Source organism: Pseudorasbora parva, chromosome 16, assembly GCF_024679245.1.
Source record: "Pseudorasbora parva isolate DD20220531a chromosome 16, ASM2467924v1, whole genome shotgun sequence".
NCBI lineage: Eukaryota > Metazoa > Chordata > Actinopteri > Cypriniformes > Gobionidae > Pseudorasbora > Pseudorasbora parva.
Genome location: NC_090187.1, coordinates 23506881 through 23630994, shown reverse-complemented (window position 1 = coordinate 23630994; position 124114 = coordinate 23506881). Strand labels below are relative to the sequence as shown.

Sequence of the window (124114 nt, the reverse complement as noted above, 5' to 3'; positions counted from 1 at the left end):
TGCATGGTCTTGGTGTCAATGATGGAGCACCTCAATCTCCAGAGACTACATACCATTTGCTCTCTATACTGAGATCACGATGCTGCAGACAAGTTTGGTGTTGCATTATTTGACTCATCCAGTGCCTTCCACACTAATCCATCCAATTTGGAAGCAAGCTGTCCTTACTGACAGCTGGAATATTGTGAGACTTGGACATCGATGAACCATTCTGACTCTTCACACTTTACTCATATTACATTGCATTTGCAAAAAGGAAGTCACTGAATATTTGCAATATTAAGATAATGAATAATCTACCTGTCCCTGATTATTCTGCAATATTATTTACAATGTGACCTGTCTGGCATCTTTTTTTTTTTTCATAAATATTTACTATTGGTAACCCTTTTCCAGTGGTGCAAAGAGTACTGAAAAAGCATACTCAAGTAAAAGTACTGTTAGGCTACTTGTCAAAAAAATGTAGTGCTAGTAGAGTAAAAGTACCTCTCCTAAATACTACTCAAAGTAGGAGTAAAAATAACCCTATTAAAAGTAGAGTAGTGGCTATTATGCTATACATATTATTCCACCTTATACCCTGCAAATAAAAAAATGTAGTTTACTCTTTTATGGATGATTCTCAGTAAGAACAAAAACAGTATTTCAATATTTCTTGGAATATTTATTTTTATTTTTGACTGCTAGCACTAAAAATACAGCCATGTAATATTTGAGAAAGCAACCAATAATATTGTAACATTTATGACAACCATTCTGTAGTGTAGAGGTTTTCTTTCAGTTAATTAAAAAAGGTTGCAAAGCGTTCTACTTTAACAATTTTACATACAAAAATAAAACAAAACAAAAACAATAACAACAAAAAGTTTAAGTTAAGACTTTAAATTAAATACCACATGCAGTTTGGCTCTCTGCTTGTTTGCAAAGCAATGGTAAAAAGGGTGTGTTTGGATAGTTACCATAGAGATAGATATTAGATATATACCATATTTCAGTCTAGCAATTTGTTTTTGAGTCATAGCCACTGTCATAAATAGCCTCTTTGTACACTCCACACAAAAATGGTGCTAAATAGAAAAAAATGGTGCTAAATAGCACTAAAAGTGGTTAATTGGCTTGCAATCATAGGGGAACCTCTTTAAGTTCTATATAGAGTGCTGCAGGTATGACATGACTTTGTAGGCCAAACGCACAAGTGAGGTAGCATTTTAAAACTTCCGGGTTCCTCGTCTTTAAGTCAATAGGTTTAAATGGAGTTTGGTCAAATGGCTGAAATAAGGTCTGTGGTGAACATAAACTCAAGATACTTTTTACGTTTAATTCTAAGACAAAGAATATTACCTCACTCGTGACTTTCTAAAGCTATTATGTGTCTTGAAAATGGAAGTTGCTAACAAGTGGCTAAATGAGTAGGTGGACTACAGAGGCTGTCGAGGAGATTAAACGGCATCACGCCAAAAAAGGTAAACTCAGTCTGCTTTTACAGCCTCATTATGCTTATTTATTGTGCTCTTATAATCTAGTTTAACTATAATATAAAAACTGAAAAAGTTGTCAGAAGCTTAGTGATGTTATGTTAATGATGTCCGAGGTGTGAGGCACGAGGTGTGTCCGTTTATATCTTACCTTAGCTTTTTACTTCTGGCAACTGCATTTAGGCTTAAAAAAAAAAAAGAAAGAAGTGTTGTTCATCTGTGATAATCATCTTGATGGACAAAACGTGCAATATCATAAACCTTTCTTATAGCCTTTTTATTGAAGTGGCATAATATCGGTATATAACTGATTTCACAAACACCTACTGTAGAGCCTCTTATTAGTTTACGTTCACTCAAAGACTACAGCCAATCACCATGTCTTAGCTTTCTGGCATCCTCCAATTGTATTCCTTCTACCACATAATTTAAACTTCAACTGCAGTATCCAAACTGAGTTGTTGTATCTCACAACTACCCCATTATCCTCCTTAAATTTTAGTTATGTTACTTCACTCTCATATGTTTGATATGAATGGGAATTTACAATGGCAAAATCTGTTTTGCATCACTATTATGCTTTTCTAAGGGTCAAAACCATGATATCTTCAGGAAATACACTGTACACTGTATTTTAATGTTTTTTTTTTCTCCCCTAAATAAACTGAGAGACTAAGACAGAGTTAGATAATATTAAGAATACATATTCAAGTCTAAACATTATTAGCTCCCCAAATAACCTCAGAGAGCGCAAGAGCAAATTAACATAAATAACCGCATTCTATAGAATGATTAAAATCATAAAAATTGATTTTAATTAATTTAGCATGAGGTTGATACACCATTTTTGACCTGATCAACTCATACAACATTTTCTACAATGGTAGAAGTACTAAACAAAATATTATTATCTTATTATATTATCTTACCTCAGACCCAGATAGCAAAATTGCTCTGGCCCAGATCCGGCCCACACTTTACACTTTCATCTGGCCCACTACCCGCGTGGAATGATGGCACTTGGGCGGTCCACTCCCGTTTGTCAGATTTAGGCCACAATCAAGCCATAGCAACGCCGCATGTCAGCCATGAACAAAACGCATGAAGCAGAACTGGCCCACATCTGGCCCAGATAGCAAAATTGCTCTGGCCCAGATCCGGCCCACACTTTCATCTGGCCCACTACCCGCGTGGAATGATGGCACTTGGGCGGTCCGCTCCCGTTTGCCAGATTTAGGCCGCAATCAAGCCATAGCAACGCCGCATGTCAGCCATGAACAAAACGCATGAAGCAGAACTGTAGATTTTCTGCTGTAGATTCAGGAGAGATAGCAAAACAGACCGGAAAACCTCCATGTGGGATCATAAAGGAAGGTACCGTGTGAAGGTACATTATGTTGCATTGGATACGTTTCTGCCAAATTCATAAATGTAAATGTTGATGCTCTGACAGGAATTACTTTAATAGCTCTGAAAATAAATAAATAAGAGACCTCTTAACATTGATTCTTAATGTTAAGTGGTCTCTCTCTTTTTTTTCTTTTTCAGAGCTGTATCTAGAAGTTCCTCGACCTGCAAACTTTCAAGGTGATTTAGAAAAAATGGTTTACACTGTGTGAAATGGATACAGTACTAATAATTAGTTAAAAATATACAATTTTTGAACAGTTAAGTCCTGATGTATGGTTAACCACTAAAGGAGATTTCAGTGGCGGTGCAGACCATCTATTTGTAATCTATCTGAACAGTATGAAGGACCAACAACATCTCAGGTGATTCCAAGTCTGCACATTTTATAAGGAAGATCAGAGCCATTACTTTCGCTTTGGACTCATTGGTAGAGTACAGAATAGTGGAAAAATCGTTTCATAATGGGCAATTCCTTTCTGTAATATTGGAGCTCCTTTAAACCCTCATTTATTTTACAATAGTGTTCAAAGGAGCCCAGCTAGACATTTACCTTTCCCAGCTGCCAGCAGAAAATAAAACATTGTCTCCTGCTTTTCCCGCTGTGCACAACCACATTATTCTTCGCTGTTACATCAGTAAGGAGTAATGAGTTTTCTTTCTTTCATGGACCCCATAATGCATTCAAGCAATGCCGTTGTACTTGCTGTGTTTTGTCTGGCACTGTCTGGTTTGATTGCACTATGTGTATAACAGTATTTCTGAACACTCCTTCTTCCCCTCATCGATAAATGATCTGTCTTTGGTCAAATATAGTCACATTTCATCACTTTATTTTTAGTTTACATATATATTTATATTATTGCATATAATATTATTTATATTATATTTAGGATATTTACCTCAATTAAATTACATTTAGGTCAATAACAGAGTAAATGTTAGTGTTTTAGTTAAACCAAAATGTATTCAGACACCTTCAACATTTTCCCTCACAGTTTGTTCGCTATAGTTTAGAAAATGGTGGTAAAGTATGACAAGAAATCAAGAGTTAAACTGTGTCTGAACAAATTCATCTTGATAATGTCAGAGAATTTTTGTTAGAAAGCTACACTCTCAGAAAAAAAGGTACAGTGCTGTCACTGGGGCGGTACCCTAAGGTACAAAAGTGAAAAGATACATCTTTGTACCTTACTAATCCCTAAATGGTACATATTAGTACCTTAAAAGGTACATAGCAGTACTTTAAGAGTGCAAATTAGTACCTTAAAGGTACATAGTAGAACCTTAAAGGTACATCAGATATAAGCAGTTAAATTTAAGTACACAATTAGATGATACCAATTTAGTTCAGCCATTTACCAAGCAACGCTTAAATGTGTTCAGTCTGTGTGGTAAAAAGGTTGCATTAGCTATTGAAGAAAAAACACAAAACGTTGTCAGGTCAAAAATTACATATCTCAGTAATTTGGGTTAGTAATTTTTATACTTTTTACTGTGAGTCCACCAAATGTTTGGATATAATATGTCACAGTTTACTTTATTTAGCTATCCTCACTGTCCTGCACCCACTAGTAAAAATGATATCTGGAGTCGATGCAAAAACCTCTAAAAGCCACTTCGGTCACAAATGACTATACTGAGTGAATGCTCTGCGCATGTAGTATAAGTGAATAAAATACATCTGCTTCAAATCCACTAAATAACAGCCATAGCCCATTCAGAAGTAACCGGTACTTTGGTAGAAACCTATACATATGAGCCTGACAAAAATGCTTATTTTAAAGAAAACCCTTAGATGGACTTCATATATATATATGTGTGTGTGCCAGGTAGTGTCATTTAAATGATGCCCAATTGGCACTAAAGGGGCCTAAAGTGTGCCAAGAAAACATCCCCCACACCATTACACCACCACCACCAGCCTGCACAGTGGTATCAAGGCATGATGGATCCATGTTCTCATTCTGTGAGAACACGAGTGTCTGTGACCTGCTAAAAAGATTTAATATATATATACAGTCTTGTTCAAAATAATAGCAGTACAATGTGACTAACCAGAATAATCAAGGTTTTTAGTATATTTTTTATTGCTACGTGACAAACAAGTTACCAGTAGGTTCAGTAGATTGTCAGAAAACAAACAAGACCCAGCATTCATGATATGCACACTCTTAAGGCTGTGCAATTGGGCAATTCGTTGAAAGGGGTGTGTTCAAAAAAATAGCAGTGTCTACCTTTGACTGTACAAACTCATAACTATTTTGTACAAACATTTTTTTTTTCTTTTTTCTGGGATTTAGCAATCCTGTGAATCACTAAACTAATATTTAGTTGTATGACCACAGTTTTTTAAAACTGCTTGACATCTGTGTGGCATGGAGTCAACCAACTTGTGGCACCTCTCAGCTGTTATTCCACTCCATGATTCTTTAACAACATTCCACAATTCATTCACATTTCTTGGTTTTGCTTCAGAAACAGCATTTTTGATATCACCCCACACGTTCTCAATTGGATTAAGGTCTGGAGATTGGGCTGGCCACTCCATAACATTAATTTGGTTGGTTTGGAACCAAGACTTTGCCCGTTTACTAGTGTGTTTTGGGTCATTGTCTTGTTGAAACAACCATTTCAAGGGCATGTCCTCTTCAGCATAGGGCAACATGACCTCTTCAAGTATTTTAACATATGCAAACTGATCCATGATCCCTGGTATGCGATAAATAGGCCCAACACCTTAGTAGGAGAAACATGCCCATATCATGATGCTTGCACCTCCATGCTTCACTGTCTTCACTGTGTACTGTGGCTTGAATTCAGAGTTTGGGGGTCGTCTCACAAACTGCCTGTGGCCCTTGGACCCAAAAAGAACAATTTTACTCTCATCAGTCCACAAAATGTTCCTCCATTTCTCTTTAGGCCAGTTGATGTGTTCTTTGGCAAATTGTAACCTCTTCTGCACATGCCTTTTTTTTAACAGAGGGACTTTGCGGGGGATTCTTGAAAATAGATTAGCTTCACACAGACGTCTTCTAACTGTCACAGTACTTACAGGTAACTCCAGACTGTCTTTGATCATCCTGGAGGTGATCATTGGCTGAGCCTTTGCCATTCTGGTTATTCTTCTATCCATTTTGATGGTTGTCTTCCGTTTTCTTCTACGTCTCTCTGGTTTTGCTCTCCATTTTAAGGCATTGGAGATCATTTTAGCTGAACAGCCTATCATTTTTTGCACCTCTTTATAGGTTTTCCCCTCTCTAATCAACTTTTTAATCAAAATACGCTGTTCTTCTGAACAATGTCTTGAACGACCCATTTTCCTCAGCTTTCAAATGCATGTTCAACAAGTGTTGGCTTCATCCTTAAATAGGGGCCACCTGATTCACACCTGTTTCTTCACAAAATTGATGACCTCAGTGATTGAATGCCACACTGCTATTTTTTTGAACACACCCCTTTCAACTAATTCAACTAATTGCCTAATTGCACAGCCTTAAGAGCGTGCATATCATGAATGCTGGGTCTCATTTGTTTTCTGAGAATCTACTGAACCTACTGGTAACTTGTTTGCCACGTAGCAATAAAAAATATACTAAAAACCATGATTATTCTGGTTAGTCACATTGTACTGCTATAATTTTGAACAAGACTGTGTATATATATATATATATATATATATATATATATATATATATATATATATATATATATATATATATATATTATTGTGCAAACAGCAGATTACAAAACAGCTCAACAACAGAACCTAGATTCACACTAGAGCCCTTCATTTATGCCCGTCAAGTCATACCTTATGGCCTTTTTACCACTGCTTCCTTCATTCGTTTTCTCTGACCAGGTATCTATCTGATTGCGAAATGAACAGGAGTAGGCTTAAATGCCTTCCGAGATTTTTTCGAGACGTATTTAATTCTGATTACTCAACAAAACAATTCAGGTAGTCTGAAAGCATTTCAGACAAAATATAAATGTATCTAGTTGTTTAAACAAAGTGTTAATTTTACTCCAGGCAAATAGTTAAAAATAGACGTGTATGAGAGCGTGTTATGTTGTAGTCAAATAGATATGATTGTGCTACTGCAACACGCATCCCCACAGATGTGTAAAGCAAGCCAACGCAAATGGCGGTTCCCTTTCGAGAGAGGTTCCTCGTATTACGTATGGGAAAAACTCCTTTTCTCGAGAATGTGAAGCAAAACTTTTAATAAAGGTATCTATGTAAAGCGCAGTGAGCTGCACGGCCATAGCCCAGCGCGAGGAGCGCTCTGATTGGCCGGGCTGCGGCAACTGCAGGAACCTATGGTGAGGCGGCTGAGAGGAACGAACCAATGGGGGGCGTTCCAGAAGCCCGCCGAAAAAGGTGCTTATATTTGCATACAGGAGGCTATATAAGACCCTAATTCGCCATAGGTGTCAGATTTTATCTCCTTCAGCGATACCTTCGCTGGTCTCCGGAAGAAGCACCGCCGTTGAAAAGGCACCAGCGGAACCTGCAGCTGAGGACGACGGACTCCCTCTCCGCCTTCTCTGCCGTTCCAGCTACGCCATCCGGCGTTATATATCCTTTAAACTGTGTCTATGTTGAGTGTTATATGTGTTTGTGTGTGTGTGTTGCCGCTGCAACGCCACTTCTAGAGCTTACAGGCTTGTTCTACTCGAGGACTCTCTCGTTCCGCCGCGTCGTTAAGCGCCGCGGAAAGACGGAGCTCTTCTCACTCTCCCTCTGCTCTCGTCCCGTCGCGCTGAATAGCGCCGCGGAAAGAGAGAATGTTAGAGGACATGAGCACACTCAAGCCGAAGCTCTCTTCACTCTGCCGCCGCCGCGGCTCTTCTTCCGCCGCTGCCACAGAGTTGTTCCCACTCTTCTCTCATTCCGTCGCGCTACAGCCGCGGACAGAGAATACTAGAGTGAATAGGCGAACTCGAGCCGAAGCTCTCGTCACTATACCGTCGCGCTGAGGAGGCGCCGCGGACAGACGGAGTTTTTTCTCAGTCTTCCTCTTCTCTAGTTCAGTCGCGATATCGCCGCGGACAGAGAATACTAGAGTGAATAAACAAACTCGAGCCGAAGCTCTCGCCGTGCTAGAAGCGCCGCGGACAGAGTTTTACCTCACGCTTCCAATTCTCTCGTCCTGTCGCTCTATCGCCGCGGACAGAGAATACTAGAGTGAATAAACAAACTCGAGCCGAAGCTCTCGCCGTGCTAGAAGCGCCGCGGACAGAGTTTTACCTCACGCTTCCAATTCTCTCGTCCTGTCGCTCTATCGCCGCGGACAGAGAATACTAGAGTGAATAAACAAACTCGAGCCGAAGCTCTCGCCGTGCTAGAAGCGCCGCGGACAGAGTTTTACCTCACGCTTCCAATTCTCTCGTCCTGTCGCTCTATCGCCGCGGACAGAGAATACTAGAGTGAATAAACAAACTCGAGCCGAAGCTCTCGCCGTGCTAGAAGCGCCGCGGACAGAGTTTTACCTCACGCTTCCAATTCTCTCGTCCTGTCGCTCTATCGCCGCGGACAGAGAATACTAGAGTGAATAAACAAACTCGAGCCGAAGCTCTCGCCGTGCTAGAAGCGCCGCGGACAGAGTTTTACCTCACGCTTCCAATTCTCTCGTCCTGTCGCTCTATCGCCGCGGACAGAGAATACTAGAGTGAATAAACAAACTCGAGCCGAAGCTCTCGCCGTGCTCATTCTACCGCCGCCGTGCTGAAGCGCTGCGGACAGAGAATACTAGAGTAAGTTAGACGAGCGAGCTCGGGCTGTTGGGTATGTCAAGAACAATGTCGCTGCAGCGCGCGCTTACTGCCAAGGAAGTTGTAATGGCTGCCTTGTCATGATAGCGCGCGCCCCTTCCACAGCGCGTTGCTGACTAGAGCGCGGCTTACGTCATAGCACGCGCTCACTGTCAGAGCATAAGGGCGTCGGAAAATGGCTGCCAAGCTAAGCCCTTTTTTCACTCTATCACTTCCAGTCCCCTTTATTCAGGCGGCTGGAAAGGTTTTTACACTGTAGACAAAGTGTCCACTACACAGTGTGCACCCCTACATAAGCACTGTTAATTCAGCCTCACAAAATCACAAATAAATCCCGCCGCGGCCGGATTACACCATATAAAGTCAACTAGCCTTATTGCAGTCAACTAGCCTGTGGTCAAACACGCTTGTCTGCATGCGCGCTTTCAGTCTAGACTAGAGCATAACGGCATTGTGGAATGGCTCACATACCACCCGCACTTCCTTACGTTCTCCCAGTTCCCTTAAGTTAAGTGAATGGAGATGAAATATTGCAGTCAACTAGCCTGTGTTAAACACGCTCGTCTGCACACTATGCTGTGTGTGTTTACTGCTCACTGGTTTGCACCGTGGGTATTCTACGTAGGTTGTGCGCCACTGCACATTGTTTACACTACACACAAAAGAGCTTTCTATGTAGGAAATGTGCCCACTTTACAGTCTGCACTCCTGCACCCAAGCACTTTTCACAAAGTTCACTCTCGCACACACAATATAAATGTGAGGCGTGCGCCCACTGCAAAGCCTGCACCGCCAAAACTAACACTATCCCCACAGTGTTACAAGCAGTGTTACAGCACAAGCAACCCGGCTAACAGGCCCCTATTACTAAGCGGCCAGCCCCCGAATCTAATTCAACCCCTGGCTTTACGAGCCCAGGCCTGGCAGGCCATTCCTGGTATATAATATTGGGTGTTGGACATATAAAACGAGGTTCTCGCTACAGTTTTGCTCGCAGACCCCGCGATTCAAGCCGTGGTCGAGCCCTCTGTAAGAAGCAGTGTCAGTCACGTGCTTCTCGCTGAGGCATTGAGACTGTTAAAGGAGAGAGCGGCGAAAACAGTACACCCGACGCTAGCGAGTCAGGTTTTTACTGTCGCTAATTCCTCATGCCGAAAATGGGTGGCGGTCTCAGGCCCATTTTCCAGGCATCTGAACAAAGCACTTATGACACGCTCGTTTCAAGGTGCTGACGGTGAAACAAATCCTCGCGCACATTCGCCCCGGGGATTGGGTTTTCTCAATAGATCTGAAAAACGCATACTTCACGTTACGATAACCCCCCCACCCCCACTACAGGCCATTCTTGAGATTCGCCTTCGAGGGGCAGGCTTATCAGTACAGTCATTGTCATAGACTCAAGACTTACGGCATAAGAACCGTGCATGGCTAAGCATCTCCTTTTATGGGCAGAGCACAATCTGAGCTCCCTAAGGGCGGCTTACGTGCCAGGTATTCTGAATCAGGGTCCGGACATGTTATCCAGAGGACCCATGTCCCCAGGGGGATGGTCCCTTTACCCGCAAACAATTCAGCTCGCACAGCACACGCTGCCCAATATTTTTTCTGCAAACGCAGGGATGCCCTGGCCCATGTTGGCCCAGACTCCCTCTATATGTTCCCTCCGATCGCGATCCAGCTGCAGCCTGTGCTTTTTAATAGCCCCACTTTGGAAGAACCGCACATGGTTCTCCATACTGTTTCAGCTGTCAGACACAGCCCCATGCCTATTCTGCCAATGAAAGGGAAGGTCTGGCATCCCAATCCCGAGCTGTGGGCCCTCCACGTATGGCCCATCAACGGTATCCGGGAACCTCTCTGACAAGTTATGAACACTATTTCGGAAGCTAGAGCCCCTGCTATCTGGCAGCTCTGCTTTGAAGTGGTCAGTGGTTTTCTAACCAATGTGCTACGCGAAACATCGACGCACACTCATGCGAACTGGTGGAACCGCTCGCTTTCTCCAAGAGCTAATGGATGCGGGTCGTCCCCCCTCCATACTCGGGGTGTGTGTCTCCGCCATAGCAGCTAGCCACGCTCCGATCGCGGCACATTCACTAGGGAAAAGTGACCTTATTGTGTGTTTTCTTAAAGGGGCCAGGAGATTCAGCCCGCCTTGCCCCTACCTCGGTCCCTATTTGGGACCTCGCCATGGTTTTGGAGGCCGTGAAGGGTTCCCCCTCCTAACCACTTCAGAACACGAGCTTGAAGCACATATCACTCAAAACCGTTTTTCTGCTGGCTGTGGCCTCGGTTAACCGAGTGGGTGGCTTACCTGCACTCTCCGTGAGCCCTTCCTGTCTTGAGTTTGGGTCCAGCAACTTCAAGGTTGTGCTCAAACCGAGGCATGGTTTTATGCTGAAAGTGCTATCAACCCCTTCAGTATGCAGGTCTTTGCACTGCTTAACCCGCGTCTCAGAGAGAATAAGACGCAAACCTATTCTGCCCAGTCAGAGCATTGAGATTGTATCTAGAGCGCTCCGCCCCCTTCAGGCAGTCGGATCAGCTCTTCATTGCTTCGGTGGCCGCACTAAAGTTTGTGCTGTCATGAAACAGTCTCTCACACTGGATAGTGGATGCAGTCCCACTAGCATATAGGTCCAGGACCTAACCTGTCCTACAGGCATTTAAGCCCACTCCTCTAGAGGCATGGCCTCATCTTGGGCTTGGTCGTGTGACATTTCTTTGGAAGATATCTGTGCGGCGGCAGGCTGGGCCTCTCCGTCCACTTTTATCAGATTCTACAAGTTGGAGGTTCCAGCTCTGCAAGCAGGGCTTCTCTCCATCTAGGCTCTATCTTGAACCTGGCAAACAGATTGCCTTACATTTTGGCCTGTACACATTAGTCCTTAAGCACTATTCATTCATCATAAGATCCGACTATGTCCGATCAGCTGTTCAAACGAACCGACTCTTCCGGTTCTTCATTCCCCTTATAAGCCGCCTCTGTCGGTGTCTCGGGGGTTTATAACATGTGCTTTGGGTATACTGGGTCAGTCAGCACACACGGCGCTTTACATTGTGTTCCCATACGTAATACGAGGAACCTCTCTCGAAAGGGAACGTACTCGGTTACTTTCGTAACCTCGGTTCCCTGAGAGAGAGGAACGAGTATTACGTTCCGTGCCGTGTTTATGCTTCTCAGGTATCGCTTCAGTCGATCTTAAAACCTGACACCTATGGCGAATTAGGGTCTTATATAGCCTCCTGTATGCAAATATAAGCACCTTTTTCGGCGGGCTTCTGGAACGCCCCCCATTGGTTCGTTCCTCTCAGCCGCCTCACCATAGGTTCCTGCAGTTGCCGCAGCCCGGCCAATCAGAGCGCTCCTCGCGCTGGGCTATGGCCGTGCAGCTCACTGCGCTTTACATAGATACCTTTATTAAAAGTTTTGCTTCACATTCTCGAGAAAAGGAGTTTTTCCCATACGTAATACTCGTTCCTCTCTCTCAGGGAACCGAGGTTACGAAAGTAACCGAGTACGTTAATGAAAATTAAAATAACTCTTAGATGCTCAAAAAAAACAATGATCTTCAATAAAAATTACTAAATGATCTTACCAGCGCTTATGTCGCTCTTTCTCATATTGCGGTCTTTGAATTTGAAATGAGCTGCTGAATAAAATGCATCTTGAATCTTTTGCTTGCGTTGCTTAGAACTCCGTTAAATATAGGCTATACTACGGAAATTGAAGATCTCATTTATATGCTATTCATTTTGCAGAAGTGTAAGGTAGATAAGACAAACTTCATGTTATATTTTTTATTATTTGATTAGCTTGTTTAGCTCATTTCGTTTGCGAGCGGCGTTGCGAGCTGTAGGCTATATCAGCCTGCCTCAGTTAGTCAAAAAGGCCTTTTACTGTGGAGGTAATATTATAGTAGACTAAATGAACTAACATTGTGATGGTTGAAGTGTTATATCTGGATTTTATTATAGGCAAGGCAAGTCAAGAGTTGATTTGAAAGGCTAAATTGATTAAACTTGTGGTTAACTCACTGTCGGCCGCTGGTCATTTGGTCATCACTTAAAAAAATTTAAACTTTAATTTAACAAACAAAAAATTGCTCATCAGAGGCACCTCGCAAGAGCGGCCAGCCTCCGGAAGCAACTTTCATTTGCTTTACTCCACCAGTCAGGAGCCTGTACTACTGCTGTATTGTAATACTTATTTTGCATGTTACTTAGTCACCCTTTCTGTCGAAATGGTCCCACACATTATGTCCCACTTCTTTCCCATTGCTTCATTTTGCGAAATATGTCTGCGTCAGCACGTGTGGTCTGTTGCATGTGTCGACGCCCCTGTGAGTAAAAAAATAATTAAAAATAAAAAATCCTTTAAAAACGTTTAACTGATAGTGTTAATTGGTCAAAATTCTTACTATCGGTTAATGGTTAATATGAGCATCTCTAGTTGTAGCCCATCCGCCTCAAGGTTGTGCATGTTGTGGCTTCACATATGCTTTGCTGCATACCTCGGTTGTAACGAGTGGTTATTTCAGTCAAAGTTGCTCTTCTATCAGCTTGAATCAGTCGGCCCATTCTCCTCTGACCTCTAGCATCAACAAGACATTTTCACCCACAGGAGTGCCACATACTGGATGTTTTTCCCTTTTCATACCATTCTTTGTAAACCCTAGAAATAGTTATGCCTGAAAATCCCAATAACTGCGCAGATTGTGAAATACTCAGACCGGCCCATCTGGCACCAACAATCATGCCACGCTCAAAATTGCTTAAATCACCTTTCTTTCCCATTCTGACATTCAGTTTGGAGTTGAGGAGATTGTTTTGAACAGGACCACAAAGAACCCCTAAATGCATTGAAGCAACTGCCATGTGATTGGTTGATTAGATAATTGCATTAACAAGAAATTTAACAGGTGTTCCTAATAACCCTTTAGGTGAGTGTATATATATATATAATATATATATATATTAATTACGCAAAAAAATAAATAACAATTTTAACCACACTTATTTTTGCACCGAGGAACGTTTTTTCAATTAATGAGTTTCGACTGACCGATTGTACTGGAACACCAACTAGCGCTCATGAGTCACGACAACAACAAACCATAGTGAACATGAACGAAGAAGCTGATGAGACCGCTTTGCTTGGCCCCAAGGATGGGATTTTTTTTTTTTTTAAACGAAAGGATGGAAGCGTTGACAAGAGCATGGTTGTGTGCAAGCTATACAACAAGGAATTTGCGTATCACCGCAGCACATCGAGCCTCAAATATCACAAATATGCTTTTGCTACACTTAATGGCAAACATTGCATTGGTCTGCTGGACTGAAATAAATATTTTGTTGATGAAGCATTATTCAATGATATACTAAAAATCCATGTGAAAAATTACTTCTCATCGTTCTCAGGTCAAATATTTATATGCAATTAAAATGCGATTAATTTCGATTAATTAATTACAAAGCCTCTAATTAATTAGATTAATTTTTTTAATCGAGTCCCGGCCCAAATATATATATATATATATATATATATATATATATATATATATATATATATATATATATATATATATATATATATATATATATATATATATATATATATATATATATATATATATATATATATATATATACACACACATACACACACACACACACACACACACACACACACACACACACACACACACTCAAGCACCGATCAGGCATAACATTATGTTAGGTGAAGTGATTATCTCTTCATCTCAGCACCTGTTGGTGAGTGGGATATATTAGGCAGTAAGTAAACCTTTTGTCCTCAAATGGGATGTGTTAAAAGCACGAAAAATAGACAAGCGTAAGGATTTGAGCGAGTTTGACAAGGGCCAAATTGTGATCGCTAGACGAGTGGGTCAGATAATCTCCAAAACTGCAGCACTTGTGGGGTGTTCCTAGTATGGAGTGGTTAGTATCTATCAAATGTGGTCCAAGGAAGGAACAGTGCTGAACTAGCATTTCCTGGAACCGGTTCTTTTCGGACAGTTCAGCTTAATGAACCAGTTTAAAATGCTGATTCATAGGTTTCTGACATCATTATGCAATGATGCCACTATTTATTATTTATTTTATAGTTTTTTTATGCATTTCTCAGTGTTGTTATATCAAGGAAACATTCAAATAAGGTAATCTGTGTCAATGCATTTGAAACAATCGAATAAAGTTATTTGCGGGAGTGCATTTGGCTGATTATTGCTTTTTAGTTACTTAAGTTAACAGTGTTTGTGTTCACAGTTGATTAATTTATCCTTCATACCAGATTCTAAAGAAAATTGCACAACTACAGTACACATTACAGGCACTGATCAACAAATGCGGATATGTTCTTTGTCTAAAGTAGCCAATACCCTACCATCGAATGAGTAAACTGACTCCTTGTTTATTGTCCTCATAAACTCTTAACATGTTTCCCATATATATATATATATATATATATATATATATATATATATATATATATATATATATATATATATATATATATATATATATATATATATATATATATATATATATATATATATATATATATATATATATATATATATATATATAACAGACATGTATAAACGTGGATATGTTACATGTCTAATATAGTCTTATAAACTTAAATTTCAAATACATTTCGCGTAAAAACTTAAAATATAATTTATATGCATAATAAACTACAGTAAAATGTATTTAATCTCTTTAGAGAAAACTTTTTTTTTTTTGCAGATTTGAATAAAATGATTGATTTAATGACAGTAGTCTATGTGCCTCTGGCTTAAGTTGCAAACTCAATCATCAGAATCCTTGGTAATCCTCTGCAAACTTTGGCAGATCTTTGAACCGGCTTGTTCGTGTCCTTTTGAGTCTTCTGCAATCCTCTGCAGACTTCAACAGCTGGTTGAACCGGCTCTTTCGGTTCTTTTTTAGTCGGACGTGCTTCTTCGGCTTTTGCGTCTTGCATCATCAACCCGGAAGTTAGGTTCAGTTTGATTAATTAACCGCCACAACCGGTTACTTGATGAGAACCTGCTCAAAAGAACGATTCATTCAAGACCTGAACATCAAGGCTCATTGATGCACACATGGGGAGCGAAGGCTAGCCCGTGTGGTCTCATCAAACAGATGAATGAATGAATGAGGCATTTATATACCTCATTGGCCAGGACACCGGGGTTACACCCCTGCTCTTTACGAGAAGTGCCATGGGATTTTTTAACGACAGAGAGTCAGGACCTCGGTTTAACGTCTCATCTGAAGGACGGTGCTCCTTGTCAGTATAGTGTCCCCATCACTATACTGGGGTGTTTGGACCCACACAGACCACAGGTTGAGCACCCCCTGCTGGCCTCACTAACAGTGACGGCTACTGGTCTGTCAGAGAGGGGAAGCTCATTTTCGGCCAATTGTCTTATTTATTTAAAAGTAAATTCTGCCCTACATTCCTTTTCAAGAAAATGGTCTGTTACCCTGTGAATGAATGAACGATCTAAAAAAAATTATTAAACTCTGTAAAACTGAAACAACGAATGTGGTGTATAATTGTGTGAAATGTATGATGAAAATCAAGCAATTTCGCCAAGCAAATATCAAAGAAATAGGTTGCAGCAGTTTTTATTTCGACTGAACTTGAGAAATTCGCGATGGGACTGAGCGCGAATAGCTTCAGTGATTTCTTATAGTACAGAATCGCTGTCAGTCAAAAGGAGATGCAGACCCTCCAATCATCACGCAGAAGCTCGGAGTCCGGGCAAGCCCACTCCCCATTCACTCCCAGAGACGCTGAGCGTTCGTGGGCGGGACATAATCGCAGCGTTTATCCAATGACCGTCTAGTTTCGAAGTGCTGAAAAAACTGTTCAAAGCAGCCCCATTGAAGTCAATGGACGCTTGGCTTCAATGGGGAAATGCACTGTGACGCTGCGGGAATGTATGAGAAGGAAATCGAGTCAGCCGACCTGCTATATGTAACTGATTCTGAACGAACCCGTCTTTGAGGTGAACGTTTTCTAACGCATTTTTAGTCCATACAATGTTAATATAATAGTACATATTTGACCATTAATTTTGTGACATTATAAGGGAAGCCAAGCTTCCCTTGCAGTCTTAAAGAAATCGCCACTGCTCACTAACACCTCTACCAGCAGCAACCTAGTTTTCCCTTTTGTTTCCCATCTAGGTACTGACCAGGCTCAGCCCTGCTTAGGTTCAGTGGGAAACCAGTCTTGGGTTACAGGGGGATATGGCTGCTGGTACAGATGAGCTACTTCAGCTCAAATTGCTCACAAAGTAAATACTGGTTCTAATAGAAAGGTACCAGAATACACAGTAACATCACAGTTTGTTGTATATGGGGCTGGGAACATAGAACAGAGGGCACGTGAGCGTTAGATCTGGACCACAGAGCAATGAAAGAAGGTGTTCTGGTCTGATGAATCACATTTTCTTTTTCATGACATGGGTGGCCGGGTGCATTTGCATCATGACACCAAGGAAATTATTTTTATTTGTATATATATATATATATATATATATATATATATATATATATATATATATATATACATTTTTTTTTAATGTTTTGAAGGGATATATGACCAAAATGTATTGTTCAAGTATGGTCATAAATGTATATATTTATGTACTGAATAACTCATTAAATTCACATTAGGGATGACTATATGCATTCTAATATGATAATTAGTTTGGAATTTTTAATTGATTAAATTATTTCTATGTAAATAAAATCGGCTGGGCTTTTGATGCTTCAGATCCATGATTTGCACTTCACTAGAGATGCCCTTTGTGAGAAAGGTCACCCCTGGCAGGATATCACTCTAAAAAGGGTCCTCCTGCTCCTTTCGGGACCTCTAGACATCTAAAGCATGTCTTTGGGCAAGAGCAATCCCAGTGAAGTAATTGATTTTTGGACAGTTTGATTGTATCTGTTTACCAGGTGTATTTTAGGCAGGCAGCAGAAAATGCCATATGACTGTTGTTAAATTGCATCATCTGACCACTGGGCACCTCTTCTTTCATCTACTCCCTCCTCCCCCGAGTCATGTCTTTCATTTTTCTTTATTTCCCCCCCACCCAGTATACAACTCTCTCCCATCATCAAAGTTTTGCTCTCTCTTTTCTCTTCACCACCCCAGCTCTCTTTCTAGTTCCACCTCTCATTATCTTGTAGGGCATGAAGGAAAACGGCAACTGACTCCTGAACAATTTTATGATCGCATACACACCCACTCTCCTTCTTCGACTTTAACATGCACCATATTATCAAATTCCAAAATAGGAATCTCTCTTTCCACACACCGGCACATGAAAGAAGTTCATACAGGCTTGACAGGATATGACAAAAGCGAGCGAACGACTCAGGCTTCAGCTCTGATCAGAGATCAAGTCTCCTCCGCAGCTCCAGGGTGCTCCGGGACTGGAAAACTTCACAGTGTGCCACCTCCAGAGGAGCTTGAAAAAACACTGAGCCTAGAAGTGACAGAAGAAGAAGGTTAATGTTGGGTGTGATAAGCAGGTGTCGAGTAGCCAACATTGTTTTGTCCGGTTCGCCTTTCTCATGCCATCACCCTTATAGTAATATGTTGTCAAGACTGTTCAGTGTCTATCCAGGGAGGTCCAGAGAATGTCTTCACCATACTAGCTAAAAACAGAGTAACCTTTGTTTACAGCCTATAGTTTTATTCTGAACAAATGACTTAATATTCAGAATATTAATATTAATATTCATATTATTTTCTGGATGTGGAAAATCACTGTTTTCTCCAGCGCTGTATGTAGCCCTGCCCCTTTTCAGTGCTGCACATAATTAGCCAAGTTTCCATCCACTTTTTGCACGGTTTTGTCTTTTTAGATATATATTTCTGTTATTTCCTATGATACCATTATGAATGTAGATACTAGTTGAATACACTGTGATCCTCAATATATGTATCTTGTTTTGCAATAAAAACATTTTTTTTGTGTGTTTTTTTTTTTTATCGACAAAGTTAATATGCATTTAAAAAAAAGATTACACAATTTGTCGTCTCCAGCCTGTTTCCATCCAGTTGGCCTTTTTTCCGATAAAATGGTGTACATAATGATATACTTTGTCAGATACGTTTTTGTTGTATTGCTAAAAAGTCATTTCCATACATAATTTTGTGTATATCTCGGATTATATTGCAGCTTTCACATCACAAATATTTGTAAAATGCAGAGACAATTGAAATATGCTTAGGCCTTTTTCACAAACAATAGGCCTATTACTGAGTTAGTAATTATTAAGAACTCATAAGATCAGAGCTTAGGACAACTGTAACTGCTTTATTTGATAAAGCCCATGAGTTTGGAGCAAGCCTGCCGCACTTGTGTTAAAAACTGAAGCTGTCATGCCTCGATCGCCCCGTATAGGTCAGAGCCCCTGCCCATTTATTTTTATGGATGCTAACAAACAAACAAAAATCAAATTACTCTTCATATAATTGTTTCCCCAAAGTTGGTTTCTGTCATTTTGGGCAGTTTTTTATCATGCTGTTTTCTTAATGTTCATTTTTTAAATGAGATTGGTTTTAGTTATTTGATGCTATAAAAAGGGGGGTATGAGATCATGACTGACAGCTGAGATTGAATTGTCTGGCTATCACCAGACCAAGATCAATTTAAAATTGAACATTGGTCTCTGGAGTCTGCTCTGTACTTTCTACTGGACAAGAGGCGGGACCAACGAGCATTATTTGAATGACTTTGTATGCATTTGGATATTCCTTCAACCAGTCAGACCACAAGAGACGTGATCAACAGGCAAAGACCCAATGTTTCTCTATCTGCCATCGTGTTAAACAAGCCAGTCTATCACGGTTGCCGCAAAAGTGTATCCACAGCAGTAGAAATTAATGTACGGGTTTCCAGACTGAGATTCCGGGCGAAATCAAATTGCCGCCAGATCAGGCTGGGTTTACCCAGTCTAGAGAGTGAAATTGGCACTTTTTTCAATATTTTTGGTAGGAGATGGAGCTTTTTTTTTTTAATTTCTACATTTCCATAACTGTTTATTTCACACAGATATATTGAATTGTTCTGCATCTGCAAGAGTGTGGATGGGCTTTTGATATTGCATCTCTACTTCCTGCTCTCTACTGTGCATAGTCAGTCCCAAATCTGAGCAAGATGTCAGTGCCCTATTTGGACCTCCGATAGCTTCACTTTTCTTCAGCAGAAGAGAATGAAGTCACATCGTCCATATTTTTTTACGGTCTACAGTTTGGATTCAGGGCAGCTCAGCATAAGATCCATTAAAAAAAGATTGGTACAGTTGTATACTTTAACCTTGAACATGCAGTCAAGCCAGTCACAGTTTGACATGGCTGAAAACACATTTCCAGGCCATTGTACATATATGTACAGCCTAAGCTATCTCAAGACCAATTTGATTGCACGAGGAGGCTAATTCTTACGAATTCGTATTACCTTACTCGTATGAATTTGTATGATCTGTCTATATTGCAGTGATGGATAAGTTTTAGGGGCGGGGGAAAGGGTAGGTAATTTGTACAAAATCATACAAATTGACCAACTCATCCAATACACAAAAAAATGATACGTACAAGGGAGGATGCGCAAATACTTATGAATTAGCCACCTCATTAAATACATACAAATTGCTGTGATATTGTGCTGATTTAGCTGTAACCTAATCATGTTATGTGTGTAGGTCTATATCTATTGTCTTACTTTTTTTTTTTTTGATTGCTTACACACTAAAATTAAAAGTAGTACACAATTAGCAAAACCTTACACTCACAAAGCAAAACATCAGCCCATATTTGCACAAATATAAGCACATTGTCGACCTCACACTTGTTGCAAAAATCTACACAAAGTGACTTGCAAAACACTAAACACACTTAACATACATTAAACACAAAAATCTATCATGAAGTCACTTCCTTGCAATGCCAAAGCACTGACTGTCAAATTACCGCACAGTCCAAACAATTAGTTCAATACAGTCAGCAGGTGTGCAAACACTTGTTTTTGCACATTGTAGACACACCAATCAGGTGTATAAGCACTATAAAAAGCAGCAGGTGAGGTAATCGGTCTTCAAGCATAATGGAAAGAGTCAGAAAAAAAAGAGGAGAACGAGGAAGACAAGGAGGAAGCCTGTGACCAGATGGAGGTCAAGACGGTTCTTTCCAAGGTGTCTTGCTAGTGACAACATTGTCTGCGCAGATCCAGCTAGGCGAATAGACAATGTGTTTTATTTTTTTATTTTTTTTACGGTTTTTCTCTATTGTTTACACACAAATTCTGGTACTTGAGACACAATGACCACAACAAGTAACTCATTCACCAACCCCCTGAACGAATTCTGATAAACTACAAGCACAGTTCCTGCCACAATACTTCATCCACGTCACATGCTATATTCCCTCTTGCCAGACACCGTGGAAAGAACCTTCTTGTATGGCGTATCCAACCTTGGATGGAGGCAGCATCAGTGTCTCCACAACTCCTCTTACTCTGTCTGCATTGTTTGCATCCATTGTCCAAAAGCTATTACTTGACCTTTGGCCTATTTATAGGCCACTACTAAAGATATGATTGGTTGTTGTTAAGTAAAGCAACAAGTGTTTGCACATGTGAGGAGTTAGTGTGAGGCACTGATGAATTAGTGTGGCATTTTGATTGGTTGTGTTTATAAAAGGAAATCAAGAAACTTCGTGTCAGATTATTGTGTGTTGCCTAGAAAATTGTGTGTTGTGTTTTGCAAAAAGTGTTTAATGAAATTGAAAACTGAGTAAAAGGCCAAAAAATAGTGTATGGTTTTGCAGATTTAGTGTGTGGTTCTGGTGTTTGAGTGTCAGGTTTTAAAAATTGTGTGACAAGTAACAATTTTGTGTGTAAGCAGTAAAAAAAAAAACTGTAAATTGCAGTTTTAAAACACACTTTTCACAAAACACTACACACACAATCCTCTGCTTTTGGCACAATTTCCATGCAGAAAATATCTTGTTTTCACAAGGAACACACTGCCATTCAAATATGCACACTGACTCATCACAAGGGGAAACACCCGTCACACAGTTTTACAAGTAGCAATCAGAGCTTTAGCATAAAAGGGCAACAGGGGGATGCAGCATAGGTGTTTTTTTTTTTTTTAACTGTAACTGTATACAGTAAATTCTTCTGTTGTTTTGTATGTAGTGTATGTGCAACTTTGTGTTGGTTGGGAATGGGATGTACATTGTGTACATTGTTTTTGCAGGAAAAATAAAATACAATTATACTGTGTATTTGTGTGTTCTGAGTATAAAAACAATATTCTCGAATATTTTATAACACACTTATGTTTGTACTGTCTGTAGTAAGTGTAACACTGAACAAAAAAAAGGCCGAAGTCATTTTGATGAACGGAGAAGTGTTTTACATTCATCATAGTGTTTTACATTGAGCACATCAGTGTTCAGCTGGATCTTATAAATGTCTATACATATGATGGTTTGTGTGTCATTTGAAAACAAAATCCCATTTTGAAGAAATAACATTGTTTTGAATGTAAGGTTTAAGTTTGCAGGAGAACTGAGGGGTTTTGCCCATTGTGTGTGGTTGTTTTTTTTTTTTTTTTTTTTGGATTTGTCTGTATAGAGTTCTGAGAATATAAAGGCATGCTTTCAGAAAATGTGCGTAAACAATTGAGAAAAACTGTAACATTAAGCTTACAGTACAATATGTAAAGTTACATTTTGTTACAGTATTATACATGTCCATATCAACATTTTGGGCATGTTGAAATAAATTAGTTTCTTCAGTCTGCAACATTGGTCTTGGGTTGTGTTTGGTGGATTTACATTATATTTGTACATTGATGGTAGCCTACTCTAATCATAGGAAAGTAAAAGTGCTAAAAGTGTTTTAGGTTTATCACAGCAGAGTGTAACTGGTGCTAAGAGAGTATAGTAATGTGAAACGTGTGTGTTTCAAAGTGTGGTTTTTAAACAGAAGTGTATAGTTTTTACAAGAGTGTTTAATTATGCAAAGGATCTGTATTGTTTTGCTAATTGGGTGTTTGGTTGTGCTAATTGTGTATAGTGTTTTGAAAACACAGGCCCTGTTTTGAAAATCGTGCTTAAGCAATCCAAAAAAACTGTAACAATTCTAAAATTCGTTTAGAGCTTTTTGGATTCAAACCACTTTATTTCATCATTTGTTTGAGATGCAATTGATATTACTTTAATTTATTCAGATACAGATACATATCTTACCTTTATTTTTGTCAACATTTAACAGAGGCCTCATTTTTATTTTTGACAAGCTACAGAGATTTTCAAGATACAACTTCTCAAAAAATTAAAGGAACACTTTGAAAACACTCAATTGGGAAAAATATCGTGCTCAATATCTATACTGATATGGACTATGTAATGTGTTATGACTGAAAGGATGCCACATCGTTTGATGGAAATGAAAATGATCAACCTACAGAGGACTGAATTCAAAGTCAACCTGAACATCAAAGTGAAAAAAAATATGCAGCAGGCTAGTCCATTTTGCTGAAATTTCATTGCAGCAACTCAAAATGGCACTCAGTAGTTTGTATGGACCTCACATGCTTGTATGCATGCCTGACAATGTTGAGACACTCCTTTTGAGACGAAAGATGGTGTCCTGGGGTGTTTCCTCCCAGATCTGGACCAGGGCATCACTGAGCTCCATCTGAGGGCATATACATCTGAGCTCCACTGAGGGCATCACCTCAGACAGTCTGAGGTGCGACCTAGCACCGTCGGATGGGCAGGAACATAATTTCCCAGAAGTGTTCTTTTTGATTTAGGTCAGGTGAGCGTGATGACTATTCAATGTTATCAATTCCTTCATGCTCCAGGAACTGCTTGCATACTCTGGCCACATGAGGCTGGGCATTGATGAGCACCAGGAGGAACCTGGGACCAACTGCACAAGAATAGGGTCTGACAATGGGTCCAAGGATTTCATCACGATATCTAATGGCTGTCAGTGTGCCATTGTCTAGCCTGTAGAGGACTGTGCGCCCCTCCATGGATATGCCTCCCCAGACCATCACTGATCCACCACCAAACCAGTCATGCTGAACAATGTTACAGGCAGCATAACTCCACAGCTCCTCCAGACCCTTTCTCGACTGTCACGTGTGCTTTAGGGTTAACCTCCTCAAATCTGTGGAAGAAAGAGAGTATCAGTGGCGGACCTGCCAATTCTGGTGTTCAATGGCAAATGCCAATCAAGCTCCACGGTGCCAGGCAGTGAGCAAAGAGTCAACTAGAGGACATCAAGCCCTCAGGCCACCTTCAGGAAGTCTGTTTCTGATTGTTTGGTCAGAGACATTCACACCAGTGTCCTGCTGGAGGTCATTTTGTAGGGTTCTGACAATACTCATCCTGTTCCTCCTTGCACAAAGGAGCAGATACCGGTCCTACTGATGGGCTAAGGACCTTCTATGGCTCTGTCCAGCTCTCCTAGACTAACTTTCTGTCTCCTAGAATATCCTCCATGCTCTTGGGACTGTGCTGGGCGACACAGCAAACCTTGTAACAATGGCACATGCTGATATGTCATCCTGAAGGAGTTGGACTGACAGTGCAACCTCTGTAAGGTACAGGTATCGCCTCACTACCATACGTGACACTGGCCCTATCCAAATACAAAACTGGTGAAAAACAGTTAGAAAAGAGGAGTTGGGAAAAAATGTCATTGGCCTCTACCTGTAAAACCATTCCTGCTTTAGGGGTCATCTCATTGTTTCCCGTCTAGTGCACCTTTTGTTAGTTTCATTAACATCAAAGCAACTGAAACTGATTAACAACACCCTCTGCCAGTTTACTGGCCAGGGGGTGTATTACAGAAACTTCTATCTTAGGTCTTATCTTAAACCTCTAGGCGCCATTGTCAAGTTTACGAGTATACTAGTAAATTGAGCCAGGATCGCCAAGATATCCTGGCTTAATCTCTTATTCTAGTTTTGTGAAATAGTCCCCAGGGACTGAATGAGGACGTGTATTGTGTTGGGACAGGGAGGGGCAGAGTCTAGAGATGCTGTGGATGGGAAGGTATGCAGTGCTAGAGATATTGCTGATGTGGAGGCCAAAGGAAATTTAACTGTCCAGAATGACGCAGAGACTTTTGACTTGGGAGGATAATATGGTGAATATGTGGGTTTTGGAGAGTGTGTCCTTTAAACCATTGAGGAGAACCTTGGTTTTATTTCCATTGAGCTCTCTCTCTCTCTCTCTCTCTCTCTCTCTCTCTCTCTCTCTCTCTCTCTCTCTCTCTCTCTCTCTCTCTCTCTCTCTCTCTCTCTCTCTCTCTCTCTCTCTCTCTCTCTCTCTCTATAAGCAGTTTGTATTGGGGGTGTGAGGTATAGATTCTTAATCAGAAGGAAAACATGTTTGTTAAATTACTTGATAGGAACTGCAAAGTTAGCAATGTGGAAGACAAGAAAAAATGAAGGTGAATTGTGAAATAATTTATTTTGTGTAGTTGACGAGGGTCAGTTGTTTCTGAATATTTCATTTAAGTTATTTTGATTGAGTATTTGATGATGTTGTGAATTGTTTTTATTTTGAAAATATAGTACTTTTAAAATCTATCTATCTATCTATCTATCTATCTATCTATCTATCTATCTATCTATCTATCTATCTATCTATCTATCTATCTATCTATCTATCTATCTATCTATCTATCTATCTATCTAATCTCTCTCTCTCTCTCTCTCTCTCTCTCTCTCTCTCTCTCTCTCTCTCTCATATCATGAAGGCATCATTGTTTTATCCGTTTGAAGTCTTCGTTTGTTGAACACATGCATTTACAATTTTCCAAACAAGCTTCTAAATCTCTAAATGTTTGAATTACTTCTTTTGAAAAGTACAGAGAACTGACTTACATAAAGTCAGTCCATATTCATCACATTAATCACAAAAAGCACATTTGTTTTGTTTTGTTCTATAAAACAGACAGTTTTTCCCTGCCTACCACAAGCGCATCTGGCTTATGGCCATGAGTGTTATGGCTTTTTAAAGTTGGGGTGCACAGAGAGGTTTCTAAAATGCCTTTTTATGTAATCCGTCTTTTAATTATGCATGTCATGAAATGCTGTGACTTTTGAAGATAAAAAAGTGAAATCTGCCAGTTTTAGTGTTTAATTTAAATGGACCATTTTATGGATCACTGCTATTTTAATATAAGAGATTTAATTAAGATCTCAAAGATTGTTGACAATAAGTTTGACATGGTCTGATTTGGTACATCTGTGCAAGGAGACAGTTAACATAAAAATATAAATGCATGCTTTGAATCTATCTCTCTTCCACATCTTCACACATCATCTAAAATGGGCATGTCTGCTTATAAAAGCAATTACCTCGGTTTTTAACCTTTTAAACATTTCATGATTTACCTTTACAAATACTCTACAAAATATAAAATGTACAAATATAAATCAGCAACATTTGTTATTGGTAATAGCAGAAATTACAGCTGAATTTTTTTTCCCATTCTTCTTGGCAAAATTGCTTTTGCTTCATCAGTCTAGACAGAGACCATTTGTGAAGAGTAATTTTTAAGTCATTATACAGATGTTCGATTGAATGCTCCACTGGACAAACACTGGACATAAACCTATTAGTCCAGAGTGACTTTTGCTGGGTCATTGTCCTGCCTAAGATGAATTATCTTGGTGTGTGTGTGTGTGTGTGTGTGTGTGTGTGTGTGTGTGTGTGTGTGTGTGTGTGTGTGTGTGTGTGTGTGTGTACTTAACGCCTTCATCCTATGAAGCATTGCTAATGACGATACGCTGCAAACTGTCAACTCATTTAGAATTGTCATTGACTTTATGTAGTCTTTTTTTATTTAAATACAATAATCACACATTTTTATTCAGCAAGCATGCATTAAATTAGTCAAATGTGACAGTTTATTTCTGAAGAATCATGTGACACTGAAGACTGGAGTAATGATGCTGAAAATTCAGCTTTGCCATCACAGGAATACATTGATTTTATTTCATTTTAAAATACATTAAAATTTAAATGCATAAGATACTTATGAAATGGCAGGAGAAATAGACAGGAATAAAGATCTAAATGACTTTGACATGGGGCAAATTGTTCTGGGAAAGCAACTGGGTGAGAGTATCTCTGAAATGGCAAGGCTTGTAAGTTGCATCCAGTCAGCATGGATGAGAATTTACCAAGAGTGGTCTGAGAAAGGACAACCCACAAACTGGAGACAGTGTTATGTGTTTCCTCTCTTGAATGCATTAAAGGATTAGTTCACTTAAAAATGAAAATTTAAATGATAAATGTTTTAACTTATACCATGGTCTGTTTAAGGGGTATAAGTTAATAAGGGGGGGGGGGGGGGGGTGAAATGCTGTTTCATGCATACTGAGCTTTTTCACTGTTAAAGACTTGGATTCCCATCCTAAACATAGACAAAGTTTCAAACACTAATGTTGGACGTTTGATGGAGTATTTCTGTGTTAAAAATACTCCTACAAGTTTCGGAAAGTTTTTTTCGAGTATGGGTCTACTTGACGTTAATTGAACGGAAGGTCCTTGTAAGGGCCGTACGGACTCTTCTCCCGGTAGGGTGCGCGCGCGCGTGACTAGAGCGAGAGAGGAAATGCACCGCCGTACACTCTCTCAGCTGCAGATCCAGTCGTCCGTGAACACTTATGTCGGTTATAGTCCGCACCGCGCTCCACTTCATTCCTCCACTTTGACATTAAGCGACTTCAACGCTTCAGCACAGCATTCCGGGAAGGCAGCGCTGCTTTTGAACTGATTTGAACGCAGAAATGCTTCAGTCGCATCGCAAAGTGGATCTCCACACTCCAAGAAGTGTGTTTTTGACGGAGCCGTCCCAGCGATAAAGATTCGGTCCTGCTTTGGAAGCAGCCGGTGAGTAAAACTCCTTCAAATGTCTGTGCTGTTGCTTATCGTCGCGTGAGTAAACATCAGTAAACGACACGATCGCGTGCTTCGTCATTCAAATGCGCTAACGGACTTCATTGCTGTTCTGTTACACTAGTCTGACGTGCAAAACCGTTTTGTTTGCTACTAAGGTTTGGTCGCATACAATAGTCCATAAACCGAATCATGTCCTCATAAACTGAGAGTAAAGACAAATGTTGACAGGCCACTAAATACAGTACATACCACAGAGACGGACGTCCTGATGTTGCTGTTTCTATTTCAGCCTCCGAATTAGATTCTGGATCATATCTATTAGCTGAGATCGATAGCAAGGGTTTCTCCACGCTTGAGGACGTCACCGCTTTGTGCGTACATTTACATTTACATTTACATTTAATCATTTAGCAGACGCTTTTATCCAAAGCGACTTACAAAAAAGGGGAGAGTAATAGAAGCAACGGAACAGACAAGGCCAAAAACCTGTAAGAGCTGTAAGAAATCTCAATTAATTAGCACAATACACAATACACAATTTTTTTTTTTTTTTTTTTTTTTTTTTAAAGACAGACATCTACAACAAAAACTCACGTCCGCACAGTGACGAACACTGGATTTTGATAGCTAAGATAGCTACAACCCATTAGGACTAAGGCTGTTGCCCCAGCTGTTGTCGTTAATGCAGATTCAGTGGCCCAATGGGTTGGTTTTGTATTGTAGCTAAACGCGCAGCAATAGCCATCTACAACAAAAACTCACGTACGCAATATACAGAACACTGGATTCTGATAGTTATGATTACTATGTAACATACCCGCCTGAAGGCGCAAATCCGGATGAGAGACGTAGATATGATCCCGGAGTGTACGCTTTTGGTCGTTGCTGTGGTGATCAGTAAGTGCTATTCTGTATTGGTCAAGTGCAAATGGAAAAGATGTGTCTTAAGATGTTTTTTAAGAATGGCTACAGACTCGGCAGCACGAATTGAGATCGGCAGGTCATTCCACCAAGTAGGAACGGTCCAGGAAAATGTCCGTGAGAGCGATTTCAAGCCTCTTTGGGATGGAACCACGAGGCGCCGCTCGTTCGCAGAACGCAAGCTTCTGGAGGGTGTGTAAGTCTGAGCAAGTGAATTTAGGTATATTGGTGCCAAGCCAGAGGTTGTTTTGTAGGCGATAACTAGTGCCTTGAATTTGATGCGAGCAGCCATTGGCAACCAGTGCAGTTTGATGAAGAGAGGCGTAACATGCGCTCTCTTCGGCTCATTAAAGACCACTCTCGCCGCTGCATTCTGGATCAGCTGCAAGGGTTTGATAGTGCATGCTGGAAGCCCAGCCAGAAGAGCATTACAATAATCCAGTCTGGAGAGAACAAGAGCTTGAACCAGGAGTTGTGCAGCCTGTTCTGATAGGAAGGGTCTAATCTTTCTAATGTTGTATAAAGCAAATCTGCAGGACCGGGCTGTTGCAGTAATGTGGTCAGTGAAGTTTAACTGGTCATCAATCACAACTCCAAGGTTTCTTGCTGTCCTTGATGGAGTTATGGTCGATGAACCAAGCTGAATGGAGAAATTTTGATGAAGTGCTGGGTTGGTTGAGAAAACAAGTAATTCTGTCTTTGCAAGATTGAGTTTAAGATGATGCTCTTTCATCCAGTCAGAAATGTCTGTCAGACAGGCAGCGATACGAACACTGACTGTAGGATCATCTGGTTGAAATGAGAAGTAGAGTTGAGTGTCATCCGCATAGCAGTGATAGGAGAAGCCGTGTTTCTGAATGACAGAACCTAATGATGACATGTAGATGGAGAAGAGAAGTGGTCCAAGGACTGAGCCCTGGGGAACCCCAGTAGCTAGATTATAAGACTTAGACACTTCACCTCTCCATGACACCCTATAGGACCTACCAGAGAGGTAAGACCTGAACCACTGGAGAGCAGATCCTGAGATCCCCGTCCTCTTAAGTGTTGACAGGAGGATCTGGTGGTTAACTGTGTCAAAAGCAGCAGACAGATCCAGCAGAATGAGCACTGAGGATTTGGAAGCTGCTTTTGCCAGTCTCAGTGCCTCAGTTACCGAGAGCAAGGCCGTCTCAGTCGAATGGCCGCTTTTGAAGCCGGATTGGTTGTTGTCTAGGAGGTTGTCCTGTTCAAGAAACCTAGAGAGTTGATTGAACACAACTCGCTCAAGGGTCTTTGCAATGAAAGGCAGAAGGGATACCGGTCGGTAGTTTTCTAAAAGTGCTGGATTCAGAGAGGGTTTCTTAAGCAGTGGGGTTACCCGAGCCTGCTTAAATGCTGTGGGAAAGGTTCCCGTGTGAAGAGAAGTGTTGACAATGTGAGTGAGTGCAGGAGTGATTGAAGAAGAAATAGCCTGAAGGAGGTGAGTGGGAATAGGATCAAGTGGACAGGTAGTAGGGTGATTGGAAAGGATGAGTTTAGAAATATCTGCCTCGGAGAGTGGAGAGAAGGATGGAAGCGTGTTCGTGTTAGTTGTTGAGATGTGCGTGTCAGTTAGTGATGAGGAGAACTGTTTGCTAATGAGAGCTGTTTTGTTGGTGAAAAATGATGCAAAGTCATCAGCTGTAAGAGTTGATGAAGGAGGGGGAGGAGGTGGACAAAGGAGAGAGGAGAATGTTTTAAAGAGTTGGCGAGAGTCAGAGCAATTGTTGATTTTGTTGTGGTAGTATGTTGTTTTAGCAGTGGAGACATTTGTAGAGAAAGAAGAGAGAAGAGACTGATAAAAGGCAAGGTCAGTATTGTTTTTAGATTTATGCCATTTCCTCTCTGCCGCCCTGAGTCCAGAGCGATGTTCACGGAGAACTTCAGACAGCCAGGGGGCAGATGGGGTGGGGCGGGCTGGTCTGGATGAAAGGGGGCAAAAACTGTCTAAGGAGGATGTTAGAGTGGAGCAAAGAGTGTCAGTAGCACTGTTAGTGTCCAGTGCTGAGAACTGAGCAGGTGGAGGGAGTGAAGATGAAACCATAGTGGATAGGCGAGAGGGAGAGAGTGAGCGTAGATTACGCCGAAAGGTAATCTGTGTAGGAGTATGTTTTGTATCAGGAGTCAGTATGAGGTTAAGAGTGATGAGAAAGTGGTCTGAGGTGTGTAATGGAGTAACTAAAGTGTTGTCTGTGGAGCAGTTGCGTGTGTAGACCAGGTCTAATTGGTTACCTGATCTGTGAGTAGCCGTAGTAGATACTAACTTAAGGTCAAATGAAGTCAGTAGAGTGCTGAAGTCTGCAGCTAGGTGTTTATCAAGATGGATGTTGAAGTCGCCAAGCAGAATCAGTGGAGTGCCATCCTCAGGGAAGCTAGAAAGTAACACATCCAACTCCTCCACAAAGTTACCGAGGTGACCTGGAGGACGATAGACCACTACCACATGGATTTTAACAGGGTGAGTAATAGTGATTGAGTGCGATTCAAATGAATTGGCCGGTAGAGACGGTAATGGATCAAATTTCCAATCATTCGAGATAAGCAAACCAGTTCCCCCACCCCTCCCAATAGGCCGAGGAGTGTGTGAAAAAGTATAATTGCTTGAGAGTGCTGCAGGAGTGGCAGTGTCCTCTGGTTTGATCCAGGTCTCAGTTAGGGCCATGAGGCTAAGCTGAGAATGAGTCCCAATAGATGAAATAAAGTCTGCTTTGTTTACAGCCGACTGGCAATTCCAGAGACCAATTGGAATAAAGTACTCGTACTCGTCATTCTTTAGCTCCGCCCACACGATACGCCTCCAGGCGCTCGTTTTTTTCTGGAAAGACTCGGTACAGCCCATATTTCTTTTACAAATATAATAAAACTGAAGACTTTTCGGAGATATGAAGGATGCAATACTACTCTATAGGTACTCAAGATTGACATGAGATTGACTGAAACTGAGTGTTTTACCCCCCCTTTAAATACTCGATTCTGATTGGCTGGAAGGTGCGCAGATATGTATACATATCTATTTGATTATGTGATTTTGTGATTTATATGATTTTGTGTCTTGTCTAAGACCCACCCACTTTTTACAACCAACGATGTTGGACCACTCACTTTTATCGTCTCTAATTCAGTACATGTCTGTTTAACTACCCCTAACCAAAAAAAATAAACACTTATTATTAAATTATATCATATATATATATATATATATATATATATATATATATATATATATATATAAAATACATTTTTGCATTGACCAGCAGGTGTCTAGTGTGCATTCGAAGCCTCAAGAAATGAACCACATTCCAACACATCAGGCTGGAAAGCTTCAAAGCTTCATGAAGCTTCCTTTCGCCACCACTAGTGCTAGAACTAACGAGCTGTAACTTAAGAAAACAACCATCATTTTAACCCGTCTGTTAAAAAAACATCGATCAATGATTCGACACTGACACAACTACATTCACGCGACACTGGCGATCCGTATGATCGATTCACTGATTCATAACCTTTTGAATCTCTATTTGAGGTTTGAACACAAACGCGGAAGAGAAGACAATGCTGAATAAAGTTGTAGTTTTTGTTATTTTTGGACCAAAATGTATTTTCGATAAGAGAGATTCAAGAGATTCTAATTAACTAACTGATGTCACATATGGACTACTTTGATGATGTTTGTATTCCCTTTCTGTACATGGACAGTATAGTGTGCATACACTTGGATAAGCTCTCAGACTAAACTTAAAATATCCTCAACTGTGTTCTGAAGTTCACGGATGTGGAACGGCATTAGGGTGCATCATTAATGACATCAATTAATAAAGAAAAACACTTAAAACATAATTAAACCTCTATGCTGTTAATATTCTGGGCTCATCAGATTTTTTTTGTACATAGTATACTTTATTAATATGGTATTTTCTAAATTTGGTCAGTTAATAACATTGTCTTAAACCATTAAGCTACATTAAGCGTTTTTTACGTTAAGCATTTTAGAATGTCCTAGCTCAACGGCTGAGTGAACGCGGGCTCTTTGAATTCTCTTCAGTCTTCAGAACAGTTCCTTCTTCTCAGCATCTGTAGAATTGGTGCATTTCCATAAAATAATTACTGTGCTTAAAATCATTTTATTTAATGGTGGAAATGGATAACAGACTGGTTGTTTACACTTTAATTACTTTTTAAGTGTTCAATTTTACTTCTAAAATGTTTGTTACATGAGTTTAAATGTTGGCAGTATTGTTTACATGTCAAAACCGTAATATATGCTGTATTGCTGTAACGTTACTCATTGAAAATAAAGGCCAATGCCATGTGTAAGTGTGGTTGCGTGGAGTATTTTACAAATGTTTAGAGGAATTAAATGTGTTAAAGTTATTTTATAAAAGTTAATATTACTCATAAATATATGTCTTCCCCCAATATATATTTATTAATTTCATAAATAATAGTAATATTTTTTTAGAATGTATACTTTTTAACCTCAAGTTCAGTGTTCTTCTCCCCAGCGGAAGTACCGACCCAGACGCGAAAAACATTCAACTTCAAAACTTTTGCTCCAAGTTTAAAATTGTCCGACATTGCTGTTTTACCTTAATTTTTTGTAAAGGGCGTTTAATTTTGTCTTTGCACGTTTGTTTTAATGGTGGGTTGGTACTTCCATGTATGTCCTGTGCTTGACCTTTCCGAAGCGATGGCGTCATACGTTATGCAAAAGCCGAACATGAAGTCCTGCATTGAGGTAATACAATATATAAAAATGTATTTATTTATTTTTTTAAATGACAGATGTTTTTGCTATAAAACCCTGTTCCTCAGCTGGATCATTCAGAGCCTCTGATGCTGATGCCCTGTGAAACTGCATTGATTTGGACCTTCAAACCATTGGTTGTAGGGATGCTCATATTTACCGTTTAACCGTTAACCGATAGTAATTATTTTAGCCGATTGACACTATCAGTTAAACGGTTTAAAGTTTAATTTTTTATTTTTAATGTTACTACTCACGGATTGCATCGACACATGCAACGAACCACACGTGTCGACACAGACATATTTCGCAAAACGAAGCAATTTAAAGAAGCATACTGTGTGGGACTATTTCGACAAGAAAGGGTGACGAAGTTACATGCAAAATAAGCTATGCGGTATTACAATACAGCAGTAGTACAAGCTCCTGACGGTGGAGGAAAACAAATTAAAGTCGCTTTTTATTCCCCAGGCATCAGTGCCTTCTGAAGCCTTTTTAATGCTTTTCATAGTGTGATTTTGTCTGACAGCTTATCAACAATCTTGGCCCGAGTCCGACTTTTTTTTTGGGGGGGGGCTGACATTGGCTTATATTGTTGCAGCCATTAAATAGTTCAGTTATGTTTTTAATGTGAAAGTAGTTATATTTTGTTTTGTTTCTTTGTTAAGTTAATTTAGAAAAATGTTTAGAGCAATTTTTTGTTTGTTAAATTAAAGTAAAAAAAAAAAATTAAGTGACGACCAAGCGACCAGCGGTCAACAGTGAGTTAACCACATTTTTAATCAATTTAGCCTATCAACTCTTGACTTGTCTTGCCTATAATAAAATCCATAGATATTATACACAATATAAGTTCATTTAGCCTACTATAATATTACCTCCACAGTAAAAAGGCATTTTTGACGAGCTGAGGCAGGCTGATATAGCCTACAGCTCGAAACGGCGCTCGCAAATGAAACGAGCTAAACAATCTTAACAAATCAAAAAATAAAAGAACATGCAGTTTGTCTTATACTTTGCACCTCAGCAAAATCTCATCTTCAATTCCCGCGGTATAGCCTATATTTAATGGAGTTCACAGTAACGAAAGCAAAAGATTCAAGATGCATTTTATTCAGCAGCTCATTTCAAATTCAAAGACCGTTTATGAGAAAGAGCGACATAAGCACTGGTAAGATCATTTAGCCTTATAATTTTTACTTAAGATTATTGTGTTTTTGAGCATCTAAGACTTATTTTAAGTTTCATTTACGGCCATTTGCATTGGCGTGCTTTACTCAATTCCAACGATGCATGTTGCAGCACCATCATATCTATCTGACTACAACTTAACACGCTCTCACACACATTTATTTTTTAACCATTTGCCAGCAGGGAAATTTACACATGTGGTTTAAACAACAAGATATATTTACACTTGTCTGGTTTTGACTGACATGCTTTCAGATCACCTTCTGAATTGGTTTGTTTGAGTAATCGGAATTAAACACATCTCGAAAGAATCCCGGAAGGCATTTAGGCCTACTCCTGGTCATGTCACAATCAGATAGATACTTGGTCAGAGAAAATTAATGAAGGAACCAGTTGTAAAAAGCCCATAACTCTAGCAGCTATGCTGAAGAAACGCACGGTGCTGGTGGAGCGGACTCTAAACACTGTTTTAGCCATTATGGTCTCATGTTGTTTCCACCAGCGCAGCACATCTCATTGTTTCTTTTAATTAATAAAATAAATATAAAACAAAGGAGAAGCCTAAAAAAGGTCAGAAGCCCGGCCCGCGTTTAGGTATGACGTAAAAATTGGCCAGAAGCCCGGCCCTAGGGTTGTAAAAAAGTAGGGTCCTGTCGGACCTTAAATAAAGATTCAAACGGTCATGAATCAGCGGATTGATTCATGATTCGGATTGCCAATGTCACATGATTTCAGCAGTTTGGCAGTTTGACACGCAATCCAAATCATGAATCAATACGCTGATTCATGACCGTTTGAATCTTTATTTGAGGTTTGAAAACAAACACGGAAGAGAGGACAATGCTGAATGAAGTCGTAGTTTTTGTTGTTTTTGGAAAATGTATGTTCCCTTTCGTTCAGTCACTCCGACGTAACGTCAGTGACTGACGAATGGGGGGTTTCGCTTAGAAGCCTGTCATCTCCGAGACTAGAAAGCGCCCAATGGCAGTGCCAATGCCATGGGCATGCGAGATTTGCATGCGTAACTCCGCCTACCCACGTGGGTATATAAGGAAGTAGCTGGCATCATCGCATTATGTTTTAATGCTTCGGAGCCAAGGGTTACATACCTTTCACTCCTATAAGCCTTCTGAGTTAAGTCAGTTCTTCGAGACGATCAGGATCTTCCAGTCGGTGTTGGTGTTCGGCGCGTTCCAGCGGTCACATACTTCCTGCCTGCTGGTCATACGATTGGTTTCCAGTTGGTGTGTGCTCCCCTGGGCGCTTCGGCATCGACTGCGAGGTTAATCCTCTCACAAAAGAGCTCACACGTGGCACGTCCTTTTCAGGATGTCTCGCCCGTGTGCTTCTGGGTGTGGCCGGTCTTTACACTCCACTGATGGGCACTCGCACTGTCTGGCATGCTTGGGCTTCCAGCATGCTCAGGCAGCGCTTGTGGATGAGTCATGTTCTCACTGCGGGAACATGGCCATCTCCGTGTTGCGGTCGAGACTCAATGATCTCCGTGCGGCCGCCGGAGTGAGAGTCCCCTCCGTCACCCCCCGATCTGACGTGTCCGCGGCCTCGGTCTCATCCGGTCCGCGGGGCGTCTCTTCGGCTGGTGGCCAGGGTGACCTGAGGGTGATGGTGTGGAATACAGCTCCGACGCTCATGCCTCGGCCCACACCCCCCTCTGTTGCACCGTTACCCGCGAGCGTTGTGATGGAGCCCGCGGCCTCGGTCTCGGCCGGTCCGCGGGTTTCGTTCGGCGCTCCAGAGGAGGACGAGATGTCGGTGACCGCATCGCAAGGTGGGCTAGAGTCCTCCGAGGATGAGGATTCGGCTGTGCTGCCGCCTCCGGGCGTGCCAGCATTGTCCGAGTCGGACCCGGAGCTGACAGCCATGCTTGCCCGGGCTGCCGCGGCGCTCGGTCTGGAGTGGAACCCTCCGCCCCGGCCGGAGCGTTCGCGGTTAGATGATTGGTTTTTGGGTGCGCCACGACAGGACAGCCGTCCTGCCGTGCCCCCAATACCTTTCTTCCCGGAAGTGCATGAGGAGGTTGCGCACTCGTGGAGGGCCCCCGTGTCTTCTCGCGAGCGTTTGGCAACCTCTTCCGCCTTCTCCGCCCTCGATGGGGCGGCGGCTAGAGGGTACACTGGGGTCCCCCCGGTGGAGCGTTCTGTGGCGATGCAACTGTGTCCCCAGAGCGCCTCCTCCTGGCGTGGCGACCCTAAGCACCCCTCCAAGGCCTGTAGATTCACATCTTCAATGGTGTCGAAGACCTACAGAGCTGCGGGGCAGGCCGCCGCTTCTCTGCATGCCATGGCAACTCTCCAGGCCTACCAGGCCAAGTTGCTGTGCGACATGCACGAGGGTGGAGCCGACCCAGGGAGCTGCGTGCCGCGACCGACCTCGCTCTCCGAGCGACGAAGGTTACCGCACGCTCCCTGGGCCGGGTGATGTCCACTTGTGTGGTCCAGGAGAGACACTTATGGCTCAACCTGGCCGATATGCGGGACGCCGAGCGGACTCGTTTCCTCGACGCCCCCATATCCCAGGCTGGGCTATTCGGCGGCGCGGTCGAGAGCTTCGCCCAACAGTTCTCGGCCGCCCAGAAGCAGACTGAGGCTATAAAGCACATACTGCCCCGGCGGCCCGCTGCTGCACCCCAAGCGCCGCCGGCACAGTCGCCTCAGCTGCCTCGCCGCCGAGGGCGGCCTCCTGCGGTCCCCCCCGCTCCCGCGCGGCCACAGCAGCAGCCTTCACCCGGGCCGCGCCGCGGAGCGCGCCGCAAGAAGCCGCCCCAGTCCGCGCCAGCCCCGCGGCCCGCTAAACGCCAGGCCAAGCGGCGCTCCTGACGCGGACAGCTCAGAGATGGGCAGTTCTTTCCAGGAGACGGCAGCAGGGCCGCTCCTTCCCCCGGTGGAGGGCCGGGGGAGAATCTTTCGTTCCGCTGCCGCCCCCCGGGGTGGCAGCACCCTAATGTGGTTAAAGAAAGAACTGACATACCCATCTCTGAACACACAGAGACCGGTGACGGCAGTGTGCGCCGCCCCCGGGCCACGCCGCTCTCGTCCCTCTCTGTCGCCAGCCCCCTCTCAGAGCAGACCCCAGTGGAACGCGAGTCCTTCCCTGGTCTCCTCTGTCAGGGCGCAGCAGTTACCGCCGCCCTGACACCGGGCCGCTACGCCACCCGAGTCCGGGCCGGTAACGCTGCCTCGCTGCCCCACCGAGGGTACGCCGGTGCTCCGCATGACCCCGTTGGTACACTCCCTGGGAGCGTGGCTACAGCTGCCGGGACTGTCCCGCTGGGTCGCCCAGTCATGCGTGCGGAGATCAAAACCCTACTGGCGAAGGGTGCGGTCGAGCTCGTCCCTCCAGCCGAGATGAAGTCCGGCTTCTACAGCCCTTACTTCATTGTACCGAAGAAATCCGGTGGGTTACAACCGATCCTGGACCTTCGCGTCCTGAACCGATCCCTTTACAGGCTTCCGTTCAGGATGTTGACTGCGAAACGCCTTTTCGAATGCGTTCGTCCATGCGATTGGTTTGCAGCGATCGACCTGAAGGACGCGTACTTCCATGTGTCCATCCTTCCGCGACACAGACCGTTCCTACGGTTTGCGTTCGAAGGGCGGGCATATCAGTATGCTGTACTACCATTCGGGCTAGCTCTGTCCCCTCGCGTCTTCACGAAGATTGTCGAGGCAGCCCTTGCGCCACTCCGGCAACAAGGGGTTCGCATCCTGAACTATCTCGACGACTGGCTCATACTGGGCCACTCTCGGGACCGGGTGTGCGAACACAGAGACCTGGTTCTCCACCACTTAGCTCGTTTGGGCCTTCGGGTCAACTGGGAGAAGAGCAAACTCTGCCCCGTGCAGAGGATCTCTTTTCTCGGTATGGAGATCGACTCGGTCGCCATGTGCGCGCAGCTTACCGGCTTGCGCGCGCAGTCGCTGCTGACTTGCCTCAGGCAGATAGAGAGCAAGCGTGCGGTTCCACTGAAACTGTTTCAGAGGCTCCTGGGGCATATGGCATCTGCAGCCGCGGTAACGCCGCTCGGATTGCTTCATATGAGACCGCTTCAGCACTGGCTTCGCGATCGAGTCCCGAGATGGGCATGGCGGTCTGGCACGCTCCGGGTCCCAGTGACTCAGGCCTGCAGACAGACACTCACCCAGTGGTCGAACCTCAGTTTTCTACGGGCAGGAGTGCCCTTAGAACGAGTTTCCCGGCATGTTGTTGTGTCAACAGATGCGTCCACCACGGGTTGGGGTGCCATGTGCAATGGACATGCAGCCGCCGGCTCTTGGTCAGAGAGCCAGAGCCGCCTGCATATCAATTGCCTCGAGTTGCTGGCAGTACGGTTCGCCCTGCACCGCTTCCGAGCGTTGCTGAAGGGTCAACACGTACTAGTCAGATCGGACAACACGGCCGTAGTAGCGTACATCAACCACCAGGGCGGTCTACGCTCCCGCCGCATGTCCCAACTCGCCCGCCATCTCGTTTTATGGAGTCAGAAGCGCCTGAGGTCCCTTCGTGCTGTCCATATCCCGGGGATCCTGAACCGTGCAGCCGACGAGCTCTCACGGGTTCAGCCAATCCCTGGGGAGTGGAGACTCCATCCCCAGTCGGTCCAGCTGATTTGGGATCAGTTCGGGGACGCACAGGTAGATCTGTTTGCCTCCCACGACTCGTCCCACTGCAGCCTGTACTATTCCCTGACCGAGGGCACGCTCGGCACGGACGCACTGGCGCACAGCTGGCCGCGGGGCCTACGCAAGTATGCGTTTCCCCCAGTGAGCCTTCTTGCACGTGTTCTGTGCAAGGTCAGGGAGGACAAGGAGCAGGTCATTTTGGTCGCCCCGTACTGGCACGGCCGGACCTGGTTCCCAGAACTAGTGCTCCTTGCGACAGCCCCTCCCTGGCCAATTCCTCTGAGACAAGACCTACTCTCTCAGAGACGGGGCACCCTGTGGCACCCGCGTCCCGATCTTTGGAACCTCCACGTGTGGCTCCTGGACGGGACGCGGCAGGTTTGAGTACCCTACCACCTCCGGTGGTGGCTACCATCACTTCCGCTCGGGCCGAGTCCACGAGACAGGCCTATGCGTTGAAGTGGAACCTCTTCTCGCCAAGAAGACCCCTGGAAAGGCCCGATCGGGTCTGTGCTCTCTTTCCTCCAGGAAGGGTTGGATCGAAGGCTGTCTCCATCCACCCTGAAGGTTTATGTGGCCGCTATCGCCGCCTACCATGACCTCCTGGACGGGAAAACGGTAAGTAAGCACGACCTGGTCATCAGGTTCCTGAGGGGTGCGAGGAGACTACATCCTCCTCGTGCTCCTCTCGTACCCTCTTGGGACCTCTCAGTAGTTCTAAGTGCTCTGCAGAGGGCCCCATTTGAGCCTTTGCGGTCAGTAGATGTTAAGTTCTTGTCTATGAAGACAGCGCTCCTGACCGCACTGGCCTCCATCAAGAGGGTAGGGGACCTGCAGGCATTTTCGGTTGACGAAGCGTGCCTGGAATTCGGGCCGGCCGACTCTCACGTGATCCTGAGACCCCGGCCTGGATATGTGCCCAAGGTTCCCACCACTCCGTTCAGAGACCAGGTGGTGAACCTGCAAGCGCTGCCTTTGGAGGAGGCAGACCCAGCCTTGGCACTGCTCTGTCCAGTACGCGCCCTTCTCGCTTACGTAGACAGGACGCAGTGTTTCAGGACCTCAGACCAGCTCTTTGTCTGTTATGGTGGGAAGCTGAAAGGGAAGGCTCTCTCAAAGCAAAGGCTGTCTCACTGGATAGTGGACACCATTGTTTTGGCTTACCAGCAGCAGGGACGCCCATGTCCCCTTGGGGTCAGGGCCCATTCCACCCGGAGTGTGGCCTCCTCTTGGGCTTTAGCACATGGCGCTCCGCTGACAGACATCTGCAGAGCTGCAGGCTGGGCGACACCAAACACATTCGCCAGGTTTTATAACCTCCGAGTGGAGCCTGTATCCGACTATGTACTCGCCTCTACAAGTGGCCGGTAATGGATTGGCTCAGGTGTCTTCGCTTGCTCGCCATTCCACTCCACGGACTGGATACGTGCGATATTCTTCTCAGGTGAGTTCCCCGAGAGCCCTGAGCTCCTCCAGCACTGACGACGCCGACGCCAGTAAGTCTGCCCTTAGCCCAGACACTCGTGTCCGGCCAGGTGCCCCATGTGCATGGTTCCCCTCCGGCGACCCCCACATGTGTATTTCCACCGTAAGCCTCCCTGAGCGGGTGTATTCCCTTGGCAACCTTGCCACCTCCTGGGGTTAAAAATCCACCTTCGGCTGGTACCCCAGTGATCTTCCGTATGCAGCCCCCCGGGGTCATACGTGTATCCCTAAGTCCTCCCTACGGGTAGGCATCTTGGCGCATATCTCCTCCTGGAATATGCCTCCCAGTGTACCTTGGTATTCCTGCGTTAAGTAGAGGCCTTTGACCGTCCTAACTTGCATCAGGGTTCTCACGCTTGCGCAGGGCACTGGAAGACAGCCGAGTGGCGTTATTGCATTGGGACCCCCATTCGTCAGTCACTGACGTTACGTCGGAGTGACTGAACGAAAGGGAACGTCTCGGTTACGTATGTAACCCTCGTTCCCTGAGGAGGGAACGGAGACGTAACGTCCCGTTGCCACGTCCGCTGTACCGCTGGAACGGAGTTCAACTTGGCTCCTCAGCAGGTAAAACATAATGCGATGATGCCAGCTACTTCCTTATATACCCACGTGGGTAGGCGGAGTTACGCATGCAAATCTCGCATGCCCATGGCATTGGCACTGCCATTGGGCGCTTTCTAGTCTCGGAGATGACAGGCTTCTAAGCGAAACCCCCCATTCGTCAGTCACTGACGTTACGACTCCGTTCCCTCCTCAGGGAACGAGGGTTACATACGTAACCGAGACGTATTCTTTTTTGGGTGAACTAACCCTTTAACGGTTAATAATCGATGAATGAGCATTGGTTGTCGGTCGGGAAAATTAACCGAAATGAGCATCCCTAATTGGTTGCCATTTAAAACCACTATGTGGAGATTTTTTTTTGTGTGTGAACTAATCCTTTAAATGGAATGTACTGTATGCTTAATTTTTAAAACAGGATTTAAAACTTACTTGACATTAAATCCAAGGGATGTAAAGCATCTAAAGATATGTGCTTTATTTGGAGGTATCTTTTCAAAATATTTAAAACCCAGCAAACACCATCTCTGTAGTCCGAGAGAAACAGCTGTACTGTTTACGAGTGCCAATATAACACACCACAAATTACAAGTTTATCATGTTATGACCAACAACAGAAATTTACAGTGTGTGTTTTACAAGCAGCAGTAAAACACATCGCAGAGTAAAATCCATCAGGTGTCCACTCTAGACTCCAGCAGAAGTGTCATTTTCCACATCAGACCTTTATCTGTGTAGTTAACTTTATTTGATAAATTTGGAAATGCATAACATTAAAACATACAAGCAAATGAATGCTGTTTTTAGCAAAAGAGTTCTGTGCTGTCAAAGCAATTTCACAAAATTGTCCCAAAGGCGAACTTCCTTTGACCCCTTGATGACCTCTCTATACTGTCAACCGAAGATTCATCAGTGCCCAAACCAGAAGCATCTATTTAACATTGCAAATGTGTAAACACAATCCTTGATAATGGACACATGGAACCGCGTACATACTTTAATAACAAAAATCCTACATAGTGCACCTTTAAGTATACTTAAGCAATGTTCAAGTATATATTTAGGTATATGTTATTTAGTAAGTCTACTAATATCAATGTTCTATTAGTAAACTTTTTAGTGTACTATTTTTCAATACAACTTGCATTTAAGTGTACTATAAGAGTAAAAGTAAACTTTGAGTACACAACTACGTTTCTAATTTCTACTGCACATCTACTGCAACTGAACTTACTAGTAGTTTACTATTTTAATACTTTTAAGTATTTTTTATGATAGTACAATTTGAAGCATACCATCATTAAACTACTAGTTTAGAAGTTGTTTTACTGCAAGTTTTCTCTAAGTGAACATATGACACATAGTTTACTATGTAGTATTTTTGCACTTTAAAGCTACACTGTGTAACTTTTGTAGTTTATTCTTAGCTAAAAACACTTAGTTCTTTCAAAAATATATATGCTCATTAATGTATATTTACTTCTTTCAAGTAATAAAGTATTCTCATAAGTTTATAATATGCCAATGAAAATACATACGAGTGAGGGGTTCGAATGCTGGTCGCCATGTTGCCCCTCCATCTTGAAAGTACATTAGCCAAAGAGGGACATACCCATAAATTCAAGCTTCGCCTTTCGCGTTTTAACACTCGATGGCACCGTGTCGAATATGAAGAGGGGGATTGCCATGTTAATCTTGGACTAAATTGGCCACCGTAGGAGTTAAAACGAAATCAGAATTGAGAGGAACAGAAACTATTATTCACTGGATGGTCATATACCTTTTCACCGCTAGATGGGGGAAAATATCACATAGTGTAGCTTTAAGTATACTCCTATGTTCCTATTTGGGTATTCAGTTTTATACTTGAAATACATTCAACTCTCCATTTTAAAAACATTTGATTAGCTTCTTGCTAATATTTAACATTTGACATCTAACATTAAAAAAAAAAAAAATTGCATTTCAGTCAAAGACTTCATCCGGATCAGATTCCGAGAAATGATAGATGATAAAAAACATAGCTGGAGTAGATCAAGTCCATCAACACCTCCAAAGCTTGTCAGTCGTTTCGTCTTTATGGGTTCAACATTTAATTTAGTTTAGGTAGTTTTGAACTTATATGCTGTTTATTTTATGATGCCGTTATTTTACATGTGCATTAGCAATCTTCAACGGCCCTGTCCCAAATGGCACCCTAAACCCTTACCCACAATTGCTAAATATGATCATATTCCAATCTGAAATCATATTTGCACTGACAATCTGAACAAGGCTAAAAATCCTTCAAATGCTGTGACTATACACAATCCAGTCAAGTCTCGTCCTACTGTTTTTTCCCTTTCTTGTTAAATGCCATTTCACTCTGACAAGTGCCACATTACTAAAGTAAAATGGGTTGTGCATGAAGAGCTCTTGAATTGTAATGGCTCCGCTTTCTTTAGTAATAGCTCAGCACATGGCAACAGTACGCAGAGCCAACGGCATGTCACCAGTTGTGGCACATTTGATATTTACAGACAATCATTCCCTCGTCCCTCTCATCTTACTGAAGAGACAGTATATTTCATCACATGAATAAAACAGAACATACAAGGTTTCCCTGCAGCTCACCTCCTAAGAAAGGCTGAAACCCCTCCACACAGCCATTGAACTTTGGATTATTCACAATTAAAATGTTGAATGGCTGAGAGCGATGTTTTCTTCACAGTGGATCCGCTTTTATCCAGCTTATTTATGTGCCCTCTGAGACAGACACTGTACATGGAGAAAAATATGTCCCACACACACTCAAAATGGAAGATGTGATGGGCATCACGACTCTCCATGAGTTCATCTTTGCAGAACTGAACAGCCAGACTCCCCTACAGCTGCATGACAGATCCAAAACCACAAAATCACCAGTGGGCCTGTGAGCATAACTTAATGCATCTATATCTGACAGTCATGATGGAGAGAGATTTAACCATTGAACCTAAAAAATAACTGCACATGTCAATACTTTATGGAAAGAAATCACAGGATTAATAATAAATTCTTATTTTTTTGTTTGTTTGTTTTTAGAAACATGAATTAGTTAATGTATGTAAAACTGGTCCTTCTCAAAAAATTAGCATATGTGATAAAAGTTCATTATTTTCCATAATGTAATGATAAAAATTAAACTTTCATATAGTTTAGATTCATTACACACCAACTGAAATATTTCAGGTCTTTTATTGTTTTAATACTGATGATTTTGGCATACAGCTCATGAAAACCCAAAATTCCTATCTCAAAAAATTAGCATATCATGAAAAGGTTCTATAAACGAGCTATTACCCTAATCATCTGAATCAACTAATTAACTCTAAACACCTGCAAAAGATTCCTGAGGCTTTTAAAAACTCCCAGCCTGGTTCATTACTCAAAACCGCAATCATGGGTAAGACTGCCAACCTGACTGCTTTCCAGAAGGCCATCATTGACACCCTCAAGCGAGAGGGTAAGACACAGAAAGAAAGAGAGTGCTCCCATAGTGCTGTATCAAGGCATCTCAGTGGGAAGTCTGTGGGAAGGAAAAAGTGTGGCAAAAAACGCTGCACAATGAGAAGAGGTGACCGGACCCTGAAGAAGATTGTGGAGAATGACCGATTCCAGACCTTGGGGGACCTGCAGAAGCAGTGGACTGAGTCTAAAGCAGAAACATCCAGAGCCACCGTGTACAGGCGTGTGTAGGAAATGGGCTACAGGTGCCGCATTCTCCAGGTCAAGCAACTTTGGGCTACAGAGAAGCAGCACTGGACTGTTGCTCAGTGGTCCAAAGTACTTTTTTCAGATGAAAACAAATTTTGCATGTCATTCGGAAATCAAGGTGCCAGAGTCTGGAGGAAGACTGGGGAGAAGGAAGTCCAGTGTCAAGTACCCACAGTCAGTGATGGTCTGGGGTGCCATGTCAGCTGCTGGTGTTGGTCCACTGTGTTTTATCAAGGGCAGGGTCAATGCAGCTAGCTATCAGGAGATTTTGGAGCATTTCATGCTTCCATCTGCTGAAAAGCTTTATGGAGATGAAGATTTCGTTTTTCAGCACGACCTGGCACCTGCTCACAGTGCCAAAACCACTGGTTTACTGACCATGGTATTACTGTGCTCAATTGGCCTGCCAACTCTCCTGACCTGAACCCCATAGAGAATCTGTGGGATATTGTGAAGAGAAAGTTAAGAGACACAAGACCCAACACTCTGGATGAGCTTAAGGCCGCTATCGAAGCATCCTGGGCCTCCATAACACCTCAGCAGTGCCACAGGCTGATCGCCTCCATGCCACGACGCACTGAAGCAGTCATTTCTGCAAAAGGATTCCCGACCAAGTATTGAGTGCATAACTGAACATAATTATTTGAAGGTTGACTTTTTTTGTATTAAAAACACTTTTCTTTTATTGGTCGGATGCAATATGCTAATTTTTTGAGATTTTGGGGAATTTGGGGATTTCATGAGCTGTATGCCAAAATCATCAGTATTAAAACAATAAAAAGACCTGAAATATTTCAGTTGGTGTGCAATGAATCTAAAATATATGAAAGTTACATTTTTATCATTACATTATGGAAAATATTGAACTTTTTTCACATATGCTAATTTTTTGGGAAAGGACTTGTATAGGTAAGGGATAATCCACAGCTAGCTATATGCTTTAAATCATTTGAATGCATGACGTGGAGGCAAAGAACCACCTGACACAAATGGGTTTGTAGCGTTTAATGCACAGCTAGCCGTTTATATTGCTAAATTTGACTGGGGGTTAACATTATCTTTTTTTTCGTCAGCTACCTATGGCTTGTTAGAGCTAGCATTCTGTCTGCTTTAAATCAGACGCAGAGAAAAAGTAAGGTTTCAAATGTGGTTTTATATAGGATACATACCCGATATCTGGACATCCAAACAACGTCTAAACACGTATATCTAATTCCCACCACAAGGCAAGGGGGACACATTGACAGCTGCCATCCTGTCCATTCTGGCAAATAATCATTGCCACCCAACATGAAATGTATACATTTTAATAGTACGGCCATTTAAAACTAGATGGTCTACCATGTGCATAGCAAAGCCTCCACTAATAATCATTTTGGGTGTCGTCATCAGAGCTCTTGCATCCTGCTGCAGCCCCCCTTGAGAATCTGCACCAGCTGCATCAGTAAGCTGCTCTCGAATCGCTCTCACGGTACTTTGTTGACATACGTCACAGTCGCATGCCTTCGGCGCTGCCCCAAGTCGGACAAAATTTCGAACCGGCATGCACTGCTTCAAGTCTGCCACCGATCAGTCTATACATCCCTGGTTGAAGTCGAACAAGCCTTCAGTTTCTCGGCACTTGTCTTCTTCCATAGTCACCATCGTTACTCTAGTTTAGTTCAGCTATGTTTTGTTAATTATCTCGTTTCTGTTTGCTATTGAGTTCTCCCACTCATTGTCCGGTCTGAGTTATGTTAAGAGGTGTTTGGTGTTCTGTTTTACGTTCATTTGAATAAAAGCCTATGTTTGGAAGTCCTGGATCTCCTCATCTCTGCACTACACACCCGTGACAGTAGACCGGACCAAACTGCCAGAACTTTGCATTCCAGATGGGCTTTTTTCTGACCCAAATCTCTCCCATGACCCCAGCTAAAATCTCTTCAGTAGAAGATCGCCTATGGAGGCTTCGGCAGAATGGTCACCCACTTGAGAGGTATGTGGAGGAATTTACTGAGCTCGCTCATCTGGTGGACTGGTCATTGAACACGTTTTTTTCCTGATTGGTCTGGACGAGGACACTTTGTTTTCTTGAACCTGCCTGTTTGTTTTCCCTAGTTGAGACCATCAATCTTATTTTGAGTTTAAATGGGTGGGGCTCCAGACCTGCCCTGGCCGCCCACGGCCCCTGACCCGACACCCTGGAGGCCCCCAGTCAAGTCCCAGTGCCCTGGGGACTTCAGGGTGCCCAATCCTTCCCCAGTTGTACTTTTCATGGTGCGAGGATGCGCTTACTGGGAGGGGGGAGTAATGTCACATGTATGTCTGTTTCTCTTGTGTTTGTGCTTGTTCTTTTGTCTCAGTTTCCCACCACTTGTCTGTTTCCATAGTCACCCTCGTTAGTCTAGTTTAGTTCAGCTGTGTAATGTTAATTATCTCATTTCTGTTTACCATTTAGTTCTCCCTTGTTCTCCCATTTGTCCGTTCTGAGTTACAGTATGTTAAGTGGTGTTTGGTGTTCATTTGACTAAAAGCCTATCTGTTTGGAAGTCCTGGATCTCCTCATCTCTGCTGCACTACACACCCGTGACAATAAGAGTGACCATATAAATGTAACGCTAGCCAAAAGATGACAGAGAAAACCAATTTTGTATGTTCCTCTTATTTTGGTAAAACACTTCACCTTTTCACAGATTGCAGATCACTGCAAGGAGTTCACAAACTTTCAAGCAGCATTGTATATACACACTGTTCAGTGAACACAATAGACATTTTTACAAAATCATACTTAACCCACGTAGTGGTGGAATATGCATATACACTATACTGCCAAACGTTTTGGGACATGCAGATGCATTTTTATGACATCCCATTATTAATCCGTAGGATTTAATATAGAGTTGGACCACCTTTTACAACTATAACAGCTTCAACTCTCCTGTGAAGGCTTTCCACAAAGTTTGGGAGTGTGAATATGGACATTTTTGACCATTCTTGGCCGAGAAGGCCCTGGGTTGCAGTCTCTGCTCTAATTCATCCCAGAGGCGTTCTATCATGTTGAGGTCAGGACTCAACGGAATCAGGATCCTTCACAGAAACTTTCTCATCTATATCTCTTTGTGCACTGGTGAACAATCATGTTGGAACAGGAAGGGCCCATCCCAAATCTGTTTGGGAGCATGAAACTGTCCCAAATGCCTTGGTGTGTTGAAGCATTAAGAGTTTCTTTCACTGAAACTAAGGGCCCAAGCATGACCCCACACCATAAACCCCCCACCCCCCCTCCACCAAACTTTACACTTGGCAAAATGAAGTCAGGCAGGTACTGTTCTCCTGGAAACTGCCAAACCCAGACTCGTCTAGTCCAGTGCTCTAGATTCTAGTGGTGACGTGCTTTACACCATTGCATCCAATGCTTTGTGTAGTAAAGTTCGATAATGGAAGGAAGGAAGAGGACACGGGGGTCGGCTGGACGGTTGATACTTTCTTTATTATAACTCAAAACTTGTAATAAACTTCAGCAACACACACTGCGGTGTGGATTCTCATAGACACTCGATCACTTCCGGGTCGGCACTTCCGGCTTCCGGGAACTCAGTCTCTGTGCGTCCGTATCAACCGTCCGATCTCTCTCTCTCCTTGATCTCCGGTTCCACCGAGGTTTTATTCCCTCTCCGCGCTCATTACTAGAACAAGAGACAGGTGTTATTAATCTGCTTCCAACCCACTCACTTACCGCTTGTCCCGCGGCTCTCTCTCCCGCTGCAGACCTCGCTGAACCACGCCCCCCTTGCCACATACCCCCACCGCCCGACTCAGGCCGGGGAGCCGTCCGGCCTGCGCCCCCCCCCCCATTTCTGGAGAGGAAATCGGCCACAGCCATCTGAGCACCCGGCCTGTGGACCACCTGGAACTTAAAAGGCTGAAGAGCTAGATACCAACGGGTGATCCGCGCGTTGGTATCCTTCATGCGGTGGAGCCATTGGAGAGGAGCGTGGTCCGAACAGAGGGTGAACTCCCGCCCCAGAAGGTAGTAGCGGAGGGTGAGAACGGCCCACCTGATGGCAAGGCACTCCTTTTCGATGGTGCTGTACTTAGCCTCTCTCTTCGAGAGCTTACGGCTAATGTACAGCACCGGCCGCTCTCCCCCCTCCACCTCCTGGGCCAGGACTGCGCCCAGCCCCCTGTCCGACGCGTCAGTCTGCAACAGAAAAGGGAGAGAAAAGTCAGGGGAGTGTAAAAGCGGCCCGCCACATAGAGCAGCCTTAACTCGGGTGAAGGCCTGCTGGTACGGCTCCGTCCATTGGACCATATCTGGTAGCCCCTTTTTAGTAAGGTCAGTCAGAGGGCTGGTGAGGTCCGAATAATTTGGTATAAACCGTCTATAATATCCCGCCAGCCCCAAGAACTGCCTTACCTCCTTTTTGGTCTTGGGTCTCGGACAGGTTGCAATTGCGGCGGTCTTATCAATTTGGGGACGCACCTGCCCATGACCCAAGTGGAAGCCCAGATACCTTACCTCCACCCGCCCAATTGCACACTTCTTCGGATTGGCCGTGAGCCCCGCTCCCCTCAGCGACCTTAGGACCGCCCTGACATGCTGCATATGCCGCTGCCAATCGTGACTGTAAATCACGATATCGTCCAGGTAGGCAGCAGCATATGCGGCATGGGGCCGCAAAATCCGGTCCATGAGGCGCTGAAAGGTAGCGGGTGCCCCGAACAAACCGAAGGGAAGCGTGACGAATTGGTGCAATCCAAACGGCGTGGTGAAAGCCGTCTTTTCTTTGGACAATGGAGACAAGGGGATCTGCCAATAGCCCTTCGTTAAGTCCAATGTCGAATAAAATCGAGCCGTGCCCAGCCGATCAAGCAACTCGTCAACCCGCGGCATTGGATACGCGTCGAATTTCGACACTGCGTTCACCTTGCGGTAGTCCACACAGAACCTGACCGAGCCGTCGGTCTTAGGGACTAAAACGATCGGGCTCGCCCAGTCACTGTTGGACTCCTCTATTACTCCCATATCGAGCATTGCCCCTAATTCTTCCTGAACTACCTTTTTCTTGTGTTCAGGTAAGCGATACGGCCGGCTGCGAACTACCACGCCCGGCTCGGTCTCGATATGGTGCTGAATTAAGTTGGTACGTCCCGGTAGGGGCGAAAACACGTCGGCGAACTCCGCCTGTAGTTTTGAGAGATCAGTGAGTTGGGACGGTGAGAGGTGATCTCCCCCAGGGGCCAGTGCGACCGATTGTGCTTTGATGCTCGCCTCTGGCCCGAGATCATCCTCTCCCCCGATCACCGTCGCCAACAACACTGATTCCACCTCATTCCATTTCTTAAGGAGATTGAGGTGGTATATTTGACGTGCCCCGTTCCTATCGGAGCGTATCACTTCATAATCGAGGTCTCCAACCTGTCGTGCGACCTCAAACGGCCCCTGCCACTTCGACATTAATTTAGAGCTCGATGTAGGGAGTAATACGAGCACTTTCTCTCCCGGTGTGAATTTGCGTAGTCTCGTACCCCTGTTATACGACCGGCTTTGGCGGTCCTGGGCTTGCAACAAATTCTCCCTAGATAGCCGCCCCAAGGTGTGGAGTTTTGTTCGCAAGTCCAGCACATATTGAATTTCGTTCTTGGCCAAAGAAGGTCCCTCCTCCCAAGTCTCTCGTAGGACATCCAGCACCCCCCGGGGCTGCCGTCCGTAGAGAAGCTCGAAGGGGGAAAACCCCGTGGAGGCTTGCGGGACCTCTCGCACAGCGAATAAGAGGGGTTCTAACCACCGATCCCAATTTTTGGCGTCTTCCTGTACGAATTTACGGATCATGGATTTAAGAGTGCGATTAAATCGTTCGACCAAGCCGTCTGTTTGTGGGTGATAGACGCTTGTTCGAATGGATTTAATGCCCAATAATCCGTACAATTCGCTTAACGTGCGTGACATAAACGCCGTGCCTTGATCAGTGAGGATTTCCTTCGGAATCCCCACTCGGGAGATTAAACGAAACAGTGCGTCCGCAACACTCTTCGCAGAGATGTTGCGGAGAGCCACTGCTTCTGGATATCGTGTTGCGTAGTCCACGATAACTAGCGCAAAACGATGTCCGCGTGCGGATCGCTCTAATGGCCCGATGAGGTCCATCGCAATTCTTTCGAAGGGGACCTGCATTAATGGTAGAGGGCACAATGGTGCTTTTGGAGCGGCCAGTGGGTTTACCAACTGACATTCCGGACAAGACGCGCACCACCTGCGCACATTGTCATGAATGCCTGGCCAAAAAAATCGGGTCATTAAACGATTCAGTGTGGCCGCCTGTCCCAGGTGGCCCGCCATCGGGTTAGAGTGAGCCGCCTGGAAAAGCATTTCCCGGCGGCTCTTCGGTACTAACAACTGGGTTGTATCCACTTTTGTCTGAGCGTCTTGGGTCACTCGATACAACCTATCCTTAATTATGGCAAAATAAGGATACGTGACGGGCAAGGCGGGTTGGAGGGCCTGACCGTCGATAGTGCGGACCTGTTGGAAAGCATGTTTTAGCGTCTCATCTTGGGACTGCTCCAGAGGGAAGTCATCGCGGTCCGAGAGAATCAGCCTCTCGACCCCGCTTGGTTCCTCTGAAGCGGTTCCCAAGGGCCCCGCATCAGTCTCGCCAACCTGCACTCGCACCGCCCCGTTCCTAGCCTTGTTCTCCCAAGCGGCATCCGCGCATAACGACCCCAATAATGCCGGAAAGGCGGGCCAATTTGTCCCCAGAATTAGCGGATGCCGGAGGTGGGGACTAACCGCCACCTCAACACTATGATTTTCTCCCCTAAACTGTATCGTGACTGGGACAACCGGATATTCCACCACATCCCCGTGCACACACCGCACCTTAACCATGCGGCTTGTATCCAATGCCCCCGGTTGCATCAGGCTTTGATGGATCGAGGTTTGGTTACAGCCTGAATCCACCAAGGCCTGATATGTACCCCCCTTGATACTCACAGGAATTTGGTACTCTCCTGCTTGATCAGGGGTGGTCCGCTGGAAGTCCGGGACCCGGATCATTGTCCCGATGTCCATCATCGGACATCGGTCCACAAAATGGTCCGGGTCGCCGCACCGCCAGCAGGCCAGCCCAGGCCTGCCCGCCGCCCCTGCGTTGGAAAATGAGCGCGGAGGGGGGGTGGAACCGGAACCGTTATCCCCGCCCGACCCCAGCAGCCCCGCCCCCCTGGGCGGGGCCCTCGAACTCCCGTATTGCCCTGGGCCCATTCCACCCCGGCCTCTGGGGGGAATACGAGGGGGCCCTGGAGGGCGGGACCTAGGGAGAGGGACAGGGCGAGAAGGAGAGACAGAGGGGGGAGAGAGAGAGGGAGAAGTTAATAGGGGCTCGCCGACCCCCGGGCACGCCACCAGATGGTCCTCCGCCAGGTTGATGGCCGTCGTCAGCGACGTGGGCCGGTGGCACTGGACCCACTCGGCGGTCTTCTTGGGGAGCCGAGCGATGAACTGCTCCAGTACCACCAGATCGACGATGTGGTCCACGTCGCTTCCACCGGCCAATAGCCATTTGCGGCACGCGTCCCGGAGCTGGTGGGCCATCGCGAAGGGCCGACCGGCCTCAGCCCACTCCAGCGAGCGGAACCGCTGTCGATGCTGCTCCGGGGTCCGGCCGACCCGCTGGATGATGGCCCTCTTTAGGTCTTCATAATCCAGGAGGTTCGCCACCGGCAGTTGTTGGGCGGCCGCCTGGGCTTCTCCCGTGAGCAGTGGAATGAGGCGCACCGGCCACTGTGCCCGGGGCCACCCGCAGGCCTCCGCTGCCTTCTGGAACAGTTCGATGAAGGCCTCGGGATCGTCCTGTGGCCCCATCTTATGTAGGGGCACGTGGACCGGTGCGCTGGCGAGCCCGGCGGCTTCGGTGCGAACCTCCCGGTCTATCCAGCTCCGGAACCTGGCCTCTTGCTGGCCGCGGACGATGGCCTCGAAGCGGCGCTCCTGGTCCGCCCGCAGGTCCAGCATGGACTGATGTTGTTCCTGGTGGAGGGCCGCGAGAGAGGTGATGATGTCCGCAAACACCGTGGCGGAGGGCGTTGGTGTTGTCATGGCGGCGGCGCGGTCCTACTTCCTTCCCGGGTTTCGGCACCACTGTAGTAAAGTTCGATAATGGAAGGAAGGAAGAGGACACGGGGGTCGGCTGGACGGTTGATACTTTCTTTATTATAACTCAAAACTTGTAATAAACTTCAGCAACACACACTGCGGTGTGGATTCTCATAGACACTCGATCACTTCCGGGTCGGCACTTCCGGCTTCCGGGAACTCAGTCTCTGTGCGTCCGTATCAACCGTCCGATCTCTCTCTCTCCTTGATCTCCGGTTCCACCGAGGTTTTATTCCCTCTCCGCGCTCATTACTAGAACAAGAGACAGGTGTTATTAATCTGCTTCCAACCCACTCACTTACCGCTTGTCCCGCGGCTCTCTCTCCCGCTGCAGACCTCGCTGAACCACGCCCCCCTTGCCACACTTTGCATTGCACTTGGTGATGTAAGGCTTGGATGCAGCTGCTCAGCCATGGAAACCCATTCCATGAAACTCTCTACATACTGTTCTTGAGCTAATGCTGAATGCCATACGAAGTTTGGAGGTTTGCATTTATTGACTCTGAAGAAAGTTGCCGACTTCACTCTGTGATTTTACCTGGCCTACCACCTTGGCTGAGTTGCTGTTGCTCCCAATTGTTTCCACTTTGTTATAATACAACTAACAGTTGATTGTGGAATATTTAGTAGTGAGGAAATTTCACAAATTGATTTAATGCACAGGTAGCAACCTATATTGGTACCACGCTTGAATTCACTGAGCTCCTGAAGGTGACCCATTCTTCCACAAATGTTTGCATAAGCAGTCTGCATAGCTAGGTGCTTGATTTTATACACATTTGGCCATGAAAGTGATAAGAACACCTGAATTTAATGATCTGGAGGGGTGTCCCAATACTTTTGGCAATGTAGTGTAAATGACGAAGGGATACATTTGATGAATGGATAGAATTAAAACAGCAGACATAATTTATTTGAAATATAAATGTTTTATTATTATTAATAATAATAATAATAATAATAATGATGATGATGATGATGATGATGATAAATGGCTTTACCCTCATTTATGAACAATTCTTGCTAAATAAATGTATTTGTTTCTTTTTTTAAAAACGAAAAAACAACGTACTGTCCACAAACATTTGAACAGAAGTGTGTTATCATCTTCATCTCAGATGTTTCTCTTTGAATGCCTCAAAAAACACAACAACTGTTGACACACAGTAAACACACCTGAAACAGATCCCAGTTTACTCCAGCGATTATGGTGGTGGAAAGTAAAAGTGACAGGCTTCAGGGGGACAGGTGGCAGAGACAGGGGATTAAAGCGATGTATCTGTCACTGAGAAATTGTGGGATGCGGCTGATTCCATTCAGAGCTAGTTAGCATGCTCAGTGCTTTATATCTGTGGCTGACAAGGTCTTACGGCAAGATCACTGGAGAGCAGCAATTGATGGATTGTTTCAGGTGCTCAGACAGTCACTGAGCTGCGGCTGACATGTCGAGAGCAACAAAGAACATGCTAATGAGCATGTGTTTGGGTGTTAATGCGTGTGTGCAGGTGGGAATCTGGCACATCTCTCACACGCAGACCCAAGTGCTTAGCTGAACAGTTATATATTTCGAAGTGAAATGGTTTCACTAAACAGCTATATGCTACTTTAGCATTCAGTATTTTATTTTTTTATGTTTACTTGCTAGTGCAAGATGAATCTGTTTTCCAAAAAAACTAATACTGCACATTACTGAATACTGAATATATTGATTGATTGATTGATTGATTGATTGATATATACACAGTTAATAAAGCAAAAAAAAAGCAGCTTGGGTTAGGTGTCTTTCTCATGGACACCTTGACACTTGGTCATGTAGAACCGGGGATTGCTTCCAGTTTTTGCCAACCTACATGAACCCCTGAGCCACTGCAGCCTTATATATATAAGGCTGCAGTGGCTCACGAGAACTCAGTCTAATCTAATGCACGTGTGATCTTGCGTTATTTACTTGTCACATTGCACGTGCGTTTGGTTGGGAATGTTGGGAAACGTAGTTTGTGCAACAGAGAGAGAGAGCGATTCTTCCTCTTGTACAGTCACGCAGTGTGAACCCCTCTGTTACCAATCCATCGTGGAGTGTGAACACAGCAGTGACTGAATGCTATACCCTAGATAGTCATGCAGTGTGAAAAGAGCAGTGACCCAATGAGTTTGAAAATTGTGCAGTCTGAACTAGGCTTTAGCCGTCAAACTGACATCATCTGAGAAGAAACGCCGTGTCCAGACTGGAAGTAACTGTTCAGATTTTGATTAAAAATAACTGCAATAATTGTTTTTTTCTTTCTGTGTATTAACTTGCACGGATTAATTGTTCACCATAAGACCTTTAATATGTGCTAAGAAAGTAAATAGGGTCAATTTTGATTTCATGAGGACTTTAAGCTCTGCCGCCAATGTTCCCAGCAGGAACTTGATCGATTCGAATCTAATAATTTTCTGTTATACATTTTAATTTTAATTTTGCGATTTATAAAATTTTAACATATAAGTTTAAATGATATGTTAAAGCTCGTGTAGGAAACCACAAATTTAAATTATATTATGGAATTTGAATTTTACTCCAAGCAATGCACACATGGTTATGGAAAATAAAATGTATATATAGCCATTTTGCATATTGCATTTAAAAGCAAAAATTGCTACCCCATATGCTTCCATAACTTCCAGATTTGTATATAGTCTTTTAGTGAATATTGAATACAATAAAATGTACAAACAGTGTCAGATTAGGGATTGTCCATGACAGAGGTTCAAAATCTTAATCAATCCTTGTCCTCTGTTCTTTCTTTCTTTTTTCTTTCTTTCTTTCATTTTTTTTAAATATTCATTTGTCCTCAGAAGCCTGAAGAACTCATGCGTTTCATGTCTAGCACAAAGTAAAGAGGGGCATAGACAGGGCTAATGAGGTCTCAAGTGGATTTGTCCGGGCCCAACCTTCACTGCGACACAAATGACACTTTAGTTAATCCAATTGCTCTTAGATCATGATCAAAAATGCATAAGCCTATGAAATGATCCCATCTCAGAAAGGGCATGATGGCCTTGTTATGGTCCTCTCCAACTAGACTTTCTCTTGTTCAGGATATTCAAACCTTAAATTGCTGTACTTTACATTATATTCTATCAGGTAATTTTGAGTATTTTATGCAAAGAAAAATTTCCCATTGCTATGCTCTACAAATTCAGCTTCAGCAACAACATGATAATTGTATCTGATTGTTCTTAAGGTTGCATCTATTTAGCTTCTTAACCTGCCACTTTTTTGTTTTTGGTTTTAAGATGCCAAAATACATTTTATTGTAACTTCATGCATTCTTTTAATATAAATGTATCAACACTTGGATGTGCGTAAGTTTCATAAAAAAAGCCTTATTATTGAGCAAAAAGCTGTGAGATCTGGATTCGGATTCAGAACAATGATCAAAACAAATATGGGGTACAGTCCTGTAGCTCATCCTGGGATATTTTATTCAGTAACGTTAGGCAGTTTTGATTTATATGCTGTTTAATTTTGGTGATCGCATTATTTTGCATATGCATATGATAGTGTTTGTTTCTGCTTCTTCTTTTCCTGTGTTTTGATCCAGAGATTCTATACTCTTTCAGAAGATGTGTAATAATGCTTATAGTAGCCCTTAGTAACTATAAAGTTTACACTATTCTTTTCCAGTTTACCGGCCACTTACATGCATTTCGGGAGAAACTGATCAATTTGTGTGTTGTAAATCTATCTGACAGGACTCTCTGAATTGCGACGCATACAAACATGGCGGCACCCGTCTCACATAAGATCATTTATAAAGGTTTTTAAGCAACAAAAACTCACTCACACTTATTTGAGATGAGATTGTTGATGACATGATAAGTTATGAATATTTTGAATAAAAAAGGACACGGTATTTCAGCTGTGAAGAAAATAAATACTCTAAATCATTTAGTTTAGATTTGAGTGAGTTGAAAACAGAACAAAATTGTTTGTTAGCTAGCTGATCATTTTATTAAATTGAATATGGCAGAAAATATGTCTATTTCTAATATTGATAGGCTATGATAGGCCAAAACAATTATTTGTAAATAATGTAAAAATGAGGAACAAAAGAAACATCAAGATAGGAGATCATACATAATATGAGATATCAAAATAAGATAAGCAACTATTACTGTTTTGTTTCATGTTTTTAATGTATTGTCAGTATTGTGTTCACAGATCACGTGGATGATGGCCCCACAAAGATCGGCAATATCCGAAATCCTTGTCTTTGTGGGGACATTTTTTTAACATCTTATAAACAGTGTTGGGAAAGCTACTCTGAAACTGTAGCTTTACAAGCTACTTGTAAGTTATAGTAGTTAAGTCATTCAAGCTACCATTTTGAAAAAGTAGTTAGCTACACTACAAGTTACGATCAAAAAGTAGCTAGCTTTTTTTCTTAACTTTTTTTTTTTTTTTTTTACAATGACAAATAACTTTGAATAGTTAATGAATAATGTTATACTATTTGGGGTTTCAAGCAATATAATGCAATGTACTGTAATTGATTTCAAAGAGTATCGTGTGAATTCAGGTTGATTGGGACACCTTTTTCCCAGTGATTTCAAAGGCAAAAACTGTCAGAATCATTTGAATAATTGATACAATAAACACAATAATCTAATATAGCCTATATCTCAAACTGAACTGACTGTCAAAGTGCAACATGGCTAAACATGTAACATCAGTGTAAGAATAAAATCTATGCAACTTAAATTAAATATTCAGGAGGCAGGATTAGGTTTACCACCATCAAACAAACCAAATGTGGGACGATTACTAAGTTTGTGTGGGACAATGTGTGAGAAGTTACCAACATTAAAACATAACATAAAACTGGTATATAATGTCTAAGTTAATAAAAACATTTGTATTCTGCCTTTCAGCTGATACAAATATTTTTGTTGTTTAGTCCCTACCAGAAAACACAATTACATCACAATGTAACATGTATTTATTGTACACGTAATTTAAATTCAACATCACTGAGCCCGACACTGCTTATAAATCATACAGAAGGAGTTTTTTTGAGAAAGTAAAAATGCAAAATGTTTCCTGTGATGGGTAGGTTTAGGGGCAGGGGCAGTGTAGGGCGATAGAAAATACGGTTTGTACAGTATGAAATCCATTACGGCTATGTAAAGTACCCATAAAACATGGAAACACTACGTGTGTGTGCGTGTGTGTGTGTGGTCTGTCAGCCACCACCAAAGGCCATTTTTTACCCAGGAAAACCAGGAAAAAATGTGAGATATTTGTTAAATCAAACTGTAGTTAATCAAAATAAAATGCAAGTGCAGGGTTTATTTTCCTTGCTGTTGCACAATAACATTTTTAAATTGTAAATGAAAGTACATATATAAAATAATTTGCCTAAGCAGCATACTAATGCATATCTGTATGATACACATTCCACCTCCTGTTATTCACATTCATTTAAGACATATTGGACTGTCTGAGATTAATACCTCATCGAGATTAGCATTTTACGGAACTTTGAGTTTTAAAATTGGCGCGAGCGCTTTTCACAAAACAAACACGCCCTCTGTCAGAGTCAGTTTGGTGTTTCTGTCCACCCTAGACCGTAAACAATATGGACACGTCGTCTTCAATGTCTCTCATTGATTAAAAGTTAAGTGTTATTTGCTTATAGAAGAAAAAGATGAATTCCCCAAGGCTGCAATACCTTTTTATTATTTGATCAAAACTTATCCCATGGTACATTTAAACACTCACACATACAAGAGAAAGGCCAAATCATATGCATATTCCACATTTTATCATAAGTGTGGGTACTTGCACTGGTCTTAGTCTTGACTCTGTCTTGGACTTGTCTGGGTCTCGGTTTAGGTGGTCTTGACTACAACCCTAGCTAGAATATTGATAGAATATTACCCTAGCCTAGCTAGAATATTAACTTATGTATGCATGGGTTATTATTTTGACTGTCCTAAGCCTCTTTCACACAGAGCATTGATGAGATTGATCAAATTTCCATAAAATTGCTAGAGTGCCTTCTGTGAACGCAAACATGTCCCTGGCCTAGTAACATTGCCTAGGATCAGTAACGGAATGCACCCTGTGTGAAAAAAGATAGGATCAATTCTCTAAGGAGTGTGATAGTGAGGACGCTGAGATTGTTCACCAGCTTAGCGGAACTAAGCAATACATGCTTATCGATACATTAGTTTATAATCAAATCAGAAAAACAAAAAAACTTCCACAAGTAACTGCAAACTAAAGACCCTGTGGAGACATTCTGATGTCACGTGTCTTTATGGGATCTTTACAGGATGTGTGTGAACGCACGCAAAGATTCCAGAAAAAGGGGCTCTATAGAGTTAATCACACTTTACTAAATATTGAACTTCAGGCAGCTGACACACTGAGTTTCCTTTTGTTACTGTCAGCGCATTTCAATAAGCCTCCGCAACAGAGTTTGAATGAGATAACGGTTATTAATAATTTACAGGCCGTCCTCGTGGCCTGAGCTATGGTAGATCATTTAGGCTCAAGTGCACGTCGCTGTCGGCTTTCTGTCAAATACAGCTTTAATGTCACTTTTTCAAAGGTCAAAATACTGGTAGCATAAGGTGTACAGTGAGAGGTCACATCACAACGCTCGACCGTTAAAAAGACTCTCCGAGCTGTTTGGATCTCCTAGACTCCTTCAAAATGGTTCGGAACAATCTACAGAGCAATCCATCATTCCGTTATTCATATGACAGTTAACTTCCTGTCTCACACAATGTGACCTTGAGGGGCTTTATGAGCCACAAGCCATTCATAACCATAATGCTCCACCATTCACAAACCAGATACAATGTCAAAAAGGGTGCTTAATTTCAAAGTCAGTATTCTAGCACAATGGTTATTAAACGGGGAAAATAAAATTCTCGTTTTCAATCATGCAGCATATCAGCCAGTGTAGTTTCCATATTTATCTATTTCGAGACATTTTAATTTTGTTTATATATTTTTAAAAAAGAAATTCGGTCTTTAATGGAACAATTGGACACACACACACACACACACACACACACACACACACACACACACACACACACGCACACACACACACACACACACATATGGTAACAGTTTTATTTAATCCTGTATCTGCATTTTCATGGTGTCATGTTTATGTTCAGTTTTATCATTCTAGGTTTGTTCAGTTTCCCAGTGTTTTAGTTTGTTCCTTTGATTAATGTATTTTGTTCAACTGTTTCCCATTAATTATCTAATTGGTTTCATGTGTATTTATATATCCCTGTATGGTTCGGTTCTTTGCCTGGTGTTGTCAATGTTAGTGGATTTGTTTGCCTTTTCTCATGTGTTTCCCCAGCATGGATTTATTAAAGACTGCGATTCTGAATTCTCCTTCGTTGTGCGCTCATTTCTAGCAGTTACACGTGACAGAACACCTATACTCCCCACTGTACAGCTTTTGTGCCTGGAGCAGAAAGATAGCTCACTGGAAGACCACACTCTTGACTTTTTAGAACTAGCGCACTAAACACACTCTAATAAAAAAGAAGGTGTAATAAAAGAGTCTTTTATTACACCAACCTCAGCGAGCGGTACGTGTTCCAGTGTGCAATCCAAAGGAGGATTTTGCTGCAATTGTGGAGTGGGTACTGGTACTTAGTATTAGTGGAATTTGAGGACTTTCATGGAAGCCCCACCCACTTCTAGGTTGTTTGGATGAGCTAGACACTTTAATTTTTATGCATTTATTTGAGGAGGTGATGCCTGTGAATCTCTCTTCCCCACAGTTTCCGCTCAGCCCTGAGTTTTCGGTATCCCCACTGGTCCCTCCCAGCCCTGAAACTCCTGTTTCTCCGCTGGTTTCACCCAGCCCCATGTCACCTGTTCTCCCTGTGACTCCTTCCAGTCTCCCTCTCCCACCTCCTCTATCAGAGCCAGGCATGAGGATCCCCTGTCTCTACCACTAGCCACAGAGTCCCAGACTCCACCTCAGTCCACCGACCCATTTCCTTAGTCTTGGCTCAATGCTCCCTCAGCTTCGCTATGTCATCCTACCAGCTCCACCAGGTTCCCCCATCCACCCGTCATTGCCTTGGTCATACATCGCTTTGGTCCCACTATGGGATTTTGAGATAGTTTTAATTTGACATTTATATAACAACAAAAGCCCTGAAAATGGTTAATTTAACTAAACATCACAACCTGTCTTCTCTTTGGATATTTCATTTATTGTATATAAATGTTCAGCCTGAGCATAAGTGCTTTTGAAAACTAAGAAGAAATGATGTGAGGCTAGTCAGGGTTCCTCAGCAGTAAGTCAGTATTCTCTTTAAACTGAGGCACATACAGGCGTTCATCAACCGGGTGTGAGATCTGTGGCTCGTAGTGGGAGTCTGATGTATAGGTTCTGTGTAGGAGGGCGGTACACTGACAGGAACACAATAAAAAACAACCTCTTCTACATACGGTCCTGCCAAACTGTCAGAGAGATGGCTTCATCTGCCATTCCTCACAGCTGCATGCTACAAAGAGCCCAGCAGCTCAGAAGACAGTGGAAACAGAGTTTTGAAAAATCACCAGCTTGTAAGAAATTGTTAAATAAATGTAAATTACAGTGCTTTTGTGGATTAACAGCTGTGCTGGACAATCAAATCATTCACAATGAAGTGAATGAACACAATGAACAGATATTAGGAATTGCTTCTGTAGTGTCACGTCATCAGAGTTGCTAACTTCCTTCAGGGTTATTAGAGTTAACAAAAAAAAAAAAAAAACAGAAAAAACATAAATCTTAACAGATAGGCCTACAACTTTTGATTTCAATATTGTGTTAGTAAATAAAATTTTGTTCTAGCTGGATGCAATATTTTTAAGTTTCATAAAAAAAAAAAATGCAAAATTGAGCAAAAAGCTGAGAAAATCATGCTATTGTCAAAGAATACATCGAGATCTGATTCAGAATGATGATCAAAACATAGATGGAGTTGATAGAGTCCATCAAGACCTCTAATGCTGGCAGTCCTATAGCTCATCTTGGGTCGACATTTCATTTAGGCAGTTTTAATTTAAATGCAGTTTAAAATTGTTATTTTACATATACGCATATAGTAAATTGCTTGTTTCTGCGTCGTCTTCATGTGTTTTGAGTCAGTGCTCTTTCAGAATATGCTTAATAGTGCCTCCCCCATACTTTATAACAATGAATACACAGAAAGCCGGATAATTCTGCCAATGGTGGGGATGCGTTATCTCAAAAATTACAAAAAATTCTGTCAATGCTGGGGAAACAATTTACATTAATAAATGCTAAAAAGGTATTTTTCATTGTTATTTCATGTAAAAAATGTAGTTAACTATAGTGTTAAAACAATGTGACCTTTTTGTTGAAAAAGTTATGTTCAGTTTAATTTTCATTGTGTTAAGTTCCTGTTCTTTGTTCTGTTTCCCACCACTAGCTTGTCACCATGGTTATTTATCAATTAGATCACACCTTTTTGCATTCAGTTCAGTATCTTCTTTAGGTATTTAAGCCCTTCAGTTCTTTCAGTTTTATATTCTGGTGTTGTTTGTGTGTGGACACTATTTCGCTGGTGTAGGACCATTGTGGATTACCTGATTACCAGAATAAAGTCTGTTTTGCAGACCCTATACAAAGTCTTTGTCATTGTCATTGATCCCAGCCAGCTTCCCTTCTCCCGCCTCCTCTTGATTATTTAGGCATTCAGTCAGCTCTGCTTCCACTGGTTCTCTTCAACCTCTTGACACATAGCCTTCAGCGTCTGAGCCCATCATTCTACCTTGGTCTGTCGATCTGTCGGCTTCGCTTTGGTTCCTCCCTAACTCTGCTCCACTAGTTACCATCGTCCTAACGTCTTCACCGGGTCCCCTCATCCCCCTGACTTCATCTTGGTCAGACATCACCCTGCTTGCAACAAAAAATGTATGGACCTTCAGCTATGCTTCGACTCTCACCCTTTTTGCTCCAGCTGGCTCCGCCTTCCTTGCGGCTCCACCTTGGTTCTCTGGTACCATGGACACGCATGGCAGATTGGCACCACCTTGGTCTCCAAAGCAATTGGTGTCACTCAGTCCCATTAGCTCTTCGTCTGCACCCTAGTCTCTCTTTTATCAGAGCCTCTTCCTTCATCGGCCCCTCATCTGCCCTCAGAGCCACCACCCTCTCTTCCTCAGATGAACTGTTATGGAGCTAAAACATTCGCATGGGTAGAGATTAATTAGTTAGATCACACTTCTATGCATTCAGTTTTGTATCTTGCATATTTAAGCCCTTCATTTCTTTCAGTTCATGGTGTTTTTAGTATGCAGGAATACTGTTTTATTGGTGTTGGACCAACTTTTGGCTGTTGCACAGCCAAAACAATATTTGTTGCATTAATTTCCTATTATCGCTGCAAAGCTGCTTTGAAACAATAGGTAATGTAAAAAGTGCTATATAAATGAAGGTGACACCTTGACCTTTGTGGACTACCTGATTTACTTTGATTTAATAAACTAAAGTATTATTTAGATCCTCTTGGTCATTCTTCTTCATCTTTTGGACCCATATGTATGTATTTACTTATTGTATGTATGTATTTTGACAGTTTAATATATTGTTAAATGTTAAACCTAAAGATGCAGTAAGCAATAAAAAAAAAAAAAAAGTATCATCAAATCTAAATTAATGCTTTTTATAATGCCGTTTTTAAAATGGCATATATGACCATGACATCTCTCTCTCTCTCTCTCTCTCTCTCTCTCTCTCTCTCTCTCTCTCTCTCTCTCTCTCTCTCTCTCTCTCTCTCTCTCTCTCTCTCTCTCTCTTAGAGTTTATAAGGAGAGAATGTGGCTGTTTAGACCTCAAATACATGTAAACATTACACCTACTTTACAATTTTGACATTTTCGCAGATGTGAGCTCAAGGCCGTCAGCGATCGTACCCACAGAGAACAGCTTCATCTCGGCAAGTCCTTCGGTAATTTGTTGAAGAATGCATGCTAAGAAAAAAAAAAAAACATTTTAAAAGGACAAAGACAAATATATCACATTTTTTTTTAGAATGGATATAATATTATGGACATCAACCTGATGAATGAATGCTATATTAGATGCAGGTAATACACTCATTTAGTTGACCTCTCTTTCATAGTAATATAATATAGTCTACATAATACAATAATCTAAAAAATCTAAACTGCATGCCGGCATGGAGGATGGTCGCTTAAACTTGCAGCAACAGTGCAAAAGTAGTCCAGTTCCACGGGAAAACTGCAGACTTGGCAACACTGATAACACCAATGTACATATTTTGTGACATCAAATCAAAGTTATCAAATATTGAAGGCTATATTCAAAATAAATTGGTAATATAATTTCTTCAAATCTATCTATGAATTTTTAATGTGTGTAAGAATAAAATGTAATGCTTTTTAAATGCAATTTAAAGCCTTAATTTCCTGCAAAAACACTTAATGACTTTTAATGCTTTCCAATGCCCCACAGAAAACCTAGGATACACATTTAAAGTGCCAATTCCAATTTAGCTGACTGTCTTGATCTCCCCTGATGAGCAAAAGGGGTTTGATATCCATTTTTGATATCTTTCAGCTCAACCCAAATAAAGAAATCTCTTGAGTTGCTCTCGGCCGTACACAAACACTGTTATGCCAACTTGCATTTTCACAAGCATGCATATACACTACATCTGGGCCGGTTCTGCTTTGCTGTCCCAGTTCTTCACATCAAAAGGAAAATACCCAGTCCACACACTGTATCGGCCTCTTTACACTTACATTTACTGTGTTCGTGAGAAATTTTTGGTTGCAAAAGCTCTGTGGTACATCCACGGCTCTCCTGAGTGATTTGCCTCTGTAAAATCTTCTCCAAAGCTCTTGCATTTGGTTGGATTCTTTATCAGCCTTAATCTGCCCAAGTGGATCTGTGTCAGTCTTCACATCACAACTAAGCAACTTCTTCCTTGGCCTTCTCCAAGAAGTCCTTGGCCAACTTCTTCTCCTTACAAATGCATGGCTGAAAGAAAATCACTCTTGAGTAGAGGTCGACCGATAGTGAATTTTACCGATACCGATAGCTAGGTTGGACCACACTTGCCGATAACCGATTAATATCTGTAGAAAAAAAAATCTATAGAAAATAACTAAAACATTAAAATATTACAAATAAATATTTATTTAGCTCATAACCTAGCAACATGTAAGTGGACGTCAGGTAACAGACTGCGAGTCCCATTTGTTAACAAAGATTTATTAGCTTATTTAGCTAGCTTACATGAATGATATGCAATATACATTTTACACCATTTAATAATAGTTGAGCAATACAATTGTATCTTAATCATTCATGTTAGTTCATAGTGTACAGGGTATCCGCGGGGTCTTGAAAAGTCTTAAAAGGTGATAAATCAATTTTGGGAAAATTAAGACCCTTATAAAGTATTAAAAAGTCTTATCACGGCTTTATAAAGTCTTAAATTTTGAAAGTATTTTGTTCAAGCTTTGTCAAAAGAGTTTGACTCCAAAAAGTATTTATGAATATATTTCTTTTCATCCCCATAAGTATTAAAAAAAGACGGGGCGAGATCAGTCTGAGATCGGCTCGGAGCGCGCGCGCGCCAAGGGTGGAAATTAGCACCGCCACCAGCCAAATGCGGCTGATTTTGAGTTGTGGCGGGTAAACTCGCTCCACCTACCGAGCTGTTTCACCTCTTTGTAAACTTTGTTCAATGCATGCGAGTGCTGCCGTATGTGCGCATATAACCAGTCGTTTTCTCCGTCATCACTCGCGTGAAGATGCGCTGTGAGACTCGCACTGAGAGAAGATCTGACGCTGTGCATCATCCGAGAGCGCGCGCTCGTCTCACAGCGCGCAAATATTGAGTTCTCTTTCCAGTTTTGGGCTTAAACGGACAAACTCACACAAGAAGTATGTCAACATGTCCATCTTGATGAGTATCATAGCAGACATAGTCTGAATATGCCTGTGAACTGTATAGTATGCACAGTCGAGAAAGACGGACATATTATCCCTACATCAGGTCTTAAAGGCGCAGTAGCCTTTACTGCTGCCTGAGTGATGTCCTTATATTTAGTTTGACATTAAACAATGCTCTTGATTGAATAGCTTTTGTAAGTTTAATAAGGATTAATCTTTCATTTAAACAGTTAAATATTCAGTTATTTTACATTTGATTACTTTATTCAATTTCTGTACCTTTCTGCATTCCAGTAGGCATGTGCATTATTATTTAATGTACACATGAGTGAGGTCAAGTTAAACATTTTAGTTTGAATTTTATTTTTCGGTTTTCGGCTTTTGTTTCTTCTTTTTTGGTTTCGGCCAAGAAGTGATTTCGGTGCGTCCCTACTGACAATGTTCTGCTCAGTATGTTGTCAACACACTTCAAAGATGCCAGAACGAATAGTTTCATTGTTGGGACAAAAACCATAAAACTGAAAGCCATAAAAGACCACAAATCATCGTGAAAATGTCTGTATTTCATTGAGACTTGAGATTAAATAAACTGCTTAAGTATTGTAGAGCTTGTAGTATTAATTTTCACGTGCAGTTACACATTGTCAGTTAAAAACAAAAAAGTGGCTGGTAAAAACATTGAGTGGTAGACTTTGAAAAAAGTTAATTTCCATCCCTGGCGAGCGCTGTCTACGGGTGACGTCATGTATTTTGCGAAATGCGCAGTTAGGTAATGTCGCCCTCCATACGTTGCGAAACAGATATGCAATGTAAGAAATACAAAATTGGCCTACGATAAAGATTTTAAGTCTACATTCGACTACAACTGTTTATTAAAGGTTTGTTGACGATTAAAACTTGAAGTGCGATGAGGTCTTAAAATATTTTGAGAAGGTCTTTAAAAAGTCTTAAAAAGGTCTTGAAATTAACTTCAGGATTTCTGCATATACCCTGGTGTATAAAAAAGGCTAACAGATAAAACTATCAATGATTAATACTTTTTCAGCATTTATTAACCTTACTTAATGTTACGAATGAAATATTGGATATGTATTATAATGTATTATATTGTATTATATTAAGTGTTATTTCATATAAATCCAAACAGTTTGTTGTTTTTTTTTCTTATCAAAATAACAAAATATGTATTGAAATCAAATGCGTTTCTGATGTGTTAATATTATTGTCGGATGCATGACCATACAGTCTGGTTTCTTACATTACTAGTTGTAACACCACTGTAACTGCTTGAGGTAAATGTTACTGCTAATGCTAGCGTCCTCTCAGCCTCGACAACAAAGTAAAGTACATACATACTGCTGTTCTTTTGCTGCTAAAGCATCTAGTCACCAAAAAAAAAAAAAAAAAAAACGTAATAATGATTTGGCAACATGTATTGAAGTGTTCTGTATTCATACCGTTTCCCTTTCAGTGTTTTAAACAGATGTGTCAGTGCGCTCAGCGTTCAGTGAAGCGCGCAGCTCACATGTTAATGTAAACAGTGATAGTTTTTTATTTGGCCTCTAGAGGCCGCTCTCGCGCTATATAATTCCAGCAGACCCTTCTTAGAGCTCTCGGGGGCTACTGTGTAATGATAGCACCCTTCTCAGCCGCTCCCGCAAAGGACGCAAACCGGAAAAACTATCGGTATTGATTTTTGACGATAACCGATTGTTCCACCAATCAGCTATTGGTGCCGATTAATCGGCAAATCCGATGAATTGGTCGACCTCTACTCTTGAGTATGCAAAGTCAAAGAGAAATACTGAAACACCCTGCCCTCCTATCAAATAAATTACGTTTCCACCACAGGAACTTTCCCTACACTGTAAAAAAATTTTTTGCGATTTTGTTATTTCAACAACAAATTTTCAGTAGAGATAACTAGATTGTCCAGACAACAAGGCATTTTAAGTTTTCTTGTCCTCAACTAGACTGAAAGTTAAGTGAACAAGTATAATTGTTGTTTTAACTCAAAAACATATGTTGAACTGTTCTGGATTTTACTCCAATTATACTTTAGTCTATTTATTTAACTACAGTAAACTAAACTTAATCTACTATGTGCAGCTGATTTATATACAACACTCTAATTATATAGATATGAGCACATTTATTTAACTTACCGTATTTAATACGTACCATTCCACACCATATAAACCAAGTCTTAATTCAAGGAGTCAATGAGTAAAGAGTTTTTGTATTAACACGGCTAGTGAAAACAGCGCCATCTGGCGGAGAGGATAATTATGTACATCCAGGAAATGCACGTGCTGTATGCGCGCGCCCCCGTATCCCCTCCCCCACCGACTGACAGACCAGACGCCATTTCCCTTCAATCGCAATGCTGAGCAAATGAGTAATGTTTACACCGGCATAGTGTTTTATCTCATTAACAGTGAGAAGTTTATAACATTATATTGTGGTAGGATGGTATGTGTGTGTGTGTGTGTGTCCGTGCACCTAAACTTAGAGATATCTTCTTTGACTCGCGGTGCAGAGCGGAGGATAGAAACAGGCGACTGAGGCGAGAGAACTTTTTTACAGGGAAATATTGTAAAGTAAGTGTTTTATCTCATTTACCATTTGTTTTTCATAATTTATTGCTTTATACCAATATGTAACTTATATGCTTTGCGCGTTTAAACGAGCAATAATTTTTCTCTCAGGGGACATGACTCACCGTGCAGTGCAGACATGGAGTTTACTTTTAACCAAGATAACACAAAGTAAGTTACGTGTTTAACCTCATCTACAAAGTGTATTTATGACATTATATTGTTTTATAATTATATTTGTGTGTGTGTGTGTGTGTGTGTGTGTGTGTGTGTGTGTGTGTGTGTGTGTGTGTGTGTGTTGTGCTCCCAGAGCCGTTGAAATACAGAGTTCCTAACGTTAAGTTACACGCTTTTACCTCGCGGGGTTCATGGAGCTCTCAACAACTCGCGCCGTCTATTTGTTCGAATGGTTGGAGGTGGACAGCAGTTTCACTATATTTGCTGCAATTTCTGGTAAATATTAACTTTATGAATTTAAATAATATCAAATTGTGAAATTTGAAGTATTCAGCCCTAATTAAATCACATTGAGTCATTGTACAGTGTAAATATTGCAACATGTTGTCAATAAGCCTATCAAATTTTTTTTTTTTTTTTTTTTTTAATGTTTTTATCTATGGCTCCTTGACAAGAAACTGAACTGGTTTACGGATCGGATGAAACTACATCTCGCTTCACTGCATGGTCTCTCTCTCAGATCGCCATCACATACAGATAAGTTTCATGAAACTCCTTGAAAATTATTAAATGTGAGTTTGAATCGATACAGGTAAAATAAATAACTATTAAAGGGTAAGTTCACCCAAAAAGGAAAATTACCTCATGGTTTACTCACCCTCAAGCCATACTAGGTGTATTCCAGACGAATACAATCGGAGTTATATTTAAAAAAAAATCTAAAGCATTATAAATGGCAGTGAATGGCAGTCCAAATTTTTAAGCCCAGAAAAAAGTGCATCCATCCATTGTAAAAGTAATCCACATGGCTCCAGGGGGGTTAATAAAGACATTCTGATGTAAATCGATGGGTTTGTAATGTAAAAAGTTATAATGTAAAATATGTAGCTTCTGGCGCGACGGCCTTCCGTATTAAAGTTACGGAAAAAGTGTAACTGGCACGGCGATGTCGTCGGATGTAGAGGGGAAACAAAACGCAACTGGCGCAGCGACGGCATCGGACATGGTGTAAAAAAAACGTAATTGCCGCGACGATGACGTCGGACGTGGCGTAAACCTTTTGAACTTCGAGAGACATTACACTTATTTCGTAAGTTGAAGGCGGTCCGCCAGAATCCTTTATTAACCCCCCGGAGCCTTCTGGATTATTTTTATAATGGATACAGGGCTTGACATTAAGCATGTTCATGTGCTTGTCCGGAAAATAGTTTGATATTTTGTGTGTGTGTGTGTGTGTTTTAAATATAATTTATTCTGAAGCAATATGCTGACCAGTATTCAATCAGCTTTGACATATTTAAATCTGCATATTTGTGATTTTTTTAATTATTATTTTTTACTTTATATAAAGGGCATTTCCCCTCTAATCTTATTAAATATAGACTATGCTTCAGGTTTCATTTTATATTGTAAAATTTGATCTATACATTAATTTAAAATAAGACACTATAAGGGCTGTTACCAATCACATTAAATAATTTACACTGAAAAATTTAATTTGCATTAAATAATGTTTTGAAATTTGTATATTTGGATAGACCAATAATGTTTAAACATCAAACCAAACCTCCAGTAGGTGGTAGCAGGTGGCCGTTTTAATGAGTGAGTCATTGAGTCGTTCATTCAAACGATTCATTCAAACGCTGAATCGTTCAGTAACACACATGTTGCTGTGACTTGTTGCGGTTCTGCTGTGAATGATTTTCACTGCTGAAATAGAACAAAACATTAAATATTGCTTCTTAAATGTAAGTGACTTTAAGGGAATGTTAATTTAAGTGAATGTTAATTAATTGTTTTGCTATGAACTGTCATATGAAGTCAGTGTCATTTTCAGTCGTGGTGGTATTCAGGAAAACAGGTCAAGTGTTGTAATGTCTTCTCTAGAGGCTGCACAAGTGTCAACAGCGCGACCTTGTTATCGTCAGTTCATTATATATTATTATCCACTATCAATCGCCACTTACACTAAATTAATGCAATCATTCTTGCATTTTGGTGATTCGCTAGCTATTTTTTGTTTTAATCAGGTCCATCGGGCATGTAAAATTCTCTTTCACTTGTCCCTTCGAAAAATCCACAAGCGTTAATGTCGAGCGCTGGGATAGATGCACTTTTTTTCTGGGCTTCAAAATTTGGGCAGCCATTCACTGCCATTTATAATTTTTGGATTAGCCAGAACTTTTTTTAATATAACTGATTCAGGGCTCGACATTAACGCTTGTCTGGGACAAGTGAAAGAGAATTTTACTTGCCCGATGGACAAGGGCCTGATTAAAACAAAAAATAAACTAACGTTAGTGAATCACCAAAATGCAAGAATGATTGTGCATTAATTTAGTGTAAGTGGCGATCGATAGTGGATAATAATATATGATGAAATGACGATAACAAGTTTGCGCTGTTGACACTCGTGCAGCCTCTCTAGGAGAAATTGCAACACTAGAGCCATTTAAGCTGTTTCCTGAATACAATCACGACAGAAAGTGACTCTGATTTCATATGACGGTTCCATAAACATTACATTAACATTCACTTAGTCACTTACATTTTAGATGCAATATTGAGTGTGTTTGTTCTATTTCAGCAGCGAAAATCGTTCACAGCAGAACCGTAACGCGTCTCACAGCAACTGAACGATTCAGTGTTTGAATGAATCGTTTGAATGAACGAATCAATGGCTCACTCATTAAGACGGCCACCTGCTGCCACCTACTGGAGGTTTAGTTTCATGTTTAAACATACTTTCTAACATTTGTATTTGTCTATTCAAAACTACAAATCTCAAAAAATTATTTAATGTAGTTGTGATTTTTCAGTGTAAATTATTTTATTTGATTGGTAACAGCCCTTATATTGTCTTATTTTAATTTAATGTATTGATCAAATTTAACAATATAGAATGAAACCTGAAGCAGAGCCTTTATTTAATAAGATTAGGGGGAAAATTCCCTTTATAAAAGGTAAAAATATCCTACATTTCAAATGATTCAATATTTTTTTTTTTAAATCACAAATATGCATATTTAAATATGTCAAAGCTGATTGAACACTGGGGAGAATATTGCTTCAGAATAAATTATATTTACAACGCACACACGCACGGAAAAACAAAAAAATATCGAACTTTTTTCCGGACAAGCACATTTTTTATTGGGCCAAGTGAATGAACTATATGAAACAAGAATGTAATACACCTAGGATGGCTTGAGGGTGAGTAAATCATGGGCTAATTCTCACTTTTGGGTGAACTAACCCTTTAATATGACAGTGGTTTTAAATGTTGTTTTTGTTGCTTTTTTGCATTTGAATATTGCACTTTACTATTAGATACAGCATGAAATAAACATGTATGAACATCAGAGAATATGTTTAAAGATACAGTACAATGTATGAAATCTGTATTGTCTCATGTAATCGCAGTGTTTCAACTGCGCAAACGTCAATAAATAGCTTTTAAGCAATGTCGTCACATTTACCTCAGAAAAAATATTCTGTCAGCTAGAAAAAGTATATTTACTATATTGCATAGTTATTGTATTGCTGTTCTTTAGTATTTAATGTATGTTTGAATAAATATTTTATGACAGCACCACTTAAAATTTGTATCTGTGTCTCATTTTTTTCCAGCCAGATGATGATGAGAGAGACATTGTTCATGGGGTTAATGTAGGGCATCTTGGCCATGAGTGAGGACATCAGACATGATAGTGCCTTCCCAGATGATGTTGTGGATGTGGATGTCATACTAGACGGAGATTGTGGTCATGGATCTAGAAGATGCCCTAAATGCCTTTGCCACACTGTTTGGGCTCGAGCTATGAGGTTATCCAACTTTTTATTTTATTTTTATTTTTAATCTAGGTTTAATGGTTGGGGAGAGCTGCAAAGCTGAAAAAAATGCAGTGAGGTAACACTGGTGCATATGTGCTGTTTATGCTCATTGATAAATGTACTGAAGCTTGAGAGCTTACACATTGTTAATTAAAATGAACTTAAATTAAGTTTAAATTAAAATGGTATAAAGCCAAATCAGAGGTGTTTAACAGTCTGTGCCGTTTCTTTTTGCAATTTTCTGAAGAAAGGACATTTCAGACCTTTTGTGTGGTTGTTTTTGGTGTTTGTTTTTGCAATAAATATAAATGTGTACTGATATGTGTTGCTGTGATTTTAATTTGCTATAGGTTTTATTCTAAATCAAATGTAATTTACAAATCAATATAGTAATGCAATTAATACTTATTAAAGCAGCTTTGCAACCAACTGAAGTGAAGTTATGATGACTAGAACATTTAAGTTCAGAAAACTAAAGTGAAGTTATGATGACTAGAACATTTAAGTTCAGAAAACTGAAGTGAAGTTATGATGACTAGAACATTTAAGTTCAGAAAACTGAAGTGAAGTTATGATGACTAGAACATTTAAGTTCAGAAAACTGAAGTGAAGTTATGATGACTAGAACATTTAAGTTCAGAAAACTGAAGTGAAGTTATGATGACTAGAACATTTAAGTTCAGAAAACTGAAGTGAAGTTATGATGACTAGAACATTTAAGTTCAGAAAACTGAAGTGAAGTTATGATGACTAGAACATTTAAGTTCAGAAAACTAAAGTGAAGTTATGATGACTAGAACATTTAAGTTCAGAAAACTGAAGTGAAGTTATGATGACTAGAACATTTAAGTTCAGAAAACTGAAGTGAAGTTATGATGACTAGAACATTTAAGTTCAGAAAACTGAAGTGAAGTTATGATGACTAGAACATTTAAGTTCAGAAAACTGAAGGGGAAGTTTTTATTACTAAATGGAATTAGTTCAGATAACTTATCCAAATAAGTAAGAGAAACTTAAAAAAACCAATGCAAAAAGATAACAAAATATATTAAGTTAAGTCAACAAATAATTTTTTACAGTGTAGAGACTAGGTACCCGGTGTGTGTGGACCAGTCTAAACGAAGATTCGGGTAATAATTTCCCCTTCGGAAAGTCCCTGCTCGCAAGTTAGTAGTTTTTCGAAGTTCAGGAACTTTCAGGGGTGGGATTTAGGTTCTGAAAATGCGGATTGGTTGATTGGGCATAATGATTTTATTTCGTCCACCATTTTAAAAGTTGCGTGGAGTAAGAGTTGTTTGCTATTCAAATCAGCAATGGAGTTATAAAAAATATGACCAATGGAGCAATGAGGAGGTTTAGGCTTTATTGAGCTTATATGCGGAGGACGAATTCCAGCAGAGGATGATATCCAGAGCAGTCCTGGACAAATTAGCCTAATCTTCAAGGTACTTTAGACTGCAATGGAACAGAAACATGTCTGTGGGAAAAAAATTTCCTGGGACAAATGGTTCCCAGCTTAAGATACATAGAAGCCTATAGACACAGCTTACTGAGTTCTGACCAGGTTTAAATACCATTTAAAAGTTTGGGGTCAGTAAGATTTCTTAATGTTTTAGAAAGAATTTCTTTTTCAGCATTGATCTGATATTATCGCATTTGAAAATAACTCAATTTTATCTTTATAATTTAATGATGCAAAGCTGAATTTTAAGCATCATTAGTCCAGTCTTCAGTGTCACATAATTCTTCAGAAATCATTCTAATATGCTGATTTGATGCTCAAGAAACAGTTGTGCTGTTTTCAACATTTAATGTTTTTAACATTTAACGGTTATTTAATGTGGAAAAAAAAAAATTTAGTCAGCAACCAATTGTGCAAGTTCACCCACTAAAAAAGATGAGAGAGGCCTGTCATTTTCATCATAGTATATGATGATAAGTATAGAACATTTATAAGAACAGTATTTGTTTGAAAGATAACTATTTTGTAACATTATAAATGTACTGACTGTCATTTTTGGTCAATTATCAAATGTGTGTACAAAAAAATACACACATTTTAAATGTATTTCGTTTTTCATATTTTTTTAATGATTTACGTTTCTTTAACAAAAGTTCAATATAACAGTATTTATTTGAAATAATAAAAAAAAAATCTTACTGGTCCCAAACCTTTGGATAATAGTAGATAATTAATAAACTACATGTGTTGCATGGGTGCAAGCTTGCCATAGCTATGTGTCTACTTACTGGCCAAAGTCAAAAGAGTCTATTTAGGCCCTGCGGTATTCTGATTGCAACCCTGATTTCTTTAAAGACAGAACAACACCTCTCCTCTGTCTGTAAACACAAACGACATGGAAGTTATACAAGCAACAATACCACAAGCACCTACATAACAGCTACAAGCACCACTAACAGATAATTATTGAATATATAACAAAATGTAACTTTACAGTGAGAAAAATGTTTCATATTTCAACCCCAAGATCCCTGTATTCTGAAACACCTGTTCTGTTTCTCCTCAAGTGGATGTAATTGCTTTTTGGATGAAGTAGCCAATGTGCTGTATCGTCCCCAACTAAACTATTTGCATGGCAGTGACAGAAAGCCTTTTATCCTCTGTATGTTATCGCTGCTATCGGTATTACGGATGCCAGGTTGGTTGTCGATTTTGGAGTCAGCGATGATCAGAGGCAACACAAATAATCACCCCCACCCCCACCCACTGCTAAAGTATTACAGAGATTGCATCTGAGGGAGTGACTGATTGTCCCCAGTTTATCTGATATTAGGGGAAATGGATTATTCAGACGCTTCAACAATTGTCTGTGGAAGCTAGTAGCAAGAAAACTCATTCACCTGATCCTGAAAGATACAAGCCCAATGTGGCCGGACGGCTTTCTTTATAGATACCAGATGGGAATTTAGAGAGGAAATTTCCTGCCTCTGAGGATGAAATAAATGTATGACAGATAGATTTTTTTCCCACCATACATCCAATTGTTTGTCAGAGAGAGAGATAGAGAAATGGGGGATACAGTGCCAAGAGAGACTGCTGTATGTTTGTAGTCTATTTTCCTTTAGATATTAGAATCCTGCTTCTGTTTTGATGCACTTTCAACTAGTCTGAGTCACACAAATGTCATTCACCATTTTCTGAACATGAGCAAGTTGACATTGAGTGAGGTAAAGAAAATGCAATAAAGGAGAATAAATACTGCAGCAAAGGTGCTGCAGTTGTACACATACAGTAGGGTCCCCAAATATGGTAACCTGTTATGATTCGTTGTCAGATTTGGGTGACTCTATATCTGCAGCTGTTCACATAAGACCAACTTTCTTATTTATACAATACTGGGAAGAAACCATCCTTAATTTGATTTTCTGAACATATCTCCAATGTGATTAAGAGAATGACCATATGTACAAAAACATGTTTATGCTTCTATTCCAGGTGAAATCTATAGATTGCAGATGATCTGTGTGCACAGCTGAATGGTTTCAGATCTCTGCCTTGTAAATGCCACCTAATAATTGTCATTGACATATAAAAGGGCACCAGTTAGCGTCCAAATCCTTTACTTCAGTATGGCAAGCGCCAAGATTAGATTTTCAAATTCCTTCATTACACCGACTCTCTGCTTAGACACCAATGTGGCGCTGAGAACTTTCCCAAGTCAAACACTGTTTTTATGAACGTTGCTGTGGATTTTAACGTGCACACAATCTAAGATCAAATCTGTGTGTATGCATGTTTTATAAATGAGGCCCCAGAAGAGAGAAGTTTAGACATGTGATTAGACATTAAATTCATAGTGTGCGAAATAGAGAGGTCTAATGGATTTTGGTAACCACTAATGCAGTCTTTTCAAATTTGGGGACCCTGCTGTGTTCACTTGAGTACACAATGCCTTTTGGGGTATGAAACAAAAGGGATTAGACATAACGAGAGGGAATTTGGGTACAATAAAAATGATTGTGTGAAATAAGTGTAGCAAATTTTAGTAACCTCTAATGCTGCCTTGTCAAATTTGGTGACACTGTTGTTAGATTTGGCTATATTTGGCTTAGCAGCTGTTTAGGTGGCCCGCCAATGTATTAGTTTTCTCTAATACATAAAATATGTACGCTCGACCAGAGTTCTTGTGGAAAGAAGAATTTATTGAATGTTGTACTGTAGCAGTTCTTCAACAGCGATGCTAGCATGTTGTCCTTCAAATAATCTTAAAGGGGAAGCCTAATCCTATTATTCTGACTTATTTACACTGTTAAAAAATTGGATTCCCAATGCTAAACATGGCCAAAGTTTCCAAAAAATTAGTTGGACCTATGACGGAGTATATCTCTTTCAAAAACACTTCTTCAGGATTTAGTAAATTTGGGTAGTTTTTTCGAGTATGGCCCTGTATTACGTTATATAAGTGCCCATTAATGCGACATCAAGGTGCTTCTTTCAGGTAACGGAAGCTGTCGGCAGCGCTGTCATTTTGTTTTTAGACCACAAAATCAACAATGCCACTGAAGAAGTGTATTTTTGCTTGTGACAGAAAGATTCCCAAAGAATCCAGCATTAAGGGGACAGTGGATGCAGTTTGCTCTTCCGGTGTTTTTTTGTTCCCGGCATTTCTGTGACAAATGTTTTATAAACAGGGCTCATTTCAGTGCTGGATTTGCAGCCCGTTTGAAACTGAAAGAAGGAGTGGTCCCAGCAATAAAAGATCCGGGTCATAATTTAAAGAGATGAGTGAAACTGCAATCAAATGTCTGTGTTTTTTTGGCAATCGGCACGTACGTGCATGCATATAATGTAAACAATACAAACATATAGCGAAATTAAAAGTTATCCAGGGATAATGCAATGGTGTGTGTGTGTGCTCCTGACCCTTTAGCTCCACCCACTGCACGCCTCCACGAGCTTGGCTGTTTTCAAAAAGAATTGCTACAGCTTATGTGTCTTTTTTAAATATTATACAACTAAACACTCTTCGGAGATATGAAGAATGTACTACTTGTACTCAAAATTAACACGAGAATAGAAGAATCTGTGTTTGTTATGTACACTTTAGCCCAAGGTACTGACTGTGCGAACAGACGAAAAAGCCACAAACAATAAAATGACAGGGTAGCCTGATGGTGACCTTATAGAAGATCTCCTATGGAGAGATTATGATACATTGACCTGATGCTGACTTAAGGGGCTATTTATATTGGTAATTTGGGTCACACTTTTGTTAAAAAATAAAAAAATAAAAAAATAAAATAAAATAATACAGTTGATTGCATCTGAGGCACAGTCACAATGTAAATGCATCTGACTAAAGATAACTGAAGTAAGAAGTTATCTTTAGTCACTTCTATATCTGTAGATATTCACATCAAAGCAATATGCTTTCTAGGATAAAACATCAAAAAGTTTAGATGTCACCAGAGTGAATTTGGATAGCATTTAAGACAATGAATTTTAAATAGAGAGGAGTAAAAGGCTTCAGTAACCTGTAATATTGGCTTGTCGGGTTATGTGACCCTGCTGTATGTGTGCAACTGTTAATTTCAGACCAAACTGCTTTTTTATTTTTTTTATTTTATTTTTTACAGAAGAGAGAAGATTAGACATCACCAGAGTGAATTTTAATTTGAAGAGAATTACATAAACTCTGTCTAAAATAATAACAACAATGTAAACAAATTATGTAAAGTTAATTATGAATGAGCTGGTTCTTTTGCGTGAATCAAAAATATGCAGGCACAGTGTGAACAATACGAATGACTTGATCAAGTTAAATAAATTTAATGATGTTATTTCTTGTTTGTGTAGTACTTTTATTGAATTGGGGCAAGTTATTGTATTGCCTTTTTCACTGCCTTTAAAAGGTATGGGAGCTTGTTTCCGCAACAGGATGAAAAAACTATTTAGGCCCTGTTTACTTTGGTTAGTTTGACATTTTAGGCCCCGTTTGCTTTGGTTATAATTATGACATTTTAGGCCCATGGTTATTTTGAAAAACTGAAACATTTCCCTTCGTTTGCGCCCTTTGTTTACACGCAAACGGAGAATTCGCCTCTGAAAATGAGTCTTTCTAAAACTCCAGACAGAGTGGAGATTTTGAAAATCTTAGTTTGCACTTTTGTATGTAAACTGAGACAAACGGCAGCCAACGTCACAGTATGTGCCAGAGTGCCACCTACGTCAAAAGTGCGACCTGTTTACCTGTGATCATGGAAGCGTTCTGAGTAGCAGTCGCATTATGTTGATGCAAACTCTTATCGTGTTTTTGCATTTGCAAATACAGCTGCCAAATTATGTCGAGGAACAATAATGAATGAGTGCTTGAAAGGTCAGCAATTTTGCAACAACTTCTCCTTCCAACAACACATGCAGTCACCGACAGCGCCGCCTGATTGGCTTACGTGGGCTTGAGCTTCTCGTTACACCGGCAGTCTTTTGCTTTGTATGGACTTCTGTTTTCATTGTTTCTATGTTCTCTTCCTGTTTGGTTTCTGTCCCTCCTCATCTTATCAGTTGTTATGGTTACCTTCATTATACACACCTGCAGTCTATCTACTCAATACGGCTGTTAAAATTGCTCAAAAATGTTGTTTGAATATTCCCTTTAAAACAAACACGAATATTCGAACTATTCAAACATCTTGGTGCGCATTTTGACAATGACGTGCATTTCGTCAATAACAGGACAAATTAATACAAAGAGACATAACTACTTGTATAGGTAGTCTATTTAAGTTTATTCATATTTGACAACGTATTACTTACACAAAAACAAGGAAATTAACTAATGGCTAAAACGCAGAGCGCAGACCTCTCTCTCTCTCTCTCTCTCTCTCTCTCTCTCTCTCTCTCTCTCTCTCTCTCTCTCTCTCTCTCTCTCTCTCTCTCTCTCTCTCGCCCTCGCCCTCATGCTCTGCGGATAACGGTTTAAATGAACAAACTTTGAGTGCTGATCAAGAGTTTTGTGCAGGCAATTTAAGTCGTGAGACTCGCGACTCGTCCCAAATATAGCAGGCTTCATTCAGTGATTGAAACAAATATTATTATATTAATTGAAGTTTTACAGCATATTGAACGCTCAGAGCGAGCTCTGCTGTGCTAAACATGGAATTTTTCCTTGACATGAAACGGTAAATAATCAAACTAGTGAAAGCAGTGCATTTATCCTTTATTCATGCATATTCAGTCAGTACAGTAGCCTACACTTTAGTGTTTTTGTTTAATGTTAAATAAAATTAGGCATGGTATGCTAACTCTATCTTACACAGCTCAACAATTTTACCTCCTACCGACCAAAATCCAACGTAATTCCAGACATGGCTTCGAAATTCGCTTTTTAAAAACTATTCGAATATATATTTGAACCCTTGTGAAAGTGAAAGTGTCTTTTCGATTGCACCACAGTGCCCCCGCGAACACGATTTCCACCCCGCACTTATTGTGATCCCTTTCTTCTCCCAACCTTACTCTTATCAGCTTGGAGAGGCATTTCATTTTACATAAAAATATATATAACAAAGTGTCTAACAGGTATTTAATGTACCTACTATACACTCTAAAAAATGCTGGGTTAAAAACAACCCAAGTTGGGTTGAAAATGCACCAACCCAACAATTGAGTTGTTTTAACCCAATGGTTGAGTTGTTTTAACCCAGTGGTTGGGTTAAATGTTGCTTAAGACAACCCAATTGCTGGGTAAGAACAACTCAACCATTGGGTAAAAACAACTCAACCATTGGGTTAAAACAACTCAATTGTTGGGTTGGTGCATTTTCAACCCAACTTGGGTTGTTTTTAACCCAGCATTTTTTAGAGTGTATGATCTATTTGCACAGCTAGAACAGCCTCTGCCAACTTTAATTTAAGAAAATGTTCTATTGGTAAAAACAAAACAAAAAAACATTCATATTGCACTGGAGTTAAAATGCTATAAGAGTAATGTTTTGTTTGGTTGAATATTGATAGGCCTATATGAAATTATTTCTAAATGAAATTATAGGCTACGTTAAATATGAAACTAAATCCACCAGTGGGTGGTGGCAAATCACAATCTTAATGAATCATTGGTAATTCAAATGATGTGCAAATAGTTAAAATTTTCACCAAATAAATAGTTACAAAGCCACAGCAAAACAGAGGTGCGTATCCGAGCAACACACATGCTATTTATAGTTGTCTGTGCTTCTCCACCCAAATTCAAGTTAATTGTACTTTTAGATTTCGATTTTATTTTATTTTATTATGACCTTTGCACTTTGAGATTCTTTGGAATGAAAAGTGTGTTATAAATGAATTTTTTATTAATTAATGAATAATTGAATAAATGAAATTTTTACAAATTACTGCTTACACTGTGCGTAGAAAAATTACGCCTGTGGGGAAACTTAAACGTCTTCATTGTGTCTCTGTCTAACTGAAACAACTACACACTTGACCATGCTTCAAATCTTTGACCCATTAGGAGTGGGTAAGTTTCATAATAAAAGAAAAACATTTTGAACTAAAAGCTGAGAAAATCACATTTTTGTGAAAGACATCCAGATCAGATTCAGAGCGATTAATTAAAACAGATGGAGTAGATCCATAAACTACCCTAATGCTTCACAGTCCTGTAGCTCCTGGGTCCACATTTCATTCAGTAACATTTTGATTTATATGATGTTTAATGTTGATGATCTCTATATTTTACATATGCATCTGCTTACATATGATCCCATTGTTTAACTGCGTCTTCCTCACGTTTGTTTTGATCAGGAGATTCAGTACTCATTCGGAAGATGCATAATAGCGCCCCCTACTGTCTAACCGTGAAAACACGGAAACCCAGGAAAATTACGTGTAAGCGTTTTCTCACAAATAACAGAAAATTCCATGTTTGGTGGGGAAAAAGTTAATGGAACTGGAAAAAATAAAAATAAAATTCATAAATAAATAAAACAGAATTCAGAACCAGAATTGTTCAATCTCCTTCCATCATATCCATCCATGAATGTCCTTCTTATGGATCCAACATTTTTAAACAAAACGTTCACAATTATCTGTCCAGCCTTGCCTGTATCCCTGTTTGAATATACATTTCAGTGGGAGGGTAGAACAATGATCTTAGTGAAAAAACCCTTCTTAGTGGACATCAGGAAAACAATAATTATAAAAAATACATAAAATAGGTCCCTTTTAAGCATAGAACATTTCATAATGCTATGCTTGCAAATCAGTGAGCATATTCAGCAAAGAATTTCATCAAATTAAAATCGACCGATTAGCACACTTCAGCTTCTGACATGTCGTATTTCAGATTTACATCCCATGTGACAGGCGCTCCTTATAGGAGTGATATGCAAATGACAGTGAATGAGAACATTTACTGCTTCACATAAAATACAATCCCTCATAACCCCATCTAGGTCACTGTCCTATAGTCTATGGGAACAGTGGTGTACAGTTATTCATACAGGGTGCAAAGTGTGTGTGTGTGTGTGTGTGTGTGTGTGTGTGTGTGTGTGTGTGTGTGTGTGTGTGTGTGTGTGTGTGTGTGTGTGTGTGTGTGTGTGTGTGTGTGTGTGAGAGAGAGAGAGAGAGAGAGAGAGAGAGAGAGAGAGAGAGAGAGAGAGAGAGAGAGAGAGAGAGAGAGAGAGAGAGAGAGAGAGTATGTGTGTGACAGGGTGACGGCACAGCCACCAGCCACTTTAATTAATAAGAGAATACCTCTGGACGACAGCCCAGAACCCAGCTATCATACAGCCATTCTGTCAACACACACTGCCAAAATTCAGTCGGTGTGAGGTGAAATGCGGAAGGACAATGACTTGTTACAAAGGAAGATGTCGGAAGAGATGTGAGAGCATTTGCATGTGTTTAAAATTAGATACCCTATCAACTGCATAGCTTCAACCAGGCTAAAAGTGCCAACACCACATTTCTCTAGTTCAAAATATATATTTTGATTTATGCATTTGTGCATTTTGTGCACTGACTTTGGGAGGGAAATCTGCATTATTCAGCAGAATGGATTTACACACTAAGTGTTAACTTAGTATTGCACTCTTATGATAACACTAATAAGCCAACATGTTTGATATAAATGCATACTCATTATAGGAGCAGGGGATGTCTATTCAGTATGATATTCATGTCGGCTTAGTTAAATAATTTAACTTAATGCTGTACGTAACCAATTAGAACTTTTTACACTTTTGTATCAGTTTATTTTTTAGACTGCTGTTCAAAAGTTTGGTGTCTTGCTTGAAACCTTCTGTATTTTAAGGCAAGTTAAACTAGGGTGACCATATTTTGAAACCAGGACACATAGCCTGGCAATGAGATACTCAGGTTAATCTAAATTTACTCAAAGATGCATTATTAATTGCAATACATTTAAAGTATGCCCTCTCTGTATGGATAGAAAATTGTTATATTACAAAATACTATCTATAACATACATGTCTATGTCATGTGAAAACTGGACATTTTGTCACCCTAAGTGAAACTATTCCTTGTAAAATATTATACTTTAAAAAAGTTTGTACTTTAAACTTTTATTTTAAATACTCAGGAAATTCTTTTTCCATTACTGAGTAAGTGATTCTGGTTCCCATATTGTTCTGTTAAGGGTAGTTAACCCAAAAACCAAGCAGATAGAGCAACCATTGACTACCATGGTATCAGTTTCCCTACTACGGTAGTCAATTGTTGCTCTATCTGCTTTGTTATGTAACCCTGTTAATTTTGCCCAATAAAGTCCTCCAATTACCTTTAATACACTTCAAACTAGAGTAAAGTGTGATATCCAATTCGCCACTAGGTGGCAGTGCACAATGAAACGTTCTTCTTCTACAGTTTTCGTGCATTTGCGTTGCTAAAAGACACAAAGGCTTGAAAAAACGGGAGCCAGAGCCGTAGTATTAAGATTGAAATTGATTTAGAAAACAAAATATATCCTCGAGGTTGAACAACATTGAAAGTAAGACTACACCTGTTGTAAAACAAAGTTATCTTGGAGAGTAAAAACTATCATTTTGTGTTTAGCTTGAAGCTAAAATTGTTAAATGACTAAAAAAGGTTAGATTTCAATGTTACAGTGGATTACATTGAAAAAAATAATGTAAAAAAAAAAAAACAGTCTGGTTATCTACAATAGTAGTGGATGTTAGGTCCGTGTACCTTTGGATAATTATTTTTTTCCGTTTTGTTTTCTAAATGTAAAAACAAAGAAAGAATTCCTTTATCACACATTCAACCCTCCCTATGAGAATAAATAAACAAATTTCGAGTCTTTTTTCTCATATATATATATATATATATATATATATATATATATATATATATATATATATATATATATTTTTTTTTTTTTTTTTTATCACACATTGTTCTAATCCGCCAAATGGAAAAACTATCAAACCAAAATGGATAAACAGCTTGAATATTCAATCTCAACGTGGGTGGGAACAAAACGCCCCTTTCTGCTGATTGGTCAACCAAACATCAAGCCACACCTTCAGTCTTCCACGCATTGCGCAACAGAATAGTATCCATCCGATACATTTGTACAGATTATTAACAGAGTTTATTGCAACTACATTTAATTCTCGTTCTCATCAAACAGCCAGACTAATAAATGGCTTTATACAGCCCGTACCAGGGGAGAGCGTACAGAGCTTTCAGATTTGCGTGCAGAGAAATAAAAATGTATAGTAATAAATATTAATTTACGTGGCATCTGCTCTCACAACTACTCCTAGCTATGCATTTGGCACACTGCTGTTTTATTCAGCTGACCAACTCTAAAAATCTCTGCTGGAGCGACGCGACGCACTGGACAGTGCGGAGAGAATGTATCGGACATTTTATCCTGGTCTATAGGCATCTCATCAAACAACTAGATTAATAAATGGCACGAAACATTTGTTATTTCTTTGTGTGGTGGAATTTGTTTCTCATAATACATTTTAATTCATTTGCATTGCATCTGCTGTCACATTTGGCACACAGCCTGTTTTATTTAGCCGATCAACTCTTGAAATATGTGTGGCAAAAATGCACGACTCACTGAACAGAGCAGAGAGAATGTTGTAGTGAAGTGATCACCAGTCCTGACTGTTGTTTTGAGCAATACGCTGTTTTTTTTTTTTTGTTTGTTTTTTGTCCCTCAACTTTTTTCTGCCAGCTAAATTTCTAAAGAAAACCCACAGATCATTGTGTGACACGCAACATAAGGCGCACAGAGTAACCAAGTTAATTCTTGAATGAATCTGAGTCTTTGAACAAATCAGTTGAGTGATTCACCAGCCTGGCTGCGTCCGAAAACCTAGGCAGCTGACTCATTGCCTCGCTTGCCTTATCAGGCAATGGCTTGTAAGGCAGTGTTTTGTGCATGAAGGCACCTCACGAGACTGATTTCAGACAGACTTCTAAGGCAGTGTAACAGTTTAATGTTCGACAGCAAACTAGAGAGAGCTTTGGTGAGAAGTAAACAAATATTTAATTACTACATTACTCATTTCTCGCTAGAAATGACATCAGAAGTGGACAATATTGGTTAAAAACATACATTTACACACAAACTGACCAGCAAACACAGCTTTCGGACGCCATCTTATTTTCCATGCTCAACTGTCACTGAATGGAAAGCACGTGATTGTGGGATATCAAAGGCAACGAAGGATACATGCATAGATATACATAATAAAGGCTAGGTGTCTTACGGCGGAGTCACCATTGTCATCACCGGCGGCCATCTTGTCACAGGCAAACTTTCTGTCGGGCTCTTTGGAACCTGATGTAAGGTGAGGGATCTGTACGAACATAAATACTCTTATCTCGCTGAAATCTTGACGGATTTACAAATGGTTTGGTTTCTTACAAACGTTATTAACATGGCTACAAATCTGGATGCTTTAACACGTTGAAATTACAGCTTTTCGTTTCGATAAATGACTTAATCCTGCAGCTTGTGTATCATGGCTAAGTAATGTGGGCATTATCAAGGCTGAGACCACAATTGAGCTATTCAGGTTTTATTGACACCAATAACGATTTTATGACAACCAATCTTTTGTCTAGTTAAAATAAACTTAGTTTGCATGTTTAAAAAAAAAAAAAAAATATATATATATATATATATATATATATATATATATATATATATATATATATATATATATATATATATATATATATATATATATATATATATATTATTATAATAGTGATATTCTTATTATAAAAGTGTATATATATATATAATGTTCGTTTCATCTTGTAATTCTATTTCATATTTTTGTATTCAAAGCATTTTGTATGAAACATAAAACTAATGTCATTGCATTAGGCTATATATTTGCTCTGCTGTGTGAATGTATTTACGGACCTCTCTCAGCATTAAATTGTGTAAATACATCTAAAAGCAACTTTAGATACTGCATTGCCACCTCTGCAGCGCAGGATCCCTTGGGCTGAAACAAGACAAACTCTAATTGTATTGAATAAATTTAAGATTTTAAATTAAAAGATGGCATGCCTATATTTAATAAGATATTGTTTGACTAATTAATAAATGACACTAATAGATGGCAATAAATATAGAAATATATATTCATACCTGGCTTTATTTTTCAATGTGTTAATTCATAGGTTATTAAACATGTAAATGAACGGCAAGAGCAGATTAAAAGTTTCTGTTCTGTTTTCAGTTAAAAAGATGTAATTTAAGCGTCATGAGTTAATGATTTTTACAACGAAAGTGATTCAATCAAGAACTTTAATAGCTCGATAAATTTATCTTAGAGTTAGAGCTGTTGGTAAAGCCAAAACAAACTATGTCTATTCATTTTCATATTATCACTGTAAATGTGCATTGAAATAATCTGTATTGTAAGAAGCGCTAGGCCTAGGCTATATATAAATGAAGATGACTTGACTTGACCCTTGAATCGATTCTGCTCTGCCCTTAGGCCAGTTTCTCCGCACTGTCCAGTGCGGTGCGCAGCCTCCGGCTCACAGATTGAGAGTTGGTCAGCTGAATAAAAAGGCTAAAGTGTGCCAAATAGTTTAGGTAGCTTTGAGAGCAGATGCCACGTAAATTATATTTAATGTGATAAATTAGTATTCCACTGCACGCGAATTTAGAAGAAAGCTCTGTAGGCTCTGTCCTGATACTACGTTGTGTCAAGCTTTTTATTAGTCTGGCTGTTTGATGTGAATGAGATTAAATGTAGTTGCAATAAACTCTGTAATAATCTGTGTATCGGATAGATATAGGGTTATATATTCTGTTGCGCGGAGCGGAGTTCCGGAGATAAGAGTGGATCAGTGGAAAGGGCCGTTTTGTTCCCGCCCATATTGAGATCGAATATTCAAGCTGTTTATCCATTTTGGTTTTAATGTTTTTCCATTTGGCGGATTAGAACAAAGTGTGATTAAAACAAAAATAAAATTTTGGAAAAACGACTCGTGATTTGTTTCTCGAGTTTCTTGATTCTCATAGGGAGGGTTGAATATGTAATAAAAGAATGCCTTCTTCATTTTTTCTCTTAGAAGAAAAAAGGAAAAAAACTAATTATCCGAAGGTACACAGACCATTTTGTTGTATGTTCTAATTTTGGTATAATGAAAAAATGCATTTTGAAAGGAAATAATACATTTTTCAGTCAAGTATGTCAGTTGAGTTACTATGCTATACTGCTATACTTACTTTTGTTTGTCCAATTCCATTTAATTGATTTTAAATTAAAAGATGTATAATTGAACATATGGGCCCTGGTGCCTGGTTACCTATTCCACTGCCTCCACTATCAGTGCTGCAACGATTCCATTGAGTGGTTTGATATGGACGCTAAGTATTGAAGGGGTTGTTCAACAGTCATGATTCATCTACTACATCAATGTATCGATTTATATTCCTATGATCCAACTACATCGATCTGTGCTCGGCAAGTTGGCCTTCCGGACGACATATATAGATCTAATATCGTTTAAAAAGGAAATCAATCGATTTTATCGAAAATAGGAAATAACACATTTGATTTAAGCATGTCAGACTTTATATGGATGTTTTTTTCTTAGCACTTTTAAAGGCGTTAAAGGTTACTCAGTCTGCCTATATGTGACATCAGACACGTGCCAGCAGCAGCACAAAGAAAACAAAACATAGCACGGACAGGATTTGCCATGACATTGGATGACAGAGCAGAAGCCAACGAGCGAGAAATTATCAAGCCACCATTGCGGTCCAGTGTGTGGAAACACTTTGGCTTTAGAAAAGACGGAGATGTTCTAAATAAGTCGCTCGCTGTTTGTAGTAGTAGCAGGTCAGCCACTGCTCATTCAACCTGAAGAGATGTTGGTTGCACTTTATTTTTGATGTTAATATTATATTTGTATTATTTTTATGTTGAAAAACAACAGCAAATGTAGCAGGTAAACCTACTGTTAATTAAACCTGAAGATATGTTAGTTGCACTTTATTTTTGATATTAATATTGTAATATTTTTATTTTGAAAAAAGGTATATTACTTACTCACTTACTGTACTTTTATTGAAAATGAGAGCAGAAAAGTTTAACTTTCTGTTAATACAACCTAAACTGTTGGTTGCACTTTACTCAAATAAAATGTGAACACATTTGCCATTAATTGTTTACTTGTTTGTTTATATCCATAATTAATTGATACCTGGTTCCCCTAAAAGAAACACCAGGAATCTAGGAAACTTCACCTGCACGTATTTATTTCAGTCACACTGATTTAAATTTTTGGCTAAAAAGTTACTGAATCGATTTCAATTCACTGAATCGTTTCGGATCGTATCATTCTAAATGAACCATTATCGTCCTTGAATCGTATTGACAACCTCAAATCATGACCGAATCGTTGTTAAAATGAACGGTTACACCCCTAGTTTAAATATTTGAGCGTACTCAAGGGTAACTCATTTTCCTTTGAAAGATTTCCTTTTTTGTGTTTTTTGTTTGTTTTATGAGATCCCAAAAGTTGTGGCTAATTTGTTAACATCAATGGTACTAATGCTGTGGGAACTGAACTAAATATTGAATTTTGAATAAGAAGTTAAGAAAAATAATTTAAATAAGAACTCCATTCAAACTTTAATCTGTTGTCCTGTGCTTCCTTTGGAGTGGAATCTACAAGTCTTTTGACCGTATGTTTAGTACATAACCAATCTCCTCATTGAATCTAAATTTAGATAACTCCTATAATATAATATAATATATATATATATATATATATATATATATATATATATATATATATATATATATATATATATATATATATATATATATATATATATATTTATATTTATATAAAATAGCCTGCCTATAAGCAGAATTACCACCTTAGGTAAACATTCTTTAACATATCATCTTTTGTGTTCAAGAGAACAAAAACTCAAACAGGTTTGGAACAACTTGAGGGTGAGTAAATGATGCCAGAATTTGTGGGTGAACTATCCCTTTTAGTTTTGGGGTGTGTGTGAGTGTGCGGGCTGTAAATTTAAAGGGTTAGTTCACCCAGAAATCTAAATTTTAATTACTCATTATTTACCATTATTTACCATATTTTAATTACCATTAATTACTCACCCTCATGTCATTCCAAACCCGTAAGGCCTTCGTTCATCTTCAGAACACAAATAATGATATTTTTGACGAAATCTGAGTGCTTTCTGACCCCTTCATACAGATATTCAATGAACACTTTCAAGGCCCAGAAAGGTATTAAAGACATCATTAAAATAGTCCATGTGACTCCAGTGGTTCAACCTTAATTTTATAAAGCGACAAGAATACTTTTTGTGATAGTCTAAAAATGTGATAATCACTGGCTCTGAAAACCCGATTTGTAAAAAAAAAAAAAAAAAAAAAAAAAAAAACTTTTTAGAAGATTTATAAGACTTCTTATTAATTTAAACCTTTTTTTTTTTTTTTTTTTTTTTACAATAAACATTTCATTTTTAAATGCTTAAGTCCTGATTGAAAGTACACTCTAAAAATGGCTGGGTTAAAAACAACCCAATTGGTACAACACACAAATGTGTTAAATTTGGCAGCAATGTCAACTACAAACCTACACTAAATAATGCTGGGTTGTTTTTTAACTATCCATCGCTCTCCATTAACTTTGTATTGAGTGAGGCCGCCTCCTTATCATTTCAGACTTATTACAAAAAAACAGAACAATGTCTTAAAGCTGATATGTGACAAGATGTGCACCAAACATGCTAAAAAACAAGTACGTCAATTGACGTGACTGAATGCAGCTGTAGGGACCAAATATAGGCTATTTGTGAGTCGATGCTATACAGATAGGCTATCAGCACATTTTTTAAATTTCAGTATGTACTTGGTACCGAAGTACCGGTACTTGTGACATCCCTATAAAACCATGGTCAATTTCCTTAAGGGGATCATGGTTCCGTGTAAATAATCACAAACTGTATTAATCTATCGTCTCACATACCTAAACTAACATGAGTCAGTACTGTTACATTGCATCGGATTCTGAGGTAGGCTTTTGTCATCTACAGTTATTGTCATGTAAGCTTAAGAATTGTTGCAGCGAAGAAGAAAAAAAAACCTATAATTATGCTAATTAAAGCCGCACTTGGCTACTTTTGCTCTCGGGGTCCCCCTACAGTTTGGAAAAAATAATGTCCTCAACTACTGTCGTAAGAGCTGTCATCCTACAACAGGGGATGCCATCGCGTGCATTTGTTGACATGACAACCCTGATAGCCCTGAACTAGTGATGCGTGGGTCGTCTCATAACCCGCGGACCCCGTATGTCTATTTAATGGTCGCGGGTGCGCGGCGGGTTGTAAAAATATATACAGTGGTGCGGTGCGGGCCAAATAACTTCATAAAAGCGCCCCGCGGGTCGGTGCAGCACTAACAGTTCCCCTGAACACTGCAAGAGGAGTTCTTCTGGCGTCGCGTGTGAAATGTGTTCATCCCAGGTAACGTTACAGTCAGTGGCATATGTTTCAGCATGTCATATGAATATAATTTCATGGGTTTTATTTTTTTCAAACGCCAAATAATCACGATGCTCACGTTTACAAGCCAGCGTCATTATAGTAGTCTATTGGTTACCGTTTTACAGAATCTATATGATACTTCAGTTCAATGTTTGAGTGGTAGCTCACCGTAACAAGCAGGACAGCATCGGTCAGGCACGCCTCCTTCAGCTCACGCCGACGAGCAAACGCTGATCCAATGTTGATCCTCGTCCTTTAATCCGATAACTTTTTTGTTTCCTCTTATTGCTTTCCTCCAACAAAACCTTTTCTTTCTTATGTGTCTGTGCTGCTTTGGACATGACTATATTTTCCGACGAACAAAGTTGGGCTCGCACGTCCGAATGTAAGGAAGTGTGTGTGTTGGTGGAAGTGACGTATATGCCGTAAAGCAGTCGAATTTTGTAGTTCTTTTTGTTCTCGGGTTACTACCCGAAACCCGAAGTTTAAAAGTACGATTAAAAACGATACAGACCCCATCAGGCTATGGCAGACGTGTCATTCAACCTATTGTAAGTCGATTTATCATCACAAGAGTCTTAAAAAATATATTATGAAGGTTGAAAAGTTACCTAGTGCTGCTTTAAAATGAACTTTTAATACGTTCAAACATGATATGAACTTATCTTAAAACATCTACAACCAGTGGCTTTGCCTTTTGAATTGTCCTTTCAAAATGACAGTTTGGGAGCGAATTTAAACATCAACGTGCAAAGCACTTGAAACAACCAAGCGGTGGGTAGAATCAACCAAGCATTGCGATCCAGCAGGTTTAACCCAACAAATGGAAATTTCAAACTACCCATTGGTGTTTAAAATGTGATCAAATAAACCAAAAATTGACACAAGAGTCTTAACCCAGCATTTTGGGTTTAAAAACAACCCTGCATTATTTAGAGTGTAGCACCTTTTGTCTTTATCTTTAACCCCTTAATATGCACCGGATTGTGGATGCAACGCAAGTGGGCGTGTCTCTACTTGTATTTACTTTTGCTTTTAAACAAACTTTTCAATCAACTATCACAAACTAAGAATCATTTGAAGGCTAAATCACTCAAGATTCATGTTCTGAACTGGTTTTTGCAATAAATACACATGAGATGAAAGGGTTAAATAAAATGCTGAAGCACTAGCTGTTTAAACATTAAAGGGTTACTTCAGCGATTATGGCTTTGTATCAGTAGAAACCCTGGAGTATATTCAAATGATTGTCCCCCCCCCCCCCCCCCCCCCCCTCATATCCCCCTGAGACAAGAGATTTATGCATTTTATTTCTGGAAAATTTCCTCCTATGATGCAAAATGACAATATTTGCATCATAGGAGGAATTTTTGGCCAAAGGCTAAAGACTACAGCCAGCAGAGGGAGCAATTTCCGCGCATGGGGGATGGAAGATCACACACAGAGCTCAGCTGGCAGCTACAGGCACTCATTTAAATGGAGCTATGGTGAGCAATGTAAGTCTTTTAACTTCTCAAATTAAATTCTATGAAAGTTAAGCTTGCAAAGGCATGAACTGAATCGCGCCAGACTGAACTCACGTTGTGAGTGTAGTCACGATTACCTCAGCACTCATCACGAGAGCTCATCAGCTCATTTATCTGACTCCTGCAGTTAGTGCTCAGTGCTGTGATACTCACACGGTGACTCGCTCATTATATTGAACAGACACTTTCAGTTTTTTAATTGTAGTGTCTTCTCCAACTCAGTCACAGTAATCAAGTTGGTGGCTTTGGGAACGGCCTCACAGGGCAGCAAAGCATTCTGGGAATTGTAGTCTTTCATCCCCATGAGACAAAAATACATTTTCTGTCTTTTCTCAGTCTAGAAAGCACCAAATTCAAAAATAATTTCACATTTCTACTACATTGATGGCCCCGTTTAAATACAGATTCATCTTCCCAGCGCTGAAGTACCCCTTTAACATAATAAACGCGGTACTCATCTTTCATCTCCTGTCGTTCAGATCAGATCAGACATATCCAAGAAACAACAGCATACATGTCGGTGTAAGAGTCCAAAAATTCATCTCACTTTTTAATCCAAAACAGCGAAAAAAATTGAAGAAAAAAATAAAATAAAAATACTCCTTTGTTTGCATGAGCGTTTTGATGTAGAGTCATGTCCATTTTTAATGAAATGTCGATCTAATCATACCCTGTAGTTTGGACTCTTCCTCTTATATTAAACCGTCCCAGGTAAACCCTCTCCTTCAATCACATGCTCTCTGATGAGTCATCATAAATAGGAAGTGATTTACTGGCTCCGAAAGCTGTCAGTCAATGCACATGGTTTTCACTGGATAAAGGCAATCAGTGCCTAGCCAGCAAAGGTTTAATTAATGGACAAAGTAATCAATCAAAATACATAATTTTGTGCAGTGTTTGTAAGCTATGATGTAAGCATGGAATGAATATACCTTGTGCTTACCATCTCCATGGCACCAGCTTGGCCTGCCAGTTTTTGCACACACACCTAATCGCATCGTGCAGCCTCTTTGACAGACTGTTTTTATCAACTAAACGAGTCTTTTACAATTTGTAAATTCTGTAAATAGTTACTTTATATTTTCAGGAACTGTAATTGCATTATAATTAGCAGTTTATTGCAGATTTATCTGAATAAAAAACTACTCTTTACAATAAAAATGTTCTAATATAATTGTCCTTTTTGAAAGGACACCTAGTCTTTTTCTGGCATAAGAGCTTACATACGCTACATTTTTAAGAGAAACATCCTCAAATTTGAATCAAAACATGATCAGACACTTTTCTAATCTAACTTAGCAAAACAATAAACACTAAATCTCCACCTTACAATTCATCTTGCACAAAAAAACCTCATAAAGCTTTATTTTAACATTTAAATTTAAGCATGTACTCTCTCCTTTAAGCGTCGTTGCAAAGCATGCTAGGAAATAGAAATCCCAGCCCAGTTTCAGTTCAATTTAAGTTAGAATATTTAAAAGCTTAATTAAAAGGAAAAAAGTATATAACACTCAAAATAATGAAACAATTCAGATTACTTAAAATGTGTCAGTTTTGTAAACTCAAAAGAAAAATAAAGTTTTAAATACTCATATGGTTAACCCTTAAATGCATACCTCGGGTCCACTACCACTACCCTCCTCCTCATTCATTTTTTAAAGTTAGACATAAGTATTATGCTTAGTATTCCTCAATCAATCAATTTTTAACAATATAACAAGAAAAAAAAGAAAAAAGATTTATAATTAAATGCCTGTTTTTCCACTCATTTTTTTGTCAAAATTGTGTAGGGTCACTAACGACCCGAGATGTGTAGGATTGTACGTTTAATTTTTTTGCACAATGATAAATGAATCTACAAAAAAAAAAAAAAAAATAGGGCTTAATTCAAATTTATTCCACAAGGTGTATGCAATGTCTGATGTGCAATGATGAAGTGACGTTTCACTCATAGCTACCAGTGATGTGCGGGTTGATCCAAAACAAGGGGGTGCCTGCGGTCGTTTTAAATAAAGATTGCGCAGGAAAAAATGCCCGATTTCCCAACATGATGAACTGAGCAATTGTACCTTTGTAATAGGTATTAATAATAATAATAATAGCCTAGCTCAGTAATGTCCAACACGTCACATGGTAATGCGTATCAATAGTACGAGTGTGCAATCTCGTGGAATGTAGCCTATACACCAAAATGAGTATTGGTGTGCATTAGATGCACACTGTATGGCTTGGAGTAGGTGGTTCTTGCGTATAATTCGCCATAAAGTGCGTATCATATGCACGCGAAAAACCGCAAGCATAAAACTAATTTTGACGTATACATTCCAGGGCGAAATTTTTGTTGGCAAAGTCGGAGGAGAGACGCACACTTCGATTAGACTGGATAAACACATGCAGCATCTTAATTGTAAAGAAAATGAAACAAAATAAATTAATAAATCAAGCCTTTATTACACAACACTAGGCTATAGTATATCATACAGCATTCAGAAAAAAAAAACAGTTTGGGACTTTGCGCTCCTAAGGGCTTTCACACTTTTCCAAAAGTGGGCTCTCTCTCAGTTTAGCTGCTGATGAATTCTTCAAGCAGGGTCGAAACATAAACATTGCGTTTATCAATAAAATGAATTTAAAAATTGCGTTCATCAAAATGCATCTAGACAGCTGAAATGGACAATGATGGGCCGCCTTAAGAACTGTTGCTCTCGCCGCCGCACCTCTGAGCGCACGTCAGGGCCTGAAACATTTTCTCCTCCACAGGCTGGATTAATAGATATTATGCCAGTGAGCATTTACTACTTTTAAAAAATGCGAGCCAGGAAGCGGGTCGGGTAACGTTACAATATTTTCTTTTTTGCGGTCCGATTTGCGGGGAGGTTAGCTGAAAACATTGGACGGGTGTGGGTTGTTTATAAATTGACCCGCGCATCACTGATAGTTACCTCAGACAGAAAACGAAACAATAATAATTATAATCTTGAAATGGCTTAGTGATTTACTGTAGAGAGCAAGTACTAAACACAATCAAATATTAAGTGTCAATTTTACTTGATGATGGATGTGGTCAAGAAGCTGTCAGTGATCAAAAAATTGATTTTGACGACGTTGAAAATTAGTTTGAAGAATATTTGTAAGATTGTGAATATGAGGCACAGGCTGTACTGGTAAACGAGCTCTCACGAGGACAGTGATGATGGTATTAAACGTCCGCTCAAACGGAACACTTCTAAGTCCAAAAGGTAACGAAATAAGTTTTATTTTATTCTTCTGTAACTGTTACTCTCACATCTGGAGTTGTATATATTATCGCGACAGGTAGAGATTAGGGATGTTAACCGATGACCGTTTGACTGATGGTTGACCGTATCAACGTTAACCGATCAAAGTTGTCGGTTAAAAAAAAAAAAGTGATCTCTAAATTAGGCTATTATAGACAGTGGACTAAATGCTACTACGGTTAGCCATCTCATTCCAAAATCTTTTTGTGTGAAGTGAACAAATCCCTCACACTCAATTTTTCGCCTGTTTGTACTTAAAGGGGGGGTGAAATGCTGTTTCATGCATACTGAGCTTTTTACACTGTTAAAGACTTGGATTCCCATCCTAAACATGGACAAAGTTTCAAAAACTAATGTTGGGCGTTTGATGGAGTATTTCTGTGTCAAAAATACTCCTTCCGGTTTCTCACAAGTTTCGGAGAGTTTTTTTCGAGTATGGGTCTACTTGACGTTAAAAAGAGCGGAAGGTCCTTGTATGGGCCGTACGGGCTCTTCTCCCGGTAGGGTGCGCACGCGCGTGACTAGAGCACGCTGTAAACAGTCTCTCAGATGCAGATCCAGTCGTCCGTGAACACTTATGTGGCGCCGCGCTTCTCTTTATTCCTATGGGTGACGTCGAGCGACTTCAACGCTTCAGCACAGCATTCCGGGAAGGCAGCGCTGCATTTGAACCGATTTGAACGCAGAAATGACGGGAAGCTTTACAAAAACATTTCAGTTCTGTCTCAAAATGGATTTACACGCCACTGCTGTCACAGAACTTCACCAAATCAGACCAAAGAAGTGTGTTTTTGACGGAGCGGTCCCAGCGACAAAGCTTCGGTCCTGCTTTGGAAGCAGCCAGTGAGTTAACTTAAACTGCTTCAAATGTCTCTGCTTTTGGCTACGGACGCATAAGTAAACATCAGTAAACGACACGATCGCGTGCTTCGTCATTCAAATGCTCTAACGGTTACTCCATTGTTGTTCTGTATAACGTTACAGTATTCTGACGTGCAAAACCGTTTTGCTTGCTACTTCTAAGGTCTATTCGCATATAATAGTCCATAAACCGAATCATGTCCTCATACACTGCGAGTAAAGACACAGAAATATGGAGAGGCCATTAAATACAGTAACTTACATACCACAGAGACGGACGTCCTGATGTTGCCGTTTCTCCTGTTCAATTTATTTCTCCCTCAGATTTGATTCTGGATCATTATCTGTATTAGCTGACATAGCCATGGGTTCCTCCACGCTTGAGGACGTCACCGCTTTGCGCGCTTGTCATTCTTTAGCTCCGCCCACACGATACGCCTCCAGGCGCTCGGTTTTTTCCGGAAAGACTCGGTACAGCCTATATTTCTTTTATAAATATGATAAAACTAAAGACTTTTCGGAGATATGAAGGATGCAATACTACTCTATAGGTACTCAAGATTGACATGAGATTGACTGAAACTGAGTGTTTCACCCCCCCTTTAATAAACCAATAAAAACATTTGACACGAGGTCACAGCATTTGGGTTTGCGTTCACAAGGTTTGCAAAAAGTAAACAGGCTAAAACACTCGAGGTTAGAGCCAGGGCAGACGACAGTATGAAGCGTGAATTCCGCATAAGATGGGCTTACATTTGGAAATATATTACATCAACATTTCAGTGGTAACACAAAAGGTGTTGATCATCGTCTTTCTTTATTATTGTTAGCACTACCTCGAACTAAAGCGGCGTCTCTTCGGAGCTGTTATTTTCTTAAATGAGCTGCGGCAATGTTTCAAATGAGCTTCGAACGCTAGACAAATGCCTTTATTTTCAACGTGATCACCTTGTACTCAAACCATTTCGAAACTAAGGAGCCATTTGTTTGTCGATTACAAACAAGCTCCTCGGTGCCGCGTTTCGTGCTGTAGGGGATTTTAAAAAAGTAACGTGAGTGTGAGCGAGCAGCAGAGAGATAATAGAGAGATGCGACAGAGTTGCCAAATTGCAGGCGGGGCTCACAGCTGCTATTTCAAAATAGCGCAGCATATTTTAAACGAATCGGTTAACCGGTTTCAACCGGCTAATGAAGCTCGGTGGTTAATTCAAGAAAATGTTTAGTTTTCGCCATCCGTGGTAGAGATACGTAGATAGACATCCATGTTAAATATAGATCCGGGTCGCTAACGACCCGAATATGTAAGAATGTTTGGTGAAACAGTCATGCATTCAAGAGTTAATGGGTTATGTATAATGGGTTGACAGCATTTTGATTCACAAGCTTCATTAAACACATCCCCCCAAATAATCTCCAATGTAAATGCCAGTGTATCTTGGCCCAAGAGACACACATACAGAGTGGCTTCAACACTGATTAAAAGAATAACCAATTTGAGTTAAATGAGATTGGTCCTCTGATGCAGTAAAATGACTCAAGTTACAGGTCTTAAGTAAAGTACTGTTCATTAACTCTCTATGTCATTAGCGTTTGCAGATAACATCTTCTGATTAGACTCATCTATCCAAAGCATCTCACTAATTTATTTGACAGGGACTTTTTGTAACTGTAAAAATGCACATCAACAGCCTCCACAAAAAAAAAAAGAAAAAAAAAGAGAGAGCGAGGGAGAGACACAAAATAATTGAGGGGCAAATTACACTGAAGCATTTGAGATTGCATCAAACAGGAGACAGGAAGTGGGTACAAGAGAGGGGGGTGGTTACGGTGGAGGGGGGTAAATGTAAGATAGGAAAATGAGAGCGACATTAAAGCGAGGTGCTTTATGATGTTAAATGGAGCTCTGGCAAATGTCACTCAACCCTTGAAACACTTTGATGAATCAGACATGTCACAGCAGAATGAAGGTTTTATTGAGCTGTTAAAATATTCAGTTTGGTTTTCAAAATTATTTATGACTAAGATTTGAAGACATTTTTTTAAGTAATTTTCAGAAAATCCCCTCTATTCTGTGGCTCAAGGTTTGCTGTTCCTAAACATACACGTACTGTCCCTTATGATAAACATCCTTCGGAATGTGCTTGGTCCGAGGTGAAAGGTGAAAATGGAAATAAAGTCCATAATCATAAGTGTAAACATTACCATCATATAATTGCTCGAGCACTGTTGGGATTTGGAAAAAACAAAAAAGTCTGGGGTGCTCGGTGAGTTCAGTGAGATGTTTGAAGGTGCTCTTTGTGGTCGGGAATTCAAATAAAAGTAGAAAAAAGAAAATCCAAGGAACTCTTTTTTAAAATTATTTAAAAAGCCTTTATTTTACTTGCTATGTCATAATATACACTTTAAAATACATGGGGAAAAGCAACTCCCACGTTGGAATATGTTTGATAACCATTGAGGAATACGACAGACACTTTTATCAAAAACAGTTACACATTTTAAAAGTCCATGCTCTGTCTGGGAATTGAATCAATAAACTTAACATTGCATGCACAGTGGTAGCAATATGGTAATATTTAATCCAATGTGTACTTACATGCTGTTGTAGAATGCATATATTTGAGTTATTGATTTCACGCATATTCTGTTAACAATTTCATCCATCCTGCATTTGTCCACTATTAATGCTTTGAATAACAAAAAAGGTTCAACATCACCTACATGACTTGAGATTTCGGTTGAGGTCAATGCTTCATTTATGGGTATCTCATACTAAATTATTTTCAAAATTGATTTAGATGAAAATGATGCATGAAATGTATGCCTATGGAAGCAACACTATTTCAACTTGATGATCATTATTGTACCTGCATGGTGTCTGAAATTGAAATGCTGTGATTTTCTGTGCTTAATGTGCATATAATTGGGGCCGGAATGCATTGCTAGACAACCAGTGGAATAGCTGCTTTCGTGTAAACATGTTTATTATACAGCAATTGATTTGTATGAGTATGTCAATTCCTTTACCCCCCAAAGAAATCAAAACTTTTTTTTTTTTTTTTTTTTTTTTCAGAAAAATGTATTGGAGGGCGTTTGTTTCCAATAGTTATATTGCATGTAGAAGTGTGTTCTTGAGCATTTCCATTAGCATTTTGAAAAAATATGCTCCGATGTTTATTAGTGAGGGAAAATGAATTGCTTGCTTTGACCTTGTTGATGCAAGCAGGATGGAAATAACAACTGGAGAAGATCCATTTTGGATCTTAAGGAGACCATCTGCTGCTAAAGAGAGCTGAATGAGATGAGCAGATGACCTACAAAGACAAAAAAGCAAGGCTGAATCTCACAAAAAAACATGTTCAGGTCACATTCAACTGCAAAATCAAAATAAAAGAATGGGCAATTAAGCAATTAATTTATGAAAATAAGCATGTACATTTTGGATAGACTCCCCCCCCCCCATTTTAACACAGTAATGTGAACACAATTGCTTAGCATTTGCTGCATCTGCGACATGAGAATTGGCATAAAACAAACTTAATTGTCATAAAAAAGACAATTGTCACAATATACAAAAGCACATTTTTTTTTCTAAATTTTTTTTTATTCCTTTAAGTATAAAGGAATTAAATATTTCATATAATTTCTCATGTCTTTGATTTTGGGTTGATAAAAGGTGCGCTAGGATTTCCTCTTATAAAGGTTTCATTGCCTCTATGGCAGGCCAAACCTTTCATGGTATATTCTGCATTATTCAGGTTTCTACAGCATGGCAAGAGCAGTCTTAGATCAGGAAAGACATCACAGAGGATTTCACATGTGTAACCATGATCTGTCAGCAAGTCGTCCCATGAGCCTGGACCTGAGCTGCTGATTTATATATGTATATAATATGTATTATTTTTTTGTTTTTGTTTGAAATGGTTGTGCATGAAAATACCAGTAACGGAGCAGATTGTGAAATACTCAGACAGGCCCGTTTGGCACCAAAAACCATGCCACACTCAAAATTGGGTTTTCTAGGGTTTACAAACAATGGCGTGAAAAGGGAAAAATATCCAGTATGCAGCAGTCCTGTGGGCGAAAATGCCTTGTTGATGCTACAGGTCAGAGGAGAATGGGCCGACTGATTCAAGCTGATAGAAGAGCAACTTTGACTGAAATAACCACTCGTTACAACTGAGGTAAGCAGCAAAGCATTTGTGAAGCCACAAAATGCACAACCTTGAGGCAGATGGGCTACAACAGCAGAAGACCCCACTGGGTACCACTCATCTCCACTACAAATAGGAAAAAGAGGCTACAATTTGCATGAGCTCGCCAAAATTAGAAAGTTGAAGACTGGAAAAATGTTGCCCGGTCTGATGAGTCTCGATTTCTGTTAAGACATTCAGATGGTAGAGTCAAAATTTGGTGTAAACAGAATGAGAGTAATGAGAATAAGAGAATGGCATAAACCTTTATGACCAACATGTACCCATCCTCTGATGGCTACTTCCAGCAGGATAATGCACCATGTCACAAAGCTTGAATAATTTCAAATTGGTTTCTTGAACTTGACAATAAGTTCACTGTACTAAAATGCCCCCCACAGTCTCCAGATCTCAACCAATAGAGCATATTTGGGATGTGGTGGAACGGGAGCTTCATGCCCTGGATGTGCATCCCACAAATCTCCATCAACTGCATGATGCGATCCTAACAATATGGGCCAACATTTCTAAATAATGCTTTCAGCACCTTTTTGAATCAATGCCACATTGGCGAAAGGGGGTCAAACACAGTATTAGTGTGGTGTTCCTAATAATCTTTTAGGTGAGTGTGTATTCCTTGGCAACTAACTGAAAAAAAAGCACTGAAATTAGTTGTAATAAATATTATTAAGTAATACTGAAGGCACTATAAAAGAGTGCAAACTGCATTTGAAATCCGAATAAAATAGATTTTTTTGGTTTCTAAACTTAAATGGTTGCTTCTGGTGAATCATTTTTGATTTGTTTAGATGTTTTTTGTCCGTGTTGCTTTCATATGTCTGTCGAAGTTTGCACCAGCATTTGTTTGGAAGTGGACAGAGACCCACGTTTTCAGTGGTCTCTGCCCGCTTATTTGTTGCACAACAGGGTTTGGATAGTATCGTCCACATTTAATCAAATGAATTGGACAGAGCAATCACAGCTTTGTTTTAATTGAACCAATCCTGCCAAACATGATCACACCCTTAATAACAGTGTTTATTTACGTTTATTTATTAGAGTGGGCTGCAGATTTGGTCCATGTCATCCGGTCAGTGCTGTCCAACAGCACTCAGTATTTTCTAAAATCGATGACCAGCTTTTATGTCATCTTGAAGTCTGTTAAGCTAATCCCACATGTATGAATCATTACCTGCCATGACATGATCTTGTGTGCTGATTTTATCTGGTACTCAGCTTTACTTCTGTTCTCATTCTCTCTCTCTCTCAAAAAAAGAACACAATCATTCACTCACAAAAACCTCATCCTTTGGACCATGTCAGTTTTTTTTTCTCTCTCTTTGTCAAACTGGACATTATTAGTTTCAACACGTATATATTTCTACACAGCAGGTTTATTGCTTTCATAAAAGTGCAGCAATGTGATATAGGTCAGAAACAAAAGCATATTTCCACTGATGTTGATTTTATATATTGCTGCAATTATATTGGTCACTAGTGTACTACACAAAACGAATGACAATGTGTAGTTAATATCAGGCATATCTACTGTGGTTCCCATTGTAATGACTTACAGTAAGCATCAAAAGATCAGTCTTCTACTATAGATGTCCATCTTGCTGAGATGCTAAACTCAGGAGGCACATGACACATATTTACATATTAATGTATGTGCTCTGTCCTAATTAATGTATGTGCTCTGTTCACTCCTTTCATTTCCCCTTCAGTGAATTCCATATATAAGCAAACTAATATACAGCTGCAGGCACCACTAGTCTCTGGATGATAATGTAGTCACATGTCATCCTGAATGATAAAAAAAAAAAAAAAAACTGCTTCAAATCTTATCTCACCATACATGGCTAAAAACGTTTTTAGTTTTGCAATAAAAAATAAATTAAAAAAGCATAACTAAAGGTTTTTTCTTTATTTTTTTGTACAGACAACAACTAAACTGCTTTGAGGTAAACATTTTACATTTTGGTTGAATTGTTCATTATAAAATGTATATAGATGTATAAACAGACTGAAATAAAGCAGTATAAACATTATGGAATTGAGGGATGTTTCCTACAAATATAATTAAAGGCACAATATATAAGATTGTTAGATTATAATATCCAAATACCACTAGAACAATGGTGTATGTTTTTTTTTACCTACATTATCCCAAGCGTTTTCAGCAATGTTTAAATCCAGATAAATCTAGAACACTGTCTCATTGGGTCACCTGTCAATGACGTCAAATCCTCAATCTTAGCCTCAATTCAGAGTTGAACGAGTTGACACAGTAAAAAGTCCCGGCTGAAACATCCGCCTTTTTACTTTTTACTGCGAAGAGTCAAAGTACTCTCAGTGCTATTCTGCCATACATTATAGTTCCATTTTAACCCTCTAAGAAAAGCGTCAAGTTTTATTTTATGTCACCATACTAGGTCGTTCAACTATTTGTGTAACTGTATTTAAATAGGGAAAATGTGGAGGTGTTTGGTCGCTTCTAACTTGATCTCTGTTTGGTACCATAGTGAATGAACTAGGCTTAGTGGATCAGATCATCACCGCACGTCAGAGAGATTAAGTGCACGCACTCACATGAGATATGTATCAACTAGTTTTATTTAAGAGAATAACAGTTTAATATAAAAAAGCGGTTAAGTATCCTTTTAAGCAAGAATACATTAAAACAAACATATATAACTCAAAAAAAATATCACTCAACGACTCACATGATTCAACACGATTAAACAATTTACTCAAATCACGATGCGATACGTTTCACAATACTAAAGTCATGATACGATTTTCTCAAGGTTTTTTTTGTTTTTGTTTGTTTGATTGTTTTTTGTTTTGTTTTTACAAAATATTATTTAATACAAATGATTCTGTGTATTTCTTTGTAAATTTAAATTGATACTTTATGTCAAATAATAGCTCAATCGAAAATGTAAAACAAATCCTCAAAAAGTCCCTTCAAGGAGATCTTCCAATGGTGTTTTCTTGGGAGGAGGTTGTTTCAGATTCTTCACCCTCTTCCTGCACCAATGAATAGCAGAAATAAAAACACTAGGGAACATTCAGTACAACAGTGACAGTGACAAAAGGGCAATATTTAAAATATAATTTATATCATTACACTTGCAAGAGTTTGAAAAACAGAACACATTTAAATAAATATGCCATAATAATGCGCAAATGATTGGAAAAAAATCCATGTACACATTTAGAGAAACAGATAGAAAAAAAATACAGCTTACAGTTTGCAACAGAGCCTAGAATCTATTTTCTACGGCAAAAAACAACAGTCTCACTCCCTACTCATCAAATGTTTGACAAATGGTCAAGAGACCCTGGCGTCACTTTTGAACACACGGGGTACCCCTTTAGCGTCATTTTGTAACGAGCAGGCGTGCTCCATTCATTTCAATTGTTTGACTAATGCGTCCGATCAATACGCGTTTAATACTTTGCATTTGTAAAACTAGACATGATTTTATGAATACTTATAGGCTACTTTTATATTTCGGAGCAACTAACCCAACTCCTGCCCTAAACCTACCCACTTCTCAACAATATAAAACACATAACAGGCAAATAAAAGTACAGTCACATGTATTTATTGCAAAAACTGACCAAAACAGTATTAAAGTATTAAATCATGTTGCATTCCAAGTCTTCTGAAGTCATATGATGTCTTCATGTCAAGAACAGCGTTGATCTTAATGTTTTAATCGCTGAAATGAAGATCCCGCTGCTCCATGAACAAATTAATTCGTATCTCATTCAAATGATGATTCAAATGTCATTCACAAGACACACAAGAGCAAATGCAAAAAGCATTTCATAATAAATACTGAAGTACTGACGCAAATGGTCATGAGCCATACGAGAGCCAATGGAATTTCACTATGAAATCTGTCGTAACGTTTCATCGGGTGGATGGATGGAAAAGCTGTTCGCTTTTGGGGATTTCCTTCACACAAATCAATTGTTTTGAACTCTTAACACTTGGAACTTTTGTATTTTTTTAATAAAGTGTACTTGCAGTCGTATTATATCCAGTTTTTTTATATCATATACACAAGGGGTAGGTTTAGGGATAGAATGGGGTTGGGTTACATGTTAAAGCATGTCATTATGGCAAAATCATAACGCAATATATAATTTCATTATGATGACGTCAAAGGTTTCTAATTTAAATGAATAGAGTACTCTGCTCATCGAAAAATGCCACTAAAGGGGTTACCCATGCATTAAAAATAACGCTAGGGTTCCTTGACCATGCGTCAGACATTTGACGAGAAGGGAGTGAGACTGTGTTGGCAGAACACAGCCATGAATCTTTCGCTGTGAAAACACTGATGCACCTTGTGATCTACATGGCAGTCGCCTTCAACACTGTGAGTGGGGCTGCAAATCCACCGGTCGGTGGATTATATCTTTTTACATGCAGACGGAGGTGGCTGGAGCATCTCACTGTGGTGATTATTAGTCTTTGGAAAGTCAAAATGCCACCACACCTCCGATTTAAATGAGTTGACATAAACTATGTGCTTGCCGTTGTGCGCTCGCACTCACTCTTATTCACGCCAGTGTGCACGCACAGTCCATATCACTAGCTACAACTTGCTCGTTGCTACCGTGCCTGTACACAAGGTCACAGTATATGGTTTTAGAGTCCCTGCTGTTTAAAGTGTATATTGCGATTTGTTTAACATCGCAACCGACTTGAATCGTCACACATTTGTATCAATTTTCAACCGTCTAAACCGTTACATCGCTAATTGGGAGGCATCCTCAGACCAATTTATTGTGCCTCCTCTATTTTAGTTCACCTCCTGTGTACCAGTGTTTTCAGCTGACACTGTTCACATCCAGAGGAGAACTGGCCCCCTGACTGAGCTTGGTTTCTCCCAAGCTTTTTTTCTTAATTTCTGTGACCTGATGGAGTTTGGGTTCCTTGTCACCTTTGGCTGGCTTAGTTAGGTACATTTCATTTTACAGTAATATACTAATCTGACTCTCTTGGATAAGAAAAAAACTTGAATTCCATTGAGCCGGATAATGATATTGTCTTATATTTTTAAAGTTCTATTTGTATCATTGATTCTGTCATTTTCCAGTTTATCCCTGTAGAGCTGCTTTAAAACAGTCTGTATTGTATAAAGCACTATATAAATAAAGGGAACTTGACATCCGACTCTAAAGTGCATGCAAAAATGACATTGACAGACATGCTAACGGAACTGACCTCCTAGATGCTTCGGAAGGGATTACGGCTTTAATGAAATAATCCTTACTCGATCTCCAACGTGCTCTGTTTTTGATTTGAGAAATCATGTGGGTGTTTTGGCTCTCTCTTTGGGTACCAGCTGAGTCGATGTCACGACGCGCAGCCAATTACCGTGCCATACTGGTTGTCCTACGCATCACCAAGGTGCCAACCTGCCAAAAATCAAAGGTGTGAGAATCGTGAGCCTTTGCCAATCCTGCGCGAGATCTTTTCTAAGCATTTTATATTATTTATGTTGCTGTAAAGTTCTTAACATAGTACTCACTGAAGCATAACACATACTAAAATTACTAACCATCTAATTGGGTGCAGATTTTAAAAGAAAACATGTTTTGAAACAGGTGGCTTTCCCAGCTGGTGCCTTGGAGGGGTGTTCAGTTTTTCTCTGTTGTTAACAAGAAATCAACACTGACCCTATTTACTTTTTAGTTCCTGGTTTTATTTGCCCTTTTACATTTGTCTCAGGTTAAGATCAGAAGTGGCAAGATTGCTTTTTTACACCTCAAATGAACATTCAACATTGATTTATTTTGTCATGAATATTATAGCCAAAGGTTGGAGAAATGGTTTGTGAATTTTATTCAAACTATAAATGTGATGTTTCAAGTGGAACTTAGTGGAAGTTGTTTTGGATAGTTGTATTTACACTTCAAATGTGATGTCATATACAAATATAAAGAATATTTATAAAAAAACAAATGTATAATTTATTAACATGCTCTTAATATTTAAACATATACATCATATTTCTAAAGCATTTCAAAAGAATGTTTGCCTTCAGAATCTTTCATCAAGTTTTTTTTTTTTTTTAATCTATCTCTCTGTCATTCCTGCTTAACTTAAAGACCCCCTGTGGTGAAAATCAAGTTTTTAAAGTTGTTTGTATGTCTATGTGGTGTTTTTAATATGCTTTCAGACAAACCATGTGCAAATTCAAAGTCAACACCATTGCTGAGTATTTTCTCCTTTAAACTGCAGTAAAAAGAGTTTAAAAATGTGGTTTGAAATCGAACAAACTTGTAACCAATCACGGCACGAGAGGGGGGGACGGGGCTTTATTATATTGTGAAGCAGGGAGTTTTAACAGAAGCCAGGGGCACGGTCAATCTCAAACCTGTGCGCAATGTTTTGCTACTACGGTTTCCGGGTTGAACGCCATGTGTTCTGGAAACGGTGTGCAACGGGTTTGAGATACGCTTTCTCTTGTTTTGTGGGTGTGTCAAAAATGTCTGCCCAGTTAGCATCAACATGTACCGTATATAAACTGTGTAGTGTTAAAGAGACAGATAACACAATGGGTTAAAATCAAAATCTGTTAAAAGTGCTATATACATGTAGCCTGACAAGCCAGACCCACATCAAGATGTTTGGTCTAAGAACTCACCATAGACAGGGCTCAATTCGAGGGGTGGGATAAACGGTTGTCTTTCAAACTCCCTCTGCATGACGTGCACGCAATTAGATAGTGCTACAACCAACCATAGCAATGAAGGTGAAGCAGAGCTAGTTGACAGACCATATCCGGTCGGCAAAACTCAGAACATATCTTTACTTCTTAAGAGTGACTTCAGTGCTGTTATTTGTTCTTTTCTCAGATAAAAGCTTAACTCCAAGTACTCCAGAGTCGCGGTCAAAGCTGATTCGAAAGACCGCCGTTTGCCAGTTTCTGTGTTTACTAGTAGCAGGCAAGCGCAACTTGGCCGTCATTATGTTAAGCCCCGCCCACCGACTCTATACATGATGTGATTGGCCCGACCAGAGTTTGGCTTTTACAGCTCAGAAGTGTACTGAGAGTTGCTAGACGACACTCGCGGCAGATTAGATTTGCTGCCGCTAGGGTGCGTCTAGATTTCTAGGCTAATACAAATGCAGTCCATTTAACATTTTAATCCTGAAATGTGAGGCAAATATAGAATCACAATAATTAAGTTATTATTGGATCACTTAACTGCAACACTATGTACATCAGTTTTCAGCACGCCGTCACTTCCAATAGGTAAGTTCAAAATATGCAATATGGCGGAGATATGCATGAGAGATCACTTCCACCGATTGAGATAAGCCTTATTGTGTACATTTGACCTAAACCGCTAGAAGTGATGCTGCATAGTGGATACTGTTGTACATAGATCGCATGCGAAGTAAAAAACTTTTTAAAATAAAAACTCTTCAGTTTCTCCCAACAACCAATCGTTTCGTGTCACGAGCCGCAGGGTTTAATATGGATTTGTGTTTGCATGTTTGTTTACTCTCATAGTTCTTATTATTCTCACGTGTTACCATTGACATGCATTATACAACTGGAAGACTGCAACGTTTGGAGTTCAAATTTGTTCTACTGAAGAAACAAAGACACTGGGGGTAAGCAGATTAACATCACATTTTTATTTGTGGGTGAACTATCCCTTTAAGGAATGAAGAAATTTTAAAACTTAAAAAAAGGAGGGGGGACTTTAGAATATGCCTAAATGCCCACTGAAATAAAAATGGAAGTTTTTTAGCTTTTAGTATGACTGTGTTAGCCTTAAAGTTATGAATAAGCTGGTATATTCCAAAACTATGACACAATTTGCATTTAGGAGGTATAAGCATTCAAAATGTACAGTCTCTCACTTCCTTAAAAACGAATCTCAGATTTTGATGACATCATCGCAGACTTCACCTTCTCGTCAAATCTTCTGTCCAATCAAATGCTCTCTAGAATCTACAGCCCACCCCCTACACTGCTGAAGCTGCGGCTGAAATCGGTCAGTTGTTGACACACATTTACTAATTTCTACATGGTGTGGCTTCTGTGTAACGAGACAACCCTTTCACTTTCCCTGTTATCTGCTTCACATAGCACATTTCACGTTTCTCACACACATTTCCCACAACAGCTCTTCGATTTATCTCCCCTCTTCAACAGACTCTCAGTCTGGTGAAACACAACATTCCCTCTTCTGGGAATCATAATCAAATTATTTTACTTCCTTATACCTTGCATTCATTTTTCCTCATATTATTTCTCATTTGTCAAAAAAACGGTGTATATTCTGCTAGCTTGCTTTAAGATTTCCCCATATTGATAGTCTGTCTCTGTGATCTTTCACGTGCACGCTATTAATCTGTAGAACGTCTCTCACAGATCTGATCCTTCACCCAGGACAGATGGGTCGGACGCTTTTCCAAGCGCCCTCTATGTGATCTCAATTTCTTCCGGATGTCTTAACCCCTTAGTATCTTCCTCGGATATGAATTCTCCAAAACTCGTTCCAAGTTTAAATCCTCAAATATCAATCCTCCCCAACTAACGTAGTCTCAATCATCATGGAAATATCTCAACCACTGGCATGATTTAAATTTCTCCAAAATTTCTTAACCACTTGCGTGGTCTCAATTCTCCCAGAATATTTTAATCACCCACGTAACCTCAATTCTCCCAAAACTTCTTGATCACGTTCCATGATCTCAGTTTTCCCAGAATATCTTAGTCACAATGATCACAGAGTCAGGCTCTCACTATGGTTTTCTCTTTTACAATTAAGGTTTCCTCTAATCTTTTAACCCAAATTCTCAAATTAAACCAAGTTCTCAAATTAAACTCTCATTTAAACACATTAAAATTCCCCTGAATTTTAAGTTTGTCTCTTACCAGAAGCGTCCCGTTGCCACCTCGGGTTCGTTTCTCTGATCTCAGTGGTCGGACCCTCCGGACCCCCCTGAGCAGTCAGCCCTTCTCCCTCAATCATGTCGGGGTAAGGCTGTGACTCTAACGTCCAGGATGATCAGTCACCGTCCGCTCACGGGGTCCAGACGGGACATCCAAGGGATCCCACCATCTGACACCAAATTGTAATGGCAAAATAATTGACTTTGTCGCTTGACTGAATAAGAGACAAACATTAGCCAATCCTAATTATAAAGGTTTATTTAACAATACAAAGTTTCTTGCAAGAAAGAGGCACGGTTGGTGCAACCACAAGGCCACATCAAGCGTACATTGAAGTCATAACAAAGTCACAATCTCTTCTACTGTTGGCAGCATCCTCCCCCCTCAGTACATTTCCATACAGGCCGTTCTTTAAGTCAGGATGTCACGTAGCCCATGTATAGCTCATAGTACACGTATGTCATGTACTGCATATATCACACCATGGGAAGGTAAACATATGGCTATACCAAGATTTGCATTTTGCCACAACAGCACATAGCATACTGTATATGTGATAGGAAACGATTCAGTGTAAATATGCTTTAATTTGAGGCAAATGAAGTCTGTTTTCACGTTAGTTTCACACACCGCAGCAGCGCACTCCGATGACTCTGGTCTAAATTTAGGCTACAGACACGAGAGCGCAGCGCGGATCATATGCGCGAGTCCGCGCAGACATTAAACATATCGACCCATTTGAATTCTGCAGAGAATGCTACATTTCAAAGCGATATGGAGGAGATTATGATGGTAAACAGTGTTAGAGGAAACTGGCTTTACCAAACAGAAAGGTCCGCTCTTTTGCTCTAGTCGAACTGTATATTAACGAAACGCTATTGGCTGTTTCAAAAGAGGGGAGAAGCTGCTAACAACTGAAGCTGTTTCAGGGGAAATTACGTCAACACATTGAATAATGCGGCATGTTTCAAACACTTCAGCGGGCCTTTAAGTTTAAGGACATACGTTATTTATTTTTTTTTTTTATTTTTTTTTTTTCAATAGTTCTTGGGGTAGAACAAGAAACTGACTTTTGACCTCCCGCTCAGATGTATCATTTTTGCAGATGGGAAGCAACTCCGTCTCTACTTATTTAGACAGCTTGCTAGAAGGAAATGAAAAATTGCTTTGTCATCTCATTTAAATCCTGTCCATCCACCAACCACTGATTGTTTCACCTGCCGACATCCACCTCGCTGAGACGAAAATGCCTCCAGGAAAATGAACTCGGGGGAACCAAGCTCTTAGATTGTTCTGGCAGGGGTGAACTGGGTTGGCAGGGAGGTGTGTGTAACATACTTCATTTTCCCACCGCATTCTGAACTTAGCAAGTCAATCAACTAATCAGCGTGAGGGCTATTTGCAGGCTGTTGCCATGGTTTTGTTAAACAGTGGACCAATCTACCTCTTCACACATTACAATAACTCACAGTAACAGCTGCTCCAGGATATGATGTTCTACTCGTATGTTCTTATCTGCAGGGACCTGGCTGGGCGATATAGAAATCTGTCAAATGCTATACATTTTTGAGTATAGTATCTATGTTGTGTGTTGTGCCCAGTGCCACAGCAAAAGAAAGCATAATAAAGCCATAAATGATGAAAGAGTTTTCTCTTTCAATTAATAATAATTATAAGGTGTAATTATAAATTGAATAAAAACAAAATAAAACCGCAAAATGTGTACACAAAAAAGTATGTATGTATATATAGTTCTGTTATTTCAATAAAATTTACCTAAGTACAAGTAAAATTACTGGTCTAAAAATTTACTTAAGTAAAAGTAAAAAGAAGTTCTTTTAAAATGTACTCAGTAAAAGTTATTTAGTTTCTTTTTTTAACAGTGGGGTGGGGGACTCTCCCCTGTAGGGTTGTGATAGAATGAGATTTTCATGATATGACAACTATCTCAGAAAACATCATGGTATTAAACAATTATTTAAAGGTCCCATTCTTCGCGATTCCATCTTTCAAACTTTCATCTTTCAAACAAACTGTGTAATGTTGCTGTTAGAGCATAAATAATACCTGTAAAATTATAAAGCTCAAAGTTCAATGCCAAGCAAGATATTTTATTTAACAGAAGTTCCCTTTCAAAGCCTACAGCGAACGGCCGGTTTGGACTACAGCAGGAAGTGCAGGGATGTAATGACGTCACTAGAACCGTTTGTTGACTAACCCTCCACCCACAAGAACACGCAAAATAGGGGGCGTGGTCTTGTTGCTCTCTCACGTGGAGAAGAGCGCGCATTCAGCGCTTGCATCTCCCCATTATGGTAAGAGGCGGGACCTTTCCGGGCAAAGTGCGCTAAGCTGCTGTCCAATCAAAACACGGGAAGTGCTGGCCCAATCAGAACTCATTACGTGTTTCTGAAGGAGGGACTTCATAGAACAAGGAAATCATCAGGCCGTTTTTAGGACAGAGAAAACAGCGCTGTACAGATAAGTAAATTGTGTGAAAAATACTGTTTTTTTACACTCGAAACATGAACTCATGTTATATTGCACACTGTAAACATAATCAAAGCTTCGAGAACAAGAGAAGAATGGGATCTTTAATAAATAAACTGTACCTATTATTAAAATATGGTTATTATCACTAGTTAAAATGATGTTAAATGAATGAAGAAGATTGGTCTTTTTTTTTTTTTTTGGTTGAACAAATGCTTTATTATAACAAACTTAAAACCATTCATTTGTTTTGTTTATTAAAATTTCAATAAAACATGTCTAATAAACTAAATTCAATAAATGATTATGAATTAGATTAACTTATTTTTATTATTGATTTATTAAAATGTTTAAAAATAATAGTCTAGTAGTCCGAGCAGCTCATTTACAGAGACAGAACAAGCAGATCATATATTCATATAGCAATGTTTTGTGCTTTAATATTCACAGACCATGTAGCGATTTTATTTATTCTACAGCTCTACTTTCGAGTTATTCGTTCATCTATCAGTTTGCGTGTATTACGTGAATTCTACATTACAATGTAAAGTTCATGACTGGATACCGGGATTCCCTCGGCGTCACATAAATCAATCAGCCTTAAGTTATAAACATACCTTTATCTGCACAGAGGGATGTGTTCCCAAACATGTTCTATGTGTTTCTTCATTTGCATCCACATTTTGTGCAAATTTGATATCCTCCAGGACAACACCACGTTATTTTTTTCTACAACCAACGTATTTCCATACTAGCCAGGGGCTCACAATGGCGTTTTGCTTTCACCTGGGTCTGCATCACTGACATCTGTCTTTTTCGTCTCCATCTGATATTTGCACTCTTGTTCTCTCTCGCGCCCCGATATATTCTATATTCAATATAGTCGTTTTTTTCCCTCCCTTTTGCATTAACGATTTATTTTTACTCAGTAACAGATGTGGTTTAAAATGTAGCAAAGTTCAATACTTCAATCAAAATGTACTTAAAGGGTTACTTCAGCGATTAGCATATGGCTTTGTATCAGTAGAAACCCTGGAGTATATTCAAATGATCGTGCTCCCCCCTCTTATATCCCCCTGAGACGAGAGATTTATGCATTTTATTTCTGGAAAAATTCCTCTCGTGACGCAAATATTGACGATATTTGCGTCATCTTTGGAATGTTTGCCCAGAGGCTAAAGACTACAGCCAGCAGAGGGAGCCATTTCCGCATGTTTTCAACTCGCGCATGGGGAATGGGAGATCACACTTACACCGCAGCTCAGCTATAGGCATTAATTTAAATGGATGCTGAGCAATGTAAGTGTTTTAACTTCTTAAATTAATTTCTATGAAAGTTAAGCTTCCAAAAGCATGAACTGAAAATGCGTTTACCACGAATGTGGTCGCGATTATCTCAGCTCTCATCACGAGAGCTCATCAGCTCATTTATGATGTTAAATGTAATCTGACTCCTAATCTCAATTAGTGCTGTGAGACTCACGCGGCAACTCGATCGTTATATTGAACACACACATTCAGTATTTAATTGTACTTCTGAACTCAGTCACTGTAATCCAGTAGCGGTGGCTTTGGGAACGGCCTCACAGGGCAGCGAAGCATTCTGGGAATTGTAGTCTTTCATCCCCATGAGACAAAAATACATTTTCTGTCTTTTCTCAGTCTAGAAAGAACCAAATTCAAAAATAATTTCACATTTCTACTACATTAATGACCCTGTTTAAATACAGATTCATCTTCCTAGCGCTGAAGTACCCCTTTATTCAGCCTCCGGATCTGATTCTGGATCATATATGTATTAGTTGAATCTGATCGATAGTTTTGTATTGGATAGGTGATTATTTTTTTTCTACAGATACCACTTAGAATTAAGGCCAAAAAGTTCTATCTTGGTCTCATTAGACCAGATAATTTTATTTCTCACCATCTTGGAGTCTTTCAGGTGTTTTTTAGCAAAGTTTCATGCGTCTTGCACTGAGGAGAGGCTTCTGTCAGGCCACTCTGCCATAAAGCCCCGGCTGGTGGAGGGCTGCAGTGATGGTTGACTTTCTACAACTTTCTCCCATCTCCCGACTGCATCTCTGGAGCTCAGACGCAGTGATCTTTGGGCTCTTCTTTACCTCTCTCACCAAGGCTCTTCTCCCCCGATAGCTAAGTTTGCCTAGAGATCCAGCTCTAGGAAGTGCTTTGGTCATCCCAGATGTCTTCTGTTTAAGGATTATGGAGACTACTGTGGGGCTCTTAGAAAACCTTAAGTGCAGCAGATATTTTTTGTAACCGTGGCCAGATCTGTGCCTTGCCACAATTCCGTCTCTGAGCTCTTTAGGCAGTTCCTTTGACCTCATGATTCTCATTTGCTCTGACATGCACTGTGAGCTGTAAGGTCTTACATAGACAGGTGTGTGGCTTTCCTAATCAAGTCCAATCAGTATAATCTAACACATCTGGACTCAAATGAAGGTGTAGAACCATCTCAAGGATGATCAGAAGAAATGGACAGCACCTGAGTTAAATATATGAGTGTAACAGCACAGGGTCTGAATACTTAGGACCATGTGCTTTTTCAGTTTTTCTTTTTTAATAAATCTGTCAAAAAGTTGTTATATCACAATTCATGTTCAACTAAATATGAATAATAATAAAGATAATCTAAATTAATTTAGCACTGTTACATGTTTCCTGTTTGTGTGGACTTTTATGTTGTTCAATGTTGCTTTCCTTGATGGATGTATCACATATGTTGCTTTCAGTGTTGTTTTCTCCCCATGTTCAGATTTAATTTGTTTAGCCTATATTGCCCAGTGCTTGGATTTACTTTAGTTATTTTTGTTAAACTTTTTTTGTTAAACTTCTATTTCCCATTATCTTTGAATTAAACAACGTTACAACCAGAGTCATGTATATGAGTAAATAAAAACTGAAAATCAGTAACAGAAAAATAAGTAAACAATTATAAATACAAAATAAAAATTAAAACTTGTTTTACTTGTTAAAAAGCTATTTTACTCTTGAGGGCCAAAAATAGTCCCCACAAGGACAAGGATTTTGGATGTTTGGGACATTATGTCCATCCATCCACACACACACACACACACACACACACACACACACGCACACACGTTGCATTAAAGAATGTGGTTTTACCGTGCACCACTACGCAAAACAAATAAACAAACATGCATTATAGGATAAAATAAAAGCTATCCTAAAAATATGTCTCAATAAAAGATTTAAATCAATTAAAATAAATGTATTGCATGAGCAGGACAAGCTTTGCTCAGCTCTGGTATCATGCTTAGACAACTTTTGCCCCATTTCATCTAACAGCAGTAACAGAAAATGCTTATTTATTTAACTATATATAACATTATACAACTTGAAATGTAGTGCACAAATCATATGGACACATGGTATGGTGACCTTTTTGAAGATTGACAGATGTGTGAAAGTTCTTCATAAAGTTGTTCACCGAAAAAAAAAAATGTAATTGAGTTTGGAACGACATGAGTGAATAATAACAGACTTTTCATTTTTGGCTGAACTATTAATGCTTTGATCGCTTGGGGTTTATTTGCCTCAATTCCTTAATTTTTATTTAATAGAGACGTTACACACAGAATAGAGAACTAGCAATAAAGAGTTTCTACACCGGCTGCTGATGATGAAAAAGAGAGCAACAATAAAATCTGCTATTGTACATCAAGTAAATGTCATTAATGGTGTAGTGAAAGGTCAGAGTGTTGTATAAGAAATGGTTTGTGAAATTTAAATCAAAGTACTATTGACCTGAGCAGCAAGGTTCAGTGACCACAGTGAGGAACTAAACTTCAGCATGTGTAAATAAATGAAAATAATCTTGCATTTTTAGCTAAAACTGGTGGAGAAAAAAAAAAAAAAAACAATAATCTGCATGTTACACTAATGGCTAACCATTTATATAAATTCATCATCACCCAGACACTTTCTCTCCTTCTTGTCCTCCCTTCATCACCATCCTCTCATGTTTACTTATTTCCTCGCTAAGGCCTTCTTTCCTGCTTTTAGCCTGCCAATCAAATCTAGATGGCCATTACTGAATGGAGACCGGAGCGGATCACAGCTAATTGTTTCTCCACACATCAGAGCGGTGATCTCACACATTAAAGGGGTTCTGGGTCTGTAATCAGAATAATGTAAAGATCTGTCCTCATTACGAGTAAAAAGAATTATGCTAATAGCTAAAATGATGAGTTTAGAGAGAACAGAGTTGACAGAAATGTGCACAATAGTGCAATTCAAAAGAAAATGCCTGTTTTGACAACTTAATTACTTATTAATCTCAAACTGCTTTAAGTCAGTCAGATATGACACAAAGAAGGGGGGGGGGGGGGGGGGGCTCAACAGAGATTGAGCTATTGTTGTCTTTTGTTGTCAAGGTGACAGTAAGACAGTAGTAACTGAGCTGCTGTAAAGAGTTTTTTGGTTATTGGTGAACTGGTACAGAAACAGACTAAGCCTGAGCTTAAATAACAAGAGCAAAGTTTACATTCTGAATGGAGTCACCCTCATGTCATTTCAAATCTATATGCATTTTTCCCCCATAAAAAAAAAAAAAAAGATTTAAAAAAAAATCTCATCTCAGCTCTTTTTCATTTAACAACATTTTACAGTGACCACTAACGGTAACACTTTAGTTTAGGGTCCAATTCTCAATACTAACTAGTTTCGTATGAAATAAATGCCTTATTCTGCATGACCATATTCTACATCCCTCAATCCTACCCAATTCCTAAACTTAACAACTTGTGCGATAATGACATCACAAGTAACAAGCATTTTGAACTACGAGATGTAATACACTTTCTTCATAAGTTCAATATGGAAGGCAGTCTGCAGGAAGCTGGATATTTTACTTTATAAAGTTTTAAAAAAAAATCTTACACAAACCCATCAATTTACTTCAGAAGGCCTTTAATTAACCCCCAGAGCCATATGTATTACTTTTATAATGGATGGATTATAAAAGTAAACGATTTTAAAATCCACCAACAATGGCTACTCACAGGTCAGGTAACACATTGGACCTTGTCTACACATGCTACTGCTCCACAGACAACACACGCTCCATTACACACCTCAGACCACTTTCTTATCACTTTTAAGCCTTATACCTGACACAACACACGCTCCTCCGCAGGTCACCTTTCAGCGCAATCTATGCTCACACTCTTCCTCTTGCCTATCCACTATGGTTTCATCCTCACATCCTCCACCTGCTCAGTTTTCAATACCGGACATTAACAGTGCTACCGCCATTCTTTGCTCAGCTCTGTTATTGTGCTTAGACAACTGTTCACCTATTTTATCTAAACCACCACGCACCAGCCCTCTGACCCCTGGCTGTCTGATGAACATTGTTCCAGACTCAGGGTCGCAGAGAGGAAGTGGCACAAATCTAAAAACTGTACTGATTCTTAGCTTGTATCAGTCTCTTCTCTCATTCTTCTCTGCACATGTCTCCACTGTCCTCCACAATCACCCTACTACCGGTCCCCTTGATCCTATCCCCACTCACCTCCTTCAGGCCATTTCTTCTTCAGTTGTACCTGCACTCACTCACATCATCAACACTTTTCTTCACACTGGTACCTTTCCCACAGCTTTTAAGCAGGCTTGGGTAACCCCACTGATTAAGAAACCCTCTCTAAATTGTGCACTTTTAGAAAACTACACAACAATATTCCTTCTTCTATTCATTGCAAATACACTTGACACTATGTTTCTTGCACAGAACAACCTCCTGGACAACAACAAATCTGGCTTCAAATGCGGCCACTCAACGGAGACTGCCCTGCTCTCAGTTACTGAAGCAATGAGACTGGCAAGAGCAGCTTCCAAATCCATAGTACACTTCTTGCCAGATCTGTCTGTGGCTTTTGACAACAATCAGATCATCCTGTCAGCACTCATAAAGTTGGGCATCTCAGGAACTGCACTCCAGTGATTCAAAGTTTTACCTCTCAGAAGTCCTTCAGTGTGTAGTGGAGGGCTGAGGTGTCTAAGTCACAACATCTAGCTAATGGGGTTTCCCAGGGCTATCATGCCATCATAAGGATTTGTCATTCAGAAACATGACTTTTCCTATCACTGCTATGCTGATGACACTCAACTATATTTCTTATTTTAACCAGATGATCCAAAAATTGCTGTTCATATTTCAGCCTGCTTTACAGTCATTTCTGGCTGGATGAAGGACTATCAACTTCAACTCAACCTTGTGAAGACAGAACTGCTTGTGGTCTCAACCAACCCAGCACTTCATCACAATTTCTCCATTCAATTAGGTTAATCAACCACAACTTCTTCCAGGACAGCCAGAAACCTTGGAGTTGTGACTGATGATCAGTTAAACTTCACTGATTATATTACTACAACACAGTCTTGCAGATTTGTGTTATACAACATTAGGAAGATTAGAACCTTCTATCAGAGCAAGCCTGGTCCAAGCTCTTGTTCTCTTCAGACTGGAGTATTGTAAAGCTTTCTTAGTGGGCCTTCTGGCATGCACTATCAAATCCTTGCAGCTGATCCACAATGCTGCATTAAGGGTGGTTTTAGACAAACTAAAGAAAGCCCATGTCAAACCTCCCTTCATCAGTCTTCACTGGCACTGGTGCTTGCCTACAAGTCAACCATGGGCTGTGCACCAACATACCCAAACTCGCTTGTTCAAATGTATGCACCCTCCAGAAGCTTGCAGTCTGCAAGTGTACAATGCCTTGCAGTGCCATCACAAAGAGGCACTAAATCACTCTCACAGACCTTTTCAGGGACTGTTCCCACCTTGTGGAATGACCTGCCTCATATCAATCTGAGCTGCCGAGTCTGTTAAAAAAACGTCTAAAGACACATCTTTTTCAGCAGCACCTGACCAATTAAGACGAGCACTTACTTATTCTATTTGTTTTCTTTTTACTTAAAAAATCCTATGTGTACTGTGTTAGACTAACTGAGACTTGTTACATCACTTGTATCCTGTTGCCCCTCATTGGTCTGACTGCTTCTTTTGCTCTCCTCATTTTTTTGTTGCTTTGGATAAAAGAGCCTGCTAAATGATTGATTGTAAAATGATTATATGTTAAATGTATGGATGCACTTTTTGGCTTCAAATTGCAGGATACAAATAATTTTAAGGTTTACTGAAGATTTGCAGGTACCGAACGGCATGACCACATTCAATATTTGACAAAGGAAGAACAGAACAAGAAGATTAAGTACACATGATTGATGGAGGAGCTAAACAGGCACAGGTGGAGAAAGGTAAACTAATCAAGGACAAACATGAACAGTTTTAGACTGTACAGGACATCATCTGATATTACATCCCCCTCAGATAGGAGGGTCCTCGCGCCGTGATGACGACAGAGAAGAAGATGTGGAGATGAGGCAGAGGTTTAGGTGTAGGGCGCTATAAAAAATCTGGAGCTGGTGACGTATGATGATGACATTTAGGAATCGGTGAAGTGGTAAACCATGGTGGAGCTGAATGTAGGAGGAAGGGAAACCTAATGGAAACCTGAGTAATGGGTTGGGCAGAATCCAGGGTACGAACAATAGAGGCAGAACCGTGATGAAAGTAGGAATTGACATAGTAGAGAGATTGATGGACTGGGGTGACTCTGAAGCCCAAATGCTGACTCATGTGATTGAGGTGTCGATGAGGATTTGGCTGACTGGGGCGACGTTGCGGTGAGAGAAGGGAAGCCTGAGGAAGGGAGGAGTACAGTGATGATGTAGGGGTGAAGGGTGTAGATGTTGCCGCAACCCCAGAAGTCTGTGTCAGCAGCTGGACGTCGACTGCCGAAGGCCGACCTGGAGTTCCAATGGACCCCAGTGGAGTCTCCGGGCAGACGGGTTGAGGCAGTGATGAAAGAGTGGTGAGGCAAGGTGCAGGTGATGGGTTGAAGGGCTGAGGTGGAGGCGCCAGATGCATAGTCGAGGACTCAAGCTGTTATTTATTGGAGAGGCCCAAGGCGTGGCAGGTGAACCACACTGAGCTAGCGGCAGTGGCAGAGCTGAGGAGCTTGAAGTCACCAGTGGTGCCAACAGATCCAAGGGACCAGCCAAAACCAGCAATGAAGATGGGATCAGAATGTTAGAGCAGTAAGAGGCCAGAAAAAGGTCTCTGGATGGAACCGGTGAAGAGACTGATGACACAAGGGTGAGAACTTGGGTGGGAATAGGATCACAGGCCTATTAGATCAAGGGTTTTTAAACCTGTCCTGGAGGGTATGGAGTGATTTTTGTGCCATAATTAAACAAACAAATCCAGCATTTTGCAAACAAACACGATCTGCTTTGCAAAGGAAAACTCAACTCGCAAACAAACAGAAAGCGATGTGCAAATACAAAGAACAGTTTTGAGCGAAAACGCAGAGGAGTAACAAATATATGTATTGTGTTTTGCAAATAAATGAGTAAGCATGCATATTTCACAAATAAATACAAACCATCCTACAAATAGCGTGTAACCTTTGAACAAATACCAAATCTAGTCCACATAAATGCATACATGTTTGTTACTATCTCTCAGCTTAATTTTCTCACAAATGCAGTTCGAGCAGATTTTCTCACAAATGCAGTTAGCGCTGATTTTCTCACAAATGTAGTTGAGCAACTTCCTCCACCAGAACAGCAGATGGCGTCAATTTTAGGATTTTCAATTTACTTTGGGTCAATTTACGATTTTCAAACACGTTTTCAGACGAAAATGAGCGGGGATCTATTATTAATCATTTTGAGATTTTCACTTTGTCAACCCTATTTCATAAAACCAAAACAAAAAAACATAAAAATATATAGATATTATTGTGACCAACAAGTGCAAAATCAGTAGTGACATTATGGCTGAAAACATTTTTGCTAGGGCTAGTTTTTTCTCATTAAAATGCAAGCATTCATCCTCCATATCATTTATCCACTGTAGTGTAACGGGATATAAAAAAAGTCGTAACCACCCAGGGTCGTAACCACCATAGACATTGAAGGGGAAAAGTCCCCCCCCCCCAATAATTAGAAAGGGCCAAATTGACTTTATTCACTAAGGCGAAGAATCTCGGGACTAATAATATATTTAACACAAATTAATGCAAATATTGTTTGTGAATAGTCCCAAAAGGCTTATCCCCTCCCCCAAAAAATGAGTGAATTATTACATGCCTGAAATCTGCTGTTTTGGAAGAGAATTGCATTTGTGAGAAAATCTGCACAAACTGCATTTGTGAGAAAATCAGCGCGAAAATCTGCCTGAACTGCATTTGTGAGAAAATCTGCCTGAACTGCATTTGTGAGAAAATCTGCCTGAACTGCATTTGTGAGAAAATCTGCCTGAACTGCATTTGTGAGAAAATCTGCCTGAACTGCATTTGTGAGAAAATCTGCCTGAACTGCATTTGTGAGAAAATCTGCCTGAACTGCATTTGTGAGAAAATCAGCGCGAACTGCATTTGCACATCGCTCTCTTTGTTTGTTTGCAAGTCGTGTTTTCCTTTGCAAAGCAGATCGTGTTTGTTTGCAAAATGATGGATTTATTTGTTTAATTATGGCACAAAATTCATTCCATACTGGAGGACCCCGAGCCCTGCTCATTTTGTATGTCTCCCATATTTGACACACCCACTTCAGGTCTTGCAGTCTCTATTAATAAGTGCTGAGTCAGTTGTGTTAGATGAGGGATATATATATATATATATATATATATATATATATATATATATATATATATATATATATATATATATATATATATATATATATATATATATAAAAAACTCGGATTGTATTCGTCTGAATGAAAAATGTCAAGTCAAGTCAACTTTATCTATTTAGCACTTTTACAATGACAATTGTTTCGAAGCAGCTTCACAGTGTTAAACAGGACAATATTGCAACAAAATTTGATTTGGCTGTACAGTCGTTCTGGAGAAAACGGTGATGTTATCAGCTTATTTTATTTCATTATATAGCGACAATGTTGGCAGATCAGTATTATAGTTTATACAATTAATTAAGACCTAATACATACATTTTATTAGGATATTTAGTTAAATAACTTACATCGGAATTTTAGTGTCCCCAACTGAGCAAGCCAAGCCAAAGGCGACGAGAGTGAGTGAATTATGGATAATTTTCATTTTTGGGTGAACTATCCCTATAATAGTTAGTTAATAGTGATAATTTGACCCTAAACTATAAAGTCTGAATATAATAACAACTTTATTTGATATATTGCCATAAATGTAAGCTTCTCTATGTGCTTGCAGAGAAAAAAAGAAAACAGTTAAAACAAAAATAAGCACGAATAATAGGAGATAAACAAATAAAAGCTATCTTAAAAAAAAAGATTTATTAGTAGAACAGGAACGGCAGTAATAGAACATGCTTGCTTGCTTTATTTATTAATGAATGTGTTTAATAAAACTGAGAAAACTTGAAATGTATTGTTACAAATCATATGGACACATTTTATGGTGACCTTTTTGAAGACTTCATAAAGTTGTTAACTATATAAAAAAATAAAATAATAATACCCCGAGTTTGGAAAGACATGAGTGAATAATAGCAGACTTTTACTTTTTGGCTGAACTATTAATGTTTTGATGTCTCTGGTTTATTTGCCTCAAATCCAATTATTATTTTTTTGTATTTCATTTTCTGCTGCCCTTTATTTTTTTTTATTTTTTTTTTACTGATCAGGTGCGACGTCAGCATTGATAGCTGGCTCCATGTTTGGTGGAGCATAAATTGTGTGTTAGGTTGTGTCCTTGGCGTTATGAAGGGTTTCCCGGGGGGCTTTCTCTTATTTGGGCAGTGTGGGAAGGTGGCGATTGGTTCCACCACACTACAACCCACAGCAACTGACTAGGCCTCCTCTCTTGCAGTTTGTCACCAGACGTGCGCCAAACAGATGGAGCTCACACAGCATCATACTGTGCCATGAGCTACCTGGCACTGAAAAGAGAACGAGAAATGGGAGGGTGGGTGAGAAAACTGGCGAGGGCTCTTTCTGCAGTCAGTCTGACACTACTAGATTCTAAAGATGATCTGACATTGTTGTTGCCCAACATCCTGACCTTCTGCACAACTTCTATCAGATGTGGGCCTTAGAGTTAACCTTCAAAAGATGTCAAGACTGCAAATGAAACGTTAAATTATGCCCCTAGAACATACGAAAAAGCACATCAAGCTTGGTTTAAACATAAGCACCAGTACAAAATTTAACAAGACTACAGAAAAGCATGAGTCTTCTTGATTCATAAAAAATAATCAAGACTGACATCCTAACAGCATCAGGGCTGAAAAACCTTGAATTTGTTGCAGAGTACATTGTGGATTATGGATGTGAGGTCTAGTAACCACAGAACAAAACAAAAAAACAAACAAACAAACAAACAAACAAAAATCACCAAATGAGACCAAATTGATTATGGTATGCAAAAATACAGTTACTTCTGTACAAAAAAAAGAAAAGCATCTGCAAAACAGAACACATAGTAACAATAAATATCCAAAAGTGTATATTAAATTCTATATTTGCACTAGCCAAAGCCATAGCCAAGCGACATGGCAAGTCCTCTCATTAGGGTTTAGCACTGTGCAGCTAAAACGGGAAATGCATTGGAATACATAGTTGTTTTGGATAAAAGCATCCGCCAAATGCATACAATTTAATATATCAGGACAATCGGGGTTATCTTTGGAAGAGTTAAGATATTATGATTAAGATATTGGACAATATTGACACTATATGATAATTGAAATTGGCTGGATAACATTCAATAGAGCGGATGTACAGCCGAATTAAATTCTGTTGCATTATCTTTCTGTTAACACTGTGAATCTGCTTTGAAACTCAAAAATTCATGTCTCCAATTGAACATTTTCTAATGACTGATCGCATCTACATTTTTCAGTTGGCCAAATTGATTTATGTGAATTAAATTGCATCAATTCACAGAAATTCAATTTGGCCAACTGAAAAATTTAGATGTGATCAGTCACTAGAAAATATTCAATTGGAGACATTATTATTATTATTATTATTATTATTATTATTATTAATAATATTATTAATATTTAAAGTGAAGGTAATTTGATTTGATACTAATACATCTGC

General features: G+C 40.0%; 3 long non-coding RNA genes across 4 annotated transcripts; 1 reads left to right on the top strand and 2 right to left on the bottom strand.

Annotated features, from left to right (window-relative positions):
* Positions 1–17417: 17417 nt before the first annotated feature.
* Positions 17418–64077, bottom strand: LOC137043662 (uncharacterized). The gene is made up of 3 exons (XR_010898555.1): positions 63993–64077; positions 63078–63312; positions 17418–18190 (listed from the first exon to the last, which is right to left on the bottom strand). It is a non-coding gene; the product is annotated as an uncharacterized lncRNA (long non-coding RNA).
* Positions 64078–68098: 4021 nt separating this feature from the next.
* Positions 68099–70156, top strand: LOC137043504 (uncharacterized). 2 transcript variants are annotated; one of them, XR_010898500.1, is made up of 5 exons: positions 68099–68455; positions 68597–68657; positions 68766–68825; positions 68965–69107; positions 69287–70156. It is a non-coding gene; the product is annotated as an uncharacterized lncRNA (long non-coding RNA). The 2 variants fall into 2 exon arrangements; XR_010898499.1 differs by having other exon boundaries at positions 68099–68657; positions 69287–70154.
* A 28533-nt stretch (positions 70157–98689) lies between these two features.
* On the bottom strand, positions 98690–109654 carry LOC137043661 (uncharacterized). Its single transcript, XR_010898554.1, has 3 exons — positions 109453–109654; positions 105777–105970; positions 98690–99649 (listed from the first exon to the last, which is right to left on the bottom strand). It is a non-coding gene; the product is annotated as an uncharacterized lncRNA (long non-coding RNA).
* Between the last annotated feature and the right edge of the window lie 14460 nt (positions 109655–124114).